The following is a 144,179-nucleotide window of genomic DNA, read 5'->3' as shown; positions in this document are numbered from 1 at the left end:
ATTTGGAGCAACAAAGTCACCAAGCAGATTTGGAATCAGGACATTAAAATTGTACAAATGAGTCTTAGCTACATATGAGTGTGGAATGTGATCTAACCTTCATAGTTAAGAGATGGGATGAGGCACAGCCTCTTGAATGCACCCAGAAGGACAGAATGGAAGTAAATAGGAATGCAAGACAAGTTTGATCACGTGTGACAAAGCAGGGAGGACCCAGGGACGGAAAAGGAAGCAATTCTGTGAATACCCCAGCACAAATCCTTTAACAGACTTACAGGCATGAGTGTCTTCTTGACGTGACAGGGCCATTGGACTTATGAACTCACTGCTGCTGTGAGTGTAGTTTCCTACTCAAGACCTCCACAGCACCATGTCTGTTAACATTCCAGCATTAGTTGGGGCGTGGGTCGCAAGGCCACACCCCTCGCTGAGGAGCCATTGACTGTTGATGGCTGCTTGTGGGGTGATAATGCCTTTTTCCTAGGAGCTTGGCTACTGATAAGTTGCCTATACCCCCATCGCCATAGATAATCGCACACCCATGCATATACAGGGTGGCACCAATTAGATTAGCTCGGATAATATGGACACATTAATTAGTTAAAAATGTAAAGCGTGACATGAAAATGAGAAGGAGATATGATGGGTAGTGGTGTGGACTTCAAGGTGGGAGGTGGGGAAGATCAAGATTCATTATATGCATGTATGCCATTTTAAAGAATAAGTAAATGAGGTTATAAGCAAAATGGAAAAGCAAAGCCATGTGAAAACCAAGCGGGGATGAAAGATTCTTTTCTATGAAAAGAGTCAGGCCCCAGGAGAACCACCATTGAGGGTATGAGGGTTTTGAAGATTGAGAAACCTCCTGTCCAGAAAACACCACACACACACACACACACACACACACACACACACACACACACACACACACACACACACGAAAGAATCAGAACTGTGGTGAGTGGGGTGTTAATCATCTCTGGTTAGTGTATTGGTGTAGAGTCAAATGGCTTATCATTGAGAAACAGTGCCTGCTCTCTCACCTGTTTCCAAGGAAAGCTGAAGAGCTCCAGCCTCAGGGAGATCTAATAAAACTTAGAAGGCAGAGTGGTAAAAAAGGATGTCCTGAGACTAGCTCTGGGGATTCTAAATATAGGGAAAAAAAGCCAGATTGAAGATAAATATACTTTTTAAATAATCACAGTATTATTTCTTCACTATAAACAGGTGTTTCTTCCTTGCTGAGAGTTATTTTCTGTTTTAACAGGAAGCTGGAAAATGCAGCTAGTAGAGCCCGTCAACACAAAGGTGGTGGCTGAAATAAGGCTGAGGCAGATTCCATCCTCAGCTCAGGCAGTCCATCCTTGGCTCACACAATGCCCCTTCCAGCACATACACACTTATTTTCTTGTTGTGCAGGCCAACAACCTAGAAAAGCTGTGTTCCAGGAACCCTTCTGGGCTGGGACTTTACAGAGGCTGGGTTCTAACAAGTTGTGGATGTGAATATGAATAAGAGGCAGTTGCCATGCTGGGAAGGCAGGCAAACGAGGGGACAAAATTGCCTAGTTCTGGGACAGCAGTGGTAAAGCTGTGCACACATCCCTTTCCTTTCCCTAGCGCCACGATCCAGGCGCTAATCAGACACACGTTTCCACTGCGCTTTCTGCTAGCTTTCGGGTTACATCTCAGCCCAGTGCTAGCAACCTCCCAATGACCGTGAGTTTCCCTGTACTGATGCAAGGGATTCTATATTGACTTTAGCTGGGAAAGATGGCATGATGTGAAGATAAGAAATGGCAAAAATATGATCTTCCAAGTAAGGGTATTAGACAAATTGGGGAAAGTATCTGAGAGGAGACCTGGAGAAGGAGACTATAGCATCTTTGTCTTACCATACAAGGCTGATACAAGTTGACCTGCTTTTCTGATATGAGGAGGAGAAAGTTGGTAGTACATCTTAGCTAGTCTCTTAATGGTGGTCTCATTCTGCTACACCCTCCGACTTCCTTGCTCAGAATCAAGTCCGTACAGTATCCTGTCAGGTTTTATCAGTTCTTGGGGTGCCAGTTGTCACTATGACAGCAGATCTGGTTCCCCCACTGATAACATGTCCAGTCTTCTTGACTAGCAGGGGCCACACACAGTCATTTTATATTGCCCCTGTCTACATTTTCAAACTTCATGCGACCTTGAGCCAACCCAGTGAGTCTTCTTTTTGAACAAACTTGAGCAGTCATGGGGCTGCCCCTTGTCCCTGGAACAATGGCATTTGAAACACAGGGACTCTGGAGTCTTGTCATTTTTAAATGAAATGTCAGGCAAAGCCACATCACACTGGTTATTGTGTTTGCGTAAAATGCCATTGTTGAGCTACCTAGAGCTTTCTAAATTTGAAAGCCAAGTTTTAAAGTGTTGTGTGACTTTTCCTGGGGAGAAATAAAGAAATGCTTGTTTACCTTATACACCCTCTTCCACAACCATCCTTAGAGGATTAAAAAAAGACAGGACTTAGTTTTCAGAGAGAATGAATTTCTGATATTCTGTAATGAAAGAAAGCATTTTTGTTTGCATTGCAAGAATGAAATAATATATAATGTAAATAAAGTAGTTCTTTAAAAATCTTAACATAAATGCTTTAGGAGAAACTCAGTGGTAGGGCATGTATCTGTAATGTGTAAGGCTTTGGATCACCACACACACACACACACACACACACACGCACACACACACACACAAATCACCCAAAACAACTTTGTCATGTTCTTAGCCACCTCTAATATTTCATCATCACAACAAACTAATGAGAGAAACAAATTCATCCCTGTCTATACAGAACTAGCTCTAGCTCGGGTTATTCCTCCAGTGTTCCTACTAGGAGTGATGGAGAAGGTTCATCTGTCTTAAATGATTTGCGATCCACTCGTGACACAGCTTTTTGGTTCCCTCAGGAAAGATTACTGGGTCACAGAAGAGAACAGTGTGCACCTAGCTCTGCCACTGTTGCGTGATTTGTCCTGATGAAGGTGTTAACCTCCCTGAACTGTGGTTGACACAGTGGTCAATAAGGAAGGAGAAGAGCTGTCTAGCTGTCGGTAAAGACACTTAAAACTGTCAAGGTTCTCCGTCACTTTCCCCACTGTGTCCTTTATCTCCATATAGAAATTCTTCACAGAGAACTCTCTTGCTAGTCCTTCACATTCCAACTCTGCAAGTCTTAGGTGCTGTGGAACAATGTACGTATTACTCTCATTGATTAGTAAAATGCTTACAGACCAGTAGACAGGCAGGAAGTTAGTCGGGAAAGCCAAACTAAGAATGAAATGAAGGAGAGCAGAGTCAGGAGAGATGCCAGCCAGCAATCCAGGAAACAGCATGCTGGAAAACAGGTGAAGCCACGATCCACATGGAATACATATATTAATAGAAGTGGGTTAATTTAAATGTAACTGTTAGTTGGTAACAAGCCTGAGCCATCAGCCAAGCATTTATAATTCATATTCAGCCTCTGAGTCGGTTATTTGGGACATGACAGTCTAGACAGGAAATGCCATTTACACTCAGGGAAAATATAACACTGCAAAAGTTGAAGGTGGAGAAGAAAAGTAACATTGGTCTTCTAGACCTGGCTTCACAGGCAGTCCTGGTTGACCTGTGTCTCACCTGCCCTCTGCACTGTGCTTTTGCCCCTGAGGGGGTGGCTATGCCTTTTCTTCCTCCTCATTTTTATCCCAGGTACAGATACTCCAAGTACCCTTTAAGTTGCGTCTTCATCTACGAATCGTGCCTTTCTCTCCTCTTCTCATACTTGACGTGAATGATCTACCATTCAATCTGTTCCATCCCCTGGGATGACAGATGCCCTAAGCACTGGTATTCTTTCTTTGGTTACCATTCTAAGAATTTCTTCACTATCTCAAGTTAATGTTTTCTGCTGCTCTGGAAAGCATTGATTTTGTTTATTATTTAGACTTTTGAGATCTATAAACAGATTTTTTTGCAAAAAAAAAAAAAATCCCCTACGCCCTTCTACTTTTAGAAACTTTTTTTTGTAAGCCTGTCTCACACAGCCCAGACTAACTTCAAACTCACGACATTATTCAAACAAGGACAATTCCAATGTTCTGATTCACATTTCCACTTCTCAAGGGCTGAATGACAGGTGTCTGCCCACACATGTGGTCAGTGACCCTGCCTTAAGGACACATGCCACTCTCATTATTAATTTGGTTGCTTTTTTTCCTTCTGAGAACTGTGTGCAAGCGTTTTATTGGTTCCTCATCATTTATAAATACACTGACTTCAATTGAAGAAGTTATTTTGAAGACCAGCTTTATACAGAAGTCTATCATGGGTTTTATGAGAGTTAAGTGTTTACAGGTTGTTTTTCCCCTCAAGGAATTCATAAACTTTTCAGACAGAAATAAGGAACAATTAATTGGCACAAAGTATAATTTAAGAAGTGCTTGGGGAATGGGCGATTAATCTTCAATTAAGATAGATGGTGTGATGCTCGAGCAAAATGCTACCTGATGCAAACTCACAAAGTTATCTTGCATTTAAAAAATATTGTTAATTTTAATTAAAAACTCAAGATGGAAATTAATTATAATTTGAAAGTTCTTCCAGCTGTAATAAACTGAAAAGTAGGACACTGTTATTGCCATCATGAAAGTTAATCAGATTCATATTTGCCTAAGAGAACAAGAGACAGAGGATAGTTAATAAATAATTAGCAAAATTTTCATTATAGAACAAAACTGTCTTTTTTGTTTTATGTTGCTGGACACATATTAAACAGCACCAAAATGGACCTCGAATGTTCCATGTCAGTATTTAATGAATGACAGTGTCTCAAGGACAACGTTCCAATGGGCCTCCTCAGTTAGTTACAGGAGAGTACTTAGCACTCTGGAGGCCCTGTACACATTTTTTTACTGAAACAGGCCAGGGGCTGTCTTTCTCCTACCTTCCATTCTATGTTCTACATCAAGTAGCCTTTACATATATTCTGCATCATAGTGGTAAATTAGAATCATGTTTTCCCAGATCTTCCCTCTTGATTTGTTATCCTGCTTCTGCAGCCACACTCTCTCTCTTTGGTAGCACCCTACCAATGTTGTCAGTCTTAAATAAGTAGCTGTGTATTTTGTAGCCACCACTCTTATTACAGGTCCTCACACGCCTCTTACTAGATGGATTAATCCCACCATCGTATTCTTAGAGATTTATTCATTTCATTTATGTGTATGGGTATTTCGCCGACTTATGCGCATGTACACCATGTGAATGCCTGTGCCATTGAAGGTTAGAAGGTTTCATATCCTCTGGAACAGGAGTTACAGTTGTGAGCTGACTTGTGGGATGCTAGAAACTAAACCTGGTTCTCTGCAAGACCTGTACATGCTTTTGTTCTTTTTTCAGAACTTTAGGTTCATATACTTTTGTAAACATAATACTTTTATTGAGGCTTTGGGAATGCCACATCAAGCACCATAATTCTACGCACCTCCAAGTCTCTCCATATCCTCTGCTCACCCCCCATATGCCCCCAAAAGAAAAATTTAAAAATCAAACCAAACAAGTAAGCAAGAAAACAAACAAAACCCATCTCATTGCTTCCCCATCTTTCCTGCCTGTCTAACACCTCCACATTCACCCTGGTGGCATTGGGAGCCACAGAGTGTCACATTTTGCCCAATCAATTTTACTGGTTCAAAGTCTCTTGTTTCTGGTACACAGTCATCATTGGATACTCCACAAAACAAATATCCTGCAGCCTCAAGTATTGGAGATCCTGCAGGTATCATTCCACAGGACCAGTCCCTTCATGGGATCCAGCAGGTTCTAGATGGGGTAGAGGTTAGGGTGGGCCAACCTTAGGCCCCCTCTCTGGGCCTGGGTGGTAGTTGAGTTTGTCAGTCCAGGCCACTGGCGTTGCCCCCATCAGGTGAGGGATGGAGCCAACTTTCCTATGTCCAAGCCATCAGGGTCAGTTCTCCCTCAACCACGGTGCCTGTGGGCCCACCTTTCCTCAGTTTGGAGAGCCAGCTCTCCCATGAGGGTTAGGGCCAACTCTCTTGTTTTAGTGTTCAGCAAGGGCCAGGGCCATCTAACCCAGGTTTAGTGAAGGGTCGTCCAGCTAAGCATGGTCCTCTAATCTCATCACACATCATTACTCTGGCCCTCCTGAGGTGACACAGGCCACAGACCTCAACACAGACCCCAGGTGTAGAAGGACTAAGGACTCAGACATGAACCTGGACAATATCCTGACTCTGGGTAGAAGCACCAGTCATTCAGATCACGATGGTTCTGGTGACAGCATAGCCTCTGGACACCAACAGGGCCACAGGTTGCCATCTGACCTGGGCTTCCCTGTAACTTTTGGCAGCAACACGGGCCTTGGGCATCAACACAGTCACTGGCTGTAGTAGGACCACAGACCCAGACATGGTTTTTGGCAGCAGCTGGGGCTAAAAGTCACCATTGCCACAGGTGGCCACTCAAGTAGATGTGTCCCCAGTGACAGCTGGCCCTCAGATGCTAACGTGATCCCAAATCTCTTACCTGCCGAACTACTGTAAGACCCAAAGTTAACTTGTAAGCCCTGCTCGCCCAAGGATCAAGTAATTTCCTGGAAAGTTGGGAGTTGAGGTTCTGGGAAAGTATCAGCCAAGCCACATGGGACAATACAGTGGCCCTATGGGTTCGTCTTTAAAATGCCCGGCAAACATGTCTGGGGACCACTCAACTGGGAATTCCAGACACTGGAACTGGCCAGCCTCCATCTACCCAGTTAGTATTAATATTTAATAAAGCTGGCATCAAATTTTGCTAAAATTGGTGAAATTGGTTTTTCTCTGGTGAATCTCACAGTTAACCCTTGTAGCCCCACAGTGAGACAAGAAAGACCATTCCACCCCAAATTCTAGCTCAAGGCTTCTCACTACAGCTCCCTGGACATGCTTCAAAATGGCAAACATTCGTATGAAGGCCTCCTTTTGGTAAATTATAGTGACACCTTTTTTTCTCTGGTTTCTAAATTCTGATTATATGGTAATCTAATTGGGAATGGGAAGGACCTATTAAGGTCTGTGCCTCCCTATGTGGGGCAAAGAGAGATGTCCTGGGGGCCACTAGTTATTTCAGGTTAATTGGGCAGTTCAGCCAGAGCAACCAGGTTCACACTAATGAACTTTGAACATTAAGGAACCCCTGTTAAGACTGGGAACTGATGTATGAAGTTTCGTATTCCCAGGTCTGGCACCTTCACACTCAGCAAGATTCCAACACCTAAGCACAGAAGACCTAAAGAACCCTAAGGGCATTCAACAGCACTGAGACCCAGGGCTGAGAATTTGGATAGGCCCAGTGTGGATCTGGGAGCCAGGAAAGACTCAGAGAGGCCCAGTCTTTGATGGTTCTTAGGGTCTGGTTTGTACAAGAAGGCTATAAATTACCACCTGTTCAGTCCGGTGAACACTCTACGCAACACCAATTGTTACTGTTGTCTCCATCGCCATTTGGTTCTATATATTCTATTATTTTGATTGTGTGTCTCGTCTTGTGTCTGGTCTGTTGTTGTGTGTTAGAACTTGGGGCAACTAAGATGAATGAACAACCACACTGTCAAGCCAGCATTGCTCTAGGAGGGCCCGAGAGGTACATGTGGAGACTCCGCAACTGAGGCTCCTTTAAGACGGGCACCACCCACACCTCACAGCCTCTTGCCTGGGTCTAGATGGTGATGAGGTATTACTGTGGAACTTCACATCCCAGAACACGAGGTGTGGCCACGGAGCTTTGGGGACATGGAATATGGCAGGTTTGTGCACGATAGGCCCTGTAGCCTCTTCCTGAGATGGCTTTCTGATGGGGTGTGTAGCCCCCCAACAGGAAATAACAGCACTGGAGTAAGGAAAGCTTTGTCTGTCTGTTTTGTAATGTAAAGATGTGGAAGCTGCATGCTTGTTTGTGACTGGTCTCTCTTGATTGTGCTGAGTTGACAGTGTTCTGTGTGTCTTGGTTAGAGCTCAGCTATTACTGTTGTAGCCAACTCCCTGGGCTGAGTTTACCCCTGGGCATTCTGGCCATTAGGACTAATGTAATAATCATTCAAGTATCATTTGGATATGGATAATATTAGAGTTGCTTTATGCTGTTCTTCTTTCTTGAAAAGCTGGCTCTGAATTGGGTTGTGGCTTGCCCTTTCTTCAGACCCAGGCATGCTTTTAAAATTTTTATGTCTGGAGTCAAAGGCTGAGGCAGGGAAGAAAGAGCAAAGCAATGCAGCTAAGTGGATTATTGGTTTCATTTAATTGCCTAAAAGTATTATAGAAACTTTCTATGGGTAAAAATCTGTAATATCTGTAACAAAAAATTAACTTAAAACTCATAACATGGGGTTGATAATTAAAAGTCTGTACATAGGTAATATTAAAGGAGCCATGTGATGTGATTCCACTTTGGGATATAAACAACACAGGGCTTGCTGCCATCTTTAGGCAGCCATGTAGTGAGTTGTCATATTTACTCGGATTAGAGAGGGCAAATGTCATGTGACTTCACTATCATCTTTGGGTCGCCATGTGTCTGGCAGCCATCTTTGTTAGGGGTGGAGAAGGTGGAAGTCTTATGGCGTCACAGACATCTTGATTATGGGCGACCATGTGATATGGACTGACCAAGGAAACAATAGGTATCCACAGAAACTCTTTTTTTGTTGTTGTTAAAATTCTTTTTACAGTGTTCTGTACAGCATGTGTGCCTGCAGGCCAGAAGAGGGCACCAGATTTCTTTACAGATGGTTCTGAGCCACCATGTGGTTGCTGGGAACTGAACACAGGACCTCTGGAAGAACAATCAGTGCTCTTAACCTCTGAGCCATCTCTCCAGCCCCTCCACAGAAACTCTTAACTGGGACAGGATTTATTTATGATCCTTGTCCTGTCTTAAAACAAGGTCTATAAAAGATAGGATTTAAAAACAATGCCTGTGTGGGGAGGTATTAAAAGTGCACCTCCATGTATTCATATACAAGAATGGACCTTGCAGACAGCCAAACTATGTAACATAAGAATCACCCAGATGATTCTAGATTCACTAAATTGTTGCACTGTTGGACTTGATTTTGCCTTCTACAGGTTATGGTTGGGCCCTGTATCTTCACTCTTGAAATTAAAAAGAAGTACTTTATTTTGATATTGCAAAATCACAGGGTTGAGAGATTTTAAACTTCTTTAAGGGAAATTTTAGAGTGTTACAGAAAGTTTAAATAAAAAAAAATCTTGATATGCTTTAAGATTTATTTATTTTATATATAAATACTCTACCTGCATACATGACTTTATGCCAGAAGAGGGCATCAGGTCTTACTATAGTTGGTTCTGAGCCAAGATGCAGTTGCTAGGAATTGAACTCAGGACCTCTGGAAAAGCAGCCAGTTCTCTTAACCACTGAGTCATCTCTCCACCACCCAAATAAAGAACAGCTTCTAAAATTATTTGTTTATAAGGCTATGGCACATTTTGAAGTTTATAAGGTATTTTATTATAACATCTTTATTAATATATGATCTTGATAAACAAACAAATGAATAAATAAATAAATAAATAAATATATGTTAAAAGTAAGAGCCACAGCTAAACACTAGAGACTGAGGTATTTCTGTCTAATGATGCAGCAATACAGTGACCTGAACAGTCTGGCAAAGAGTCTCCTAAAGACTATTCCAGCTAACAGATACTGATTTAAGAATTTATGTCTAACCTTCCTAGCTTTGGTAATATTGTTAAACTGTCACTATTTTGGTAAATTGAGTCATATAAGAAACTGTTATATTCTGTAATGGTGTTCTATAAAAGGATAAAAAAGTATTCAGTCTCTTTGTGGACTGTGTTTATGAATTAAAAGCCTTATCTTGGTGCAAAAAGAGCTTCAATTTAGATTTTGTTATAATCAACTGTTAAAGATGATTAAGCTTTGAGATCTTCAGAACCATACTTACAGTAATGTTAAGTATTAATGTAATCAGTTGAGGAAAAAAGCTTTATTTAGCCTCCTGTATATATCTTTAAGGTATAGCCTAAAGCAAATAACTAAAAACAAAACAATCAAAGGTTGTTTGACTCAGAAATACTTACTTAATAGATAATGGTCCTCATACTCGCAGAGATCTCCTGAATATGGCACTCAAGATGTTTAAGCTTACTGTGACAGACAGACTCCCAGATCCTAGTAGTGATACCCAAGGTCTCCACGAAAACAATGGACACAACTGTGACTACTCCACCTGAATTGGTGTAGTGCTAACCACTGGACAAGACTGCCCAATGACTCACCTACCACTAAGACCAGATCCAAACTGTGGATAAGCAGGACACTGGAAAGTTGATTACTCCACTTTATCTAGGCAAATTGAAGTCAGTACCCCAAGTTCTTTTTCCATAAAATATATAATCTAGAATATATCTCTTTCTGTAAACTAAAATATCCTGTAAACTTCATGGAGTTGAAGAAGTCATAAGACCTGGATTCACCTGTACCAGGCTGAATGGACTGCAGACAAGTACAACCTAAGTTTCTCCACCTGTTTGTTCCTGAAGACAGGGGCACTCTCTCTCTCTCTCTCTCTCTCTCTCTCTCTCTCTCTCTCTCTCTCTCTCTCTCTCTCTCTCTCTCTCTCTCTCTCTCTCTCTCCTCCCTGGTCCTCGGATTCCTCCCTTTCTCCAAGTACCAGGACTATGGGCTTGAAATTTCCAAGTGTAAGGTTTTCTTTCAAGTTCCGAAATTGTAGCTGTTGTCACCAGTCTGTATTTGAAATCTCAGCATATTTTCACTTGTCTCACAGACTCCATCCAGGCAGCACCTGCAGACTGCAAACTGCTGAGCTCTGGACTTGCTGAAAGCTGGCGTGAGCCAGCCCCGTCGATGTGATTGCTCCCTCTCTCTTCAGCTGGATCAGCTAATCAGATGCTTCTGATAAGGGCTCCAATGCCCATCCTTTGACCAGTCTTTCCATCTTTGTAGGCCCTGACAATGCCCTAGTTTCAGCTGGAAGTAGTTACAGCAGAGAATAGTTTATCTCTCCCCGCCCCCAACCCCAGAAGGCTGAAAGTCAGTCAAAACTCTCTGACAAAGGGAAAAAACTGGCTACCTATAATGCCAATGACATAACAAAAAAGTGAGCCCATATTTATCAGCTGGTAGATGCATTAACTAAAATAATGCTACATTATGATAAGGTACTTGGCCTGCTTTATGAAAAGGTATTATATGACTTTAAAATGTTTCTATAAAACCATTTTGGGATTATCAGCTGGCCATGCACAGAAATATTATAAAAAGTAGACCTGAGATAAAATAGATGACTGGTGTCCTGTCCTAGATAGTAACTAGGTCCAGGTTCCTTCTAGAAAGATGTCAGCAATCCCAGGGCCTTTGACCCTTCTGCTTCTGCTAATTACTGTTAACTCTTACATCACTGATATGAGTGCCATTAAGCTAATGTTTATTAGATCCAAATATAAACAAGTACCCATCGTAGAATCAAGGATTTGACCCAGGATATACCTCAAGGGAGCAGGGGAGGGGATGTAAGACCTGAAGTTAACCAATAAGCCCCACTTGCTCAAGGATCAGGTTATTTTCTGGAATTCTGGGAGTTGTAGTTCTTAGAAAATATTAGCCAAACCAAATGGGAAAATATGGTGACCCTATAGGTCCATTTTTAAGAAGCCCTATAGCACTTGACTCTGCATCACTCAGGTGGAAATTCCAGGGAAGCCAGAATTCATCTATCTGGCCAATATTTAATATTTCATAAGGCTTGTTTAAAATTGTCTTAAAATGGTAAAGTTGGTTTTTCCTTCAGGAATAACATAACTCTTCAGCCACACACCACCAGCTTTTTATAATTTGTGTCAATAAAGAAGAAATAAAAATAGTCCAGATGGCATTATCCTGGCAGCACAATGTAATTTTCGCAACTGGCATTTTAACATTATCATTGTACTTAAAGCAAAGCAAACAATCAGAAAAAGAAGGTCAGAATAAATTTAAAACAGACTCAATTGTTGCTAAATTTCTTTCCCTGGAGTAGGAGTCAACACTGTCTATCCCCTCATCTTAAGGTCTTAATGACAAACCAAAGTAGGTCCGAACACACTTTGCCTTGTGGATATAATAAGTCTATGAGCTTAAATACAGAGCATGAGTAAAGAATTATTTACAGAAAAGTGAGTGATCCCCAGGCAGGTTTACTGGAAAGTCCTCAGCCTTGGAAGAAATCATGGATGATGACTTCCCTAGTGCTTCCCAGTAACCCCCCAACTCCTTAGGCAGCCAAGAGCAATTAGGGCAAAATTGCAAACAAACTTAAGAGAATGGCCTTTAGCTTTGTGGTTTCTTCCTCTTTAAATAGCTGAGCCATTTGAGAATGTGATGAAGGCTCAAGAGCAATGCAAGAATCCCTCCTGCTTCTGTTTCACTCTTCCGAAACACATCCTAGTTTTCGACATTTGCTGGGGCTTCTCCTTGTGAGGACAAACTTCAGGAACTGACGAGGCAAACTGACACATTGAACAATAAGAAGTTGGATTGCGAAAGAAAGAAGCTGTCTTGGGTGGCATGATTAGACTTTTGGGGTCAAGACTTGCTTGGACCAAAAAGGTCAAGGGGTACTATGCAAACATCAGTAAAGTTTTCACACATCAGATTCTTGCAAATTATATTGTGACATCATAATACATTTCTCATTACAGACACTTCTCAGGAAGTAGTATTTGTAATTTACAATTTTGCCATCAAATATCCTGTTAAATTTATGCTATCAAATAGATTAAGAGAACAATCTAAATGAGGTATTTACTAATGGAGACTGACTCACAGCCTAAATGCTGCCAATAAATGTAGGCAGGCATTTAAGATACATGTGAAATAATATTGCTTGGGAACAATAGCATAAATGTGTTTGGTGCTATATAAATGCTGGCCTGGTGATGAAAGCTGTCTTTGTTCAAGAGAGTTGAGGAGCTGATTCTGTCTACTAGATTCTGCTGATTCTGTGCTACTAGAAAGGATTTGATGATTATAGATGTAAAGAATTGCCAAAAAAGGAGAGTATATTTGGGGAAGGTGTGTGTGTGTGTGTGTGTGTGTGTGTGTGTGTGTGTGTGTGTGTGTGTATACCTGCACTACCTATTTAAGAAGGATTCCTTCTATGCCCACGGCTGCTGACTGCTGAGCAGGTGATCATAGGAGAATGCAGGAATACTCAGGTCTTGGGGGCAGAGGAAAAGCACAGACACATCTGGACTTTCTGTGGGAGGCATAGGGAAAAGTTCCATACAGTGAGGAATTACACATAATCACAAACATTTTCATCAGCCACTTTCCAGCACTGTTGACTTATGAATGGAACTTGGATTTTGTCAACCTGAGGATGTTAGTATTTGGAATGTTGGTTTGGCTGATAGTCTGGTCTCCCTTTGCCATAAAGGTAAGTCCACTGCTTCTGGAATGTGAAAGAACATGTTAGGACTCAGATATGTGAGTAGATGCCTTGTCTATATATTGAACCAGAATAATCCATATCCTAACAAGTGCTTTTAAACATTTCTCTTTAATATGTTAGTTCCAGTAAAATGTAGCAATTATTCATAGAGCCAGTGAAGCCAGTGAAGCAGTGAGGAATGGAAACCTAACCAAAAGAAAATCTTTAGTTACGTTACTGGAAGGTTTTACCTGAATAATGATGGCACAGCCTCCCAAATGTAAAAGGGGAGGATTCTAAATCTTAGTTTAAAAGATGACAGTACCAAAGATCTCTGGTTAAAGACCCCTTACTACATACCAAGTGGATAGTCATAGCTATAGGCTAATCTCTAGATAAGTGTCTGGAAATCATTATAGAGCATAAATAGCAAGATTCTATTCACATAAGTGTCCATGCACTGTCTGCTGTGAATAGAATCTTGCTATTTATGCTCTATAATGATTTCCAGACACTTATCTAGAAAACCAAATCAAATCTTATAAAGAAACAAATATCATCTTTTTTAGAGTATGCCAATCCTAGTGGATATGGAATTCTGAAAAAGATGTGAAGCGTCTAGGAACCATGACTTTGTAAGTGAGAGTGTATACATACAGACATCTGTCATAGCTCGCAAGGGTTGACAGACGTGGATTGGTTCTTTCAGCTATGTATTTTGTAGTAGTAAACATCCATACTTGAAGTTTCTGTAAATGAAAGGCTATACCTGACCATAAAATTGATTTTGTGGGTTTTTTGCTGTTCTCATAACTAATAATTATAAACAATCACCTCTAGAGTGATAGAAATTTGTCTAGTACCATGTCACAGTAAAGCAGAGCAGATGGTATCCCAGCTGACCGTCTACTAAAAGAGACAAATCAGGACACACACAATAATGGAAGTCAGGACACACATCCAATTTAAGACACGAAAACATTTGCTTCTATATAAAACAATTTTTAAAAATAGATACAATTTTATAGGAAAAGACACTTATCAAGGTATATAACATTACATTTAACAGCTTCTCTGACCTGGGATTAATTTAGGGTTTGTAGCTATCCTTCATAGTTCTGAGTCATTGCTAAATTGCATTTTCCTAGAGTGTCCAAGTAACCTTGCCTGCATTATGAACAAATTTAAATTTGCTTTTTGTGAATGTTACCTGAAAAAAAAATCAGAAAATGTTCAAAGAGGAAGTGTAATCCAAGTAAAACTGCTGTGCTCAGCTAAGAGTGAATGTTTGTTCTGCAGTTCTTAAAATAGCTACTAAAAACTAAGTTTACAGAATGCAAACATCTCTTGGAGAAGAGACGCCTGGGGGGTGGGGCGTCTGATGACCCTTCCCATCCCTCTTAGGAGGGACTGTCCATAGTCCACAGGCCTGGCTGATGTACTCTTGCAAGAAAGCCTAGCTGATTTCATGAAGTTGACCCAAGTGTTCATTGGGATATAATGCTTGCTCAACACAAATATAACTCAATCACTCGTATGTGATTGTAAATAATTTACATATGTGTGGGGAGAGAGAGAGACGAAGATTCTTATTCAATCACTCTTTATAAAGAAAAATCCTGTACATTGGCTTCTCCCCCAACATAACCAAAAGTGAACCAAATGTAAAGTATGTCTCATGCCAAACAGTAACTCAATACGAAGCCGAGTGAAGAACTGCTCTACTGAAGACAATTTCAGAAAATGAGCACCACAGCACCGGAGTTGTTTATCATAATGTCAGTCATATGCGTATTTATCACGTTCAGATTCATCAGTTTAAAATACCCAAACAGTGTATAAATGAAACAAACTGGAACATTTCCGTTATTAACAGCAACAAGAAAACATAAATATAACCTCCTCTTCCACCCAGGGTGTGCTTAGAAAGATTTGTAATGCATTTTATTATTGTATTCTCAGAAAATATTCAAAAGGAAATTTAAAGCAGAACACAAAAATTTGATTTATTTCTCTTCTTTTTCAACATTACTTCTGATGCAGTCTTGAAATAATGGAAACACTTTATTTTAGTTAATAAAACCAATATCCTTTCTTTAAAGGGATGAACTATAAAAATTAAAAATGCACAATAACAAAACAGTAATGTATTGGCTGGGATTCCTGCATTCTAAAATGTTTATACATAACATAAAAAGAAGTTAAAGTCAGGGTACAAGAATGATTTGGCCCGAGAGTGTTGTTATCTTTGTGTTGTCTATGTTAAAGAACACTAGAGAAACAGATTGTCTCAGCCAAAAAATGATTTCAAAGAGGAATCAAAGTTTACAATGTTGTCTTTAAGATTTTTCTAAATGCATAGAAATTGGTTTGGTGCTATTTGTTTCCTGAAGCTGTAGTAATGCATTTTGATATCCTGCTTTAGATACAGGGAGATGACTACTAGGACCTGCAGAATTCTGTCCCAACTCCTCTCTCTCTCTCTCTCTCTCTCTCTCTCTCTCTCTCTCTCTCTCTCTCTCTCTCTCTCTCTCTCTCTCTCTCTCTCTCTCTCTCTCTCTCTCTCTCTCTCTCTCTCTCTCTCTCTCTCTCTCTCTGTCTGTCTGTCTTTTAGCATATAGATAAAGTGCTCTTTTCTCTAAGTCTTAGATTCCTCATCAACAAAATAAGAAAAATGCTGTGAGTTTTCTACTGTAGCTTCACCTGGTCCTCCCGGGCTTTTTAAGGGGGATATTGGTAGCTTCTGGGTTTAGCATTCCTCTGATGTTTGACCCCACTCAGCCTATCTGTATCAGGTGACAGCGAAGCCGAGACTGATTCCCATCATCCTTTGGAACACCCCATTCCTCGGCAGTCAGGAATGCCATTTATCTCAAAGTAACCTCTTGGAACTTTCCTTGGATATTTTCACACAGATAGAACATTTGTGATCTATTCTGAAAGCTGAGGTTTCTTACAGCTGAAACAGGTGGTGAACTCTGAAATTGTGTTATTGAGCTGTTAACCTACTGGGCTTTCCAGATTCACATAGACCATCCAGGCAAGTTTTCAGGAATCTACTCACACCCTGGCCAAAATATTTGAAACGTTCCTCATTCTATCAATATGAAATAGCTATTGGATATTTCTTTAATAATGAATGAATTAATTAATTAATAAACTCCTGAGTGAAAAATTACACAGAGAACTCTATAACATCGCTACAGATCAGGAAACATTACCGATCTCATTTTCAAGTTAATTAATCAACACTGGGATAGGTATACTTCCTTAAAATACTTGTTTACTAAATGTCTTTGGACTACAAAAACTAATATATTGATATTATGTCTATGATAAAATATTTTAAAGAAGATTAAAGATGATTAAAAGTTATATTATACATTCAATACATATCTACTAGAGCCTAAAGTGTGTATAGTGATCTCTGTGATTTTCAGTATATGAGAGAAGTTCCTGATATTTTCTTTTTTTTTTTTTTTTTTTGGTTTTTCGAGACAGGGTTTCCCTGTAGTTTCTAGAGCCTGTCCTGGAACTAGCTCTTGTAGACCTGGCTGGCCTCGAACTCAGAAATCTGCCTGCATCTGCCTCCCGAGTGCTGGGATTAAAGGCGTGCGCCACCACCACCCGGCTGATATTTTCAACACCATATTGAAAACTAGTGTGCTAACAATGTGAACTCAATAAACTATAAGAATGAAAAAATAGCTAACGTTTGGTTGTTTGTTGAGGATGACGGTATTGATTGTCTTAGTTTGCTTTCTGTTGCTACGATAAAACATTGTGACCAAAAGCAACTTGGGGAGGAACGGGCTTGTTTGTCTTTCATGTCCACATCACGGTACATATACTTGTTAATGTCTGCTTGGTAAATTGAGATTTTCAGGACAATTTGAAAGTTTTTTTTCTGTAAAGAGTTCAATTTCCTTGATTCAACCTGATATTTTATGATTACCCTTCATTACATTCTAGGATCTCACAGATTTAACCTGTACCATTATGCAATTTACATTGTAGAAAATGATAACGTGTGTGTCTGTGTGTGTCTGTGTTTCTGTGTGTGTGTGTGTGTGTCTGTGTGTGTGTGTCTCTGTGTCTCTCTGTGTGTTTAACTGTATATGCCACAATACGTCCATATCAAACCCAATGAAAAGTGAATCTTTTTGGAGACAGTGATATGGAATATGTATCCTAAATCAATGAAATATGAAAAGTTGTGCGAATTGCTAAAAATGTCTGAAAAAGAACATTCAATATCATTGCCTTAATTACTGTTCAATTGCCATGAAGTGACAGTACAACCAAGGCAACTCTTGCAAAACAAAGCATTTTCTTGGGGGCTGGCTTACAGTTTTAGAAGATTAGTCCAGGTGGCAGGAAGCAGGCAAGCATGGTGCTAAGTCCGCTTTATATGATCTCTAAGCAGTGTGTGTGTGTGAGAGAGATACTGGACCTGGAGGATGCCTTTGAAACCTCAAAATCCATTCAGAGTGACAGAGTTCCTCCATAAAGCTTACACTTTCTTTCTGATCCTTTTCAAGCAGTTCTGCTCTCTGGTGACGAAGCATTCAAATACATGAGCCTATGGGGTCATTCTCATTGGAATTAGGGACCACAGTCACTAATCATTAGGGAACTACAGTGGAAGCCATAAGGAGATATCCCATTGTATGTTGGTCAGAATATGAAAAAGAGTTTCATTTGCTGCAGGTAGGATTAGAGAGTATTATATTCACAATGGAGAATAGCCTGGAAGTTACTTAAAGGATAGAACCACATATAATACAGCAACCCCACTTCTGCATATTTAATCAAAGGAAATGAGATTGCTATGTCAAAGAGATACTTGTGTTCTCGCACTCATTGCATCATTACTTGCAATGGTTCAGCTATAGTTTCAGCAAGTGAACAGGCAAAGACAATGGGATACATTATGTGCACTATCCATCTGCCACTTGCAAAAGCATAGATGAACTAGGGGTACACTACGCTAAGTGAAGTAAGCCAAGCATAGAAAGATAGTTTTTCTTCCATGTGTAGCCTAAGCAATGTTGGGATTATATAAGCAGGAACTAGAATGGAGGTTGCAGTTAATGTTCATACTGAGATTAATGAGGAGATGTTGGGCAAAGTCTACAACATTTTATCAGACAGGAGGAGTAAGTTTGGGGGATTTATCTTATATGTGAACTATTAATGTCTTATACAGTTAAGGATTGCTGGGTGTCGATCATGAATGCGCTTGACACACACAAAAAAATGATGAGCATGTGATATGATCTGTTAATTAGTCAGTGTAATCATTTGTAGCATAAACATATATCAAAGTATCATACTGTAAGCAACAAGTATACATATTTTGTTTGCTAATCATATCTTAGCAAAAATGAGGTGACAGCAACAAAGTTTTACTTCTTTATCATCTTTCAAAGTAGAATGTGAGATGAAGAAAGACTAATTGTGTCTGTTATTTATCAGTGTGAGCCATTCCAGTGACTAGAACATTGCTTCTTAGCTATTTAGTTGATGTTTGACAAATTAATAAAGGTCTTCTTCTTCTTATATTCTTTCCATTCTATCTTTGATATATCATGATTTTCAATAATTGAATCATCTAGAAAGAATTTTAGAATCAACCACTAGGAACAGGGAGCTTTAAAAACATACCAATGCCTTTAGCCTATCCCAACTAACTAAATTAATTTCTTAAAGAAGTCATAGATAAACACACATGTTATCCAGTGTACTCTCAAATGCACTGAGAAGTATTGCCCATCCATGAGACTCTCTTAAGAGCCTACAAACATGTAGTACATTGCATCTCAGAAAGCCAGTGTCTCCTTCATAAGTTTCATTACTTGCTCAATGAGAATCAGGTTTGCAGAGGAAATCATTGATATTCTCTTAAGGAATAATAATCCCACATGCTTGCACAATCCATCTAAATAAACTGTATCATTTGATCCTCAGTCAGCTGAGGAAGATAAACAAAACCCAGTTGTCTAAAATTGGAAAGAATCTGAATCTTGAGGGTTGGCTTAAGGGGAAAGGGGTGGCTGTGTAGACCTTTTCTTCACAGTATTATGGCATAAGAAAAAATAAACTATTCTAGGCTATCCTTTCTCCATACTCAGATAAAGTTTCCCCCTCAATGTGTTAGTATTAGCAGAATAACAATGAAGGACTAATTGATGTGAGCCTTTCACTGTCTTAGCAAATGCTTGTGGAATAAGTGAGCCACCAGAGTAGCTGCCGGCCCTCAGATGCTCCCCGAAGGTGGGCTGATCTTGGCCTGTTTCTCCCACTGCTGCCCTCAGGCCTTTCATCTCCTTCTACTAGCCTCCCCTCTGAACCTTCTCCTACCCTCATTGGCTCAACTTACTCAGTGTCCAAAATAGACCAGACAACATCCTGTTCACAGTGCTGCACTACTTGAAAGAATATTTATCTTCTTGTGAACTAGTTGTTTTATTCTTTTATTCACTATTTCATTTAAATCATTATTCTGTCCTCTTCCCCATGAGAAATTTTAATTAGCGAATTCGGGCTCTCAGGAAACAGATTGAAATAGGCTAAGAAATAATGACCTATTATCTACTGGATAACAACAGCTTGAGAACTAGGGTCAATTTTGTTCTTTATCTTCTGAGGAGAGCCATCTCGGCCTCTCTAATGTACTAGAAAACTTTTTTCCTTGAGGGTGAAGAGAGCTATTAAGCGCACATTCTCATTTTGTAAAGTTGAAAACACTTACTCGAATGAGAGAGAGGGCAGTTCTGCAGCCAGGGAGTCTGCATATAGATGCTCTTACGTCCACACATGGAGAGGACTCTCAATAAAGCATTTCCCTGAAACAGTCATTGAAAATTCTCAGAATCGAAAATCATCATGAAGAAAATGAAGGCAAAGCAGGCCTGATGTTCCAACATCTTTAAGAATAAATGTGATATTCTTCCTGGAGTCAGAGTTACTAAAATGTTAATGACATCAACCATCATAAAAAGCCTTAATTTCCAAGGATTTATATTACATAATTACACTCCTCATTAAGAAATTTAACATCATCAATAGGTGTTTAAATTTATGAAGAAATGACAATTCCCCTTTTGGTTTTTATGAAGTTTCCTTTTATAGTTGAGCCATGAATATGAACACAGAGCCTTGCCGTCTAGGTCTATATTCTTTTAGATTTTTTTTTATTGATTTTTATTGAGCTCTACATTTTTCTCTGCTCCCCTCCCTGCCTCTCCCCTCCCCTTCAACCCTCTCCCAAAGTCCATATTTTAAAGCACTATTCACGCAGTTCAATCCAGACCCTTGACATGTTGCAAGCATATTATGGAGAAACGCTGTCCACTATTTCTTTGCCAAGCAAGAATTTATTATCACCTTAAAGGTTCTAAGAGTAAGTACAGTAAATTGGGTATACAATACATATACCCATCCACGTATCATTCCAATAATAAGTGATGGATTATTTGGGAGGTAGTATGTATGACTGTGCCCAGGAATACAGATTCAGATCGCTCCAAATTCCATCTTCCAACTTTCTAAGAGCTGTATGAAGTTTTTGTATGTACAGAACTATAGACACCTTTTATACACTTTTAGTGGAAACATCAGATAATTTACAGCTAAGTGGGAAACTCTCTGCTGTAGATTTCAGATGCTAGTAACATAGCATTCTTAGGTTTGGGGTTGGTAGAAGCTAGTAATCTTTTACATTAATAGGGTACTATATATATATATATATATATATATGTATGTATGTATGTATAAAATCACATTATAGTGGTTTGAAAGAAAATGGCTCCCAAAGTGAGTGACAATATTAGAAGGTATTATTTTGTTTGATGAGTTATGTCACTGTGGGGGTGGGCTTTGCAGTCTCCTTTGCTCAAGCTATGCTCAGTGTGAAAGACAATCCACTTCAGGTTGCCTGTGGATCAAGATGTAGAGCTCTCAGCTCCTTCTCCAGCACCAGGCCTGCCTGCATGTCATCATGCTTCCCACCATGATGATAATGGACTAAACCTCTGAAACTGTAAGCTAGTCTCAGTTAAATGGTTACCTTTATTAAAGCTGCCATTGCCATGGTATCTCTTCACAGGGATATAAACCCTAAGATTTATTTCCAAAAACCGACATATTTTGTGTGGTAATCTCAAGGACATTATGTCAGAAACGCATGGATAATGAGTGGCTATTAAAATTGTTAAAGATAACTCAAGAGAATTTGACTCTAGATCTGAAACATCCCAACTCTGCACAATGACAAAAGCTCAGTAAGTCAATCAACCTTGTAGAATCTTCAACACAGCTGTAGCTTCTTTTATACTACGTTAGTACTTGCCAATGTAGTGGTTTTAATGTGAGGTAATCCCGCACAGTCTCACATGTTTGAACACCTGGTCCCTAGCTGACGATGTTTTCTGAGAAAGGTGTGGAGCTTTCAGGAGTGGAGTTTTGCGGGAAGAAGTGGGTTACTGGGGGATTGCAGTGAGATTTTTAAAAAATATTATTTATTTATTTATTTATTCATTTATTTATTTATTATGTATACAACATTCTGTCTGTGTGTATGCCTGAAGGTCAGAAGAGGGCACCAGACCTCATTACAAATGGTTGTGAGCCACCATGTGGTTGCTGGGAGTTGAACTCAGGACCTTTGGAAGAGCAGGCAATGCTCTTAACCGCTGAGCCATCTCTCCAGCCCCTGCAGTGAGATTTTTGTGGCTATACCCCACTTCCCGTCCTTGCTCTGATTCCTGACTAGGAATTCAGTGTAAGTAGCCAACATCACACTCCCACTGCCGCTGAATCCACTGGACCCTAAGCCAGAGGAAACTGCTCCCTTTAAACTTCTGCTCCTCAGTTACTTGGTCACAGTAATGCAAAATATACTAAATACAACTGAGGCAGCCCTGAGTTATGTAAAGATGGCTATCTTTATGTGAAGATATGTCTATCTTTATTGTGGCATCATTATCAGCATGTCTCCCTTGTCTCCAACAAGTACCTCATTCACACCCCCTAGTTACTTGGCTATCCTGATAATTTCAGTAGCATGGTTTAAGCACCATTCTTAACCTTATTTCACCAGGGAAACCATTCTCTCCACACTCACCAACCTCCCTAGGATGTGCTGTTTATAGCTTTCCTAATTAGTACTTAAGATAATATCTTCCATTACTCTAATTTTATGAGAATTTATTGATGTACTTCTGGCAGTGACTATAAAATTCACTTTCAGAGAGCAGGTGTGATAGAAGAAAGTTGAGACCCATTGCTGCACATGAAAAAGAAACATGAATATGCAGATTTGCCTAGGCTGAGGACACTGTTGAATTAGAGTTAAGGAACATCTGGTCTACCTTGCTGTAGTGAAGCGTGGAACACAACACACAAACTGACTGGATTACAATTGAGCTCTGCAGCAGCAAGGTTCAGCAGCTCCTTCCTTTCCTTTGGAGGTTATCCAAATTTACTCAGTCTTTTCCTCCTCTAAATCATCATTACATTGCTAATAAACATGAACAATGGAGCGCTGCCCAGTACTGAAAAGTGGAATCAGAATCATGGGGAATTTGTGATTGCCCATTCTCCATCCATTGTGCATACAAACATTGTCTAGGTTAGGGAACTACCATCAAGACCACTCATGCATCTGTACTGGGTGGTACATTTTTGTCTGTTGCTGCAGATGGCCCAGGAAGTGCAGTCAACTGTGGCAGAGGATTCCTCTTTAGAAACAGAAATCTGTAATGAGGTGTGTTCAATGTAACTGTCACATTTTATTTGGGACTACTGTCACTTTGATGTGATCACATTACCTCATGTAGGGAACCACGTAAATAAATCCATTCATGACTGAAAAAACCCTACCAATAACATTAATACCCAATATTTGAAGTATTTCCCATATGCCTTACTGTTTCTGCTTTTCTTAAAATGATGTCCATGCTGGTTTCAAACACACCATGTGATTCAGGATCTTACTCTGGAGTCCAGGCTAGCCTAGAATACACCATGTGATTCAGAATCTTACTCTGGAGTCCAGGCTAGCCTAGAATACACCATGTGATTCAGAATCTTACTCTGGAGTCCAGGCTAGTCTAGAATACTCCATGTGACCTAGGATCTTACTCTGGAGTCCAGGCTAGCCTAGAATACTCTATATGACCCAAGCTAAGTAACCTAAGCAGGCTTCAAACTTATAATCTATCTGTCTCTACTTGCCAACTATAATTAATTTTAAAACCAAAGACAAGAAAAAGCATCTTTATAATATCCAAGCAAAAAACCTGTTCAGTGCACTTATATTGGTACACGATTTTTTGCCAATAAGAAAATTAGTGGTAGGGCTGGAGAAATGCCCCTGTGGTTAAGAACACTTGCTATTCTTCTAGAGAACCTGATTTCAGTTCCCAGTTCCCACATGGTGGCTCATAGCTTACTGTAACTCCAATTTGAAGGGATCTGATGACCTCTTATGGCCATCTTAGGTACTACAGGCATATTGTACACAGACATACACAGAGGAAATCACTAATAAATGCAGACATTTTCTGTTTCAATAAAGCTTTATATGAAACGAAAAGAAAAGAAAGAAAAAAAAGGAAAGGAAAAAAGAAGAGAAAAGAAAAACAATTGCAGTTTCCAAAAGGTTGTAACAACCAGGTTGCTTAGTGTCCAGAGAAGCCACTTGGAAGTCAGTTTTTGTTTCCAGAACTTTCCAATTTCCTCCACATTAGCATCACCATTCAACACTCACCGGGGCTGGTTCGCTTTTTCATTTTGTTGTTGTTGAGAAACCCCTCCTCTCTCTTTTTGAATCAAGTATGTTTTAATAGGTTTGCCTCTCTCTCACCTCCTCGCTACCCCTAATCTCTCTTCCTCTTTCACCTCTCCCGTGTCCTTTTGCCCACCCCTGTCCTCCTTGCCACCCGTTCTTACCCTCTCTTCATGTCCTTTCTAATTTTTTTATGTTTCGACTTCATTTACACCCACTTTGTATGTGTCCATATATTACAGACCCGGACCCACATGTGAGAGAGAATATGACTTTCGTTTTTCTCATCTTTGGTCACCTCACTTAATATACTTTCCAAATCCATCCATTTCTTTTCCTGAAAATTATGCTGCTTCTCGTTTCAGCTAAATGAGGTTCCATTGTGTGCGCGTGCGTACTCCATATTTTCCTTATCCGTTTACCTCTTGATAGGAATGGTTTAGCTGGGTCATAGCAAGTTCTGCTTTCAGTTTTCAATTAACCACCAAATTGATTTCTGCAATGACTGAACTTGTTTTCATTCCCCCCAGCAATGGATAACATCCTCACCAGCAATTTCGTCAGATTATTTTTTATGATAACAGTTCTCACTGGGGTGAGGTATGTCCCAAAGTAGCACTACATTATGTTTCCCTAATGCCAAAGGATGTTGGTCACCTGTTATTGCTTATTGGCTGTTTACATTGCTTCTTTTAAGAAGAAATTATTCATTTCCTGAGTTTATTTGTTGTTTGGCAGTTTGGCGTCTGTATGTATTTAGTTTTTACCGTTCCTTGTGTATTCTGAGTATTACCTGCCTGAAGTGTAGCTGGGAAAGATTTTCTTCCATTCAGTGGGCTGTCCCCTTCTTTTGTTGTGTGAAAACTTTTTAGAAAGTTTGTTTTTTGTAAAGATTTTTCAAATGATTTTGAAATAATATTCAACCTTTATACCAAGTTGTCAGGCCTCTAGGCACCATTTGGAACACTTTTTATATATCTTACTTAGGCCCTTTAAGAGTTCGAAGATAGGTACAGACAGTACCATGCATTTACATTCGAGGAAGGAGAAGTTGGCCCATTTCCCCTGTGACTAGGTGGCAGAAGGCTACAGTCTCTCCCAAGATTTCTTTCTTTGTAGCAGTGTATTTCCTTGAGAGCTTTTGACAAGCACCAAATCTGATGTATTGCTGTCTCCAACATTATCTGTCTTTCTTTTGGCATTAGAAGCAGTCAAAACAAATACAATCACATAGTCATCAGTAGTCCTTCTTCGGACAACTGAAAGATCGGGAGTCTGTAAAAATGTATTCCAGACACACTAAAATCTATAAATACTTGGGATTATTCCTGCTATAAATACAGAAAATTTGCAAGCATTTTCAAAGACTAATTAGTATTGAGTTTTTTAGACTCCTTTGCCAAAAAAAATTTGATAAAAGTTGAGCAACATACTACCTATACAAAACTGTCAGTTCAAGTAGGCAAACACTAAAAATTCATTTTAAGTAGATTATTTTTAACAGTAAATTTTTTTCATTGTAAATGTTAAAACACACAGCTAGGGGGAAAAACAAAAACCCTGTATTGGGCTAAACCTTGTTTCCCCAACGTAGTGTTTAGCCAGATTCTTATTATGTGATCTTCCTTGGAAAGACTCTTTGTAGACACAGTTGGCTAAGACTGAGTTATAATGGAATCCACTGACTGAGATTTCAGTGAGGCATCTGTAAGGAAAGGCACACAGGAAATTTAGCGACAGCTCCCGGAAGCCAGGGCAGAGAACTCCACCTTGCAAGTGCCTGGTTTTTAGATGTCTATCTTCCATTGAGGGAATAAGTATATACTGTCTGAAGTCACTGTCTGGCTAAGTAGCTACAGCTATGCTAGAGTACAGACATAGACATCAACATCAGCTTTCCATACTTGCCCATTTGTGGGTGGAAATTTTCGAAGATAACACGATTAATTTCATAGAGTCCTTGATGAAGGGCGTGGCAGGCCTGCACACCGATGGTCCCAAACAATGACTTTGCTCTCTCCAGTATTCATTCAAGATTGTAGAACAGCTTGTTAACTATTTCCAAAGCTGAGTTTAATTCAGCCATAAATTAAATATAAATTTATTTATATTTAATCACATGATCACATGAGGCTATATAGTAGCTCACAAAAACATTTAGTTTTATGACATATGTCCCTCTATTTTTCTCTAAAAATATTTATTTGAAATAAAAGGCTAAAAATTATATTCATAGTTATATTTTGTTTTTAATATAACTTGACAACCACATTAAATTGCAAAAATGTAATCTAACGACACTAAACAGCCAGGTGGTGGTGGTGCATGCCTTTAATCCCAGCACTCGGGAGGTAGAGGCAGGAGGGTCTCTATGCGTTTGAGGCCAGCCTGGTCTACAAGAGCTAGCTCCAGGACAGGCTACAAAGCTACAGAGAAACCCTTTCTTGAAAACCCAAAGGGAAAAAAGGAAATAAAAAGAAAAAAGACACTAAACACAATGGCAACTTTAACTAGTACTTTCAGTTATTCAGCTTTCTCCTTGAGATTTTTTTTTTAGAAATATTAGCTGAGAAATTAAATGTATTCCCAAGTAACGGAGAAATATATCATTTTCCAATTAGTATAAATGTAATATTTACTATTTGAGTACTTTTTGCAAATGCATTTGGGATGACATATGCTTAAATTTCTGGAGACGTTTGCCTGATATTGGTATTATCTACAGAACTGAGGATATTCTGGGACTGTGTCCCTGATGGAAAATAACAGGGGAAGAATGGGAAGAAGAATAAGAGATAAAGACTCCGAATGGTTCCTTTTTTAGCCATGAAAATATAAATTTTTTATTTGTGAGATCATTACAATAAAATTTTTAAAAATATATGATATTTCATTAATTTTTCAGATGCAAGATAATAGTATTCCTATTATTTCTCAGCAGCAAGAAGCACTTGGAAATACAGTATAATGATAAAATGATTTCCTCTTCAAATTATAGGCTGTGGGGTATATGCAAACAAATTCATCTTCATCCATCCCACATATAGATGGGATCTGTTGAGTGCCCTCTTTATTAGAAGCCATCAGTGCTTCTTGCAGGTTCTCAGCTACATGTCACAGTGATATTGCATGATAAAGTGGTCATGGCCCTAATTTAACAATGTCTGTGATGATCCTTAATGTCTATCAAAAGCTCTACATAAACAAGTAATTTCAGTATAATGATATTATGGAAAAATATTAATATCAAGCCTTAGAATATTATCCTAAGTTGTCTAAAAATAGAAAAAGAGGTAAATGGTGGCTTACTGTACACTTTGGTTTTAGTGTTACTGTTTGACGCGGGGAAGTGGATGGGGAGGGTGAAGGGACTGAGGGGGAAGAGGGAGGGGAAACTGTAATATAGGACATAAAATAAAATATATAAAATATAAGCATAAAACTTTGAAAAAGAGCTGGAGAGATGGCTCAGTGATTAAGAGCACTGACTACTCTTCCAGAGGACCTGGGTTTGAGTCCCAGCACCCATATGACTCTTCATAACCATTTATGCTCCAGTTCCAGGGGATCTGATATCTTTTTCTATCATCCATAGGTGTCAGGCATGTAAGTGGTCCACAGACATCCATGCAGACATACATAGAAAAGTTTTTCAAAAATCTGAAAAATGAACACATTCAAGAATGCACGGTAGGCACAACACCTTCACTAAACATATAGTAAAACAGTCTAGCAGGCTGAGGGGAAGGGTGGGCAGCAGTGCCCAAAGCCAGTGTTGTTGGGAAGTACAGATCATAGGTCACCTCAAGTGCAATGAGTATGCCACGGATGGTGTCAGAAGGACAATCTCCGCCGTGTAACCAGGTCCGTATGCAGAAATACAAGTATTTGGTAATTTAAAGGGCCTATTATAGAAAACCAAAGACATTTCTAGACACGGACCTGAAGAGAGGGCAATTATTGGTATCCTGGTCTCCCTTCCATTGGCGCATTCTGTGCCTGTGTGACTTTCGACAGCAATGAAGACATGGAAACTGACACGCTATAAAAAGGGAGGACAGAATTTTCGAGGACTGTGAACACCCACCGTAAAGTAGAAATCTAGAATAACATTGTTGAAACAGTTAATCCTCCAGCTTGAGATCATATAACCGGATGGGCCGGCTGAAAGTCGGCAGAATTCGCCCACGGTCTTTGAACTTCGGCGCAACATAGCTTGGTACCTCTCCCTCGCTCAGGATAAACAGGTTGGACAGATTTTAGACAGGGTGCTAATCTTCTTCATTCCCCATCGCTAGGCAGTCAGTACCCACTGGATCTTCACTCAGCAGGATCCTAGCCCTGCACCACCAGCGTTCCCTAAAGCAATCTTTATTTCTGTAGCGACTGTGGAGAAGGAAAACCTACCTCGTCCAGACAGTGAGAGCCCCTAGGCCAACCAGCTTAATCCTAGATGTTAGCTTTAACTCTTCTAATCTTAGTGACCAGTCATGGAAATTCCAAATCTCAGTAAGCTCATTAGCTAAAGGGGAAAATGAAACATTGGAATATGGGTTATTGTAGCTCCCTGACATTCACAATAACCTTCTGTAATAGTCCTCATAAGGTTAGGAAAATGTTCCCAGGGCATTTAGACAAATGAACCTGATCATTGTGACGTAACTAAGTTGTATTATCCAAAGGTCAAAACTTTCATGAATGTGTGCATGTTAAATAAAATGCATATTCTAAGACAGAAGCTGATATTTTATCCTGTGGTCCTAACTGTTACCCCAAACTGATCAAACTCAACTGATCTCAAGTTAAATACTGGCATGATTTCCTTTTTTAAATGTATAACTTAACCATTTTCCCAGGGTCTTTTACGTTAATTCTTATTAAACAGGCATTGTGCTTTTGGTTACCTTAAGATATCAACTTTTGCATGTGCTTTTGCAACCTAAAAACTGCCACGGGGTTTTCACTTACTAAAATAGAAACTTAACCACACCCTTTTCTTTATTTTTTCAAATAACATATTCTGATTATGGCTTCCTCTCTCCCAACTCCTCCTACATCTACACCCTTTGCACTAAAATCAGAATGTTTTCTTCCATCTCTCAAAATAGTTTCTGGTTCGAGTCTGAAGAGACAGATGTTGGACTAAGAGCAAATGCTCATGAGTTTGACCTGCGGTTAGTGTGTGAGCATGCAGCAGCAATGGCTTCTGGGAGAAATGCCTTCATGACTTTTGCCAGGAATAACAGAATCAAGAGGCCAAAAAACACAGCTGCTAGTGACTTGCAATTTTACTTTTTTGACACTTACCTACTTTATCAGTGATTTATTTTCACATGTGCAGGACATATTTTTGCATGCCTTTAAAGGTTTGACATTCCCTAGCAAATAATCCAAATAAACTGAGTTTACTAGCCCCAGATTTGCCCCAGGAGTCTTGATAGGGAATGAAGGGTAAGGAAAGCAACCAGGGCTGCTGGAGTGTGCTATCCTTCACAGACAGGGTAGTTTTAGTTTAGCCCAGACAGTCATTCCATTCTCCCTAATCTATGCTCTGAGTTTGTCACAAGTCAAAAGCATAAAAGCAAAATTTTCCTGGTTATTTTAAGTTTAAGAGTATGAATGGGACAGATTTTCATAATTATCTTCAGCTTTCTTTTGTCAAATGAACGACCTAGTCTTTTCTTACTCTCCCAGACAGAGTAACTCTAATCATGAGGGTAAAATAATTTCCACTTCGCTTGAAATCTTTCTGCATTTTATATATTGAAAGTTCTAACAAGGCTTCAACGACCACACTTCCTTCCTCAAAAGAGGAAGACAACATAGCCAGATTTAGATTTGGGGGCCATTAAGATAAGAATTCACTTTCGATTTCCAGCTTCTTGCTCCACGAGAATGTGAAAGGAGGGAAGGACATGACGGAATTGAGTGAGTGGGGCAGATGATTTGGCAGCCCTTACTCCTATCTGAACGGTGCTGCAGATATGCCAATATCGTACTTGATAAAGGAAGCGCAAGGCGTTTGAGGAGAAGTTTGTGTCATGTTCGTAAGCGGGGCCTGGAGCCACCTGTGACAAGACTGCTTGCTCCCTCGCCTCCAAACACACAGGAAGAAGCAGAGACGTCCCAGAGAATGAGTCATCATTTCCATCCCACAGATGTGTTATGAGATGGTGACCTTCAATGAAATACAGACGGGCAGAGTATTGTTTTTGAAATTTGTCTACCACACATGTAGTACACATTTACATACTTTTATACCTTTGTGATAAATTTATTTCTTTCCATGGCTCTAGTCAGAAAGAAAATTAAACATCTAAAATATTCTTCTTTGGGGAGTCTTTGCTATTCTTTAGAAGCCACAGTTCATAAGGTTGCAGAGCAATGTTTGGAGGCAAAGAAATCTGTTTTGTGTTTTTCCTCTAAGAGCAGAGATGAGTAGGAATTTTGGTTCAAACAATTCCCCCATGCAGTATCCACAAATTCCCCAGTAAGAATCTTCAAGAGACAGCAGCAGCTCAAGCTTACAGGACTTGTAATTTACTGTAAAATACTGCAGCATAGACAATTTGATGCATCTATACAGAGGTTTGGGGGTGTGTCTAGATACAGGCAGTTAGTTAATGGGAGATGTTAACACAGGTTGTACCGGAGTTATGAATGCTTACACCATCCCTTAAAAGGACAGATAGAGGTACTTCACCCTGTCGAATATTAATCATCTGGGGCTTTCAAAAACAATGCATAGGCTACATTATTTCATTTTTAATTACCATTCAGTAAAATTTTATTGTGGGCAATTCTATGAATTTTAATACATGTACAGATTCATATAACCACTCCAACAGTCAGAATTCAGACCCCCTATGAAGCTACCTTGCATGCTTTATCCATCTAGAATCATAGTGTCCCTGCAATGACAATTTGTTGGAATGACTTTTTTTTTTTTTAGTAAATACTGGTGTCGAGGCTTTTCTCTCATAGATCTTGATCTCATTTCATTGAGAAAAGACTTGGAATCTCTTAAACAAAACAACACAGTAAAACAAACAAAAAGTACCAAGGGTATAAACAAGGTCGAGAGGCTATTAGATATCTCTTAAATCATCTAACAATTTTCAACGAATAAATTGGGTTCAAGTTGTTAGGCTCATTGGTTGAACTCCACCTTCCACGCTAACAGAGTGGAGCACCTGGCTAGATGGAAAAGGACACTGGCAGCGTGGCTGCATGCCAGAGTCAACACTGCTCACTCCCTTTTAACTTATAAACCGCTCATAAATGGATGCCATAGCTATTGCTGTGTACCCAGTTCTTCAGACTCTAGGGGAGTCTGAAATGACTTTTCTGGGTTGCTCTGTACGCGTTTCCCATCTCACACAATGCAGATGCATCATCTGAAGGCTTGACAGGATTTTGAGGACTCTCTCCCTCCAAGTTCTCTCATGTTGCCATTGTCAGGAAACATCAGCTCCAGTCGGTGTGGAGGAAGGGCTTCTCCAAAGCCTGTCTGCATAGTCCTCGGGATATGGTTGCTGGCATTTCATAGTGAGCTATTCAACAGCCAGAGCGAGGAGGATACGTTATCTTTTAGAATCTCACCTGAGTCCCACATGGTTACTCCTCTTAAATTTTATTTGCCTTAAGTCAATAAGTAAATTCTTTACACACTCAAGAGAAGCAAAGCTAGACTCCAGAAGATTCCCTCAACAAACTCTGAAACCGTCACAGAAAGTAACTGGCTAGAGTTGAGGGATATAAGATATATTTTGACTGCATTTATTGAATCCTTAAGGTATGGCTAGAGAGATAGAGCACACTTGGTTACATGCATGCTGCTCAGCTATGAGCACCTGAGTTTGATTAGACCCATGTTCTAAAAGTGTCAGGAACAGTGGTACTCACTAGTTTTCCTAGTGCTAAGGAGATAAACAGGCAAGTCTCTGGAACTCAATGTCCAGCCAGCCTAGTCTGCTTGGCAAGTTCCAGGCAAATGAAAGAAAATCAAAAGACCCTCTTTTAAACATGGAGGTGGAGAACTCAGACAAAACAACACCTGAGGTTGTCCCCTGAACTCCACAGCATGTGTACACATGTGCTCATACACCCCACTACTGACATGGATGTACGCACGGACATGTGCATACTCTCACATACACACATCTAAGCCAGACCCAGGGCTTGTAGACCACGAATTCTAACTAATAGAGGAGTAAAGCGAAAAGGATTGAAACTTCAGATCCAATCTGGGAAACTTAGCAAGACCGTGTGTTAAAATTAAAATACGTAAATAATAAGAATTTTCATGACTAATTCTAGTAGAGCAAATGAACTTAACAAAAGTCAAATACCCATTAAAAACTCCAAACTCAAAACCATAACAAGTGAGTGGGCCACAAAATATAATTGGTAAACGTATCTTCAGAGAGGAAAGAACACACCAGATCAAAAGACATCGTCTGGTCTTGCTCAAGACCATGTTGTCCAATGAACCAGTTCTTTAGAAGACATGTACTTTCAGGGCAATGCTGTAGATGTGTTAATACGAAAACAGAAATATGTGATAACAGATAAACAGAAATGACATTTAATTTCAAGCTCCATTAGGAACATACAGGGAATGGGGAGAACAAGGTCAGCCAAGATGGTAAAGGACAAAAATATTTCATTTCCAATTACTTAAAATGGTGTACAGATGTAGCAGCCCAGATACTGCTGAGTGCTTTCCAACTAAAAAAATGAAAGGGATAATAACAAAGGAATAGAAACCATAATACTTGAAGGCTTCAAAATCTTGTTTTCTGTTGAAGTACTGTTTTTACCATTAAGTGTTTGGGCCACGTAGATCAGCATTCCGTAGATGCAGAGGTACCCAGCTTTGTTTACATAAAGTCTTAGGAGAATACAGCCATCCTGAAACTTCCTTGCATTGTATCTACAGTTCTCACTGTGTGGCAGTGACTCCTTACTGCAAGTATCTGTGAGACACAATTGGTCATTAAGTATATTCCAACTTAAAAGTCAGTTCCTGAAGGAGCTACTAGCCTAGGAGAGACTCAAAGAAATCATCCAAGAAAGGAGAGAACTCTGCACACCTGGATCAAAGGCAGCAGGGGCTTTCCACTTTTGCCTTCACGCCAGTCTCTTCCCTTCCAAGCATCATGGGATGAGGTCATATTCCATCCTTGTAAGCTCCTGACGTATGATGTATGATTCCCTATCGTAGGGATCCCTCATTTTATAAAAGTTCTTCTAGCAAACTTGTACAAATCTTGACCTGAAGGCAAACCAGAAGACACACCCACCCTATGGCCCAGGGCTATATATCTCTAGCTTTGAAGGCTGCTTGTTCTAATAATATCCTTGAAAAGCCAGGATGTGATAAACACTGTTACAAGGTGCTCAGCGACACCATATTGAAATAGCCTTCTGATAACAATGCCTCAGAGAGGAAATCAAATTGGTATGTGTTGAGTCAATTACCCATCCTGTCTGGATCATGTACCTTTTCCAAATAGATAAAGTAGTACCATCAGCTCTGCTGATCAGTTTGCATCCAGAGGCCAGGGCCAATGTTAGTTATCCAGGAAATCAGAGAAGGATGTGTTTGACATACACAAATCATACTTATCATAGTTCATATTAAAAAGTAACTTACTAGGCTGAAGAATTAAGTCCATACAATCACGAAGAATTGTATGGACTGTGTTTACAAGTTTGGGGTGCTTCCTCACATGCAATGGAAATTTCTTAAATGATTGCGCATTAGTAGAGTGGCAAGGTTATCTTTACAGTCCTACTGGGTCAGTCTTTGGGATTAGGAACAAGGAAGTGAAGAAAAAAGCAAGGAAACTCTGCAGGGAAATATTGATAAGTGAGCCTGGACCAGGAAGTGGGCAGATGGAAGGTATGTTGGTAGAAGCCTGTGGAGACGTAAGACAGAATTAAAGATGGATTTCATGCTTCTATTTGGTGAAACTTAGTGAAAGAAGACACATTTTAGAAAGAGAAGGAGGTTTCATAAGGTAAAAACAAATGCAGTTTTGAAAATTATGGCTTTGGGGATAGAATGGGATTGTAGAAAATTGGGCTGAGGAAATGAATGAGACATGGGAGAAGGGTCAACCAGAGACAGGATACCTGGCACCAGTGCTTAGGGGAAGATGTAAGAAGCAGTCTCAGCCGAACTGAGAAAGCAGTAAGGAAGTACACATGAAGGAACCACAGAAGACACAGAACAGCTGCAGGAAGACATCTGAATGAAAGCGGCAATTCTAGTCCCGCTTTATTATGAATGGATCACGAGGTGTCTCAAGAGCTACACACACAAAATGACAAATTTAGAGGAGGCAAACAGTGTCGAATGTTCCAATGGCCACTTCATCAACTTAAAAGGAAAAGCCCTCAGGGATAAGGAAGCACTGGGAATTGAAGAGAACCCAGGTCCCCTACTTCTCACACAGTGAAGGCATTCAATACACGCCAGTGCTTTTCCTTGGTAAGAGTGAGTTACTGGTACCTATGGCTCAGGTGATACTCTGTATCACTAGATCTTCTCTGATCACTTGCTAATAACGACTCATTGCATCTGAGCTCTTTTGCTCTATACTACGGCACCTATGCCTCATTGAGTGCTTTTTTTTTCCTTCTAATAAATTCCAGGGCATGAAATACTTTGACTTCTTTGTATGTAGAAGCCAGAAATCCACATCTCGTATCTTCATCTACCCTGGCTAGCCTGCAAGCTCCAGAGATCCTCTTGTTTACACCTTTCAAATGCTAAGATGATAGTGCATTGGGCTTCTTTGTCTAGGTGCTAAGGATAACAAGCCCTCATGCTTAGACATCAAGTACTGAACCAACTGAATCATCTCCCCAGTGCTCCTCTGACTCTTGGAGCCAAAAGTTACAGGGTACTTGGCAAGATGAATCTAACTGATAATTTACATCTGGTCTTTTCACTAATGGGGATCACGTCTGGATTTAGTTCTCTCTAGAATGTTCTTCTAACATGGAGTTAGAAATAATCCAGAATGGTTTGAGACTGGTAACTTAGTGGGAAGATTTCCACATGGATTGTGAACATGACACTCATGTTTTCTCATGCTTTTTAAGAGCTATTTCTTATTTCTAGTCCCCAAAGTTAGCTTAAAGACAATGAAAGTCCTTAGTTTCTTCTTTAAATAAGATGATGGAGGATAAGAACTCAAGCGCCAATCAAAGTAGAAAAAGAAAGGAAGTGAAGCAGTTTGGCAAAGGCATTTAATAATTCATTAATTTATATTCTTCTTATAAAGAAAAACTGTAGCTCACAAACCACTAAGAAATTATATGCTTTAAAAGACTTACCCCTCACTTTTTATATCTTTATTGGTTAATACCCTAGGTTCAATATGTTTCAAATAATTAAATACTGCAACTGGGACATTAAAATACAAACTAATTTACCAAAATAATTGTATTCTGAGTATTATGTACAATATTATACATTTTACATTACATAATGGGGCTTTTATACATAAAGATGAGATCTGATTTATGGCTACTAGTAATCCAAAATACGGAACAGTTTTATGCACACATACACAATTGCTCAGCTGGGAAAATCAACACCATACATGACTGTGGCTATTAAAAACTAAAATTACATTCATACCATAAGAGCACAAAATAAAATTCATTTTTATGATTTTGAAAGTAACATTTAAAAACCACACACAGATGAATTGTGACCCAGTTCTACGTGTTTAACCATATTGATGATCCAAGCTGAAATATGTGCTCATTTATGGGAAACATTTCCACTTTGAATTTTCTCCTAAGGGATGTATTATTACTCACAGCCATTAAAATGCCTTATATATAGGCAAAGGCAGGTCAGTTCTGAGTAAACAGTAAAGCCACTAAGGGTGCAGTTCTTATCATAGTGCTATAGATATTTCACTATATAGTTCTGAAAAATAATCTTATTAAACTGTAGCATTGCATGCGTTCATATCGATAGCTGTGATCCAAATAGTTACATACCAAGGCACAGAGCTTAAGAGAGAAATATGTGCTGTAGAAACTGGATCCCAAGGAGAATACAATTAAGAGACTTTAGATAAGAAATAATGGAGTCTTGGAGGTCACCCAGGAAGCAACTTCACACAGACTCGATCAGTTTCTAAGTGGGTCAGCCCTTGTTTGGCCTCTATAACCGAAGACTAAGTCCAAGATACTTTCCTAGGGGTATTAATATTATTCTATTTTCATAGTTGATTCCTCACGATCATGGCAGCTGTGATCTTTCAGCATTGCCAACTGACCTGAAAGTTTGAAAACACAATGCCTTTGCTCTGCCACACACACACAAAAAGCTTTCCGATTACACGTCAAAGGTGCAGATGGATCTCATTTCCAGACAGCCTGTAGCAGTGACATCCTATCAGAGCCGTAGCTAAGAACCTGCAGGAATAGCTACTAGGCTACCGGTCATTCCCTTGACATTTGCACAGTGTTTTTCAGTACACCTTGTTTCTAAATCCAATCCTGCCTTTTACCCAATATAAACGGTAGACTCCCTGGAAGCCAGAAAACAAAAAAGTAACTAGCTGAGACATACACCAAAGCCAAGCACTTTCCAAAATCACACCGTCTCTGAGGAGTGAGATTCAGACCTGAAGGCATGTCTTATTGTTTTTCTTCTTCTCCACATTTAACTTGACTATAAAAGAAGTTCTAAGTTATCAAAATATATTCATATAAATGTATAGCATTTCTAATATAAAAGTTAAAAAAGTCTAAACCCTTACTTTTTGTTTGTAATTAAATATTCTAGAATTCAGTAGGCGGGACTTGTTTTAGAGCAGCTTGAAAAAAAAAATGGATGGCTGAGCGTAGTCTAGAAATTGGGTCCGGCTACATTTCGGCTCTCCGATGTGATTTCTCAGCGATAGCGGCCCCCTCTTCTTCCTCATCTTCCTCCTCCTCATAATGCTCCTCTCTTCCTCTGGAATGGGCACCATCTGGAGCTCCTGGTTCTTCGCCATCATTATTTTTATCATCAGCCTAAAAAGATAAAAGAAAAAGACAGAAACAAAAGACTAAGAGAGGATGTTGAGTTTGTGATGGATAATACTCTCCAACAAAGGATGCAGAATTTTGGAGGAAGAAAAGGAGTGAAGAAAATGACCTCATCAACAACACCGCTACAGCCTTGCAGTGTTCTAGTTATCATAGCGTTTCTTAATTCTAGGCGGGCCTGCTAAATTTGTCATTGCCTTAGGGGTACAGAGAATGTGCAGCTGGTCTCTGTGTGGATGTGTGTGATTGAGATGTGTAAATGTGACATGCCAGAGCAGTGTAGGCAACGACAGACATTCCTGCATACATACATGTAGGCACACACATACACTCACGCTCACATTCAAAGAAATAAACATACGTTTTCACCATAGGTCTCTTCAGCATTGTGCTCCAATTCCCGTTTCTTCTCTTCAGTCAGATCTTCCTGAACCTAAAACACAATCACAAATACCGAGTGAAGCTTTCCCATTTAAACGTGTGTGGCGAAATGTTCCGATTTCTAAGACATTCATTCAAAAATTGCACAGCTTTACATAAAAAAAAGGAGCGAAATGAACATTGAAAAAGGATACAAGTCAAAAGTTTGACTTATTCAGTAGGCGTACGGAAGTGTGCGATACACCTCTCTTGAGAAACTGTTGGCAGTTAATGGTTGCTGGAGGAACAGGTGCCATTTTCTTCAGTGGCATAGTACTGAGAAGATGCCCGTGCTCCAGTAAATCTCCTCCTGCTCAGGCTTGGGCAAGAAATTCTAATTCAACTCAGTGGACCACATCCAATAGGAAGATGTGAACATAGGAAAAAGACTCGTGGAAAAGGAGCATCCCCGAGGGAAAGGAGGTGGGATGAGGGAGGAGGATGGGGAAGGAAAATGGTTAAAATTTATTATAGAAATATATGGAACTCTCAAAAAGAGAAATTTAAGAGTCAGTGTGATTCTCAAAGACGAACCTGGCTCCCTGTTTCAATAAAAATTTATTTACAAAACAGGTTGTGTTTATTGGAGTTTTCTACCCCTTAACATATACTGTGTAGAAAGGCAAACTTGAACAAAAGGCTTGTCTCTAAACATTTCTTTCTATATAAACAGTGAGGTTGATTTTGTCGTTTTGATTTGGTTTCAGGCAGGGTCTCATCTCAAGCTCACAATCTTCCTGCCTCAATTACTGGAGTGCTGTGAATACAGATCTGTTTCAGCATGCTGGGGAAAACAGTTTTCATTATGGTAACCCTCAATAAAGTGCCAATAAAGAGAGTCACTTAGTAAGACTCTTATAGCCATTAATCTCAACATGGCCATACTTGCTTCATCTATGACATGACTACTTTTTCAGTGAATTATGTATATGCCTCTGTGTTCATGAGTGTATATGTTCATGAGTGTATATGTGTGTGTGTGTGCGCGCGCACATGCAGGTGTACCAGAAATGGGAGGTCAGAAGTCAATGTCAGGTGTTTTCCTCGATCTTTCACCCTATTTTTTTTAAACTCAGTCTCTCATTGATCCTGAAGCTCATCTATTTGCCTAGTCTGGCCTGTGAGCCCCAGAGATCCTCCTCTCTCTGTCTTCCCAGTGGAAGGATTACAAGTGTATGCTATCAAGATTTTTAGTTTTTTTTTTTAAGTATGATTGCTGCAGACCTAACTCAAACATTCAAGCTTATATTGTAAATATTTTACCAACTGAGACATTGCCTCAGCCTTTTGCTGAATAAGTCTTAAAATTTCTACACATCTTGCAGTTTCCATGTAATGGCAAGTACATTCCATGGTATATATCTCTGGCAACACACGTCTCTTTATACAAACAATGTGCTGTCACATCTGATAGCTTCAGTAACCCTGTGCTATCTATCTATCTATCCATCTATCTATCCATCTATCTATCTATCTATCTATCTATCTATCTATCTATCTATCTATCTATCTACCTATCTATCTTATATATACATTTGCCCTAACCACAGTCTAAACAAAGATCATGCATAACGTGGGATTCCTTTCATTCTTTTTTCAAAAAAACAAAAACAAAAACAAAACAAAAAAAAAAACCTCTAGGTGCACTTCAGTCTGGTATGCCTTCAGCTATCCCTCCAGCCATCCCTCTAGGTCCTTATATTTCCTGTGAGTGAAGCTAACATTAAGTGTGAGCAAATTCGGCTTCAACTTAAGAGCCAAGGGCATTTCAAAAGCGGGGCTGAAAACTTCCTGGTTTCTTCTCGACAGCATGCACCCCGTGCATGTTTGTTCTAATTACAGCAAGGTTGTCCTTGGTCAGTGACATCAGATGTTGACAGCCCATGCTCCACAGAAAGTTCTCTGACCTCTGTTCAGGTAATGATGTCATTCATTGATGAATATGTCTTAAGTCGATTGTTTTATTCAAGAGTTACATCATGATGACTTTCTGGTTCTATTGTTCTTTCTATATTACTTCCCACCAAGAACTCCCTCCCAATAACTTTGAGTTTTTGGTAGACTTAATAATGTCAGCCTTATGCCAGCCTTGGGTAAGCTGTAGGTAGAATTGAACAATAAACAACAAATTATATGATTCTGAAAAACATAACTAACCTCTCTGAAGCTCAGATACTCTTATATATGCAATAAAAGTATTGAATAAAAAATTCACAGCACTTGGTGATTATGTTTGTGTTGGGGGTAGAAGCAGTCTGAGAGCTGTGGGTCCTTTTTTAAGCATTCAATTAGAAAATGTTTAGCAAATGTGTGTAACCCTTCACATAAGTTCAGGAGGCCACACTTTTGCTTTTTTTGTCTTGTTTTATTTATTTATTTTTGTTTTTCAAGACAGGGCTTCTCTGGTGGTGCCTGTCCTAGAACTAGCTCTTGTAGACCAGGCTGGTCGCAAACTCAAAGAGATCCACCTGCCTCTGCCTCCTCCCCCAACCCCAACCCCCCCACCCAGGGCTGGGATTAAAGGCCTGAGCCAGCACCACCTGGCTGGTCACATTTTGCAAAGTTGATCTAGAGCTGCTCTCCCCAGGACTATTTATCTAAACAGAGGATTGCAAAATATCAGTATCTGCCGCATGGAAAGCGGAGCTTCTGAAGGGCTGATTTCTAGGACCCTTGAAAGAGAAGATCCAAATTCCACGGGGTAGAGATGGTCTAGGGGTTTGTATTTTTCATGGGCTTCTCAAGGGGACTCTTGGTTACAGCTGAGACAGGATGATATATTTGAGTACAGTGGATGCTGGTTAAGGATGTCTGGCAGGGAATTAACAAACTTTCTAAAAACGTTTCTCCCTTTCTCTCCTCAATGGGTCTACTGTAGAAATTTTAGTTTATGCCCCAATTGTCATAATTATAGTTGTAAACTGATGATTTAAATATCATCTTTGATTAATCAAAGATGATATTCTATAGTATTCTAGCCATAGAGACAACAGACTCTTATATATTAATGCATCAACCACATTGGAGAGAAAAGTAACCAAAGCTCACCTTAACTGCATTACTAAAGAAGAAGAGATGATATTGTATTCCTGAGCTTTACGACATGCTTAAGCTAACAGCCTCAGGTCAAAAGCTCACCTCTGACCATTATCATACATCCTCCACAACAGTCTGCCTTAATTAATATCCTGCTAAAGCTGGCACAGGCTTTATCAAAAATATCACAACACTGCTACTTTGTAACCTGAAAATTTGTAGCTTCAGAAATTACAGAAAAGAATCCTTACCAAACGGGGCAACCTTGCTTAGTGGTTAAACAAAACAAAGCAAACAACAGCAGCTGATTTAGCGTTGGCTAGCTAGCCTGTGCTCGTATATGCAGTAACACTTTTCTTCTACATATGAGAGAACTGTGTACCTCTAGGAGGTTCCTAACCTTGAGAAGCTGAGCAAGGGAGGATCCAGAGGTAGCAGTCAAAGGCCTTCAAAAGTGTTAGCTACAATGGCTGATCTGCAAGGTTTAAAAAACCTGTGCCCATTCAAGAGGCCTCCCTTCCTCCCTTCTTAGCAGGATCTTATAGAGCTCCCAACTTTGAAAGTGTGTCATGAATGGGGTCCCCCCTTCCCCCTCCCACACGAAAACAATGCAATGCGTCCATGCTTCTAGCTCACTGTTCATCTTGCTGTGGTTTGCTCAGCCCCTCATCTTTACTATCTGCTCTTCAGATGCTCTTCAGGCCTCTACAGAAGGCCTTGGAATAATGTAAGGAGCTGGAAAATTCAATACAGTCTGTGCAAGGGATGTTCAGTGGACAGGCAGGCAGCTAAGACTGGTAAGAAAAGCACTGTAAGAGTTTTAGACAGTAGTCGCAAATGACAGGCGCATGCATGCCTGCATACCTGCATGCCTGGGTGCGTGCCTGTGTGCTTGTGTGCTGGGGCTTTGCGGACAGTGTTAGCAGTCCGGTTGAGCCAAGGAGAGTAACAATGGAAGCAGGGAGGGGAAGGACCGCCTCTGGGTGCTGGCTGCAGAGGCAGTGGAAGAACACAAGCCTCTCTGCCTTCATGCCTGCTCTTTCCTGTCATCCTTTTCTTTCCGTCCTGTCTTTCTTCCCTTCCCATCCTAGATACCACTTACAGCTCAGGGTTTCTCTCCTTCACCTTAAATGGATCACACTACAGAGCTGCGAAGGAATCAGCAAACACTGATTAAACTTTTATGTTTACCCTGCTGAATTTTTAAAAGGAAGCCAAGGTGAACCCTTTTTCTCATAATCCCTCAGAGCTCCCCCTTATCCTCCTTAAGGAAACAAAGGACTACTGGTCCAGACATCCTGTTACAAGAGCAGTCCTGATGAATAGCTTTCTGCTGCAAATGTCTTAATATTCAAGGCTGCTACTTTCTCCAAAGCTCTTTTCGAAAAGCCAATCTCTGGGTCTTCATGAAGATGAACAGCAGCAGGGGAAATGCAGGAGGGATGCAGAGATCAAGCCCGTTACAGACAGCATGGCCGTGGTCATAAAGGGCAGCATCATTTTCTCTTTCTTGGGATAAGCACAAATTTTAGCATTGGCTCTAAAAAGCTGACAGAGGCAGAAAAAACGAGGCAGTGATTCATGAAGGCAGCTGAGGGTGCATGTGCCCAACTGCAGAGCACAAACCCTCTGAGCTTGCTCTCTTCCTGGGAGGCCTGTCTTTAGATCATCAAATATTTGCCATCTCACCTGTCCATTCTCCCCAGGGACAAGCCTTCTGTTCCCAAGACACCGATGATGAGGTGGCTCTTTTTTTTTGTTTGTTTTTGTTTTTGTTTTTGTTTTTGTTTTTGTTTTTTCGAGACAGGGTTTCTCTGTGGCTTTGGAGCCTGTCCTGGAACTAGCTCTTGTAGACCAGGCTGGTCTCGAACTCACAGAGATTCGCCTGCCTCTGCCTCCCGAGTGGATGAGGTGGCTCTTAACCAGTGCTTTAACTTGGGAAATTCTGACTTGTCAATGGAGGGAGTAAATGTGGTGTCTTGACCTGATGCAAACCATACATCCTATGGTAGTTTGAATGAAAACGGCCCCCATAAGTTCACAGGGAGTAGTATTATTGGAAAGGATTTGGACATGAGTCCTTGTGGAGTGGGTGTGCCCTTATTGGAGGAAATGTGTCATTGGGAGTAGGTTTTGAGGTTTCAGAAGCTCAAGCCAGGCCCAGCAGCTTACTCTCTTCCCACTCATCAGGATGTTGAACTTTCAGCTGCCTCTTTAGTAATGTTTATGTCTGCCTGAGTGCTGTCATGCTTCTCATTGTGACAATAACGAACTAAACCTCTGAAACATAAGTCAGCCTACGTTAAATATTTTCCTTTATAAGAATTGCTGTGGGAACTCCACAGGAGCAGGTACAGGGGAGCAACCGCTGAGAGAATGGGCTGGATCCAGAGACTTCTGTGGGTCCAGCAGTGAGTCTGGGACCTCCAAGGGAGTAGACCTGAGCCAGGACCTCTGCAGGTATGGGCGTGAGTCTGGGACCTTTGAGGGAGTATGCCTGAGCCAGGACATCTGAGGGTCCAGGTGCACTGGAGTCTGGGACCTCCAAGGAAACAGATCAGAGCCAGAGGCCTTTGTGGGACCCAGCCCAAGCCAGGAACCTCTACAGGAGTGGATCCAGACCAGGGAAATTTACAGAAACAGGACTAAGCCAGCAACCTAGGCTGCAGCAGGTCTGAGACAGTGAACTCCACAGAAGCAGAGTAATCCCTGGGATGACTGGAACCAGGAAAGGGCTGTAACATGGGGAGCAACCATCTGAGCCTTGGATCCACCTGGCACCTGAAAGATTGATCACCAGAGTCACAGATAGCCCCAACTACACCAATCAGAGGAAAAGATGGGTAGACAAGGTAAGAACACATGCAACCCCACAAAGAGCAAAACAATACCAGTAAAACCTAAAGACCCCACAACAGCTAAATTTGAACATCCAAATATTGATGAAGCAGAAGAAAATGACCTAAAAATTAACTTTAGGAGAAATTTTGAGGCCCTTAAAGAGGAAATGACCAAAGAATGGATAAGGAAAATGTGGTACATTTACACAGTGGAGTACTACATGGTAGAAAAAAATAATTACATCGTGAAATTTGTAGGCAAATGGATGGAGCTAGAAAACATCATATTGAGTGAAGTAAGCTAGATCCAGAAAGACACTTATCACATGTACTCACTCATAAGTGGTTTTTAAACATAAAGGAAAGAAAACCAACCTACAAGTCACAATCCCAGAGAACCTAGACAACAATGAGGACCCTATGAGAGACATACATGGATCTAATCTACATGGGAAGTAGAAAAAGACAAGATCTCCTGAGAAAATTGGGAGCACAGGGACCATGGGAGAGGGTTGAAGGGGAGGGGAGAGGACAGAAGGGGAGCAGAGAAAACTGTAAAGTTCAATAAAACCAATAAAAAAATTTGCTGTGGTCATGGTGTCTCTTCATAGCAGTAAAACTCTAAGACACTTCCACATCGAGTTCACTAAAAAGACAGCTGCGACAGAAAATCCCTCACCACACTCACTGAGTAACCAGAGGAATAAGATACTAGGATAGGTTTTATATAAGATTCATTAGTGGTAATATGCCAGAAATCTACAATGGAAAGCAAACCAAAATTTAATATTAAGAAACTCCATCTAAATGCATTTTAATTCAAGCGAAGTCCAGTTCCTTTTGTATTTTACCTCCTCCTTTCCTTTTCTTTCCTTTTGTCTTTTCGTGGAGGGTGCTGGAGACTGAGCTCAAGGCCTCTTTCTTGCCAGGTGACCCCGCCCTCATTATCAAGCTTAATTAAGATTCTGCATTCATATGAAGGAAGAGGTCAGAAGGAAAGATTGGTGACTTTCTAGAAATACTTGGAGTGGGTTAGATGGGTCCCATTTCACTCTGTGGGGTCTCCCTGAGAAGGCATAGAGAATATTCCACAAAGAAAGGTACACGGGTTAGTGCACGCTCCCTGGATGTAGAGAGCCTTGTTCTTCTCTCTTTGATGTTGAAAAATGCATGCATGGATACTCAAAAACAACACATGGATCTACATCTGCCAGAGGTCTTCTTGATTCCAAATTTCAGGTCATTTAAAATCTCCCTGATTTAAGTCTGAATGTCAAAGTCAACAGAGCCGAAGTTTGTTTGAAGGTAGTATTCCCAGTGTGCCCAGTCCCATACATCCAATCGTATACCTCTTCCTCTCCTTCTTCTTGATACTGCTCATCAACATTATCCTCCTGCTGGTCTGGATTCCCTGCCATCTGTTGAAACAAAAGGATATGCTTCATGATACTGTACCTTGGAGAAGCGTCTCACAGGATGCTGGGTCAATGAATGAACACATTGCGATAAAAAGTAGATTCACAGACGCAACAGTAACCAGACAATGCTGAATGCTCTCTTCTCAAAAGAAGTATGTGTCATCCCTTCCCTCACTCTTGGGGTACAGGCATATCATCTTACACAGGGTCCAAAACCAGACTTTGTGCTAATGTGGCAAATTGTCTCTCAACTCACAGAACTACGTGCTTTTGCCGCAAAGCAGGCATTTACTAAGATGCTCAGGCTGAACCCACTCTTCATGACAGGTGTCATCTTACCACCAAGTGCTCATCCATTTCTGCATTCTCTCGCTTGGGCTCCCTTGGTCTTTGCTCTTCACTTTCCTCTGGCAGGTTTTCTTCTCTCACTTGCTCAGCTTCCTCAAATTCATCCTCCCCTTGATTGTTGGGGTCATCTGCTGGGTTGATATCCTCCACAGCTGCCGTCTGAGAAATGTTCATAAAACACACAGATTTCATTAAAAACATCAACACAGTGGCAGGAAAGGAGACTGTACTTCATGTGGGGACCCACAGATATGATCCTGTTCCACCTTGACTGGAGGTCAGAGAGTTTGAGCCTGAAGCTCTTTCAAAGTTCTTGACAACAGGTGTGGCCACATATTCTGACATAGGGTGTGGTGACTTGGTGTTTTGGACATTAAGATGGCCCATAGAGGTGGATCTGCTCCACCCTGAGCAAAGGTCAGAGAATTCAAGCTTATTTCTGTTCCTTCATTTTTAAAATAAGAGGTTTGACACAGGGAGTGGCTGCCTACAGGGTACTTGGTCTATAGTGTATTCACTTCATATCCTGCCCAAAACATCAAATACTTTACTCAGGAAATAATGGTTTGATGTCTCAAGTATTGAAGCAAGCAACTGTCCTGGTTGTCCTTTGTGGCATGCTAAAGCAGTCTTTTGCCTTCTTTCCCCCTTTTTGTATTGGGGTATAAAAATGGATGGAAATTAAAGACGGGAAAATTCAGTCTTCAGTATTCACTGAGTTGCCCTCCCAGTGCTATCCTACGTCTCTGTATTTCTTTCATATCTCTGTTCCTCCTGCCTAACATTTCTAATCCACATGCTTCTACCCTGGAATGTACGAATCGGTTGTAACTGAGCTGCGACAAAAGTCACCCCAAAACGTGTCTTACAACAACTTCACAGGACTGTTCAAGTCAAACTTTCCCCAAGACTTGCAAAGTATTAAACATCTCAATGTCCAAGATAGAACTCCTCTTGCTTTGTCAGTAGGAGGAATCAGATCCATAGAGGAGGTGCAAACAGTACTTAACTCGTGCAAGTGACTCCTCAATGCTATAGCAATAAGTAATAAAAGCTTCACTGCATAGCCACCAGTGCCCACGCAAGTCAGAGGGCTAACTGGAGGAAAAAGAGATCAGTAATGATCAAGGTAGGAGAGAGAGTTAGCAGGGCAAATAGTAACTCCTTTTACTGCTACACTGAGTTGAGTTTCACCCAAACTTCCCTGTGCAAGAAATTTGTGGATGTGAGGTATATGTGGTGGTTGCCTGTGTACAAGTGTATGCACGTGCACCTATGTGTATCTGCCCAGAAGTGCACATGAACATGGAGACCAGAGGTTAATTACAGGGTCACTCCTCAGGAACAGTTCACATTCTATTTTCAGATAGCTATCCTACAGTGAGACATGGGGCCCATCCATTAAGCTAGACTGGCTGGTTATGGAGCCTGGGTATTCAGGTTCCAGCTCCCCCAAACTGGCATTATAAGATGCACCATCACACTTGTCTTTTTATGTGGGTGCTGGAGATGAAGAAGCCAGCACTTTACTAACTGAGGTTTTTCCACAGCCCCCTGCAAGAAAATTTTAACATGTCAATAAAATAAAAAGGGGCTGATGGGAAACTCCATACTGATAGAACCAGGAAGAAAACCTAACAAAGAGTCAGGGCAGACAAAGAACGCCACAATAAATGATCTATGTGAGGCTTGCAAAATTTCTTTATCAACTAGGGCTTATCACGAAGCAGAGTGATATTGCTTCAGAAAGGCATAGGAGAAATCAGACAATGCACCATCAAAGGTATTTCCAAGGCAGCTGTGAGTAATTGTGTCCCACAAATGCCTTTCAAATGAATTGACATTACAATTACTGCAGTTATCCATTTAAGCCCCTAGCACACCTGTTAAATAACACCCATCTTCACACTCATCCTGAGATGGGCATCCCCAATCCATTGGTAAGCCAGGGGACACTTGCTGAAGTGGGAACTGCTCTCCATGAGAAGCTGAAGCCACAGATGGGGCTCAGCCTCTCAGTGCTGTGCAGACCAGGGGCTCTTTCGGCAATTCCCCGAGCTACTTAAGCATGGTCAAGAGCTCCCTGCAGGGTCCTGTGGTTTATTACTGCACAGCCCTGGCTGGAAGCTTCAAGTGCAAATGACACTACTCTCAATATAAATGAGAAGCCATCACCGTCACACCCAATTCCAATTACTTTGTAATCTCTTGCCTTATAGGCTTTCTTGAATGAATTATTGGCCATTTGTGTGAGGGATAAAGAAGGAACTGTAACCTGCTCCTCACAGAAAAACACCACTAAGTAACTTCTTTATTAAAAAAAAAAAAAGTTCATAATAGAAACACCAATTCTATTCCCAACTCCAACCAAATAATAGTTGACAGGGTTACGGAGGTGGGGGGGTGTAGTGTCACAACAAATACAATAATAAGGTGGCTGGCAATGTCTAGTTAGAAGAAGACATGTTAACAGGCCTATCTTTTCCAGTGCATTGGATGCAATAAACAAAAAGTTGTTAGGAGAGTCAAGGATCAGATGCCACCAGCCAGGAGTCCCACAACAGATCCTAAACGTAACTGTCTGTCATACCGAACCCTTCCCCACTGGCGGCCTTCGTCTCCTCTTACACACTTGCAGGCTTTTGTGCTCGGGCTTCCTTGCTCTCAAGGGATATTTTCTTATTCCCTCGTGTGTTCCTGTTTCAATTACTGGAAGAAGTTCAGAGCTTGGTTTCCAGCTGCATATTTTCCTAAATGCTCTCACAGAGGGGGGAAGAGAAGGTATTCTGTCCCATCTTAGCACCAGGTAAGTAGAAATGCCATCTGCATCAGAAGGCTCCAAGCAATGACCAGAATGACTTTGGCACTGATAATCGTGAAGGACCTGGCTCTTCCTTCCAGTTCTGTGGATCAATTTAGACAGAACTCATAAAACATCAGGGATTGAATGTCACCCCAATGTGAGTACTGATTTATTAACAGTCTATATGTAATAAGATAGGTAACGTAGACTGTAAGCACCATCTACACAAAACACAAGGTTGGATACATTCCAGAATTGCTTGCATTGCTCCTGATTAGGGTTAAGGACCTAGACTGCTCAAGGTGAAGGGTAGGGGTCTTGTTCTCAGTCAATACAAAGGCTAACCAGGTATCTACATAATTACATTCTGGACTGTGTACCCTATCTTGGCACCTAGTCACCTCTATTCAAATCTGAAGCTGTATATCTTTATTCATTGTTACTAGGAAGGTAACTAGACAGTTGGGTATGAACCAAGTCACATGACACATGCCAACGGACTACACAACACATTCCGCAAACATGAAGTCCTTTCTCTAATGTCTACGCTGGCTTGCCCCTCCTTGCAGTCTTTGAGAGCACTGTGCTTTTCAATGCCTTTCAAGTTCCCTCTTCTAGGTTTACGTTTAATCACCCTCTAAGATGGCAAAGTCAATTTCTTTAAAATCTCTAGAGCATCCTCCAGCCCAGCTCCTCACACCCCCACAGGAGGAAGCAGAGCTTGGAGAAACAAGAATTGCTAAGCACCCAGCCTGAAAGAAAGATACCTGGTCACTTGGAAGGCTGGAGCAGAAGTAGTCAAACCCCCTGGCCATCCTTTGCTGTTCTTTTAGGAGCCAGCCTTCACCTGAATTTCTCCCAAACCCAAGACTTGTTTAGGTCCTAACCCTGGGTTTAGTCTCTCGGTGAATAGAACTCACCCTTAGGAAGCCCCATATACTTAGCATCCTGCATCAATAGAATTCATGCTTCTGCTTCTTCCTCTCTAGGTCCAAACCTTGGGAGACCTGTTTGCCAGTTAACAGAACTCATTCTTATGATAAAGGTCTTGGGAAATTTGCTATAGTGGTGTATTTTGAAAGGGAATTTCAGCTATCCCTGAAGCTTTATTATAAGAATTGTCACATGGAGATGTTGGCCCCAAAGTTCTACTGTGTTTAAAAGTGTGAGAAAATCAACACAGGATCATACTCTCAGAATGTTTTGATGCAGAGACTGAGCAAATCCAGCTGTTCCCAAGTTTTATTCTAATTCCTTGGCTGCTCATGCCTCTGCTGGCTGTGATTCCTGGAGGGATCACCGCAACATCCTACCTCATGATTTGCAGTTAAACACTTGTGTTTTGTTCCGACACAGTTATGTAAGATGTCCTCCTCTGTCGGGTGAGAAAGCACATCTGGAGCCAGAAGCCACATTTTTCTCCTGCCTGCCTGGTGAGTTACTAACCCTGGGGATCAGCAGAGGAAACTTACATCTGCCTCAGCTTCTGGGTCAGCTTCTTGGGGTCCTGGCTCATGAGGTTCCTGCCTGTTGCCTGGATCTCCTTCCGCTTCATCTTGGCGTTGGTTATCTCTTTCATAGGCTAGAAAAGCAAAGGAACGATAGTCAGCTCTAAGTGGATCACGCAAGGTTTTCCTCTCAAAAGTAGCCTACAGTGGCTCCCCTCTATCTCACCTCCATTTTGGGTGATGGCGTGTCTGGATTTTTGGCTTTCTTTCTTTCTTTTTTTTTTTTTTTTGTTTATTTGTTTCTAAGCAGTTCTAACCTTTCTCTAGGCTGCACTTCAAATGGATGGATGAATGTACCATTCTACCGTCCTTAAGGGATGTTTATAGCAGAGGCTGCTGTTTCCCCACCAGATATGAAAGCAACGGCCAAAACTTTCATAGTAAAAGAAATTCTACGTGACTAAATTTTTGGTTGATGTCAGAAAGAGTTTTCCAAGATTAGGGCATTTAAAAGTGGACAACAGCAACTGTGAACTGAGAAGCACACAGGTCGCTGCCAGGAAACACATCCTGTGTTTATATTAATGTAAGAGTTTAGTTGATATCCATGGGGGTGGGGTAGGATGTACTCAGATTCACAGACTTATAAGTGCACACAGAAACTGTAAATCATTTAAAAGTTAGACAGAAGAGGGAGGGTTAAGTACATAGAGAGTTATTGAGTCTGCACATAATAAAGAAGAAGGGGAGCCTGCTGGGAAGCTGCAAGTGCACAGGGGGCCTTATTAAAGAAGGGAGCCAGCAGCTCTTAGCCTTATGAATAACAAATGAAAGAAGCCAAAGTGACCCACGGGGGACATAAAGGCAACAATTTCTTGACTTCGAGGGTCACAAAACACCACAATAAGCTGCTGATTGAATGCATGCCTTTGCTTTTCTTCTGACACTTTCTGGAAAATCAAACATTTGTAGGAGTCAGAGGGGCCAAGCAGAGTTAACTTTGGCTCTGTCTCCATGGGAAGCAGCGTTTGACAAATATCTTGCTAGATGTTTGTCATAAATTTAAGCAAGGGAGCAAAATTTCCCAGCTAAATAGAAAGTACAGAAATGTCCTAAAGGATAACAATCCTACGATTGTTTGCCAGAAACAGCTACTAAGCATACAATGAGATTCAACAGAAGGGAGCAGGCTAGAGAAAAAAAAGCCAGTCTCAACCAGTTTTCAGAGCATTAAATCTTTTTGCGAGCCCTCAAACCACATGTAACAACAGCATAAGCGTGAGTCACAGCTGCCCTGTTCACTGTGCTTGTCGATGCTGCACCCTGTGTTTGTCGATACGGTGCGAGAGGACTGAGCTATCTGAGAGGTCACCCTCGAATGAGTCTCACCTCCTCCCTCTTCTTCGTGGATTCCCCGGTCCTCAGCTCCCTGCACGATGTCATTCTCCACAGCATTGTAATTAACTTGCTGCCTGCCAGGGACATAAATTCAGAAATGAAAATTAACAGGCGCAGCTTGGAAAAGGTCATTTATCTTTCAAGAGAGGGATAAGTAAGGAGTTTTCAACTTTAAACATAAGCCATAACTTGTTTCTGAGATTTAGATACACAATAAAACATAGTAGTGATACTAGATATGTTTTCAAAACATACTTTAGGAGGCAAAAATGTCATTCCATGACACAATAAAGTTAGAACTAAGTCTGCTAGTCTACTCTGAAATCTGTTCCACTTGTTTGCTTGTTTATTATTTCATGTGTGTGATATGTGTGCATGTCAGTTTGTAAGACATGCACCAACATGCTACAGCACATGCCAAGGGGTCTGAAGAAAACCCTGACCATTATCCTTGACATCAGCCTTGTTTGAAACAAGGCTCCTTTTTGTTGTTTGCTCCCACACCCTCCAAGCTATCTGGCTGCAAGTTTCCAGAGATTCTCATGTCTCCGTCTCCCATTCTACTGTACTAGCCCTGGAATTACGGGCTGTGTGCCACTGTACTTAGATTTACACAGGTTCTGAGAATTTGAGTATAGGTCCTAATGTTTGTGGGGTAAGCCCTTTATCACCAAGCCACCTTCTCAGTCCATAACTACTACCTTTAGGAGGAAAAATCTATGCTAAAATTAAGGATCTAGCACTTAATTGCCCAATACGTATTCTACCGTGTCTACATGAGCCATATGAGCCTGCTCTCTTGCCACGGGTTACAGGGCTACACATTCACAAAGCTGATCTGACACCAGGGGAAGGACCGTCTAAACCCACAAGGGAAGGGGCAGGATACCGTAGCTGCTCTGGGTGCTGCGGATCCCCATGCTCTGCCTGCTTTTGCAGAGCCTCCTCCCTGGCCAGGAGCTGCTCCTGCTGCTGTTGGCGTAGCAAGTGGTCCCGCAGCCTCTGTTGGTGCAAAGCTTCCTGGTGCTCTCTCAGTCTCTGGGCTTCCTCATCCCTCCTGGCTGCCAGTCTCTGCTGTTCCAGCTGTTCCTCATAGGGGGACCGGAAATTTGTCACTGCCTTGGTGGGATGGTTCACCTGGAAAAAAAAGAGCTGATGCTGAACCAGAGAAGTTAGATCCTCTGGGCCACTCTCTTCATTCCTTGCCAGGGCAAACTCAGAAGGCGGGGTAGGCTTCTTAATGGAGGGGAATGCCAATTACACGTAGAGTCTAAGTCTCGTGATTTTCTTCTTTCTCTGAATAAGTGGTTTTTAAACATAAAGGAAAGAAAACCAACCTACAAGTCACAATCCCAGAGAACCTAGACAACAAAAAAGCAGACCTGCCAGCTAGAAGGTTGCCTTTCAGTGTGTTCCAGCACAAATGGAACAGAGCCCAACATTAGAAACATGTTCCACTCATAATTAAATTTATGCTCATGGGTTCTAAATCAAGTTGGCACTTGGGAACCCCATACTAATTGTACAATTTGTGAGGTTAAGGCTTTGTCTAGGAATAGTTAAAGACCCAAGCATGCTAATTAACTCCAACAATGGACATGCATGTCTCAGGCTAAACAAAATGTCAAATATCAGCTTATACTATGGGAACAGAGGGGGGGAGGGGGAGAGGGAGAGAGAGGAGAGAGAGAGACAGAGAGAGACAGAGAGAGACAGAGAGACAGAGAGAGAGAGAGAGAGAGAGAGAGAGAGAGAGAGAGAGAGAGAGAGAGAGAGAGAGAGAGAGGTGAGAGTACAAGTAGAGACTAGGGGAGACCTCGGTTGTCATTCCTTAGATGTCACCTTGTGGATGATTGTTTTGGTTTGTTTAAAACAAGGTCTCCTATTGGCCTGGGACTTGCTGAGTTAAAGCAGGGCCTGTGAACCCCAAGGATCTGCCTGTCTCTGTCACCCCAGAATTGTGACTGAATTACACCTTGTTTTGTATTTGGGTTCTTAGACATTGAACCCAGGACCTCATGTTTGCAAGGTAGGCCGGTTACTGATTGAGCTGTCACACCCACCCCAGAAAAGAGATTTTCTTTAAATAAACTACGCGGAGACAATACATACTGATTAGAGGAAAATGAAACAACAATTCTTAAAATTCCTGCTCCCTAATGAATTACACGTCTTCCTTCCCTTCCCTCCACAATTGAAATACACATGCTCGATTATCAGCCAAAGGAAGACGGCAGAGTTGAGGACCACGGGCTTAGGGAAGGATGGCACTGGCATTGGGGTACAAAGTTGGTGAGGCTATGAGGGGCTGCAGGAGAGGTCTTCACACAGTTCACACAGCTTCGCACAGTTTCAAGGCTCAGAAAACAGGAGGACAAATAAAGTCTCCGAGTTCCAAGGAAATCATCAGCACCCATGCGCATTATCGTTGGGTCTGAGTCTGGGGAAAAGGAAGAAAAGTGCCTGGCTGCCTGCCTCCACGCCACTACATCCAGCTTTTCCCAAGAACTTTGGGGATCGAACTGAGGTCCTAAAGCTTGCACCTCACCGAGCATCTCCGCAGTCCCCTTATGTCTTCATTAGTATCTAGAACCAAACTCCCCGTCAGAGAAAACTTCTAGGGAGTACCCATGCACCTCAGCTTGAGGGCGGCCATCCAGAAGGTGGGCGGCATCCTGTCCCCGCTGATCTCGCCACTCCCGATCCTGCTCCTCTGGAGAGGGGTCATGTTCCTCCTCTAGACGCTCTGCCTGCCCAACCTGCTCCATCTCCTCCTCTTCCAGTGCCTTTCTGTGTTCCTCTTCCACCTGACGCTCCTCAGGCTCTCTGGGTTCCACTTGGTTCTGCTCTGCCGGAGCCTGAAAGCCTGTTTCCTTCGGCACAGACGAGAAAGGTTTCTCTACCTTCTTTTTTGGCACTGCCTCCTGGTTCTGCCACACTTCGTTATTTAGAGACACCTAAGATAAGCACAGCACAAACACAAAAAATTGACACTTTTCTATTTCAGAAGTAGTGACATCATTCTTTTATTACCACATTTAAAGAGCTACGGCATAAGCAAAATCCTACAGTTTAGAAATAAACACAACCATGGTGTAAAAAAGCAACCAGGTGTGATGACTCTACTTCTCACTGTGTTGTTTTACCCAAAGACAGTAATAATTTAGGGAAAATTCTGTCTCAGAGAACGCTCAGTGTTGAGGAAAGTGAAGTCCACCAACAACTGTGTATCCAGAAAACACTTCCCTCAAAAGGTGACTCCAGCTTAACCTTAGAACAGACAGGAAGCAAACGAGAAGGAAAACAATAAAAACCAGAATCCCTCATACCTCACGCTTATGGCTTATGAAAGTTGCTTCAAGGTCAACTTTCTCCTTAACAGATGTTTGGAATTACTACGATAAGATGTAGAGTCAGGTGATGAAGGAGCAGATTGGCTTTTCCTTAGAGCCACTAGCGAGTGATCAGAGGGCTTGCATTACTAAGAGATACCCATGCTGGTTTAAAATAGTCTCGGCTAAACAAGACACACAATATTCTTTGTTAGAACATTTCAGTTTGTGCCAGTGTTTGTAAGTGTGCAGACAACAGTTGTTTATGCTGGGAGAGCCTTTGGAAGCTTGAGGTCAACCTCAGGTTGATCTTAGGAGCTATCGGTCTGCTATGTTGAGACTGGGTGCCTCCTTAGGATTCTCAGGCTCACAAATTAGACTAGACTGGCTAGTCCATGAGCACCATGGACCCTCCTGCCTCTGCTTCCCCCACACTACTATCCCAAGCATAGGCTCCAATGCTTGCCTTTTTAAATGGGCTCTAGGAATTGAGCTCAGACATGTGGTAAGAATTTTTGCTGAGTTAATTTTCCCAACCCCAATAAAATATTAATGCATCTTATTACATCTTCTGTAAACCAAAGGCAGTCTGTGTGTTTATTTCACACTGTCAATACAGAAAACCAAACCAAGAAAAGATATTTTTTTGAGAAAATGTCTTCTTTGCAATCTGTTGAGTCATTTCCATGTTTTCTGTAACTTTCATACCTTGCTTTGATCTACATTAGTTAAAAAGATAAAGACACTGTTAGGAAAATCTGTAGTTCCTTTTCCCTTTTCCTCATCAGAAAAAGCTACTTTCTTGGTCAGATTAATTTCTTATAATTAGATGCCTAGGGGACCATACCACGAGAACTTTGAAATGGGAAGTTCTACTTAGAAGCTAGCAGGGATATAATTACCACTCTTGAAAAAGTCAAGCCTGTAAATCATGAAGTGGGGAGAAGAGCTCTTCCTTCAATATCTGGGAACTTCGACAGTTATACATTTTGACAAAGTCTTCTGGCAAGTTTGTTCTAAAACTGCCCTGTACAAAATATTTCTCTCAAGGGCTCTAACACTTTCAAACACCTGCCATTTATCCCCACTCTGCCCCCGTGAGGAATGGTGGGGCTGATAACTACTATCTCGAACTCACAGTAGGAGCAAACCAAACTCAGAATCATGGGTGGTAGACGCAGTGAACTGGAAGTCAGTCTAGCAGAGCAAAGGGTCAAAGGACAGCCATGTGATTCTATCATGCTGCCTTAAACTCCTGAATAAAAAGCCCCGAGAAAGAACTGGGTTGCAAGGACTTCAAGCCTGTTGTGAAGGAATGCTCTGATGATGCTAAGAACAATCAAATGACAACTCTCACAGTTCCATTGGTGTTGATGTCATTATCGACATATGGTGACCATTGGAGAAAAGACTTCTCAAAACTTTTACTGCAATCTCATAACAATATGCATGTGGAGGTCAGAGAAGAAGAACTATTCTTCTCCTTCCTCCATTTGGGTCCTGTGAATTAAACTCAGGTCATTAATCCTGAGAAATAGGGTCTTTCCGTGTTAAGCCATTTTGCCAGCCCACACAAGTAACTTGTAAGAATGAGTGATCAGCAGGATCCTACTGGTGATGCTCCACTTTTAAGACACACTCAAGCAAGTCTTGATTTTCACAAAGAAGAAGAAAAAAGTGGATCGTGCTCAGATTACACGGGTATCTTAATATGATTTTGGCATGCTCTATAGAGACCCAGCAATGTAGCAAGTTCCATTACATCAACGTTAACAACAAAGTGGGCTGCCACATAGTATTCTCATGCCATTTAAGACCTTGTCCCCTGCTCAAAGGAAAGAGAAATCTTCTTGCTCTCAAATATTCAGATCCCAGAGCCCCTTTAATACATGTCAATTTACAGAAAGACCAAGCCAGAAAAGTCTTTCCCAGTAAATGCTACAGCTTTAACTACCGGTGTTTTTTTCCCCAGACTAGCTGAATTGGTTAGAAAGACAAATCCCCAGGCCAAACCTCAAATTGGAAAGTGGAGGTGCAGCTGAGAAGACTGAGTTGAAACATTTCCCACCAGGGATGCTGATATATAAGAACTTCTAGAAATCTGTTGGGTAGGAAGAGGGGCTATACAGAGAGCATTTTTCTCTGGACAGCTTCACAGGGACCATCACCGACCAGGGACCCCAGGCCACACCTCTCACCTCTCTTAGCTCTCCTGTTGGCTTCTCTCTCACGTTGTAACCTTGGGAAAAGGAAACATTCCGCTGCTCTGATCGCTCAGGATTTCGCAAACTTGGGATCCTGTTCAGAGTGTCTTTCAGCTGTTTATATTCTGCGACTTGAGTCTGCATAGAAACAGCACAGTTGGGAGAAAATCATGCAATTTGATGAGAGGAGACAACAGCCATACATTAATTAATTCAATAGATGGCCTTGTCGGTTCACTGGATGACTAGAAAGACATTAAACTTAAGGTTGTTAGCAAAGGTGCAGATTGCCCTCATGCACTATAGGTCTTCCTCTTGGGCCATGCTGGACCATTTCTGAGCACATGCAAATTAGAATCAGAATTGAGAGACTGAAAAAGTATCCAAGACTTGTTAGTTTCCCGGGCTACGTGAGTCAAAAGAAGAACTTTGTCAATCATTCTATTATAAATATCATTAATAAAGCTTTGACAGCTATGCAATCAACATTTTATTATATTAAAATCGACTTAAAGACTTAGTCATTGAAATTGAGGCCCATTAAAAGTATGCCTGAGCTATAACATTCAATGGAATATCTGTCATCTATCTATATCTGTCTGTCTGTCTGTCTGTCTGTCTGTCCGTCTATCTGTCTATCTATCTATCCACCTTTGCCCTCTTCCCCTTAGTTGATTTAATGCTCAAATCAAATCCTTTTATTTTACCTTCAACACTGTTTTCTAGACTGTGCTCAGTGGTAGCAGAGAACGATGACATTGTGGGGAAACAAAGCTGTTTTTTTCTTCATCAATTTTGAATGTATTTCTGACTTAAAGTGCCAAAGGCCATTGTATTCTGATGTGGGAGGTACAGACGTGTGTGACTGTTTTTTTTTTTTTTTTTTTTTTTTAACAAGGGGCTGGAAAGGTGGAAAATAAGCCAGTAACTTTAAAAAGCAAATCAGTGCATATGTCATACACCCATTTCACGCCCACTACCACCCTCATCCTAAAGCCAGAATTACTGTGTAAATAAAACACTTAAAACTCAGGTTCTTTCATGCTTAGGGAAAAGCTCTTTTTTTTAATGTGTGTGTGCTTGTTGTTGTGTGCATATAGGAGAGACATACAGGGTATGTGCAAATATGCATACAAGTGTGTGCACATGCATGTGGCGGTCCGAGGTCAACATCAGGTGACTTTTCTCTAGTCATCATTATTTATTTACTTTTTAAGGAAAGGCTTCTCATAAACCTGAAGCTTATTTTTCCGTTAGGACGGCTCCAAAGATCTCAAGGATCCACCTGTCTCCAGCCAACTCATAGCTGGAATTCTGTTTATGCTTCTTTTTATTTAAATTATATTTATTTATTTATTATGTATACAACATTCTGTCTGTGTGTATGCCTACAGGCCAGAAGAGGGCACAAAACCCCATTATAGATGGTTGTGAGCCACCATGTGGTTGCTGGGAATTGAACTCAGGACCTTTGGAAGAGCAGGCAATGCTCTTAACCTCTGAGCCATCTCTCCAGCCCTGTTTATGCTTCTTTATCTGAACTTTTCACCCAACTCAGGTCTTCAGGATTGCATGGCAGGCACCATACTGATTATGTCAGCTCCCCAGCTCTGTTTTGTCTCTTCTAGTTTTCAAAAAAAATGAAGATGTTAGCTGGCTAAATATGTACCAGAGGAGTGCTCTCTTATAATTTATGTAGAAATATAGCATGAAGCTGGCCATGGCCTTTACCTCAGGAATCAATCTGAACATTTAGGAATCATCACTGGAGAGCAAACAAAGGAAAACGAAGGACATTTCCATAGTAATGCTTTTCTGTGGAGGGATATACCAAATCCAATCCCATACATTCTTTTTCCTTTCCTCCAAGACAGTGGTTCTCAACTTGTGGGTCATGAACCCCTTTGGGGGTTGAACAACCCTTTCACAGGGGTCACCTAAGATCATCTTCATATCAGATATTTACATTCTGTTTCCTATCAGATATTTACATTCTGTTTCCTAACAGCAGCAAAAGTAAATTTATGAAGTAGCAATGAAAATAATTCTGTGGTTGCAAGTCACCACAGCACGAGGGGCTGTATTAAGAGCATGAGGAATGTATTACAGCATTAGGAAGACTGAGAACCGCTGCTCTAAGGTATGCAAGCCATGAAGGTAGTCTGATTGTGGTTTTGATATTAGTGCATATTAAGGATCACATTAAAACATGTAGAGACCACCATAGTCTTGACTCCAGAAAATACGCTTTTAAAGAACATTGTATTTTTAAATTATTTACATAGGTCTTTGTTCAGATATATGGACAGTGAATGCAAGCGTCTCATGGTCAGAAGAGGGTATGGGATCCCCAGAGCTAGAGTAGTAGAAGCCTCTGGATGCGAGCAATGAGAAATGAACCTAGGTTCTCTGCAGGAGCGGTATCTGCTCGAACTGCTGAGTCATCGCCCCAGGCCCAAGCAATTATAGTTCCCAAGGTCTGGGAGAGGCCACACACCTGTGCTGCTGAGTAAGTCTCATAAACACAGCCAAGGATGTGACTTTGATACCAGGCTCCAGAATCACAATTTTGGAGGGGTGGGCACTTTTATCAGGCTAACTACGTAAGTTCCTTTCCATCTCAGTTTCTAGATTATTTAGTATATGAAGATTTTTTAAATTAATTTCATTATTATGTATATGTGATATATATGTGTTTTTCTGTCTCAGCCTCCGTCTCTAACTTTCTCACCGTGTGTGTGTGTGTGTGTGTGTGTGTGTGTGTGTATGTGTGTGTGTATGTGACTGTATGCCACAGCACATCTGTGGGTGTCAGGACTTTCCTTCCACATCTGGTGGTGGCAAGCGTTTACCCACTGAGCCATCCATAAGCCCTAGGTTATGAAGATTAAATAAAATTTTTAACTATATTTAAAAGTCAACCTGTCAAAAAAGAATGTCGAAAGAGGATTTTGCCTAAGAGATGTAGATGCCAGAAATAACAAATTTTCCCTCCCTTGGAGATTTGGATAATGTTGTGATATGATTTTATTTGCTGACTACGTGCATATTTGAAGTTTAAGACTTTTGTGATGGCAATGGAAGGTTGGTGTATTAGCAGGTGCTAGGTTCTGAGGGCAGAATCTTCAGAAATGAACTTAGTGCCCTCATCAGAGGAATCCAGGAAGTATTCTTGGTCTCTGCACCACACGACAATAAAAGAAGCCAGGAGCCAACAACCCAAAGGAGGGTACTCCTGAGAGTCTGAATGAAAGGCATTGTAATTTGGGACTCCCAACTTCTGGAACTATGACAAATCTGTTGTGTCTAAGCCACCAGTCAATAGTATTTTGTTACCTCAGCTCAAATTAATAGAGACATATGACTCTAATTAAGGAAATTAAGGGGTGCACTAGTTACAACGTAAGTATTAAGACAAAACGAACAAACAACTCATAAGTCATAAGTCTGATCATCCAATAATCAAAATACGTTGTTACAAAAGCAGTTAAAAATACTAGAAAGCAAAATGAATTCTTTTTATATTTTAACAAAAAACAAACCACTAGTCCCCTAAATGCAAAAAGCGAGTCTTTGGAATAGTCCGAGCCAAATGTATTAATTATAGCTTTTAATATTTGTATGATGGCAAAAGCAGATGAAGAGGCCACTCCTACTTCCTCGGCTCTCAAGCACTCACTTAGATATCACCTTAACAAGCTCTCCAACGCTCGGACTTGGTTGTTTATTCATTTAACAGACATATATCAAGAGTAAACGGAGGTGGGGATTCTTGCTTTTCTTCTGCTTCTCTTTCGTATGGACAATACCTATCTAAGTCTTAGCCCAAAAGACTTATATATATACACACATACATACACACACGCTAGGATACTGGCAATAAGGGAATGAGCAAAGAATCGGTCTGGGAATGATTTATTTATGTAGTCAGCCTCCTACAACCTTATATACCCTTTACTAACAGATGACACAGGGCCAGAGAGGTGACACGGGCCAGACACACAGGCTACACTGTGAGTTAAATATCAGAACCTTTCATGTAGGACATAGTAGAGGCAGTAGTATAGTCATGAATGAAAAGCAATGCAAAGTCTATCTAGTAGTCCCCTCGGTGACTCTGAAAAGCATGCGTTGTTCCCGCCATTAGGAGTGTCATCAGAAGGAACTCCCTGAAGACCCTGGTGAAAAACTCCATGCATAAAGGAATTGAGAAACAGTAAGCAGACCGGAAAAGAACCCAACAAAGGCTGCTTCTCTCCTAACCTGTGCAGCAGCCAGTGCACTCTTGTGGTCTTCCAGAGTCACTACAAGCCGTTCATGCTCGGAGAGTAAATTCTTATGCTGTTGCTACACAGAAAAGAAGTTTACATGTTGAGCTAAGTTAAAGTCGCAAAACAAAACCCTTTTGGTGTGGCCACCTAAATGTTACTCGCTTGTTGTTGTAGCGGCAGTGGTTAAGTTTAACAGTTCCTGGAGGGAGGAACGATTGATGAGGTATTCTAAAATCTATCAAAAGGGCTACCCAAATAAACCTTTCATCAGTGGACAAGTGGACAGCTTTGGTAAATTAAAACTATCTTAAAGTGCAATCGTCCAATTAAAGAACAAGTTCAATATTGATACAAATATTCAGATGCCCTAGGTCACCTTGAGTTCATGATGTTGAGGTGGCAAAAGTACCAGGTTTACTCCAGGTAAGCAATGACCATGACAATAATCCGGGTCAGCAAAGCAGATCGATTAGGGAATGAATTAATAAAAAGAAAAAGCTTATTTTTAGTTTTGGATATGTGTGTGTGTGTGTATGTGTGTGTGTCTGTGTATGTGTGTGTGTGTGGTGGCAGTGCTAGTGATGGTCACTATGTACGCCTGTGTGTGCCGTGTCCACAGAGGACAGATGAGGGCACTGGATTCCCTGGAGCTGGAGACATTGCTGGTCGTGAGCCACGGTACTGGGAGCCAAACTTGGTTCCTCTGCCAGTGCAGCAAGCACTCATAATCTCTGAGTCATCTTTCCAGCTTCCTTGAATGACTTTTGAAGCCATTCTGCAAAAATAAAAGAGATAAATTCCCCAGAGCCAAATATCTGGTTGCACCTTACCTTGACATCTTGAAGCTGAGTGTGAATGTCTTGGTGCGCTTTTCTTAGTTGTTTATTCTCTTCTCTCAGATTATAGACAGTTTCTGTTATATAACAAGAACAATCATACATAAATCGTGGTAATTCTCAAATGCCTTTATTTGAAACCTGAAAACTTATGTAAAGATGTGTTTTAACCTTTAACCGTAAAATATTCCAAATCAACAAAAGACTGTATCATATAGGCTCGCCGCCTGGGTTCGAAGGCTCTGTGTAAAATGCCCTGTGTCATTGGCTGAAGCCTCTGGAAACAGACTATGCACTACACAGGAGGGCAACAATTTTAATCACACAGTTGCTGACAATGAAACATTTCTGTTGATAAATGATCCCTTGGGACTAAAATTAATGGGCAGGTGCTCTCCGACGTGAGGATCTTCACAAAGGAAAAGTAGTTAAGAATAAAAAAACAGCCTTCATTTCTCGCAGCACGAATGATTCTCACAAGGTCTTCAACTAGAGATAACAGAAACCCACCTAACTGACGATAACCTATAATTTGTCTTACTCCTACCATCGAGTTCTTGGTTAATCTAAATTTCATTCTGCGTAGGTCTTCTCGGAGCTAAAATGCGAGAGCATAGAGTCAGAATGAGGTTCCCAAACCTTCCCTCCAAGCCCTATTTGGTTACCTAACCTTCCCCTTGCAAATTCTAGCTCTACCTCTTTAGGTTTAGAAATTGTATCATTACACATGTCTTACAAGTTAAGTACTATTCAAACGTAAACTTGGTGGGATTTTTTTTTTTTCTTTTTAAATTGCCTATATAGTCTTTACCACATTTGAGTACTCAACAGCGTTAAAAACGAATCTAACAATATCTGGCAACATTAGCTCAGTGGTTGCATGGCAACATATAAAAATCACAAGGGAATGCTGGCAGGGTGATGGTATAACTTATTTTGGAAGAAGCAATGGCTGTGAGAATGAAAGGGGACACAATTAACCCATGAGTCAGGATGACAAGTCTTAAGGAAATCTGGATTATGGCAGACAAACTGTCCTCGTACAGAGATACCTCTGCAGACGGCTCCATCTCTACAGGGTGTGCTAAGCATCAAAGGAGAGTTTCAGTCCCCTTCTCTCGCCACACCTGGGACAGTTTTACTTTCTTACAGCCCCCTCTAGACTCCAGGACACAGAATTTATGCCTACATTTGGGGAAAAAATTAAAAACAAAGTAGGATCCTGCCTTCACGTCATAGTGGATTTCCCCAGAAGTTAAAACAGGACACCACTGGCCATCATCTTTCGCATACTGCAGGCTACATGGGGCTCTTAACACTTGAAATACCTAAACTCCACTAGCTGGCTCTCAATTTTAGTTTGCCATCTTATTGGCAGTGGCTTGCGTGCTTTCACTGTGCTCCTGCCAGTAAGTTTTGCTCAACAGCCTCCAGTTCTTCACACGTTAAGTAAACAAGACACCTGGCTGCCGGCCTCCAGGTTTGTGATGAGAATTAAGTAAAACTCTCCACGAGAAAATTTTACCTGGTCCTAATACATCAAAGAAATGTCTTATCAGCTATTCACAAGAATCAGGAGCAATTACTTAAGTTTCCAAACTGTCAGCCTTCCTTGGGAGAGAGAACGGGAGGATTAGATACCCTTCTTGTCTCACATTAAGCTACCCAATTGCCTGCACTTGCGGCCCCCAGCCACTGCTGCCCTTCATCGGTCACAGAATGCTTTAACGTCATTGCCTAAGCCTTTTACCCAGAGTCATGTCTACTAACCATGTAAGTAACCAACTAACCCAAGTAAGACAAACCAGCAGAGGCCAATCTGATCTAGAAATTACCTCATCGAGATCTTCCTAGGTGATTTTAGATTGAAGTTGACAATTAACACCAATTATTACAATCAAACATAAGCACAAATGTGTAAAGTGTCCAATGAAATGCCAGATCCTTTCTATACTCAGCTCTTTCGTATCTCTTCAAGAAACTTCTTCTGAAAGTTGATTCTTAAAGTCGTTTTTTTTGCTTTCTATCTCTCCTAGTGGTGTGTGTGTGTGTGTGTGTGTGTGTGTGTGTGTGTGTGTGTGTGTGATGTCCTTTCTTACTGAGGACCAGCTCCCTAAGGCTTCCTGCTTTTCCACTTCTATCTGGAGTGTAAGGTTCTGAGGCTGAAATACCTTAGTAATTAGATTCACATATATGTATCTTCATGTATTCTGTAGCTCCCATTTCTTCTATATGGACTATTAAAAATTTTCTATATATGAATCTCATTTTAAAAATAATGAGAAAGAGAATGAAGAGATGGTTCAGAGTTTGAGAGCACTTACTGATCTTCCAGAGGATCCTGGGTCAATTCCTAGCACCCATGGAGGAGCTCACAACTGTCTGTAACTCCACTCCACTTCTGGGGTATCTAATGCCCCTCTAGGGTGCCCAGAAACATGAGGCATGCTCACGGTGTCAGCCATATATGCAGGCAAAACACCATATAAATAAAACTAAAACAAAACAAAAAACAAACAAAAAACCAAAGGGTTATGTATAAGGGAGGCTGCCAGTCAGTGTACCTACTAAAGCTAGCTGCAATGCATAATAGACAGACCTTAAAGCTCCTGTGTATAGCACCCATGTGTGCTCTTGTTGACATGGTGCACAAAGACATCTCTAGCCCTATCAAATACCTTTCAGCTTAGAAAGTTCTTGTTCCTTTTCTTGCTGAAGCTGTAGGTATCTCTGCTTGTGGTCATTGAATGTTCTGCTGAAGTCTTCCCCTTGCTTACGGTGTTCCTCTTCCAAATCACTGTGCTGCTTCTTCAGCTCCTCATGCTGGCTCTGCAAGATGAACGCTTGAGCAAAGACATGTTCCCTGAATCATGCAAGAGTCTATTTCTCAGCCACAGGGCCTTTCTTTCATCAGAAGGTGAGGGTGAACGAAGGAGTGAGCTCAGGTAAGGGTTTTGTGTAATTTCTTTTGTGTAATTCCTTTTCATTTCCTTTACTCTTCAACTGAGACCATGGGAAAATACAAATCTCCCCTTGGTTTTAAATAAGAGTAAGAAGGTAGTTTAAGAGAGGAAAAATGGTGAATTCTTAGGGTATTCTCTGGATTCAAATTACCATAGAAACAAGGTAAAGGTAATGAAAAACTTGTCCTTAGCCACTTTGTTTATTTTCTCTACTTAGCAAGCAAGATCAAGACTCCACAGCATTTATGGGAGGATTCAGGGCCACTCCATGTTAAGTTACCCAAATCTGAAAAGGCTCACGACTCTTCATGGTACAGTATTTGTACATATCCACTACTATGTTTTCAATCATTCCTAGACTGCTCATGCTACCCAATTCACTATAAATACTATTGATGGCAATGCCAAAAACATAATGGCAAGAGAAAGTCTGAATATGTTCACTATGCACGCAATTGTCTTCTAGATATCGTAGAAATACACAAAGGCAGGGCTTTGACCCCAGAGGACCACTCTATTCAACTTATCTTTGATTTTCAGTGTTCTAGTAATCGAGTTTGAAAGAGCGGTGTGTGTAGAGGAGATGGAGAGGGAGAGGGGACCATCTTCCCTTTGAGGAAAGTAACATATTGTTTCTAGAATTATCTTCTACTTATTTGATTTTATATTATAATTCTGCACTGCCGTCACAAGTTATTTAAATTCTACATTCTCCAAATGGTTATGTGGATGGATGCCCTGCTTCATGTCATGTACTGCACTCTTGAAGATGGGAAAGATTCTGGTTTCAATAGGAAATGTGCACTTTGCTCATGTGGATGCATAGGAAACACTAAGCTAACACACAGGGTGAGGGTCAATGAAGTGGGCACACGGTGGGTTTGCACATGGTGCTGCATCCTAACACACAGGGCTGATGGGAGGGCACACGGTGGGTTTGCGCATGGTGCTGCATGTTAACACACAGGGCCAATGTTGGCACACAGTGGGCTTGCACATGGTGCTGCAGGCTAACACACAGGGCCGATGTGAGCACACAGTGGGTTTACACAGAATGTTGCAGACTCTGCTACTCCTCTCTCCCAGCTTGATGAAATCAATAACTCTCTTGCTTTCCTATCTGTGGTTTTGGTCTTCCTGAGACATGATAGTGAGTTTTACTCCCGGCCCAAGGAAGGAAGATGCTTAATTAATAAATTGTGTTCTTGGAGTAGATAAAAGTACATCAATTAAACATTAGCAACACAGAGGAACCTTTTGAGTTCTACACATTCCAGTCTGTCTGAGATAAAAGAAAAACCACCATGAGAGACCAGGCAAAGAATTTTAAATATACCAAAGAGATCATTTAAAAAGTAGATAACCAGAGAGTCTATCTATATCTATATCTATATCTATATCTATATCTATAAACTTAACCACTTTTTTGCATAAAGGTAAAAATCAGGCTGAGGCCTGAAACTATAGAAAATTTTTAGATAACTATGACTACATATACTAGGCCAACTTTCTACAAACCTTCTCTATTTTTACATTATATATAGTTAATTAGTTCAAACATTGCCTACGCCTTTCTTCATTCATATAAGACATTTTAAGTTACTTACTTTCAGCATCTGATGCTGGACATTCAGTGCACTGTATCTGCTATTGGAATCTTGCTGTAAATAAAAGAAAATCAAATCAACAAAAGATAGCTGATCTGGGCCTTTTGCTGAGGACAGCTTCACATGCTTAATAAAAGATGCTCAGTTTTGCTTTGTAAGCTAACACAAATTCTGCGATAGAGACAGTTTATTTTTAGAGCCATCTCATTGGTTTATTTATTTATTTATTTAGCCGTATTGAAGATGGAACTCGGGGCCTTGCATGCACTTGGCCATCACCGACACTGGGCCACCTCCTAAGACCTCCTATTACTTTATTTAGCAGCAGAAACAAGGTTCCAATATTCTCCTGGGTTTGTTAGAGTTTGTTAATGTAAAGAACAGGGATGAAATCATACAACGATAAGTTGACAGGGCACTTAGAAATAATTTAGTTCTGTTTCTCATAATCTAAAGAAGCCTAGAGGCCCAGACACACAATGAACTTCTGAAAGCCACTATGTATGGTTAATACAGAGTTTAGGGGCCAGGACGGGTGGGAGGGGCAGAGGATACACCAATTAAGAGCAGACCTTACAAACACATCATGTCTTGAGGGAGGAAGAGAAGGACCTTTCTTCCCTCCACTTCAGTGGGCATTCATGTAATCTTCATTTCCTACCAGGGGACATGGCTGGGGCTTCTAAAACCAGAACTGGAGCAAGTACTCCATAAAGCAGCTGAGGGAGGAATGGCTGGAGCCCAGGTTGGTGCTGGCTGAACTCTGCCTTCTCCTACCATGTGTATGACCATCCCTGTAGTCTAAGGGAGCAGCTGTCCACACAGGCCCCCCAGTTCCAACATCCTAGGCTTTCACTCCCAATCACTATACTGAAGACACCTGGAACATGCCCTGCTTCATTCCCTAGGCTGGTTTATCTTTGCCCAGCAGACTCCTGTTGTGCTGTGTCACCATGCAGATGTGTGCCTGTGGTTTCTTTCCATAGCTCCTAAAATAAACGACATTTATGCTTTATCGTCTCATCGTCCGTCCTTCCTTTTCCTTTTCTTTTTAGTTGGTAAAGAAATTGCATTATAAAATACACAATCATGTGCACACAGGTCTGGTTGGGGCTTCTCAAAGCAAGTAAGCGTTGAAAGCTGGAAGGCTGTCCCAGGCAATTCCAAGAACTGACTTTTCTCGGTTTTGAAATCCCTAAACACTAATGTTTTATTCAACTAACACTCACAGATTTTTCTAGTGTAAGAGATAGACTGGCTTTTCTCCAGTCAATTTTAACTTTAAAATATTTTTAAATGTCAACATCACTCATTCTGTCTATAATTCATTCTTCAGATACGTGCAAATGCCAGCTCTCAGGCAGATCTCCTGTTTGATAGCATTTGAATAAGGCAAACAGAAGTCTTGCATGTCATAGGAAAGAGACACCACGAATAAATAACGGAGCAAATAAAAAAAAAATGATCCTCCGTGCTGGCCACACACAGTAGCACATGCTGGTCATTCTAGCACTAAGACAGCAGGGGCGGGAGGAGCAGGAGGTCAAAGCCATCCTTTGCTACACAATGATTCTGAGGGCTTCTTGGGGATAAGAGGACCCATCTCAAAAGTCCAGAACCAAACCAAGCAACCAAACAAAGTCTTCACTTCATATCAGCATGGTGAGGCGATCTCAGTTCATCGCTAATCACCATCAGTGTGTCCAAATGCAGGACAAGGTAAGTTTTAAATAAATAATGCTTCATGTTTTCCTCTTGGATTTTTTTTTTTCTGTAACAGAAATGCATGTCCAACATACAATGCGGGTCACCGATAAGAGTAATATTTTTGTCCCTCTCAGGGTTGATGAAAACAGATTAAACACCACAACAGAGCAAAAGCCTTACCCTTCCTTTGTTCAGTGTCTCTTGTGCTTCTAACTTATAAACAAGGAAATCTAGCAAAGATAAAAAATGCAGAAAGAAAAAGTGGTAAGTCAATCCATTTTAAAACTTTTCAACATCTCAGAGAAAAAAGCTTCACTTTACTCAGACTTGCAAAAACGTTTTCGGTTCAAATCAGTCTATTTGGTGATTTATGTATTTCATGTTGCTTCTCAAAGCTTTGGTAAAGAGAGGACAAAGTGTGCCACCTTCCGCTTCCCCTTCTATCTGTGAATCCTGCGTCCCCAGAACCCGTGTTTTAATCAAGTGGCTAATAATAGCACACTTAAAATATCTCTCTGAAAAGCTTCCTTCGAAACTGAGAGGCAGGGGGTGCATTTGGAGACACGGTGATTTATTGCTATCCACCAAAGGGCGCACTACTCCCTTCAGGGACTGAAAAGACAAGCCGTCTTCCATGCTCTGAAAACTTTATCATCCACTAGATGGCGCCATAAAATCACTCCGTACAGATAAGTCTTCAAGCGTTTCTCAGAATTCTCAAGTCTGTTCAACCCAAGAGAGTATTGCACAGAATCCAGCACCCATCCCTGAACCTAACCTTCTACTCCACCAAGGGAGACAAGAGCTCAAATTCCGAGATTCATCACAAAATGTGAATAAATAAAAATTAAGAGTGCAGACAGCTTCCGGCAGCAAGACGCTGGAGTGCATGCCTTCCTTAGAAGCCCTGATGACAGTCAACAGCATTGCCAGGGTCACGGGCTCATTTCTGTCTGAGACATTTTTCATGAAATAGTAATAACAGCGGCTTCATTCAAAAGATTCCAGGTAGTGTTTCAACTCACACGCTACAGATATGTAAGACGGGGCGTATGAAAAGTGCCATGTTCTAAACCATGCGTGTTTTCCCAAACCGCAACCGTGGACAGAGGTTTGCTGCATTCGAAATACAGCTACATTCTACAGAAGGGAAGTCATGTATTATTTCGTAAATAATTTGGGAGCCGACACACGACTGTCATAAAGGCTGCAGAAGCAGAATGAAAGCTAAATCCGCTCTTGAGCCTGTAATGCGCAGGCTTCTCTGCAGGACTGGAGGAAGTGGAGACCTGAGTCACGACCTGATGATAAAGCTCGCACATCCTCCACCTACTATCTGACCTGAGTTCCCAAAGGAGAAGGAAAGGCTACTTCCCCCTCGCTGAGCCTGTATAAAATGTCGGCATCATGCTGAGCATTGATAGCTCTTTCTCTGCCCACCTACAGCCCTGGCTTTAAGCTCATTTTAGAAGCGACTTAGCAAAAAAAAAAAAAAAAAAAAAAAAATTACAAAAGCAAAAAGCATCATAGGTCAAGTAATGATCATCAAATAAGAGTAAGAGGAAGCCGAACTCGGGCTGTCTTACCTTCCTTTGCTTTCTTGTGCTCAAGCCTCTCCTTTTGCAAAGATTTCTCTAGTCTTGATCTGTGTTCATATACAACTGGAAAAAGAAGAGTTAAACTTGTCAGAGAACTAAGGGTGCAGAGGAAACTCACAGCAAGTTTAAAAACATCAACAGTAAAGGGCCCCACATCCAATTAAGGTAAAAATATGAAGTCTGACATCTGGTGTAGAGGGGAGACAGCGAGATGTATTCAAAGATCCGGATTCTGTGCAAGCAAATGCACAAGTTATACACGCACTGTGGGGCACAAGTCCGGGAAGGCTCCCTAGCAAACACTGATATGTCCATTAGCCAGCACCCTTTTCCTCCGCTGCCTCTTAACTACGTCCGGGAGGCTCAGCACATCTCTTCCAGGGCAACTGTGTCCACTTGCAAGACTTCAGCAGCAGTGCACACAGCATTTGCACCTTCGCATGCATTCCCTGAGACCACTTCCCTGGTAAGTACCAGAGGAGCATTTCCTTGTTGTTACCCCTTATCTGCAAAGTCGGTGCGCCCCAAATCTCAACCAAAAGCTACCGCCACGGAGAGCGGCAGGCCGTTATGACTGCGCTAAGAGGAGAATCTCTTTCTACTTCCTTCGTGTTGGAGCCAGCACAGAAAAGAGACACAGTGAAAGAGACCTCATGAAGGTGCCCACAAAGAAAGTCAGGTTCACTATCCATGAGAGCAAACGCATGTTCGTTCTGGAAGGTCCTCCTGCCTTCTATGCCCTCTGCTTATTCATCCTCGATGAAGAAGCCAGAGCTGTATGGGGGAAGACAGACTCATGGAGGGATTGGCGCTCCATGGCTCTTACTACACTGGTGAACAGATATCTGTAGCAAGCAGCTACTGCAAGCGAGAGAGACTTCATCTCGGGATGAATGAGATATGATACATTAGACTAGACTAGATCACACAACACAACCAGCAAACTCATGCCATGTGTATATAGGTATAAGCTATTGAAAAGTTCACGGGTATTTGATTTTGTTAGAATTCCCAAAGGAGCCTTAGAAACCAACAAATGTGTCTCAGGCTTTCTCTGGGAAAAGAAGGCTCAGCCGCAGAGTGGTTTGAGCAGGCATTGAGGGCTGAGAAAGGGATAAGTTCAATTGCAGATGTACCCTCCAAGTCCTGTTTGTCCAGCGTTATGTCAACTATGATCTCATTCTCCGGCAAGCTAAGCCAATTCCATTGCTCCATTCTTTGATCAGACCCAAGCACCCCTGGGCTATATACAATTCCATCTGCTTTGGTCAATAACTGTCTCCACACAACACAAGAACTGTCTCCTCACAAGCTTCTACCACCAACGTTGTCAGGAACCCAGCAACTCCCCTCCTTTTGCTTCTGCCATGACCCCTTGCTGAGGAAGGGATTGCCGGCTTTTCTGCCTGCTCTGTCATAGATAGTTTCCTTTACTCGTGACTCCTGCTCTCCTTTCTTTGTGGCCTTGATTTGTACTAAAATCCCACCCTGACTGATTTCTGGAACCAGAAAGGCAGGAAAAGGTAGATGTTTTTGTAGCAATTATGATACTGCATATTGTTTATCCATTGGTAATAATATTGGCCTATTTCTTTTTACTTGAAAAATCCGCTTGAAGAGATGGCAAGAAACTATCTTTTAGTTCATTAGAAGCCGGAAGCCTATTTTTCCATAAAAATTCATAGGTAGGCCGGGCGGCGGTGGCGCACGCCTTTAATCCCAGCACTCGGGAGGCAGAGGCAGGCGGATCACTGTGAGTTCGAGGCCAGCCTGGTCTACAAGAGCTAGTTCCAGGACAGGCTCCAAAGCTACAGAGAAACCCTGTCTCGAAAAACAAAACAAAACAAAAAAAATTCATAGGTAGTAAAGAAAGGCCAGATAGAATCTTTAAGTGCTTCTAGAAAAACGCATTCACTATTATACACATACATACTCATAAGCACACACATGCATGTGCACATATGCATACACGTACACTTCTTTCAGCATGTATTTTTCAGGCTTTTGAGCTAGCGATTTATCTAGTGAGTTTATTGTTTCTGTTAGAAGAAAGATTGCTAATCAATCCTTGCCACCTGCCTCTATCTTTCTACTTATATTCCAAAGTCAAGGGCATCAGTCACGATGAACGAAAGCCACACAACGGCACATAATGGATATTCTCACAGCACCAAACGCATCTAATGGGGGACGTTTACAACAATGGTCCAACCCTGGCATTCCAACTCTTGAATCTGATGCAAGCCTACACAGGATTTAAAATGTAAGCTCCTAAGAAAACTAAAAAGATAAATAAATGAAAACTCTGTAATACTCATCTCCTCCCAGGCTTGCTGAAAGAGGCTGTAATATTTTCCATGCAGCAAAGAACGAAGAGAGGGCTCACTTCCACGTTAAAAAAAAAAAAGGAAAGAAAAACTTTTTAGGAGTTTAAAACAACATGGCAGCTCCCGTGGCCATTTGGCATTGACACACTGTCTTTCATCTAAAAGTTACAAAGAAACTCTGTGTGCATCCGATTCTGGGTAAAAGACTATTCTCAGAGGTTCAGAGTAAAAAGTTTCAGCTCAAAATCGAGAAGCAACTCTTGTAGGGGCTGGAGAGATGGCTCAGCGGTTAAGAGCTTTTGTTGTTTGCGCAAAGGACACACACAGGTTTGGTCACCAGCACCCACAGGACGGTTCACAGTACTGGGAACTCCAATTCCAGGGGATCAGGACACCCCCCTTCTGACCTTCACGAGCACCAAACATGCCTGTGGTACACATACACACGTGAACACAACACACTCAGACACATGAAATAGATAAATCTTCGAAAGTTTTCAAAGAAAACAACAGTCAAAAACCCTGCAGAAAACACGACCAAATGTCTTGACTTCTTAAACCAATTTGGCAGAACCAACAATGGCCCATGTTTCTGTTTTTGTTCTTTTCTTCCCCTTCAGATCTTACTACAGTATAACATCTTACCAAACCTTGGCTAAGAATCACATAGTTCAGCTGGTAGAACACTTAACCCTTGTCAGTAATCAAATTTTAAACAAATAAATTTGTAAGTTCAAAAAGGGTGGCTATAGAAAGACAGCCAGGTAACAAAAAAGAAGAGGGGAAATCGGTTCAAAGCAATACACAGAGTTCTCAGAATAGGATGTTTTAAAAGGCTTCTGGGTAATTTTAGGATTAAAATCAGGAATTTATGAAAATCTGAGAGTGAGTGTGTGTGTCTTATACACATGTCTATGGATGAGCATGGTGAGACAAGATAGACACCAGGCATCTCCCTTGTTGTCCTTCCATCTTATTTCCTGAGACAGGACCATTCAAGGAACCTGAAGCCTACCCATTCAGCTAGGCTGGCCTGCCAATGAACTAACGCCATGGGATCCACCTGTGAAGTTCCTAATGTCAGAGGTACAGATTGCTCCACTGCACCATGCTTTTTATGTGAGTGCTGGAGACCAAACATAAATCTTCATGCTTGTTCATCAATGGCGTTCTCTCCCTAGTCCCATGATATAGCCAATAAGAACCTAGATGACCCTCAACAGAAGAATGGATAAGGAAAATGTGGTTCATTCATACACATCTTGAAATTTGCAGCAAATGTACAGAACTAGAACAAAAACCATACTTAGTGAGGTTATCCATACTCAGAAAGACAAATATGTACTCACTCATAAGTGGCTTTTAGACATAAAGCAAAGAAAAACCAGCCTACAATCCATAACTCCAGAGAACCTAGACAACAAAGAAGATTCTAAAAGAGATATACATGGATCCACCTAGAAAGGAAGAAAAAGACAAGATCCCTGAGTAAATTGGGAGTGTGGGGGGCAGGGACAAGGAGTGGAAGGGGAGAAGTCGGGAAGGAAGGGGACTGGAGAAAATGTACAGCTCCATTAAATAAAAAAAAAAGATCTACTTTGACCAGCAATATTAATTCACTATATATGGGGTGGAAGCAGTCACCTAGCCCTTACTCTCTGCAGAAAAAGACAGGGATTGAAAATGAAAATGACGTTATAGATGTCTCTTTATGATATATTTTCTTCTTGCTTGAGCAATTTTACTTCATACAAAGTCTGAAGACGAATATAGAACACCTTAGAAAATCCACAGCAAACCACCAAGGGAAAGGGGTTGTAACTGCTACCGTCTGGTCCTCACACCGAACCTTCCTTCCAGCTCCCAGGAGAGGGAGAAGGCACAGCTAGGCACACACTAAGATCCATCCTCCTGATTTCTCTTTTAGATGACTCCTACACTGTTAATGCCGAGCATTTTCCTCTCGTGCATGCTGAGTTCCTGCTGCTGTAGTCTGGGTTTTGAATGTGTCCCAAGATCCACGTGTTAAAGGCTCAACCCAAGCCCATGATCCACATGTTAAAGGCTCAACCCAAGAGTGACACTGGAGGAGGAAGGGGAACTTTCACCAGGTGAGGCCTAGTGAGGGGGTCTCTTCATCACTGGAGGGTCCTGTGAAGGTAATTTCCATGTTGTTGGCTATCAGTAAGTAGAGTTTTTTTTCCCCCACCACATGCCAAAAAAGCAGGGCCAAGCATTACAGACTGGAACTTTCAAGGCTTCGAGCCAAAACAATCTTTTCTCTAGATAAGTTCATTGTCTCAGTTATTCTTTATGGTGGCAGGAAGCTAACACACATATTTTCCATTACAAACTTTCCTGCTTGCTTTATCATTTACACTTTCATTTAGTTATTATCTAACTCCCCTGCAGCTTCAAGACCCAGACTTTGGGGGAGTACCTCGTCATGATTTCCCTTCACAGGCCAAATGGCACCCAAAGCTCCCCCACGGCTTCACCTTACTGTTCGGCCTCCAGCCCTGCAGCTTTCTTGCTTCTTCCTGAACACACAAGACACACATTTAACTCAGCAGCTTGCTATCCTTTTCCTGAGTGTTAGCTGCTTTTTCTTCAGGTGACAGCAATAATAGTGTCTTCGTTCCCTAACCTCCTCAGAGCTGAGGAGATGGTACAGCAGGCGGGAGGGCTTACAGGACAAGCAGAGCGCCCATCTGTGAGTTCCCTTAAAGAACAGAGGCTGAGCCGGTGGAGTGTTCATGGAAAGTCTTCAGAGGTGACAGGAGGCTTGCACTGCACAGGGTTAAGGGACATTTCCAAGGACATTCCTAGCTGGACAGGTACAGGGACTAGACCTTTATGAGCTGTGGTAAGAGACACAAAGTCACTCCAAAGAAAGATACTTTGTGTATAGACTGTATACAGGACACCTCTCACCCTGCAGCAGGACTTCAGCCAGACCACTTCAGAGTATTTCACAGAAGGAGAGAAAAGGAGAAGGAAAGAGAGGTGAACGAAGGTAGGGAAAGAGAGGCTGCTGTTTTGAGTCCTTTAAATCCATACAGAGATGCATACAAACCCTCTTAAGAGAGGTGAAACATATGTTGCGGTTTGAATGTAAAATACACCAACTAGCTCATGTGTTTGGACATGAGTATTTTGTTTAAATATATAAATATATTTATACTTAATTATACTTAAACATAAATATATTAGGTGGTAATCGAAAGAGCAAGATAAAATGATACTGAAAGATATTTAAGGCATGGAGGGAAATGGGGAGGTAGATTTCTCTTCCAAGTGCAAGGTGACATAAGGCCTCTTCAAAGAAGGACCCACTGAAAGGAAAATTTGACAGGCTTACAGGGATGGAGAGAGTGCTGTATATAGAGAAAACAGATCACAGGCATGTATATACTAAAAGATGGAAGGTCAGAGGTCAGAGCATCTGATCATGGCCAGCCTGGAAGGCAGAGGTTTGGAGACAAGGAGGGGACACTTTCCATAGGCCTCTCTCTAACTTGGGCTGTCACCCACAGGGACATGGGGAACCATTGGGTTGTTCCAAGCAGACGTGTAATGGGACTTTTATATTAATGTAGACTACTTGAGGCACAAGATCCAATCTGGATGTTGTGTAATATTTGCTCCAAACTGAAGCATTCCTTCCTCGAGAAAAGAAGGAGGCTCAAGACTCAGGAGCTAACTTGACTTCCAAGGCTCAGGAGGTCAATCAGTTATGAAATCCACACTGCTCCTCCCTGGGGAAGAACAGCACCACCTGCTGCAGAGAGGAGACCCTCTCCACTGAACTGCTTGCCAGTCACACAGCGTGGCTAGGAGGGCAGCTTCTGTGAGTTCAGGCGTGTGAGAACAGGCGCTTGGCTGCTCTAACTGCCCTTCCATGCTCATCAATGCCACCTTCCACCCATGTTCCTGAAAGGAGCCCCAATTATCCCTCTGGATCGTTGAGCTGGACCAAGACAATCAACATTCTGGCACAGCGTGGGAAGGGGTTGATGAGCTCACGACTGGGGTGCTGCGTAGAAGCCGATGGCTTCTACGGGAGGAAGAGTCACCTTTCTTTAAGTTCGCAGCTTTGGTAGGTCAGGCGCACACAAGAGGATAGGCCTCTGGGTAGCACAAACTTGACTTGGTTGGAAACTTAAAAAAGAAAAAAAACTAAGACGTGAGTTTGGGGTGGATCTGAGGGGAGTTAAGAGGCGAAGTGAGGGTGAATATGATGAAAACACATATAAAAGTCATCAAAAAATAGTAAAATAAAATTATTTTTAAAAATAAATGAAGCCAGGCAGAAAGTAGGTAATTATCAAATAACTCTAGTTATAAAAAGTTCAAGGACAAGCAAACTAATTAATGGTCATGGGCTACTGTTTACAGGGTGTATGTGGTAGGCCGTGTGAGGTAGCCAGGAAAAGGGTTTCAAGTGGAGGGGTCACTTAATTCAAGTATGAATAAGTACATAATTTGATAGTTTATCAAATACTTAGATCATATCTGTATATATTTCCATATCTACCTATCTATATATCTACATCTCTATATATCTATGTATATATAGATAGTAATATAGAGAACACATACAGGAGAAAATACAGTATTTATCTTAATTGATTTAAGATGAGACTGGCTTAATTGATTTAATATGGTATTCCAGATGCAGATACATAAAATCGGATATGTAAATATGATAAAATTAGGAGTGAATCTACCTAAAGGAACAAATATAAGTGGGAATCAGGGGGATAGGTGAGTTATGGGAAGATATAATAAACACACAACATACACTTATATGCAACACAGTACTGTATATAATGAACATGAACAACAAAATTTTACACACTAAAAACCAAACAAACAAACGACCGTTCAAACACACCAAACATTTGTTGGCATAAAGATCATCACTCCTTCTGACCGGGAAGGGCTTTTTCAAACACAGAGAGTCTCATTCATTGTTGTCACTTGGATCTTACCTTCCCTCCTTCCACAAATTTTAGCATCAAGACTTTATATTAATGGCAGAAAAGAAAGGAACTCTAAAGGACAAACAGATAAAAAAAAGACTCATGACGGAAACTTTCACAAAATTATCTTTTACAAAACTCAACCTTGGTATGAAATAGTAGTAAAATTATGGCACATGCTATTGTAATTATGTAAGTAAACTGAGCAATGAAAAATACATTAAAAGGTCCCTTTGCCTATTATCTAAACATAATTAGATTTTAACTTGTCACATCCATGAGTGACAGCAGTACCAACATAAGCCGAGTGTTCCATTCTCTCATAGTTTCTGGAGGACACAAACCTTCTCTAGATATTAACACAGGAGGATGTATGTGGGAGCCTGCCTGGAAACTTTGCCCTAAGTCTCAGGATGACTTGACAAAAATTAGGGTGACTGTCTCCTCCATTTGTCCTGTAAGAGCACAGTCATGCTCTCTGTTTGGTCAACTCCTAGACGAATTGATTTTGTCTTATTTTTGTGGAAAGCTTTGTTTCCAAAGACATTTTGTATTTGCAACTGTGAGGATGCTTTCCCGGGAATAAATACCCACTCTTTTAAAATGTTCCTGTAAGCTTCAAAAATAAGATTCTGTCAGGTACCTTCCATAAATATCTAACTACAGTAAATGAGGTCATTTTGGGCTCAAGTGTCTTCCTCACATGACTCTGCTGCTTGCAATGAAGCGGCGGAGACAGTACCCAGGGATGGCAGAAGCTCTGCCCTGATTCTAGTGTGAAATGAATTCTCTTCAGAGGACTAATTTTGCGAGAAGAAAACCTGATCCAGTAGGTGAGCATGCGTGACAACCACTGGAAAAGAGAGGACTACAGAGAAGCAAAATATCTTTAGCCAAATAAACCGAAGTGCCCGAGCGAATGATGAGAAACAAACTATAAATATAAGTTCAGGGGTCTGGGGACTCAGCGAATTTGGCAAAGTAATTGCTTAGCATGCAGCAAGCACTGGGAATAGAGCTCTCTGGAAGAAGAGACAGTGGGGGCAAGAGAATCAGGAATTCAAGGTCATCCTTGGCCATATGCACAGTGAGCTCAAGAATACCTGAGACCTTGGATACCTGAGACCTTGTCTCTATGTAGATATGTCTATCTACCTTATCTATCTATCTATCTATCTATCTATCTATCTATCTATCTATCTATCTATCTATCTATCATCATCATCATCTACCTTATCTACCTACCTACCTACCTACCTACCTACCTACCTACCTAAATATGTATCATCTACCTACCTATTCATCTAAATGACAAGAAAATCAGTAAAATTCTCTAGAGGGATGAGAAAAAGGGCAGGACCAGGGTATGCGTGGGAAGAGACTCAATGTACAATACAGAAATGAACCAAAAATTGAAGAAATAATTTTTTTTTGTTTTTTTTTTTTTTGTTTTTCGAGACAGGGTTTCCCTGTAGTTTCTAGAGCCTGTCCTGGAACTAGCTCTTGTAGACCAGGCTGGCCTCGAACTCAGAGATCCGCCTGCCTCTGCCTCCCAAGTGCTGGGATTAAAGGCGTGCGCCACCGCCGCCCGGCAAGAAATAATTTTTTAAGAAAGAAAACAGATCCAAGGATGGGATCACTATTTATTGGATGAACTTTTATAACCAGAGCTAAGAGCAAGGAAGGAGAGGACATATCACGTACTCAGTTTTAGTTGCACCTTCTATCTGCTGGGACTATTGGCACAGAGAAGCCAGGAACACTCCAACTCCCAGCTTGTGTTTCCATGTCACATAGCATCTCTAGGGCCTTAGGAAGTCTTACAAGTCTCAGGATTCAAGCCCCGTCTGCCCACTGCTACTGCTCATTCTTACTGACAGTTTATACTTAGGAGCTTAGCTACTACTGTTTACTAGGGAAGAGTCTTAAAACCCTGCTATTCCAAAGAAACTCAGGGGACAAGGAAGCTCTGGAGGCCCAAATTAGTAGTAGATACCCAGAGTTCATTTCAACAGCTTGTGATGTGGGAGAGTCTTCTGTTTGAGTTGATTTCATTCGTTAATGAAGAAACTGCCTGGCCCATTTGATTGGCCAGCCCTTAGGTGGGCGGAGTAGACAGAACAGAATGCTGGGAAGGGAAGTTAATAAATTGCCATGCCTCTGCTCTCTGAGCCAGACTGCTGTGCCTCTCCTCAGAGAGAGAGACTCAATGAAGCTCCGGCCCAAGATGGACCAACGCTAGAATCTTTCCGGTAAGGCACCACTTCGTGGTGCTACACAGATTATTAGATATGGGTTAATCAAGATGTGAGTAAGAGGCTGGAACTAATGGGCCAGGCAGTATTTAAATGAATGCAGTTTGTGTGTTGTTATTTCGGGGCATAAGCTAGCCAGGCAGCCGAAAGCTGGGGCGGCGGGAAGCAGCCAGCTCCTCACTACAAGCTTGACTAAAATTTCATTATATCCTCTACTCGGGGCTCATTTTTGGATGCAATCTCTCCTTTGGGATGACAGGCTAATCAAGCAAAAGTTTCCTAAGACTTCTGAAAGAGAAATTTTAGGTTCCTATAACAAATGTAAGGTATGGAGCTCTGTGCCATTCTTTCTTTTTCTTAAATTGCTAGAGAAAATGAGTATTTTCTTGATGGTTTCCTAAGGACAATAGGGCTATGAAGAGGACTGACTTCTACACTGAGATCCCAGGAAGAGCTTGGTTAAAGGAACGGGTACATGTCACTCACTAATTTCTGCACTGCTGGCAAGGACCCTACAATAGAAGGCTGAGATCACTGGGTGACTCCCCTCAAGGTCAAATACAAGGGTTCTCTTTCTCTTTTTTTAAGGGCGGACACAGTCTTTATAGGAGGTGGGGGATTTAGAGAGGATTGCAGGAGATTCTCCATGATGATCTCAGGATTCGGAGGCTTTCTGGAAGGCTTTCTCTGAGCAGCCTTGAGGGCTTCCTTCATCCTGGCATGCACACAGTGAACAGCCAATGACTGCAAATGCAAGATCTGTGTTGGCATTGGTTGTAGAATATTTGTGTACATTGTGAAGATGTGTCTCTGCCTAAGGTGCCTTCTGGTTGGTTTAATAAAGAGCTGAAGGGCTAATATCTAGGTAGGAGAAGATACGTGGGATTTCCAGTGAGAGAGAGGGGGAAAGAGGAGGAGAAATCTAGGTCCCAAGCTTTCATATTTAATAATGAATCTCCGTGTCATTATTTGTGGGCTGGTGATCCAAACTTAGTCTGATACAAAAGCTTGTAGCTTTTACGAGTTCACCCAGGCTCTGAGAGGCAGTGGGGATTCTCTTCCTCAGTCCCCTTAGGGCCCTACACAACTCTTTCCAGAACCTTCTTACATTAGTTCATGTATATACTGGTCATTACCGCTGCATTGTGGGAATACTTAAGAAAATGTAAGTCTATAAACCTGTACTATTGGGTAGTCTTGAGTGGAGAACAATGTAATTTTATGCAGTTTTTTTGTTAAGTGGGGCCAGCAAGATGGCTCAGCGTGGGTAGTAAGTGGTCTTGTCACCGAGCCCGATGGACTCAGTTGTGTATCTGGAATAGCTGTGATGTCTTCCAACTTCCACATGTGTCGTGCTATATGCATAAACACACACAAGCACACACAAAATAAACAGGTTTTAGAACAAAAGAATGTTTGTTAAGTTACTGGACTAATACAAACTAAAGGATGCCTGAATCCAAAGAAAAACATGAGCTCCACAGTCTACTGGCCAATTTTTAACTCTAATATTTGAAATATATAGATGGCTGCATATCAAGACAGAGTTCTATGACTCGAATTTAAATAAACTTTAAATTTCAGGCTTTATTTCTACCAACAGAGACACTATTATATTCTGCAACTTCTAATGTTTCTATATGAAAGGCAGAGAAAATCTATCATTTAATAAAGGACATTTGGGATTTTTGAAAGAAGTAGAATAAAACCAATAAATAGGGCCTACTGAAAGCATATGACAAGACAATAAAACAGAAAGACAAATTATTTCTTTGGGGACATCAGCATTCTAGTGAGACCTCCTGGATCTCTTTTCAACTGCATTCCAAAATTAGTAAATCAGATAAAATTTACTGAAAATAAGTTAAAGAAGAATGAAATCTTAATTTTTATTAAATATTTTAAAATAAATAGTTTATCATTTATATATTTTTATATTCACTAATAAATTTATTATTATATATAAATCATATAGAATTTATTTGATTAATAATATATAAATTATTTGATTATTAGTATTTAATAAAAATCAAAGATTATGCTAAGAATAAAAACAGGAAAAAGAAATAGAAAAATAGACAGAGGCAGGTAATGCCAAGAGATCATTAAACAAGGATTTTCAAGTAGCCTAAGGAAAATAACACTGGCCAGATTTAAGAGCTACCTGACACTGATCAGTTCTGAGCACAGAGCTAAGAAAGCTCACCTTTTAATGTCTGTTTTCTCTGGAATAAAATTAAGTAGGGAGAGAGTTGAGTTAGCAACATCATTCCCAGGCTAAAGTTTGATGACACATAATTGTAGTAATAAAAAAAAGTGTGTGTATAGATGGTGGAACTCTGTGGCTAACATAGATAAGAATAATAAGCTAATATAAGTTATAAAAGTTAATAAGAAGCCTGAGCTAGTGGGCCAACCAGTTTATCATTAATATAGACCTCTGTGTGATTTCTTTGGGGCTAAACGGCTGTGGGACCTGGTAGGAGGACAGAAACCAGGCAGGACAGAAACCCAGACAACAAATGGCCCCCAACAGAACTCAACTTACAAAACACAGATTTTTCAACTTTATAACTATGGGGAAAACATACTCATTGGCTTGATAGAGCCCTTCAAATTTTGACGATTTCCCAGGTCAGTAATACTCTGGTAATGCTTTCTAGAAGTCTAAACATGAAGTTCCCTGCCTTAGTTACTGTTCTTTTGCCATGACGAGACACTGTGACCAAGGCAACTTATAATGGAAAAGTGCATAAGTTTTCAGAGGGTTAGTTCATGGTCATCATGGCGGGAACAACGGTAGCAGGCAGCCAGGCAGGTAAGATGCTGCAGCAGTAGATAAGGGCTTACATGTGGAGACAATATCCACGAGGCAGAGGGAGGGGGGGGAGAGAGAGAGAGAGAGAGAGAGAGAGAGAGAGAGAGAGAGAGAGAGAGAGAGAGAGAGAGAGAGAGAGAGAGGTGACTAGGAATGGTGTCTGCTTTTGAACCCCAAAGCTCATTCCTAGTGACACACACCCTCCAAAAATGACACATCTCCTAATCCTTCCCAAATAGCTTCATCAACTGGGAACCAATTATTCAACTATATAAACCTATGGGTGCTATTCCCATTCAAACCACGGCAGACCCAGTGAAGGCACATGATCTCAAAAGTGAATGACGGACACTTAGCAATGTCCTGGTTTGCTCCTCTGTGACCTGGGGTAAGTGTGTTGAAGGGTTATTGATGTGTGATATTTTTTAACCTGTGATGAATTTACCAGGTGATTCCTTCCATTTTGTGCTGAAATGGCCATACAGTAGCAACCTCCATATTAATGAAACAATTTAATTCAAACTGGCTTTGAACATCCTGATGACTTCCATTTGAACAGGAGAGGAAATAACCAGATGAACAGAACACTGAAGGCTCTGACCAAAGGAGACATTCTATTTTATTTGCCACCTATGGGTTCAATAACGTGAAAGTTACTAAATATTAATATATAATACTAATAAAATCTAACTACCCTTCTTAAAATGCCCATTTGTGTCTCTATATTAGTATATTTGTGATATATATTAGTATATTGTGATATATATGCGATATATTATATGAGTTTTATATATGCACACATATGTATAAACACATTATCTTTTGCTGACAAGGAATAACAAAATGATATGTGCACACAAATAGAACTGCTATAAGTGAAAGCGGATTGAATGGGTGGCTCTTTTTGGATTTTCCCATTTTTACTTATAAGTTGCCATTCATTCTTCTCATGAAAGTTTTTACATATTGTGTCCCCATTTAATTTCTGTTGCTGTCGTAAAATACCCTGACAAAGAGCAGCCTCAGGAAGAAATGGGTGTGTTTCATCTTATAATTCCATTATTGTGAGTAGGTCAAGACAGAAACTTCAAACCCGTTATACCATATTTACTGCCAACAGCAGGGGAAAAAATCCATACATTTTCCATTGCTTGCTGTGCTCATCTCAAATCTACACTCCTGTACCGTTCAGGACTCCTTGCCTAGGGGTTGGTAGTTCCCATCTTGGTTGTGTATTCCTATATCAATAATGAAAACAACTCCCCACCCCTACTCTAATGTCATGCTCCAAAGCCAACACAACGCCATATATTATTGAGACTCTTCCTGGGTGTGTCTCAGTAGTGTCAAGTTTAAAATGAAAGGCTAGTTATCATGTGTTGAGAAATAGCCAAGTGTATGATCCCAGATAGGGAGGTAGAATCACAAGAATTTCTCCCTAAAGCAAGCAGAAATCCTCGCATGTCAAAAGCCAGACTTTTGTGGGCCATGGGGCATAGCAAGGTGCACTGAAACAAGCCCAGAGATTTGCTTTAGTATTTAATAAGTATGTAATTCAAGTATTAAAGTATTTATTGCCTCAAATTACATCACTGACAAAATAGAAGGTCCTATCAAATGACTTCTAGGGCCTCCTCTTGCTGTATCATTCTCTTATTCTTTGAGATGTCTTACCAGACAAAGATACAGACACCAGAATTATTAAAGGACTTGGGTAAACGGTTTGATTTTCAGCCTAATTGTGAAGCTCAGCAAGAACAAGGGCCTGGGAATAATCTAGGTCCCAGCAAGGAAAAGAAACAAAGTCAAGTCTAAGAGAAGCAACATCTCCTAAGCTGACAGGTTAGGAGCCATGATGAGAGCTAAGTGACTTGTGATCCCCTTTCTTCTGCAACGTCCTGATTTTACAGCTGCAAAAAAATGTGAAGCAGGTGAAAACAGGAAGGCCGTGGTACAGAATGAGCTCATTCGCTCCAGATTCTGCCAGTTTAACATCCGTCTGAATTAGCTGACGTTCAGTTTTGCTACGTATCCACTTCCAAGCCATCCACAGTAAACATAATTATAGCCAAAGCCTTTAAGCAAAGGCTCATTAGCACACTCGACATTTCTCCTTTATGTTACATTATTTTTCCATGGACAAAAGGTAAACTAGAATTTCTCAGGGAAAGGGAACAGTCAGCCACTAAAGATTTCTTTCTTTCTACATCACCTTGTCGATAAACTGTCCCTAAGAGGTTAAATGTATTTGCAGATGAGTGTCCATGTACTCAGGAGGAAAATGTCTATTAAAACACACGTCAGTGGTAATCACAATAAATTATACTTTCATGGTCTTTCCCAGCGTGTACACAAAGAACTTAATTCACTCTAATTAAGGGGGAACAAGGAAGATGATAATTAGAAATTACAACTATCTGCTCATTAGAGGATCTTGGGCCAATCTTGAGCGATTAGCTCATATTTGCAGTACTTAAAAATGCAATTATTTAAAAAATCATTATATTTTGGGGCAGTGAATCAGTATGGTTTAGATCTTTTATTTCTCTCCATTTTTGCTTAAAATACTTGTGGCAAATTTGGGTCATCAAGAACATGAGGAATAAAGGGCAAATTGCCCTCTGATTTACCCTTAGATCATTTATGCACCACGTCACCCAGGTGATAAAGCTCCATTAATGCAAGTAAAGAAGACAAAGTGCAGTTAATAGTCATGCCTGCCTCTTGCACCCTTGCTTTACAGTTTTGAGAATGCACTGAGTGAATTTCTGTCTGACACTGTAGATGAACCATTTTTGACTGCTAACTTTAGTGAAGATAAGTTCGTGGCTCCTTTATTTCTTATTTGATGATGGAATGAAAATTGCTCTGCTTGCAAGTAGTCCAGTCCCTCATTAGCAAAGATATATGAACCGAGACTCCCCTTACGGTGGAGCAAAGCAAAGAGCCTGGGAGCACACATTAAGCAGGCATCTAAATGAAGACACAATCAGCATTATATGTAGGCAAACAAAAATTCTTGAGAGATAGCCTGACTTTAGAAATTCATATAGTCACCCAATAAAAAATATTAGAAAGTATAAATAAGTCTTTTCGGTAATGGTTTGATTCTTTCCTCTGGGCATATGATGGAAAGGTAATTCTCAATGCAATAGGTAGAAATATTAAGAGACTATAGGACAAAAGTTCTAGGACCATCTGTAGTGTAAAGCATGCACTCCCCAAAGCCACCTACAGGCACTGTGTTCCTCACACCTGCAGCCGAGGCTCAAATGAGCCCAAGTTCAGCTCCAGAAGGCACGTGTGTATGAACTGTGGATTCATTGCAGTGATTCTTACATTTCAAGAGGCATATAGAAATGCCTGTTAAAAACCTGCTCCAAAGGCACAGTCAGAATTGAGAGGCCCCACTAGAGAAGCGCCAGTGGAGGCCAAGAGTGGAGCATCCCAAGAGTCCCCAGAACTACAGAGTTAGAGCATACTAGTCTAGCCTACGAAGGCTGTGACACAAGACTCCAACCACATGAGCTCTTTGAAAAACTGTGTGCCCTGAAAAGTCACAAGGACGAGACCGCAGGATGCCTTGTGGGTCCAAACCTCTTGCCAGTGTGCCCAGGATGCTGGCTATGCCATCAAAGGAGATTAAGCTGCAACATTAGCTTCATGTTGTTTCCTCTGTCGGGATTTGAATTTACGTTGGACTGACTGTTCTTGTCTGATTTTCTCTTTGGGTGTAGGGATGTGTATCTACCATTGTATTTTGTAAGCAGGTAACTAGTTTAATGTCAGAGGCTCGCAGCTGGAGAGAGACATTCCCCAGGATAAACTGTGCACAGAGGACCTAATCTGTTCCTAATTTAGATGAGAGCATGAACTATGGAGCCTCTGAATTGATGTAAGAAAGATCTAAAGGCATTGGAGACCATGGCAATGGAATGAATGCATTTATTTCTGTGAGAGGACATAAGACTGGAATATAAATGACAGAATTATATTAATTTCCCACAAAAGCATGTACTAGCCAATTAATCATGAATTCTATAACAGTAAGAAGTAGAACATTTTAAAGAGTTTAGGTCTTAAATAATCCATCTGCATGCACACAATTTTGGTGAGTATGAAAGGACTTGAAGCTGCAGATTCAGTCTCGTTTTTGTTTATTTGTTTATGCTCTCCCTGTCTCCTCCCCCTTAACTCCTTCCCCAACTTTTTTCCTCCCCTCCATCTCCCCTCTCTCTCCATCTCTTACCTCTCTTTTCTGCCTTCCACTGTGCCATGTTATAGAGTGGAGTTCCACACCAGATACAGACCCCTCAAGATTTCTCAGCCTCCAAAGCTGTAAGAAATAACTTTGTATACCTTATAAATTATCCAGCCTCGGGCATGCTATTATTGCAGCACACATATACACCCCAAAATGAAGGCATCTTTTGATCTAAAGAAGTTATCAAAATACCAACAGAACCCCGTAAATCAGACTGATGTGAAAGCTATCAGAGGCTATGACAGACATTTGAGAACTGAAAAAAAAAAAAAAGCCAGTGCTCATAAAGAATTCCTGTAAGGCAGAAAAGACAGCTCTACATTATCAACATGCAGAATATATATGGCATCTATGAATGGGGCAGAGGGCAATATTTCTATCAAATGTCCATAGTTGCATGAATCCAAAATGATGAAATCTAACAAATATATTTATATATTCCATCCTGGTGTTTCATTAGGAATACACAAACTGTTTTCAGTTCTTTTAACTTCAGAACTAAAAAGTAGAGGATAGTATCAATTTACGTTTCCATTCTTAATTTAAATATCTCTGCAAAATATCCCTACCAGGTAAAAATACATACATCTAATACATACGTACATACATACATTTATACATACATACATAAGAAATACATACATTTAAGAGTGCACCAAATATTGAAGCAGCTTTCCTCAAATATTAATGTGTGAATAATTTTCCTGCAAGGTTTATGTTCTTTGCCATGATGAGCATGAAGAAAAACGGACATAAAATTATGATTGCTCACTTAACATTCCCAGTAGAGAAAACAAAGAAAATTATTAAAATGCCAGTTTAAGAGTGACCATTTTTCAAATTCTGGAAACAAATATCATTTTTAACAAATGAACTTAGTATGAGATAAAAGTGTTCACAGCTGATTCGTTCTTGGCTCTTTTCTCCCTATGCTGAACAATGCCCTGCAATGCTGAGCGCATACAGACATCTGAACCTGAGACACTTTATTTCTGTTGTTCCCTAACTCTTGTCATAATTTTGCAACAATTTAAACTGGAAATAAGATATGTAATTCAAAACAGCAACTTAGGATGAGAAGAAGACCTATGTATCCACTTCGTTCTGTAAATAAAAAGTAGAACAAACGCTCAAACCTAACAGAAGTTCCAGTTCTTTGAAGACACACTGGCAACTCTTTACTTCTTGGAACGCTCGGAATCTTTTAAATTTATATACAACCATGAGCTAGTGCTTTGTAATGTTAATTATTGTAATTCTAACTTTGCTATAGCTAACTAGCTTTAATTTTTTGCATCTAATTTTTAGAAGAAAGAGAAAGACCCATGCCTAGCTACTAACAAGACCAGTTAATTGTTATAACCAGGAGAAAAATCCACATGTTTAATCTTCCCATCTGACCTACATTAACACAACATGAGAACCAATGTTTCTGATAACAGCTTTATTTTACTTCCAATGACAGCAAAGTAACTAACATAGCTTCTAAGGATTTTCACTAAGACTTGAAAAAAAAAAGGACGTCATACAACTTTCAATATTGACTCTAATGCAATAGAATTATTTAAACACTGAGACCAGAAACCATTCAGGAACAGAAGGTGGTATGTTTATTATTTAACACAGAAACCTAAATTCACCAGAATATTCCATTTCCTCATACTCTACTTAATTGAGCTTTTGTTACTTTGATGTTCAGAATCCCTGAGTAAAGTGAATTAATAACAGGGACAGCAGGCAGTCAAAGATTGCTCCAAAATATGCAGCTGGAGACATCGTGAATTAGAATACACTAAACTGACTTTCCTTAAGGGAGATCTTAAGGCCTCATTAGAGCTTGATGTCATCTCTATTTTACTGCCTCAGCCATTCTCACTTCTGCTCATTCCATCTAATGGGTAGTGATCAACCATTCAAGGGCAAGTAGAAAGCTCCAGAAGAGAAAGATGAGGTTACTAACTCACTGGGCATCCCTAAGGTAGACAGATGCCTGTTGGTTTGGTTTATCCTCAGTTGAACTTTATCAACTATAAGTGTGTGGGGGGGTGGGGGGGACTGACTGACTTTTCTGTCTATCATGTGATATGTATAGTGTTGTTGCTTTTTAAAATATCCAGAAATCTAGAAAAACAAGTAGTCTTTACCTTAGTAGACAGTGTTACAGGCTAGGAGGATAAGAAGCTTGCCAAAGGTTATATATATATATATATACATATATATATATATATGTATATATATATAGTAGAGTTCAAACTTGAACCCAGGTTTACATGAATTTCAGATACTGGGGAAGCATGTAGTTTCTTTGCATATGTTAGCTGGGCCTTCACACCATGACTTCAGTAAAGTCTCTGAAGCAAAATCTTGCCAAACACAGATTCAAAGGTGAACTAAATCCATACATGAAGCAACTCAGAATAAAATATTATTAATACTCTTCTCTTCCAGTGACTCAGTTAACCAACTTGTTAGCGTTTCCACCCATAGAAAATGCTTTAAGACGGTAGGAACATAAGACGCTCGAGGGTCCCTTCCCAAGGTGATGGAAGGAGTAAACACCTTCCAGGAGTACCTGGTCGCCTCAGCTGCCAGGGGAAAGTCTAGTACCTGGAGGATACTCTCGGATCAGACCGTCTAGCTGCCTGCCTGACAATTCTGCAGAGAACTTCACGGCTGAGGCTTTTGTGAATTATCACTAGCCTTGGGGCAGGCTTCTCCCTGATACAGTGGCTTTTGAGTTGTTCCGGCCCCAGTAGGTAACTTCTCAACCGTGCTCCTGTAAGAAGCTCAATAAACTCATTGGCACACACCGTTGGACTTAGAATTATTCCTTTTGTCTGTTGCGGGTTTCTGATCTTGGGTGACTAGGACCTCTTGAGGACCCAAAGAAAATTGTGGCCTGTTTCCCCAGGAAAGGCCTCATGCTATGGTTGGTTTTGTAATAGTTTTGAGTTTTCGGAGGATGGGTATTCTTATACAGCCCAAACTGGCCTCAAATTCACAATCTTCTCACACAAGAAGATTCCCGTACCAAGAATCCAGCTGTACACCTTGTATAATTTTGTATTTAGACTTTTGTAATTTTGGACATAGACTTTCCGTGGTTTTGCTTTTTTTTCCCCTCTCATATTAGAAGTAAGGCTCTATTTCATTCTCATTCATTGTGAAAACCCACAACAGAGGTACAGTGACTGCCAGCTGAACTGAAAGTAAGCCAAGAGTAGAGTCTCAACACTGTCCCTAGGACATGGGGGACGGAAGAATAACAAATGCCACATTCTCAAGGTGGGTAGTCATCATGACACATTCTGATGGCTGATGAAAAACTGGACCAAAGGGAAACCATGGCAACACGGCAGCAGGAAGAGGGCTACCTCAAGATGAGACTTTGGGCAGACACACTCACCTAGGAAGCCAGGCAGATGACCTGTTCCAGCTTGATGACCCAAAGAAAATGCTGACTTCATTTGATTTTACTCCCAAATGAGTCAAGAGGGTGGAGACCCAGAGAAAATATGTGAAGGAGTGGGAAAAGGGAGGCAATTAATGGATGGTGTAAAAGTTTAATTAAAAAATTCCTCCCTCTGAATGTTTTGTTGACTTTGAGGACCTGCTGTGACCAGCAGAGCCTCCTACAGAAACACCCATGGCTTCTCAGCGCCTGGGATGCCGGGACAATGAAATCGTCGTAATCACCAGAGAGTGGCTAAAGTGAATGTCGCTGTTAAACAAGCTTCTACTCTGAAAGACAGGGAAAGAAGAAGCCCAATGTCATGGTCAGCCCTGAGCGTGGAATTCTACACCCAGTAAAACCCCTGATACCGCTGTAGGGAAATCAAGTCGATGACCAACATTAACCATCACAGCCCTTCACAATCTTCAGAAAGAAAGCTGCCTTAAAAATAGTATCCTGGTCCACCCCTACATTGTGGGATACAAAGTAGAGCATCCCTGCTGAACCAGGAGGCAAGGTTTTTGGATGCTGTTTCCTAAGGCAGTTCACTAGTCATCAGGTTAGAGGATGAAATTCAGTTAATTTACTAATTAAATTAATTGCCAAGAAGCATGTTGCCCTTAACTTACTCACCTACTATTTATATCAACTCTATGAGAAACACTTGGTATTTTTATGTGAAGGTCAGCAAGAGCCCACAGTTGCTTAGGATAGCCCTTGAACATGGTCGAGTTTTGAGGTTGTCTAAGTACAAAGCTATGGGATGCATCAGAGACAAAAGGCAAAACAGAAAACTTCAGAAGAATAATTCCTTGTCTGTGACGGTCTCTGCAATCACCAAGCCCAGCAGAGTGTCAACACAGGGAGGCAAAAGGGAAATTTGGCTCAGCACAATTCAGTAGCTGGTGTTGGTTCGAGTTCTGAGAGTCTGACACCAGGTAGTTTATTTTAGGCATGTTTAAGTGGAACACAATTTGGAAAAGAAATTCCTGGTGATAATTAACTCAATCCTGTGCGTACAATAGAGCTTAAGGCATGAAACTCTATGTAAAGTACACGTGACAGCTTCTGTAAAGATAGGTTTTATAGGTTGACTCAGAAAAACAAGCTTATGATAAGGGTCAGTGGGAAGACCTGGTGTGATCTCAGCCACACAGATAACACAAATGTCATCAGACTATAAATTATTCTACTCCCAGCCTTCTGGGCAGAAAACAGGTTATATATCATCTCTCCCTGTGAAAAAGCAACCCTTGAGTGTTTAATACTCCTAGTTTCCCCAGTGCATGTCTGTGAGCACAAGACACTCTGTGCCTCCTATACCTATCTGCTAAATGATGTTAAAACTAGAAGAAAAATAGAGCCCATATCCATAAACATACAGGCACTGGGCTATTTTTTTTTTTTAAAAAGAATACACAAAACTGGGAGGGGTGTGTGGTGGTAGTGAGTCTGGAAGCTGATGGAAATGGGAAGGGTAGAGGAGATATGATCAAAATGTGTTTTGTGAATTATAAAATTCTTAACAATAACATTGAGAAATGAGTTCTACAGCAATGTAAAATGGCACACAACTAGAGAAACTGAAGACTACATCTCCCTTAGCTTTATTTCTTGAAAGAAACTTTGAGGGGTAGTTTTCTATGTTCTTATATAAAATTGCATTAAGATGGGTCATTTGACTTTCTGGTTCACGGCTACAGGATGAATCACGGTAAAGAGAGATCACTATAATGAGAGGTTGATGAATACACAGAAGAGTGTTACAGTAATCACACACAGATCTAATTCCAAAGGCGCACTGATCAAGGAATGAGTCAATAAGAATACAGTGTTATCTACATGAGGAACATCTAATATGAGGGACACTTTCACATATAAAACAATCCTGAATAAGAGATGAACTCCAGGAGGCAACACTATCCCTGATTTCCAATTGTACTCCAAAGCTATAGTAATAAAATCAACAGCATGGTACTGGCACAAAAACAGATATGCTGGTCAATGGAATAGAACCAAAGACCCAGATAAGCCCTGCACACCTAAGGAGGAGGTAGGAGGGGCTGCAAAGGAAGGATCAAATAGGTAGGGTGAGGGAAGAAGGGTACGAGGGAGGGAATACAAGGAGGAGTAAATAAAGCTTACTAAATAAAGCTTAGTGTCACGGGTATGGGGATCACTTGGAAACCTAATACAGTTAAGCTTACCAAGAAGACTAGCGCATAGTGGGGGGGGGGGGGTCTCTAGGTAGGCTCCAGAATGACTTCTTGGTAACAAAAGGTACCCTGCAAGCTATGAAAGAAGAAACAGAAACACAAACTTAGCTACAAACCTTGCACTGCGCAGTGGTTTTTCTCCTGGAAGATACGTTAGGGCAATTATGGTAAAGACTGGGGGGTTAACCAACCAATATCTGATGTGATTTAAAGCCCACCCCATGAGATTGTAGCCATAACTGTGGATGACCATGAACCTGAGATTAGATAGGCCAGGGACCTACAGAAAAACCAAGTCACTAGTATTCTACTAAAGGAATGCAGCAGCAAAAGACTCTTAACAACATTCTGTTATACCCCTAGATCAGTGCCTTGTTTAGCCATCATCGGAAAAGCTTCTTCCTGCAGTAGGTGGGCGCACATGCAAACATCTACAGTCAGACTATATGCAGAGAGTGAGAGACCTTGCAACTCTCAGCCCTAAATGGAATGTGTCCATCAACTGCCTCCCCTCTGGACTCAGGCTATCCTACTGAGAAGGCGGTGGAAAGAATGTAAGAGCCAGAGGGGATAGAAAACACCAAGACAGCAGGCCAAAACACAGCAGGACTGAAGCCCAGGGAGCCTGTGGCCGGCATGCAGAAGACCAGCAGGTGTCTGCACTGAGAGCGGAAGGAGAAAAGGACATGTGCCACTCACTACTCCTAGCCCAGAAGCTATCTCCACTTGCAAACTTCCTACACGGGTGTTTTACTGTGGATAGAACCGTGCACAGGAGGGGATGGCCCACAGAAAACAAACTCAATAGCTTTGGAGGATCCTGTACTCGTAATGTGGCACTGGCATTTCTTTAAACCGTAAGGTCGTTTGTGTCTATATTATGGCTTCCCATTTTGTGTCTTTACGGGATTCCTCCAGCCACGAACACGCGCGTCTCAGTTTCTACATGTATGTCTTATGTTTTCTCTCTTTGCCCTTTTCTTTTCTTTTTTTTTACATTTGCTTATTTTTTTTTCTTCTCATTTTTTTTTATTAAAGATTTCCATCTCCTCCCCCTTCCCTCCCCTCCCTTCCACCCACACCCCCACTCCACCCCTCTCCAAGACAAAGAGCCATCAGGGTTCCCTTCACTATGTTAAGTCCAAGGTCCTCCCAGCTCCCCCTAAGTCCAGGAAGGTGAGCAACCAAACTGACAAGGCTCACAGTGAGCCCATCCATGCTGTAGAGTTCATGTTCATTGCCGTTGTCCTTGGTTTCTCAGTCCTTCTCCACTGTCAGCCACATTCAGAGAGTCTGGTTTGGTCCCCTGTTCCATCAGTCCCATTCCAACTGGACTTGGTGGTCTCCCGTTAGATCTGTCCCACCGTCTCAATGGGTACACGCACTCCTCACGGTCCTGACTTCCTTGCTCATGATCTCCCTCCTTTTGCTCCTCATCGGGACCTTGGGATCTCAGTCCAGTGCTCCTATGTGGGGCTCTGTCATTTTCTCCATCCAATGCCAGGTGAAGGTTCTATGGTGATATGCAAGATATTCATGAGTATGGCAATAGGATCTGTACATTTCTGGCACCCTCTCCTCAGCTGCCCAAGGACTTAGCTGGGGGTGTCTTCCTGGACACCTGGGAACCCCTCTAGAGTCAAGTCTCTGCCAACCCTAGAATGGCTCCCTTAATTAAGATATATAATTCCTTGTTCCCATATCCACTTTTCCTATATCCCAACCATCCTATTCCCCCAAGCTCTTCCCATCCTCCACTTCACACTTTTCTCTCCCCATCCCCCCTCCCCCCATACCACCCCACCCCCATGTTCCCAATTTTTTGTCCGGCAATCTTGTCTACTTCCAGTATCCAGGAGGATAACTATATGTTTTTCTTTGGGTTCACCTTCTTATATAGCTTCTCTAGGAGTTTTTACGAATTATAGGCTCGATGTCCTTTATTTATGGCTAGAAACCAATTATGAGTGAGTACATCCCATGTTCATCTTTTTGGGCCTGGGTTACCTCACTCAGGATGGTGTTTTCTATTTCCCTCCATTTGCATGCAAAATTCAAGATGTCATTGTTTTTTACCGCCGAGTAGTACTCTAATATGTATATATTCCACACTTTCTTCATCCATTCTTCCACTGAAGGACATCTAGATTATTTCCAGGTTCTGGCTATTACAAATAATGTTGCTATAAACATAGTTGAACAAATGCTTTTGTAATATGATTGGGCATCTCTTGGGTAAATTCCCAAGAGTGGGATTGCTGGGTCCTGGGGTAGGTTGATCCCAAATTTCCTGAGAAACCTCCACACTGCTTTCCAAAGCGGTTGCACAAGTTTGCATTCCCACCAGTAATGGATGAGTGTACCCCTTACTCCACATCCTCTCCAGCAAAGGCTATCATTGGTGTTTTTGATTTTAGCCATTCTGACAGGTGTAAGATGGTATCTCAACGTTGTTTTGATTTGCATTTCCCTGATTGCTAAGGAGGTTGAGCATGCCCTTAAGTGTCTTTTGGCCATTCGAACTTCTTCTGTTGAGAATTCTCTGTTCAGTTCAGTGCCCCATTTTTTAATTGGGTTCATTAGCATTTTAAAGTCTAGTCTCTTGAGTTCCTTATATATTTTGGAGATCAGACCTTTGTCTGTTGCGGGGTTGGTGAAGATCTTTTCCCAGTCAGTAGGCTGCCTTTTTGTCTTAGTGACAGTGTCCTTTGCTTTATAGAAGCTGCTCAGCTTCAGGAGGTCCCATTTATTCAATGATGCCCTTAATGTCTGTGCTGCTGGGGCTATACGTAGGAAGCGGTCTCCTGTGCCCAAATGTTGTAGAGTACTTCCCACTTTCTCCTCTAACAGGTTCAGTGTGTTCAGATTGATATTGAGGTCTTTAATCCATTTGGACTTGAGTTTTGTGCATGGTGATAGACACGGATCTACTTTCATTCTTCTACAGGTTGACATCCAGTTATGCCAGCACCATTTGTTGAAGATGCTTTCTTTCTTCCATTGTGTGCTTTTAGCTCCTTTATCAAAAATCAGGCGTTCATAGGTTTGTGGGTTAAGATCTGGGTCTTCTATTCGATTCCATTGGTCGACTTCTCTATTTTTATGCCAATACCAAGCTGTTTTCAATACTGTAGCTCTGTAATAGAGTTTGAAGTCAGGGATGGTAATGCCTCCAGAAGTTCCTTTATTGTATAAGATTGTTTTGGCTATCCTGGGTTTCTTGTACTTCCATATAAAGTTGATTATTGTCCACTCAAGATCTGTGAAGAATTTTGATGGGATCTTTAAGGGGATTGCATTAAATCTATACATTGCCTTTGGTAGTATTGCCATTTTTACTATGTTGATCCTCCCAATCCAAGAGGATCCTTCCATTTTCTGGTATCCTCTTCAGTTTCTTTCTTCAAAGACTTAAAGTTCTTGTCAAATAGGTCTTTCACTTCCTTGGTTAGAGTTACCCCAAGATATTTTATGCTATTTGTGGCTATCGTGAAAGGTGACGCTTCTCTGATTTCTTTCTCTGCTTCTTTTTGGTTATTTGTTCTGTCATATTCCAATTGGCTTGTGTTTTTTGTCTTATTATATTTTATTTTGTTATTAACTTGTTTGCTTTATTATTGACTGTTTTCTCATGACAGACAGAAAAGGGGTGGATCTTGATGCGAGGGAGGTAGGAAGGAAACTGTGCTGAGGTAAGGGCAGGAAAAAAAATTAGACTATATTGCATGAAAAAAAATCTATTCTCTGCCGGGCGGTGGTGGTGCATGCCTTTAATCCCAGCACTCGGGAGGGAGAGGCAGGCGGATCTCTGTGAGTTCGAGGCCAGCCTGGTCTACAAGAGCTAGTTCCAGGACAGGCTCTAGAACTACAGTGAAACCCTGTCTTGAAAAAAACAACAACAACAAAAATCTATTCTCTATAAAATAAAAAAAGAAAAACTTAGATATAAGAGAATAAAATCAGGCTAAAATGGAAGCCTACATTCATACAGTTATCAAAAGTACTAATTGACTGCTATTTTCTAGATATTTTCTAAATTTGATCCCTGGAATACTGACATGAAGTATCAGTCTTCCACACTGACAGTCCTTACAATTCCATGAAAGAGAATAAGATAGGCAACAAATTAGATGACCCTATGAAAATCCTGAGTTAGGACCACTCAGAAAAGCTACTTTTAGATTTATGGGCAAAACAAAAATACAGAACAAGGCATGAAATAACAAATGTGGTACTTTCTGTTGTTTGAAAGAACTATGTTTTGGAGTAATTGTCATGTAGCAATGGAGCCTTCAGGTTTCCTTTTCAAAGAAAGGCTCGTGGTGGAAACGCAAGCAGAGCGGAGCACTGAATAAACAGTGATTAGCAGCGAAGAATACTCCAGACAGACCAAATAGCAGGTCTCAGATCTTGAGAAGGCCATGAGCGCCAGAAGTCCCGGAAATAATGACAGATTTACGTAGAGGGAATCATGTTGGTTACATCAAATGATACAGAAAAATAAACAAAAATTTCAAAGAGAAATCAAAAGCTGCATACCTAGTCTATATTTATAACCAAATGTTATAAAATCCTAGGTTACTTTGTGGGAAGAATGGACACAAACAAAAGACCTCGATGTGGACACCTATTCATTTAGTCTAGTTGTGAGATTATTATACTCACCTCTCATTAACTAAGTAGAAAACCTTAAAAATAGACCGGGGAGCCAGATAAGACAGTGAAGCGCCTTACCGTATTTCAAGGTTGGAGACCTGAATTAAGTCCAAAAACTCTAGGTAAAAATAAATAAATGAATGAATGAATGAATAAATAAATAAATAAATAAATAAACAAACAAACAGGTAACCTTGCTCAGGTCTTGTTTGGGCAACCATTTTGTTGAGACTTCATGCGTGTAGTTTCCCTGACATTTCCAGACTAAGACAACATTCTAATAGGGAAGAGGGGGACTCTCCGGGGTCTCCAACAAAGAACAAAATAGGCAACAAAATTCTAAGAGCAGGAAACACAGTCCTTCCTAGGAAAGAGTCACATAAACTGGTTATTTAATACCAAGCAGTCAGTCTTCAGTCTTGAAATCATACATATAAGCAAGATTATACAGACTGCATTTATATATTTAGGAAAATAGATAACCTAATTAAAGACATAAAGGCCACAATCTGGGAGAGATCAAAAGGGGTACATTGGATGAGTTGTAGGGAAGAAGAGGAAGCGGGAAAATGTTGTAATTATATTTCAATTTCACATATTTATCAGGAGGGCAGAGTCCGGTGTGGCAACGCTTCCTTTCTGTTTCAGCACTGGGGAGGCAGAGACATGTAGATTCCTGAGGTTCAGTGACCAGCCAACCTGGCCTAGTTACCAAGTGTAGGCTAGAGAAATATATCATCTCATGATACAAGGTGGATGGCCCCGAAGGAAGGACCCCTGAGATTCTCATCTGGCTTCCACATACCTCTCCCCAACCAACATATAACAATCTTATTAATAAAAATGTTGCAGGTCAGTAATATGCAACATATCTATTTTATTAGCTTATATTAAATGTATAAAGCAATGGGTTTATCCGGACATTTCCATGCATGCATATGACACATCTATTGTAACAGAAGTGCGAATATAATTATACAAAAGATCTTATATCAAGCCAACAGGTTCTGGTTTTGCAGTGGCTCAGTCAACAAGATAAGCCTAGATAACGTTAGCAATTAGATGTCACTTGGTGAGAGACACAAACAAGCAAAAAAAAAAAAAAAAGTTTTGGACATGGTAGTGGAAAATTATCTCTTGTAATTAAAATGTTGCAGGACATAGAAAGAAAGACCTCTGTATATAAAAGAATTAAAGAGAAGTGTTTCCTTGAGTCTGATCTAATTGCCGACTACCAGACTGTTGAACGAACATTTAAGCAAAAACTAGCACAGGAAGGAAAAAAAAGTAAGTTAATAAAATAAAGATGAAGGATATGAAAGGTAAAGCTAGATTTCTCTTTTCCCATCAGGATATTTTTAAGGAACGCAATTAAAGACAGCAATCTTCCAGGTAGAGTTCAGTACCCTGAGTTCCAGGGGAGTCACTGCTGGTTTGATAAAGGACTTAGAGTTCCATTCAGGAAGGCTTAACAAGATCAGGCATGTTCCCACTCAGAAAGCTTTCGTAGGAGACAGTATTCACAAAAAGCACATTCAAAAGACAGTTTCTTATTGCATATACAGAGCTCATGTGGCGATGACTTAACAGGAAATATCCACTACAAATCAAGTCTGTGTTTGTCTCCCGAGAGCAGCGCTGAGCTTCTGACGGTCTTAGGCCGAGACAGGGAAGTGAAGTCTACGCAGAGAGGGCAAGCAAACTGCTGTTGGGGTTATCTAATGCGACGACTGAATGCCTGCCATAAACACATAAAAATGATAAGCACCTATCGGTGTACACACACATTTCACATATGCGTGCAGAACTGTCACAGAAGACAGGAATAATAAATGTACAAGTTGAATGGGCCTCTGTATGTGCACACATGTGCACACCTCAACACACAGCATACACACATGTACCACACAGAGTGCTGATTAGCATGCTAAACACCAACAGGAATCTCTTTCAAGTAGTCATCACTTATCCTCCGGATATACGGGGATCTTTCCACATGGTATTTCTTAGTAATATGGAACTTTATTCGTTTAAGCAGTTAAATGGGATGTTTTGCTTCCAAGAATATTCTGTTACACAATTCTTTTCTATCATAATTTAAGCTTTGGCCCAACACAATCCAATAATAACAGGTCACAAACATAAAGAGTGAGATCTCTGTGGGTCCATCCTAGGAACACCATGGTTCTTTATGCCTATTGTATATCATGAAGCAAAATCAGACCACAGAACCTTAACGTATAATAGTAATCTGCCAAACATGAATCACTTCAGGACATTCTCGTTTTAGTGACTGTACAGTTAAATGTACATGGGAAACTTTCTTTTAGTCATAGGATTTTAGCTTTGACACCAAGTTACACTTATTTGGGGGCATTTCACTTCAAATGCTCAGTTATACCCTCAAATCCTTCCTACCACAGCCAACATTTCCATTGGAAATTTGTTTCAGGAAACTTGTGAAAGACAGTAGTTGAATCTATTGTAGCCCTACTGTGTGTTGAGGGCACGTGTGTTCCCGTGATTGTGCGCACACATGTTCGTACAACCTGGTATTGCTCCTTAAGAAGCTATCAGTTTTTTATTTTATTTTATTAGTAAGAGAGTGCGAGAGACCGACATAAACGTACACATACAGAGAGACAGACAGACAGACTGACTGACAGACACAGACACAGGGTGGCTCACTGAACTGGAACTTGCTAGCCAACCTTGAGAATCAGCTCTCTTCCTCCTCCGCTTTGAGATTACACGGCTGTTCCAATGCGTTCAGTTTTCTGTTTTATGAGTTCTGGATGATGGAACTCAGGTCCTCTTTACCAACTAAGCTCCTTCCCCAGCTCTTTAAGCCTAAAAGTACAAACAGTTTTAGAAGCATTATAAATAATTTTTATATGACCCCTAAACTATACACAGGCTGAAAATCCACATACAAACCGAGTACGCTGATTGGTAAATAGTGAGCAGATGAACCCCTCATCACCAGGCCGTCACAGGGGCAATTTATCCGTTCGCTCAAAAGTCCCATAAACGCTTGTTTTGAGAGTTACATTTTGACTGTTTTTGCTTTGTATCATATTTAAAAACTTGTACTAACAAACAGACCTGTGCTTATATACTTGATGCCTGGGAAATGCTAAGATGATCTGCAAAGGCAATCCCTAAGCTGCATCATCTTCCACCAAATTGCTGCCTATGAAGAAGCTGTTAGCCTTTAAAAGACCAACAGCCTCCTATTAGTTTTAGCTGATAGACCCAAACATCGTCAATGGATAAAGCAGACAGAACGGGACAGACTTACACAGTGGCATCCTAGAAGAAACCAACTATCTGCAATTTGGGGGGGATGTCTTAACACAAGAGAGAGGAGACAGGCACAAAGTACACGGCATTTAGTTGCATTTATTTAAAACATAAAACGACTTGTCCTTCCACCTCTCTCGGGGTCACTCTCTCCACTGAGAAAGACATTATGCAAGATTCAGAGGTTCAAATGCATGTGTCTACAAAGGCTCAGTCAGCCATGCAAGCACCCTAAGCAATGGCAGTTGGGATTTTGGCCAAGGGAAGCAGAAGGACAGTCGCTTATTACACAGGGATGCAGATCCATTGTCAAGGCTTTTCCACTTAATGTGGAAAGCCAGATGTTTGTGTTTTAAAACCTTCTTGTTTCCCATCAAGATGACATGTGAGATTATCAGAGCACTCTAGGGCCCAAACCCATACTTATCCATATGAACTGGTATTTACAACTTGGGTTCTAAGTGATATTCTTGTTCTTCCAATCCAACTGATTTAAATGAAAAGACATCCCCCATCTGGAAGTTTAGAAGCATAAGCAGGACAATCAGTTGCAGGTGAGCCTCAAAGCAGCCCTGTGAAATCAGCGTCAAGTTGAAGGTACTTGGCAGTTTATGTTGTCTATAAGGAAGAGCTGAATCCCTGTCCACATGGCAGGACAGACAGCTGTTTAAAAGGGAATTATTATTAAAGAATGCTCTAAGCCTACAAATTCTGAATCGAGAAGAATGTGTTGGAGGGAGAGAGAAAGGACGGTGAAACTGAGTTCACCACAGGGACTCACCCTTCCTGTCCTAGGACATGGTCCCTAGGAAGCATGCTGGCATCCTAAAAGGCATATGATAGCTCCAGGAAAAGCCATGCATAGACAAAATAGGAAGTGAAAAGCCACGGCAGTGGGTCTCTATTAGTAGTGGGAGTCGTCATCAGCACTGTTCAAGAACAGAGCTCTTAGGAATGCAAAGGGGCCTCCAAGGAAACCAGCTCTTCTTTTACCTGCAGATGAGTAGCTATGCATTTCACGCTATTGAATGTAACTTGTAACTCAAGCCTCCTTTAGTCCCACCCTTAAATGCTGGGGTTATGTATGGGTATGCTTTGCCATCCCTCACTCCGTGAATGCTCTTACCCCTGGCAGATTCTGAGACGTTTAATATGTTCTCAGAGGGGGTCAAAGCTAGAAAGCCATTCCACTTTGTCAAAACTATTACAAGTTCAATTTTAGTTCCAGGAAGAGGGAGTTTTGGAAACGGAGGATTGATTCTATTAGAAAGAAATCGGTGTTATAAATCAGGCAGCCTGCACATCGGGTTTAAATTTGTCAGGATCTTGTTGTGTTTGCAGCATTCCTAAATTTAAAATAGTAATAACACAGAGGCTTGTTGTCAAGTCAGATAACATCACTTGAAAGATTACATTTTTCATGAAATTTCAATTCTTTTATTATTATTTACTATTGTTATTAAGTTAGTAAGCAGTTATTGATCAACTCTAGGCAATCAGTTCATTAATGGCACGTAAATTTCTCAATGGGATTCTTATTTAATTGGGGACAGGAACAGCAGTTAGGTGGTTAGAAAACACTAACCATCCATTCCAACTCAGGCTCCTGGAAGTTATGTATAACGTGTTCATGGGCTGGACACAGAGGACTTAAAATTCTAAGATGCGCTTTAAAAACCTGAGGATAAGGAATTTGCCCTAATGCAAAAGGTTTCCACCTTCTTCAGGTCACTGATTCTTGTAGGATTTGACTGAAACATCGGTTTCTGCCTTAGACAAGGGCACCTATAGAGAACTATCTCATATTTTTAGACGGTTCAAGGACTCTCATAGATCACACATTAAGAATTTCAGCTTTAAGGGAAAGACGGTTACAGGTCAGGCACTCATTGCGGTCTTACGCAATAGCTTCTTTGAAACGGGAGGTGGTTTGAGAACATCTGGAGGCCATGGGTAAGAACAAGACAGGCTTTCTTTATAAAGACTCGGCCACACCCAAAGAGCCCCATTGGCAGCGCCATTCTTGTGGAGCCCTCGGGTGACTTGTCTTCTTGGAATTTACATACAAGATCTCACATGCATTCACAAATAGCATCATCATAGCTAACTAATTGCTACTTCTTCTTTGGACAGTTTCAACAAAACCAAGCGTCCTGGAGTGTAAGCCAGGTGGACCCTAGCCAAACACAGAGCTAAGGAGAAAAAAATAATATGTCCGTCTCTCTAAAAGCCCTACCGCATAACTCAATACAACATTACAGAGCATGCAGAGAATTTTTCCTAGTTTTGACTACAGGAACACATAACAGAAGAAAAATTACATACCCAGATGAACCAAAGTTATCCATGTTAACACCACAGTAAATCAAAGACCAATGTCGGCTGGTATCATGGCCACAATCTGATACACAGTGCTGTTTGGCAGGAGTGGTAAGGTAGATTCTACAGAAAATCAACAGCAACTTCTCACTGACTAGAGTACTAGATTCCTTGAGTCTTGAATAGAATATGGCAGGGTACAACTTTTAACAAAATACCATCTACTCCTCAAATCTCATAGGGCTGTGTGCGTGCGTGTGTGTGCGTGTGTGTGTGTGTGTGTGTGTGTGTGTGTGTACAGGTTCCTGTGTGTGCATACATGTGGAAGCCAGAAATAGATAACCAGCCATGGGGTTACTATCATGAACCACTGCATCTGACTTTTTAAGTGTGTACTGGAGATTTGAACTCGGGGTCATCAGGCTGTCACACAGCAAGCACATTTGATGGAGGAGAGTTATCTGAAGCCTTTCTTTTTTGTTTAAACAGAAAAAGGGGAAATGATGGAGGAGAGTTATCTGTCTATGTTACTTTCATTGGTTAATTAATAAAGAAAACTGCCTTGGCCCTTTAAGAGACAGAAAATTAGGTAGGCAGAGTAGACAGAACAGAATTGTGGGAACAAGGAAGTAGAGTTGGTGAGACGCTTCAGGCAGTCGCCATAGTGAGTCACCATGATTCTCCTCTCTGAGATGGATGCAGGTTAAGATCTCTCCTGGTAAGCCACACCTCGTGGTGCTACACAGATTACTAAATATGGGTTAAAGGAGGATGTGAAAATTAACCAATAAGAGGCTACAGATAATGGGCTGAGGCAGTGTTTAAAAGAATACAGTTTCCATGTAATTATTTCGGGTGTAAAGCTAGCCGGCGGCCGGGTGGCGGGACACAGCCCCGCCACTTCCTTCTACACACATTATCCACTCCACTGTCTCTCCAGACCTGAAACACCCCTTAATATTTATCAACACGCTATACTGAAGTCCATTACATTGTGTGATGACTTAAAAATTAGTAAAAGAAAACTTTCAGATGAAGGACACATCAGATATTAACCTGGTAAGAACAGATGATACATTTGAGAGAGTCAAAGCAGAGAAAGAATGAAATATATTTGTAAAGTTCAACAGAGGTCAAACGGGAAGTAGAAACGCTTATCTCACATGTTCTTAATTACACAAATATGTTTAGGAGAATGAGAAAACTATGAACTTAGACTTACAACTACTCTGAAAACACCGAATGACTTTTGTCTTAACATGCTTTTATGCTGAACTTTTGACTTTATTAACATTATATAAGACTGTAACAAAATCTTAACTTTCAAAGTAGGGGTAAATGAACAAACTGAAATTGCCAGTCATGCAAGTCATATTATGTCTTCAAGTCAAAGATATCTTTACAAGACCAGTAAACTCTGGAAAGCTAAGAGCTTCTATTAAATCAGATCTTCTCCAAGAAGTGTAATCCACAAGCCAAAAGCAGGAGAAGATCATATTCAATGAACACACAAGACTCTGTTTTTCTCTCTGCTGCCAACGTAAGCCAGTCACGTTTAGATGGGGCAAATATTCACACACGTGTTACCATGGGACTTTGGAACTTTCCAGGTATGTGATGTCCCCTCCTTTAGTATTTACTGCAAACCCCTATAATCTGTGTTTACACTTCAAGCAACCACACAGAATTTTAACTTTCTAAGTCTGAATGGTATAAACATCAAATACTTGCCCTCAAAAGTGAGATTTCAGTATCCATTCATTGCTAATATGCTTCAAATTTAATTAAAAGTCACATTGTAGTGCATATTAAAATAGTTTTACAAAAACATTGTCAGATAATCCAAGAAAAATAATTTAATACAATGCCTGGTACCCATGCAGAGCTCCATAAATACCATCTCATGATGGCTTCGGCTAACAAACAGCAAGTCTATAAATCTCACATTATGCTCGCTCCCAATGGCCCTCACCTTCTTCTATCCACATCCTTCAGTCACATTACCTTGATTGTAAGTAGAATTTAATAGTCTATGTGAAACTAACAGTGTTGGCAGCAGAGAGACCCCAGAGCCTGAATTTCTCGTAATCCCTGATCTGAGTGCCTACAGCTGCTCTGAGCATGAGACCTTCAGGAGTTCCTGATGGCAGGAGAGTGGTTTCTGGTGGTTTTGGCTGGGGCGTGGCTATCTCTATATAATCTGCCCCTGAACACAATAAAGGGGGCATTCTTGGGGAATTCAAGGATGACCTGTGTCACTGTCTGTTTGTGTGTCTGTGTATTTTAACCTCCAGCCCCTTGCCCAAATCTCGCGAACTGGGTTCCAGGGCACCAAATGCAGACACGGGGGCGCGGTGCGCAGCAAACAGTATATGGCAAAATGATGAGAAATGACTTCCAAGATCCAGTTATTAGAATACCTCCACGTTCATCTTGGGTACTTGGAGGATAAACAATCAGCACCGAACCAGGTAGCCTGAGGTGCTCCACCTACAGAGACTCTCATTCAGGTAAAAACAGAGCTTTGGGTTTGTCACAGGAAAGACTTTCAGGACAAAGGAGAAAGAGCCACGAATGTCGCCACCAGGCTTTTCAAGCAAAAATAAGGGATAGTACACAGTTTCTACTTAAGAGCCAGCACCGAGCAACTGATGCGCACAAGGAAGGACAGTATGCACTCCGGAGTAGTTACAGGCTTCTTAAGAGTGTCACATGAAGACATCTGTATAGGAACTATACATGTGATTCTGTGGCTTAAGTGGCATTGCTGAAATGATGTAATTTGCACCATGGTTTAAGATGGAGTCAAGTTCAGAACATAGGCACAAAAGTATGGGCGAGTTTTACTCATTTCTCCTCTGTGTAAATGTGGCTCCATGATGCACATCGTTTAGAAGGAGGGAGGTGGGAGGTGTGTGCGGAGGGTTGCACTTATAGGTCACAAGCATTCTAGTTCTAAACAAGCACAGTTCTGTTGTTTTTAGCGTCCTAGCTGGAGGTATCTCTTGGCAAAGGGAATGCTGTCTCTTTAAGCAAGCTCGACTTGGTTGGTTGTGTTGACATTTCTGACCCTCCACCAGCAGAAAACACAAACCATAGTAAAGAGATTTGTTCTACTGTGCCTCACTTGTTCTGGCTTTCTGGGATTTTTTTTTCCTGCCTAGTTTGTTTTGAGACGGACCTGTGAAAGGGCCCAGATGAGCACAGGATTGGAAGGCACTACTAATTTGTACAATAAAAAGAATTGTTTTTTGGAAGTTGCATAGGTGGTATACTTGCCCTAGATAAAAGCGATCCTTTACATCAGTATTACTTAATTTATCTTACGCCATCATCAGGACCTCTAAATAGAACTTCTAGTCTATTTTAAAAACTCTCTCAACGTTTCTGAAAAACTTGAGCCACTGGAAGTAGGCATAAAACTCAGAAACCATCTGAGTTCAGTCTCTGTAGGTGAGGCTCCTTGGCTGTCCTTTGATACAGTCCTTCAGTAAAGCTCTTGAAGTTTTGTCTCCCTCTCCTTCGGAGACTAAAAAGCAAAGGGAAAATGGTCATTTCTTAACACTGTCAACATTCAGCAGACAGGCAGGAGACACTCAGATATTTGAATTCTCAAGTGTCAGTAGAGGTAAGGAATAAGGAAGTCACAGCAATTCTGAAACCCAAGCTGATGTACTCACAGTTAGGTCCCCAGGTCTGCAAATCAACCTCCAGGTATTTCGTACCCAGAGGCTTTCTGTTGTACTCTTGAAGTCAAGCATCGTGTTCACACTTGCTGCTCTGGGTTTGCCATGGCCTTCCTTGCCAGTGAAATGTGGTGGCTCTATAGACCCTTCTCATTTAAGCCTGCCTCTTTCCCCTTCGGCTCAGTATTTCTTTTTTTTTTTTTAAATATTTATTTATTTATTTATTTATTTATTTATTTATTATGTATACAATATTCTGTCTGTGCATGTGCCTGCAGGCCAGAAGAGGGCACCAGACTCCATTACAGATGGTTGTGAGCCACCATGTGGTTGCTGGGAATTGAACTCAGGACCTTTGGAAGAGCAGGCAATGCTCTTAACCTCTGAGCCATCTCTCCAGCCCCTCAGTATTTCTTCTGATAAAATTTTCCCAAAGATTTCCGAGAAGGACCTGTGACAGGTTGTAAAGCTTTGCTCGCCGGAGCCTGCCCTGTCCGTCTATGCTCATGCTGGGACAGATGTGAGGCAGTTCTCTTAAAGGTCTGCCTTTTCCTTGACCTCATCCATAAAACTTCTCAAAACCCAAACGTCTGTAAAGAATGTGACTCAAGCTCGTGACACTTCTGTCGAGAGCATCTGTGTCAGTCTTGGGAGGTCACGTGGTATGGCATTCTTCTTTACTATTTCCATGACCTTACCAGAAAGATTGTGTGGCTACAAGCTGGGCTTGTATCTAATGTAATGGTTTTCTGATAGTACTGTGGTATGACCTTGTGTTCTGGTCGTGTCCTTCATTTGTTTAAGTGTGTGTGTGTGTGTGTGTGTGTGTGTGTGTGTGTATGCGCGTGTGCGTGTTCCAGAGTATGTGTACATATTCCACATGACTGCAGATGTTATGGGGGGGGGGGGGTTCAGCAGACTATGCCAGATCCCCTGGAACTGAAGCTAGAGATGGTTGTGAGATGCCATGTGGGTACAAGGAGCCAAACCTGGAGCTTCTGCAAGTGCAACAAGATTTCTTAACTTCTGAGCCATCTCTCCAAATCCAGGGATTTTTAAAAAATTTTTATAATTATTTCATTGTCTAGAGAGACTGAGCATCTTCAATTCATCAAGTCATGGATTTTTTTTATCAACTATCATTTCAATTTACCTTTTTCCTACAGTTTATCATAACATAATAAAAATAAATCTAGTGACATTTCAATATTTTTTTCCTAGGAAATCTCTTTAATTGGATAGTTAATTCATTTGACAACTTTTACTCCCAATATACTTGCAAATGACAGTGGATCACACAAGGACACGGACCTGTAGGCACTGCTGGAAATTCTGAGCAACTTCATTTCTAATTCCCAGTGAAATTTTTCTTACAGTAAAAAAATGTCCATCCATCCATCTATCCATCACCTTAAATTTCAAACTTCTCTGAACAATATGATTGAAACCGGCACTCTTATTAGCATACACAATTCTAACGCCATCTCCCATTTATACTTATTTATTTTTGAGGCAGGGTATGTATGTATGTATGTATGTATGTATGTATGTAGCCCTGGCTAGCCTGGATCTCATAGGTATCTAACTGTCTGTGCCTCCCAACTGCTGGGATCAAAGGCATGTGCCATCATGCCCAGGCTCCAACCTGTAGATTTGGATGATGGCAACCTACGCTAAAACATGCATTCATTATCATTTTGCAAAGAACATTACCCCCACAGACTGAGACCTAGGGTTGTCCTATGGCCTCTACTTGCATGCTGTGGCACGTGTGCACCTGCACTCACACATGAACATGCACATAGACACACATCATACCCATAGATTACACACATGTGTATACATAGGAACATACACATAGACACACATCATACCCATAGATCACATACATGTGTACACATAAGAGCACGCACGTAGACACACATCATACCCATAGATAAGACACATGTGTACACGTAGGAACATACACATAGACACACATCATACCCATAGATCACATACATGTGTACACATAAGAGCATGCACGTAGACACACATCATACCCATAGATAAGACACATGTGTACACATAGGAACAAGCACATAGACATGCATCATACCCATAGATCACATACATGTGTACACATAGGAATGTGCACATAGACATACATCATAACCATAGATAAGACACATGTGAATAAACACACACACAAATTTTTTGAATACAGTGGTGACATTTGATCTCTATACACACAGGCACATACATGTGCACATTTACCCTCCCAACACAGAGAGACACAAACACACAAACTGGCTGAGTAGTTGAATCGGTGTCACAGAAAGTAGATTTATAACGAAAAGACCCTAGTACAAACATGATAAATTGTTGTATTCAAAGTTAAGTAACCAAATAATTATCATCCGTCCAACTGCAATTTGTTTATATTTACTCTTACCATTGCACCTATATTTAAGAGAGCTTATAAGCAACATCAAAGCTCTCTTGAAGATCATTATTTATAGAAGATTCTGCAGTTTGTAACAAAAACCTCAATTAAAAAGTACATACTAAACGAAGTGAAAACTACAAGATGGAGTATTTGATTCCCCTAAAGTGACTCTAATTTTTTGATTCACTTATCCTCAATGCAAAGCAAATTATATCATTCAAACAGTTTACAGTGCCTATCCTTCACAATGACACCACATCTTTAATGTCCTACTCACTATCACATTGGGGCATTTCATATGTGAAAAATAGGAACAGAAATATTTTCCAAATGTCAGACAGTCATGGAGCAATTTATCTCATTGCCTTGTCCCTCCAGGCGATGAGGCCATTTAGTAAAGGCTCATTCGTGAACAGCAATGACTGACAGACAAGCTTGCAGCACAAGCCTTCATAGGCCAAGGAAAACAAAGAGCATAAACATTCCATTCAGCAATGCACAGCACTGTTTAAATGTAGCAATGCCATGGGAGTACAAACTGAAACAGGCATCCCGGTGGTCCTCGGGGAGCACAGGACGATGCAGCACGCTGCCTTCAACAAGAAGTCAGGGTCTTTGGCTCTGCGCTCAGCTTGAACCACAGGGTGAGCAAGTTCCCATCTCAGAATTTCGAGAATTACAAAATTCTGTGTTCCTATCAGACCTGATCAGTTCATTGCATTCTTAAACCTCAGGCACGCAGGCCTTCTCATGTGAGTTCTCACCAGGCCGGTCAACACCTGGTAAGTCAAGGGCGCTGCCAAGCGTTTGTCTTCCCCGACAACAGACCTCTGAAAAGAAAACCTGACCCACTGCCTTGTAAATGAAAAGTGTGATGTACATGGCGATAATGAATGGCAATTAATAGGCTATTTAATTAAAAGATTATAGATCACGAAACAAATCCTGGCTCCCCGGTTGTTACTTGCCTGAAGTCAGCTTCCTTTTGTGAAGCAGGAGAGAGAGTCTAACATCAAACCAAGTGTTTCTCCTTCACTTGTCAAGAACGCGTTGAGTAGGAAGAACAAGTTTTGTACTATGTGATCCGGTGTTATTTGAGGGAGCATCTGCTTCATCTAAAGTCAACTCTGGCAACAACTAAAGTCATGTGGCGACCCATGTCCTTCACCCTAACATGCTGCCGAAAATGGTGACACCTTTTAACCTCTCAGTCTAAATCTTAGTTGAATCTTCATAGAAATGACTTTCTCAGGACACATTTATTTCATCACGAGAAGCACTAATATCATGGAGGAGACAACCCAGACAAAAAACTTCATTGGGGTTCCACACTTGCTTTCATTAGACGCCATCTTGACATGGCAAGGTACTTACCCCAAACCCCAGACTGCTCCTTCAGTCCGAAGTGGTGATCAACACAGTACCTTGGCACCCAATACCTTGGCATGGCGGGCACTCAATAAAGGTTATTAAGTACCATTCAACGTGAAAATTCACTCTGAAATTCTTTGAACAAATTTATGCTCAGAAGCAAAGTGCTTTACTATTCTTCTTTGAACTTATGATAGACACATGGAACTTTCACTTCTAAACAAGGCTATGAAACCCACAAACAACCTAGAAACAAAAGTCACAAATACATTTTGCCCACCATAATAGAACACAAACACTCTTTGGCCAAAATGAAGAGCAACAATTCTTAGTCACTGTTATATAAAATGCTTTCATGTTATTTTTCTTCCCCAGAATAGGGTCAAAAAAAAAGGAAGAAAGAAAAAGATAACAAGAGGGTCATAAGGTTACAGCAAAGCTGGGCAACAAGTTCCAAGAAACCGTCTTCTTTAAACTTGAACTAGTCACACGTGTGATAAAAGGTAGGCTCATGAAACCAAGTCCAGCACATCCAGCAGTTGCCATCCTGTTGCCTAATAACTGCTGCCAGTTAAATGTTCTACCAAAGCGGCCTTTATGCTACTGCTGCCCTTGAAGTCCGCTCTCTCTTCTCCATTTCCTATGGTTTTCTTTTCTTTCTTTCTTCCTTTCTTTCTTTCTTCCTTCCTTCCTTTCTTCCTTCCTTCCTTCCTTCCTTTCTTTCTTTCTTTCTTTCTTTCTTTCCTTCCTTTCTTTTTTTAAAAAAGATTGAAGTTTTAAGGAAGAATCGCAATGCCTTGAACACTCATCAGCTACAACTCATTCTTTCCCACTCTCCCATATTCTGGTTCTCCTCCAGCACTCTGACTTTTGGCCCATTCATCGTGGTCCTCATTCCCCTCACCCCAGCTCTCGTATTCTTTCAGCCAGTGTCCAGGGGACAATGTTCTTTGCAAAGACAGAAGAACTAAGCAAGGTCAAGGGGAGGGTTTTCCTCCTGGAGCTCACACCAGAGGTCTCTGTGCCATGCACGATTCTATCATACTTAAGCAGAGTAGATCCCCTCCGCAGGGATGACTGGTGCAAGAATGACCTATGGCTGTAGATTCTTGTAGTGATCACTGACATGCAACAGCGTGCTTTACTTGGAGTTGCATGAAGTATTTAAAAGTTTATCTTTTCATTGGGGAATGAATTTAACATGTTAAACTATCAAGACCTACCAATTGCCTACTTATGTGCTGTGACAAGAAGACTTAAGAGAAGCATCTTCAAGGAGGAAGGATATATTTGCCCCACAGTTAGCAAAAGCATGGTCCAGCATGTTCAGGAAAGAATGGTGGTGGGGCAGCAGGACTGGGACTCCTTATAGTCCACAAACCATAAAGCAGGGAGCCCTGTCTTGACATCAGAGTTGACTATAACCTTCACCTCCTCCACACAATGACCCATCTCTACTTAGGCTCTATTTCCGGAAGTTTCACAGCGTGCTAAGAACACTGCCACCTGACAAACAACTGTTCGGACGCCCAAGCCCAAGAGGCCCACTTCACACTGCGACCACGTCAGTATTATTAAGGAAAGCGTGTCATTTTAGGTGTTAGCTATGCTTTGATACAGATGGCTACTTCAAAGCCATGTTTAATTGATGTTACAAGGCTCAACTTGACACATGGAAATGATTATACCTTCCAAACACTGTCCATACTTGCACACCTCGGGACTGAATTATCAAGACGTGTGGAGGACTCAGTCCAGATGCCCTCAATGGCAGTTCCTATGCAAGCTCCACTCATCCAGCACAGCACACTAGGTATTGGCCCACATGGAGACCTATAAGACAGTTATCTTGATAACTCTATGAGAAGAAACAGTGCCAGGGAAAGCTTAACTTGCTTGTCCAAGATCACACAGCGAGGAGAAAGCACAACGAATTGATGTCCTCTGCCTCACTTGCCAGGATCAAGGAACAGTACCTCACTCACCATTATTAAGAACATCTGTTGACATACACCTGATGTTTCCCGAGGACCAATTATTTCCCAGGCAGGCATCAGGAAGGAAGAGGAAGGACTTTAAACAGCTCAAGCCTGAACCGAAGGGCTTTTGTTTCAAGCAAATGTAGGAGCCATGGAGAAGAAAAAGGCCATGGCCCAATGTGATACTTTCCTGGACAGGCTAAGGTGTTGTCCTGGTGGCAGCAAACATAAGTAACAAGGGGGACTCGTAGAAGCACCAAACTCTCAAACTCCTTTCTTCTAAATAATCACAGCATACTTGTTTGAGTTTAGAGTATGTGAAACATTGCACACATTTCTTCACTGGTATCCAGTCGTTAATGTTATAGTGTGGCACACCGTTTCCAGGGAGAACACTTAATATTCTCAGATGTGGGCTCCATACATTTTCTTCCAGACCTTACTACATGCGGTCATTACCTCCGAAGCAGCACACCTCTGCCAGTCTAAAGTGGCACAGGGGGTTAATTAATAACCAAATTCTAATTCTCTGCTTCCGTTGTCAAGGAAGAGCCATTCGCTCTCCAGGCTAGAATGCACCGACTTATGTCAGCTTATCTCCTTTTCTGATCCTTGCTTAGAAACAAAGGAGGGTAGATAACTGTACAGGGAACTCATCCAGTCTCAAAATTGAGCCCAGGACCAAGCTGGGAGGCCAACAAGAAATGGATTATCTATCTCAAAGGGGGAACCAGATGATCACACAGATCTTCTGTCTTCCAGACTTATACTCAGGATTACATGGGAATTATTTTGGTTAATCTTCACAATAACTGATAAAATGACTCACTCTACTCTCCATTTGATAAATAAGAAAAATTAGGCCCAACTCCACACACACACACACACACACACACACACACACACACACACACACACACACACACACACACAAGTGGCAGAACTAGATTTGGAACACAGTCCAGAAACCAGTCTGCTTTTAATCACATGCCCAGGATAAGCGATGAAAACACCCTTGGGGCCAAGCAAAGAGGATGTTTGAAGTAGCTTAGCTTTAAGATTAGAAAGCCAAGACTCTTAACCATAGCTGCCTTTGGAATCACCTAGGGAGCCTTAAAGGCGGTTGGTTGAAGCCTGGGTTCCACCCCCACAGAGGTGATTTAATTGATGTGGGGCTGCAAGGTGCTCTAAACGGGCAGTCTAGCCAGGGTCAGGCTGCTTGCAGAGCAGGGTGGCATGTGGCTCACTTGAAAGCAGCAAGAAGAACCTTTCAAATGTTATGTAAACAGTGTACTGAACAAAGGTTGCTATTGCTTCTGCAACCAGTATGTGATCTCTGAACTCTTACTTGATATAATTAATGTACTAATATGGGAGTTAGATATAGATAGATGACTGAGAGATACGTAGATTATAAAAGAAATGATAGGAGATAGATGATAGATAGATATAGATAGATAGATAGATGGATAGATGGATAGATGGATAGATGGATGGATGGATGGATGGATAGATGGATAGATGATAGATAGATAGATAGATAGATAGATAGATAGATAGATAGATAGATGGATGGATGGATGATGGATAGATGGATGATGGATAGATAGAGATAGATAGATAGATAGATAGATAGATAGATAGATAGATAGATAGATAGATAGATAGGACAGACAAACAATAGATAGATACATAGATGCAGATGACGTTGTCATGGATTTTTGCAGAGGTAATCATCTGGTCTTTGAGCCTTTCCATATCATCATCCAGCTCCAATTACGGGACAATTATAAAAAAGAGTAATCTCTGTTCACAGGACCCCGGAGTACACACTGTTCTTCAAATGGAGATAGCCCAACTATGCTCACCTAACAATGGTAACAATGTATACCATTCTATAAAGAAACATTTACTTCAACTTTTTCAAAAGTTGTGTTTTAAAAGAAGACCACTCAAAACTAACTCTGACCTTTATGCCAGGCAAATCAAGAGATCTCACTTAACTAAATAAGTCTTAAGAAGCACAAGTGGGATGGAGCCGTTCAGGAGGTGGCTCTGTCTGTGAAGTCCCTGCTGTGTAGCCTGGAGACCTACATTTTGCTGTGTAACCCAGTGGCTAAGGAGGAGAGCCCTAACAGACCTCTAAAGCCGGTCAGCCTAGCTCAGTCATCAAGCGTCAGGATCGGGGAAAGACCCCATCTCAAGAAGTAAAGGTGGGGAGCAAAGGAGAAAGGACACCCGGCATCAATCTATGGCCTCCACATTCACGCACACCCACATGGAGACATTTACGTCAAAAAAACAAGCAAATAAAACAGAAAAGAATGGTGTTAGATGCTCTAAAGGTTTGTGTATGAAGAGGTACGTGGCACCACTAGATAAAATGTCACTTGTCCTGGGGAAGGGAAAACAAAAGCTGCATGCCATCAGAGGATGCTCACTATTAAATAGCCTGCAGATGTGGAAAGGGATTATGCTAAGAGCAAGTCTGAATTTTCTTCTGAAAAAAGCAGAAACTTCAGCCAGCTTGTGAACTCATGTCTTGCTCCACAATCATGGCAACGGTTGGACTGCTAGCCAAAAGGAAATGGCAAAATGCATCAATTAAGAAACATTTCAGCCGGGCGGTGGTGGCGCACGCCTTTAATCCCAGCACTCGGGAGGCAGAGGCAGGCGGATCTCTGTGAGTTCGAGACCAGCCTGGTCTACAAGAGCTAGTTCCAGGACAGGCTCCAAAGCCACAGAGAAACCCTGTCTCGAAAAACCAAAAAAAAAAAAAAAAAAAAAAAAAAAAAAACCATTTCAGGGACTGGGCGTGCAGCTCAGCTCAGTCATTTGGGTTGCTTGCTGTGCAAGCTGAGGTCCTCAGTTTCAGTCCCTAGGATGCACATCAAAACCCAGGGATGGTGGTGTACACGGTGGTATAGGACTGCAATCTGGGTGCTGGAAACAAGGGCCTGGGAGCTCAAGGGCCAGACAAACAGTCTGGCTGTCTCAAGAAAGAAGGTAAGAGAGTGAAAAACAAACATACTGAACATCAATCTCTGGCCTCAAGAAAGGAACATACATATATGCTGGTGCACACGCATACACACACGTGAGAGTGCACACGTGCGCACATGCACACACGCACACACACACACTAACCCAGGTGGTGTTAGCTGGCTAGTCAGTCAACCTAGCCAATATAGATATAGTCAAGATTCAGTTAGGGACCCTGTATCCTAAAGTAGAGAGACTTGATTAAGGGAGACTTCCTGATATCCACCTCTGTCCCTCATGTGTGCAAATGGCGAGTCAACACAAGCACATCCACAGTGAAGCACACGGGGATACCGCTGATGCATTCTAAGTAAACAAGCCCAGTATCCACGCTTCTCACACCAACAACTCACGGAGAAACTCCCATACATACTCACACACACACACTCCCATACACACACACACACACAAATCTAAGAAACTATCAAAACAGGTTTTCCTTTTGAAAGAAGCCCAGCCACATAATTTTATTTGCCTGGGGCAGCGCAGGCTGAAGCAGCTAAAAATACTTCCTTTTCTTCTAAGTTTGGAAGAACAAATCAGACCAAGCAAAGAGCTGCATATCATTTTCCCCCATCGTAAAAGTCTTACTAGAAAACGCTCTGCATAGCTTGATTAAGGCAAAGGCATCTGTTTTGTGCACACACATCCACTGTCAGAAACACCCCTCTGGTTTATCCGCCCAGGAAGATCCAATAAGCCATATTTGTACTATCAACAGGGTCGGTCATCATTTGACTGATTAGGTAGGGTGCTTATTTCTCGCTTCCTTTGTGTAGGAGAGAAAGAGTTCCATGAGGGCTGAGAACAAATCAGCGGGACAGGTAAAAGCATTCATAAAAACATACACAATGAGTAGCGCGTCCTCTCCAGAGCCCCAAAGCGCTGACGCGCACTCCTTCACGAATTATTTGGGCCATGGCATTCGATGGGATTTTTAAAATAGAAGGATCCAAGCTTCGGACGCCTCGCACAAGTTGTGTCTTCCGAGGTTGGCAAAGTGAAATGTTATGTTTCTTCTATCCGACTTCCCCAAGCTAACTGTAAAACACGCGTGTGCATTCAAGCATACCCACGCACAGAGCTCTGTGATCACCTAAAGGCCTCCGAAAGAAGACACCCTTTTAAAGTGTGCACTTTTCCATCATGCCCAACGTTTCTCAAATTACCTATTAAACCAGCATAATAATAACAATACAAGATAGCCAGTTCCATTCACGGGCCACTAGGGCACTGCCACCACCCCCCCCCCTTTTATTCTTGAAAAGGAGAACCAGTTAGTGTGTGCAACTCTCCATATCTACAAACCAGAGCTTGCCTCTTGGGAAAGAGTTGGCAGATGTGGCAGGAGGGCTATTTGCCCAGAATGCAGCTGGGCCTTTGACAAGTGCTTCTGGTAAAATACCCTGTGTTGTATGCACACATTCCCCCCACCCCCAAGCCAGGCAGGACCATGGGCTGGGATTTTTTTCAAAGAGGAAGAAGGAAAACCTGGCTGTCACCTCTCCACAACACACCCAGAGGCCAGCAGCCCCGGGCTGTTGTTCCGGAGGTCACTGGGTGGTACCTGCCAAGCCAAGCTACTTTCCCAGCCCAGCACTAGCGCGGAGCGGAGTTGGCCACGCGTGTCCCCTTAACTGTACCGTACCGTACCTTGCAATTGGGCAGAGAGTGAGTCCTGGTGCTGCTGGTACTTGAGCGCCACTGCCTCGGCTTTGCGCAGCTGGGTCTGCAGTTCCAAGTAGAGCATCGCACCATAGAGGAAGCCGAAGACCACCGTGAGTAGCAGCAGCGTCTGGAAGATCCGCTTCTGCTTTCGGGAGCACATCCCGTTTCCCATAGTCCCTCCTGCGCCCCGCGCTGCGGCGGCGGCGGGCGCCGTCGTGTCCTCGGTCCTCGGCTGAGTCGGGCGGCTCAGCAGCGGCCACCGCGGGAAGTAGCCGGATTCGGCATGAGCAGAAGACGCAAGACACAAAAGCGGGGCCGGAGGGGAAGAGGCGGCCGCTCAGCCCCCGCGCGCGGCGGTGCGCCAGGCCATCGACGCCACCCGAGCAGCGGCAACCAAACTTCTTTGACGTCGGATCTCCGCGAGTGGCTGGGCCCGCGTGGGGTCCCTTTGCATACTTCAGAGTCCGCTGCCCTTGCCGCCGGTCCCCACGCACCGCCTACCCGGCTTTCCTTCCTCCACACTTTTTGGCCTCGCCGTCCCCACCGACTGTCCCCGCCCCTCGCGCCGGCTCCCTTGGCTGGACTTTGTCGCTACCACTGGTAGGGGACGCGCGCCCAACAAAGGGACCTGGCTCCCCGCGGCGTCCCCGCGCAAGGTCCTCCTGGGATGGTGTAGAGATGGGGACAGGTTGCTCTGGTCGGGTTAGGTGGGGGCCGGTGGGCCGGTGTCACTGATCTGGCAGCTCCAGCGGTCCGCCACCTCCCACCCAACTTACGTGTCACCCACGGCCCCGCTATCATGGCCAACGGGATTCCGGGAGGAAGTCCCACTCGGGCTCCCAGCTCATTGGGCCCGCGCGAGCCGCCGCTCCCTCCTTTCGGGGAGCCAATGCTGGGCTCCATTGGACGCAAGCTTTGTCTGTCCCGCCCCGGGCCGCGCCTTCCCTCTCTGCTCCGGGCAGGCCCTGGGCTCCGTGGGCCGCGCGGCCGCCTGGCGCCTGGGTGCGCCCACGTGGAGTCCGGGTGGGTGGGGATAGGCGGAGGAGTCGTCCTGGGAGTGCTGGGGACTTGTCCTGGCCTGAGGCTTGGGGATGATCATTGGGCACGTGTGCACACGTGTGTGCATGTGTGTCCCAGCACTTGGAATGCACGTGGAGAAAGAATACAGCGCTTACACACACGGAAGACAGCAAACAGCAGGGCATGCACTCTGCTAAATCCTGCTCACTTCTTAGCCTACAGAATGAGCTCAGGTTGTAGACACAATGTTCTTTGCAAAATAGGCACAATCTCCCCAGGGCTACCTACTGAGACTTCTCCCATCAGGGAGATTAGCCTGCCTTCATAGATGATAGGAAGCAAGCTGGAGCCCTGAAACTCACTTGACTGTCCTCGTGGGATGGGGAAATCACTTTGTTGGCAGAGGGAAAGAAATGATCTCATATGTTTCCTCTGGCTTCAAATGGAATAATTTAAAAACAATTCTTACAGGCTGAAATGAGTATGCATTCATTTTGCTATGTGTATTTCTCGTAATGGTGGCAGAAATACATCAGTTACATTTTAAAATTACATCTTCGAGGCCAACAAAAGACCGTAACTGGAGAAGTTAGACAAACATAATAACTCCAAACCACTTCTATCCAAACCACTTCTAAGAAATCCATGGTGCGTTTGTTTCTTCCATGTAATGAGAGGGGGTGTGGAATTGAGGTTACGCATAAATGATAATTTTGTTTCCTCTCTTGACCTGAATTCTAAGGGCAATGCATTATTTCTGAGAAGAATCAGTAGTGCGGTAGCACTTATTACATTCTGCATAATTTTCGTGATACCCTGACTGGGTTTTTGTCATCACCATCAATTATGGGGAACGAATGTTTAAGATGAAGGAAGATCTGCTTATGCCAGGTTCATTTTAAAGACAGTCCCTGTCCTGGATGTTTTTAGGTCAACTCTGAAATCATCAGTTAACAAGAGCCACACAGGCAGACTGGGGCATTTATCTCATCGTGAAACATAAGCAGGATTGGTATGTGCACTTAGCTAATAAAAAAAATCACATCACAGTTTTCAAAACGCTTACACTGATAGCCCAGGACATTCATTCTACATGCTGGAAACAAAGAAACCAAATGTGACCATGCTGACTCTAAATAGTTCTAGGACTTTTTAGGTCTTATAAAAAGGAAGTTGCTCACAACAGGAGAACCAATCAGAATCTTACCCATTTCATCTTGTTCTGTAGAAACCAAGTCATCATTCCAATTAAACATGTCATCAAGAACTATATTCATTTAAAATGTGAATCTATGCCAGGCCTGGTGGTACAAACCAGCTTCTGGGGAGATCAAGACAACAGGATTCCAAGGTCGGTCCGGATGAAATTAGAGAGACCGTGTTTCAAATCAAAAGTGGAAAAAATAGATGTAGGGATGGCAGCTTATTGTTAGGACACTTAACCTAGCATGTAGTTGACAGTGAGTTCAATCCCCAGTCTCAGGAAAAAGGAAAAAAATGCCCAATTTAAAAAGAAAATAGACTAAAGAAGCTAAGTTTTGTTCCATGGTCTTGGTATACTCTCACAGACACGAGTCTTAGGGGCCTTATCACTGTTTAAGGCTTCCTCTTTCTGTTTTACTCACAGAAATTGAAAGTAATTAGTAGGATTCCTTTAGAGTCCCTCGGAACTCAATTCGCTCATAAGCTGTGAAAGATTCCTGTGCAAACTTCCCCAAAGGAAATGAAATTTTCAGCAGCAATATTAGCCTGGACTCGAACATGAGATTCCTTGTGGACACGCATGCACACACAGAAGAATGTTATGGTAGAGAGGCATGGTAAGTCCACTCAACAAATTACATGATACATGAATTCACGATCATTCATTTTAAGCCTCGGACTTCTGAGCCTCAGCTTCATTTGAGTTTCTTGAGGTCTCCTTTGCCTACAGCAGACAACTGATTCTACAGAATCTAATAAATCAAGGCCATAAAACACAACTCAATATTTTAGTCATAAAATTTGAAAGAGAAGGAAGTTATTACATCAACTTATCCATTATTTCAAATTCAAGAAGGGTTTTCAGGAGAACATAAAGTCACTAATGGCAGTGTCTTTTTAATATTACATTTTCAAGGTGAACATTGCCTCTGGATTCTTGAATATATAAGTATAGCACTTTTGAGTAGCTAACATGGGAGGCATTCAGGGCCTATAAATTAAATTTACATAGCACTGCCTTTGGGTAGAGTTTATAATATATGAGCTATTTACACTGGTCTGGAAAGGACTGTTGTTAGTTTTATTTTATTTTGTTTCTTTAATATTTAAAAGAACAACCTTTTGTAATTAAATATCCATACATTATATATTTCACAGTGTGTGCATACAATTTGGAAATTACAAATACCCAGGGATTTCTCCCATGTACCATTTGTTTCTAGACAGGAAAAAGACAACCAGAACCTGACATCCTAGAAGAGTTAAGATAGCATTTGAAAACATTAGCATGTTCTCTGACTCAAAGGAAGATGTTCAAATTTGCTTATGTTCCAAAAAGGGGAAGTTAAGAAAAAGTTAAAAAGTTAAGACATAAGCAGGTGATGCATAATTTGGAACAATCTAATTAACATTATTAATGTAGATTGAGCAATCAGCTTTCATGAAAACTTGTATTGAAATACCTTTACTACAAATAAAACTCAATATATTTTAACTTAGTGGAGAAACAACATCCAAATGAGTGCTGAGTATTCAACTATGAAATGATGAGCTCAGGCTATGGGCTGTGGTTGGGATACTCATCTAGCATGTGCAAACCAGGGGGCTCAACTTCTAGCATTCACATTTGCTAGTTTAATTGGAAACTTGCCATCTGAAAGGAACATCTATTAAAGTGTGAACAGGTTTGTGGAGGATTTTCTCTATCGATAATTGATGTAGGACAGTGCAGCCCATATGGACTGCAGCATCCCAACAGAGATTGTCTTGGGTAAGATGGCTAGCTAATCACGAGCCAGTTGGCAAGGCAGCAAGCAGAGCCCCGTTACGGGTTTTGCCTTACGTTCTTTCCCTGATTTCCCTCAGTGATGGCTTATGACCTGGAAGGATAAACCATTTCTTCCCCAAAGTTGCTATTGGCTGGAGAGTCTTTATCACAACAGATAGAGAATACTAGGACAGTAAATAAACAATGGATAGTCCCATCAACAAAATGTAAAATGGCTTTAAAGTGTCAATAACTCAGAGTTTGTACTGTGTCACGTAACAATTACAGAAAGAACTCTCCTCTGTTTCTTACAGGAACTTGCACCCTGTGTCTCATTTTTTTTCCACTTCACCCATTTGCTGACTCCTAATTAGTACATCCACCTCACTTCTTGTCACCTTTAAGACCTGTTCTAGGAATAAGGGCACTCTGCCATTTTGAGGGTTACGTGAGAAATACGTTGAAACTCCTTTTTCTCAAGGTTTCTTTAATGACCTGGAAGTAAGTGTCAGTAGATTAATGAAGCAAGAAGGTAGGCATGTGCCCGGGGCATAACTAAATCATTTACTCCACTTGGCATGTCTTGGTGCCTTCCTTGGGCCTGTGTACTAAGTGGCTATCTATGCGATTTTTAACTGTGTGAGGAGCTAAAAGAGGGCAAAAGAGTAAATGGGCAATCAGTTCTCATAAGGTGAGTCCTTCTCAATAGCAGACAGGACTGGAAAGATTGCTCAGTGGATTAAAGCATTTCTCATGCAGGCATTAGGTACTGAGCTCTGGTGTCCAGAACCTATATAAAATCATTAGGATCTGCACTCCTACACTGAGTTGGCATGTAGAGACAGGAAGTTCCCAGCTCACAGGCTTAACCTGGCTTTGGCAGGTACAAAAACAAGACCCTGTTTTGAAATGGTGAAAGAGGAGGACTGGCACTTACAGTTGTCCCCTGGCCTCTTCATGTACACTATGGAACCCAGATACATACATCCCGCCTCACCCCAACATGCACAAAGAACATTGTGAAAAATGCGATAAAAAGCTAAACTCTATTACTATAACCAAGAACTAGAGAAAAGAGAAGCAATGATTTTATAACATAGGGCTTGACTGTTTCTTTTTATTATTATTAAGAATTTTTAAATACAATCTTTTTACATTTTACACAGCTACCCCCATTACTACTCCCTCCCCTCCTCCTGCTTCTCCCACCTTTCCCCCACCTCACTCCCCCAACCACTCCTCAGAAAGGGTAAGGTTTCCCATGAGGAGTCAAAAAAGACTGACACATCACTTCCAGGAATGACCAAGGCCCTCCTCCCTATATCTAGGCTGAGCAAGGTATCCTTCCAAAAAGGATGAACTCCTAGATGTCAGTTTAAGCGTGAGGGATAAATCCTGGTCTACTGCCAGTGGCACCGCAGACTGCCTAAGACTCACAACTAACCCCCACATGCTGTGGGTCTAATTTGGTCCTATGCTGCTTCGCCAGCTATCTATCAGTCCAGAATCAGTGAGCTCTCACTAACTCAGAGTGGCTTTTCCTGTGGGTATCACCATTATGGTCTTGACTCCTTTGCTCATATTATTGCTCCTCCCTCTCTTGGGCTGGTCTCAGGTAGCTTGGCCCAGTGCTTTCCTGTATCTGCTTCCATCAGTTGCTGGTTGAAAGTCCTATGATGACAATTAAGGCAGTCATCATTCTGATTACTGGGGAAAGTCAGTTTAGGTGTTCTCTCTACTGTTGCTCAGAGTCTTAGCTGGGGTCATCTCTGTAGATTCCTGGAAATTTTCGATAGTGCTGTTTCTCTCTAGCCCTTTAATGACTCCTCCCTCAATCAAGATATCTCTTTCCTCTCTCTAGTTCACTGTCTTCCCCTTCTTGAGCATTTCATTCCCTAATGTTCTCTTTCTCCCTCCTATTCTCCTCTCCCCATCCTTTTCTATTTTCCCTTCTCCCCAACTCCTCCTAATTTCCCAAGAGATCTTATCTGTTTCCCCTTCCAAGGTGGATCCATATATGTCACTCTTATGGTTCCCCTTGTTACCTAACTTCTCTGGGGTTGTGGACTGGTTGTCCTTGGCTTTACATCTAATATCCACTTATGTTGATTGGGGTTTCTGTGCCCCCTACCCCATCCTGCAGTTGTTCAGTCTCAAAGAAATACACAGAGGCCTATATTAATTATAAACTGGTTGGCCTAGTAGCTCAGGCTTCTTATTAATTAATTCTTATCTCTTACATTAACCCATTATTTTTGTCTGTGTTAGCCACATGACTTGGTACCTTTTTCAGTGAGGAAGTCATATCTTGCTTACTCTGTGTCTGGGTGACGACTGTAGACTGACCTTTCCTCTTCCCAGAATTCTCCTGTTCTCATTGCCCTGCCTCTACTTCCTGTCTGGATACTGGCCGATCAGTGTTTTATTAAAAATAATACAAGTGACAGGATAAAAGATCATTGTCCCACAGCACACTAATGTGCGAGTACATACCATGTCTGTCTTTCTGGGTCTGGGTTACCTCACCCAGGATGTTTTTTTATAGTTCCAGCCATTTGCCTGCAAATTTCAAGATGTCATTGGGTTTTTTTATTTTTATTTTTCCATTGAGTGGTACAGCTGAGTCCCCGAAAATGCTCCTTGCCAGTTGTAAAGATCCTTAGGAGCATTTGTAAGGTGGCTTGAGATGCACAGCGCCAGGTTCAAGCCTCATTATGTAGTCACACATTACCTGCCATATCATGAATAAGTCAGTAACTATTAAGACAATTAGTATTAGAGTTTATGAAATAAAAAGAATATTCCTGTGTGCTCTACAGAAAACCCACAGGGATCAAGATGGAAGCAAATATTCTGACTCAAAATCTAACTAAAAGCTATAGTGGCATCTATCCATATCTAGATTGTTCTGGAAATCTACACCTATTTTAAAAATTAAGCTCAACTTGCCAACTAAAGTGCTAATGCTATTCTCTAACTGAGTTTCTTTTCTCCACTTGTGAATGTGTGATTCACAGGTGACTTATATTTATAAAAGCTGGACTTTTAATTCTTGGATTGCAATATATGGAGCGATATTTTTAGTAATTACATCTCAATTTTTTCAAAATAGCTACTGTGTGTGACATGTGGAAGAGGGACTAAAGGGAAGTGGTAGATGCAGAGACAGAATGAAGTGGGGTCCTCTTTTGCAGGGAACTTTCAGGTGTGGGGCTTTTATCTTTAATGCTGTATTGAAAATTTTGGAATTTTAATCGTTCAAGGAAAAAGAACCAAAGCAGAAGTGGCCTCACGGTGCAATCTGGACTCCTGGGAAAGGCGGCCTCTTAGGCATGACAATTAGCACTAACAGTTGGTTAATTAGAGTCAGTGAAAGCCAAAGATCATTAAAGTGACATTCAGACACCTTAGAACATATATGTGTACTTTCATTAAGTTTTCCTTTAATGTGAGGCCAAGTCTTTGCTTGCAGGTCTGAATCCATCATTAGCTAAACCTCAGCCTAGCTTTTTCCATCATAGTGTGAACTCACAAATTCTAGCTGTAGCTTTCTGGAGTAGTCCCTAGGAAGGCAATTTCAGTGAAATTGAAGCCAGATTTCAAATATTATCCTTTTTGTAGTCTTACTTTTCACCTTATTTGACTGTGATTTTTCTCTAGGTTGCCAGTTCTGTGGCGCTTTCAAAGCATTTGTCTGAATTTCTACAGAAACAACTCATTTTTTTTCACTCCCAAATTTCTTCCTTGCACATTCTAAGGTGTCCCTGGTCCTTTGTATCACACAACTAAAACAGAGAGTGAAGTTACATGATCTGTTATCAGACAGAAAAAGTACAGACTTTAGTTTGTGTGACGGTGGTCTTCTGGACAGTGGTCTTCGTATACCTGTTCACCCAGTATAAAGAAGACCCTCCTTTAAACCAGTGAGTTGCTTTGTTGAAGTTATGCCCTGCAATTATTCACTTACATTGCAAGCTAGTGAGGTAAAGGCATGTCAGACATGGAGAAAAAGGGAGAGGGTCAACAAGATGATGCAGAAAGGAAATAATACTCTTAAGACCAAGTCTAATGATGAGAGTTTGATCCGCAGGACTTACACAGTGGGAAGAAAGAATTGATTCCCAATAACTGCCCTCTGTAACCACATAGTCACCACGGTACATGCATGTCAATGCACACAATATATATAAAATACAAAAAGAAAGGAAGAGGAAAAGAAGTAGGTAAAAATACAAAGGGGTTGTGTAGAGAGAAAGGGGGTGGGTGTATTGCTGTCAGGAAAGAAAAATTATGCCTTTTAAAACAATCACAAAGCTAAATCTATGGACGATACAGACAATAAAAATGGGTTGAGGAATAAAAAGTTTAAAGATTTCAAGGTTTGTAAGGTTGGAGTAGCAGAGGCCCTACCTTCAAGATTTTGACTGAAAGGAGAGAAAACTGCATATGGATTCAGGAAGACATTAGCTTAAAAGAAAGTTTGGGGTTTTCTTTATGATATTTTCCCATTGTTTTTCCTTTTGCTTTTGACTGGTTTATAGGACATGCTTGTTGACTTGGGGAAAGAAGTTAGTAGTAAGTAGAGTTGGACAGATTAATGATATCATGTGTTGTATTTACTCAATCTAAGGTGTCCCTGTTCCTTTGTGTCAGCTGCCCATACTGAGAGACACTTTCTACCTCATGTCTGCCATGGATGACTCTGGACCTGGACTCAGGAAGGCAATTGCTACTCTCCTTCCTGTCCTCCAGTACAATCTCCTGGGTGTGTCCCTAGCTCTATAGCAGACTGATTGCAGGGGCTTCTCCTCTATGCCCACTTCCATCCCCTGGTGACTCCAGCAAACCTTAGTGTGGACTCCGCTTTCCTAATCTCAGTGCACTCTTTTAGCCTACTCCTTCTAGTTCATCCCCTTTAGCTTCCTTCCCCAGAAACACTTTCTACTCTAGATGTTCAGTGTCCACCACTGCCAGGGACTCAGGCAGGTGAATCACAATATCCGTGCTGTCCTGTTTTATGATCTCTTGCTCAGGCCAATAACAACCTCCCTCCTTCCACCTTAGCTCCATCCACTGGAGTCGCCAACTCTTGGTTCATACACAGAGCTTCCTGGTCCTTTCACCCCTGTCTCACCAAATAAAGCAAATTCTTTGCCTTACCACACCTGCATGCAAGATCCCCCTCTCTCTAATGCACCTCCAGATCTGGGGATTCTGCCTCCAGGATGGAACCCCATCACCTTAGGTCTTTCCTGAAGCTCCTCTCATGCTCTATTTCTCTCAGCTACCCACTGACCTGAAGAAGCGCTCCCTACCAGGCAAACCACAGCCATCACTCTTTCCTAAGATCCAAAGAAAGCATGAGCAACAAAGAAATAGAGCACCCACTCAAGAAAGACATCATAAGATACCAACACTTAATCATCCCAACACGACAATCATCCCAATCCCAGATGCCTAGACACAAAACAAAAACATTACCAGCTAGAACAATATATCTCCGTAGAACTTAGTAACCCTCAGTAGCAGTAGGCACTGAGAATGGAAGAAAGAATCTCAGGGGCTGAAGACAAGGTAGTTGAAATGGACACCTCAAGCAAAGAAAAATTTAAATCTAAAAATTCCAAGCCCAAAACTTTGGGACACCATTAAAAGACTAAATCTACAAATACTAGGAATCGAGTAAGAAGAAATCCGGGTCAGAGCACAAAAAAAAAAAAAAATATTCAACAAGAGACATTCACTACCAGATTGGTTTAGAAAACTGGCCCTGTCTCTTTTGTTGCACCCAAAAAACACACCTTGTCAACAAGGATAGACATTGCCTCAGGGTAAAAGGAAGATGGGGGGAAGACATTCCAAAGAAATGGACCCAAGAAGCACCGTTGAAGCCATTTTCACACATGAGAAAAAAGACTGAGAACCAAATAGGGCAAGACATTACATACTTATCCAAGGAAAGAAATCCATGAAGAGAATATTGCAATTATAAACACATATGCACCAAATACATGGGCACCCCAGTTCATAGGAAAAACACTGCTGAAATCATATGTTTTTCCATACTGTTCTAGTGGGTGAATTCAATACCCAGTTCTTCTCAATTGACATGTCTTCAAGATAAAAGCTAAACAGAGAAATGTTGGAGTTAAATAATGTCATAAATCAAGTGGTTCTAGCAGATATTTACAGAGGAACATTTCACCCAAACGCAAAAGAGTATTTCTTCTTCTCAGAGTTCGTCAAACGCTCCCCAAAATTAACCCCATACTTGGACACAGAGAAAGTCTCAACAAATATAAAAATACCGAAATTATGTCATCTAAGTGCCTTTCTAATCACCTTGGACCAAAGCTGGAGATCAACAGCAACAGAACGTTTGCAAATTCATGAAGAATTGGACAACTCACCACTGAATGAAATAGCTAAAGATATGAATTAAAGCCATTTTAGAAATGAGTGGAAGTAAAACGCAATGTACCCAAACCTACGGAGCACAATGGAGGAGGTTCTAAGAGGCAGTCGCCGCACTAAGTGCCTATACAGAGAGCTGGAGCGGTCTTGTATTAACAACAGCAGTACACACCTGAGGACTTTAAAGAAAAAGAATTAACATCCCATAGGAGTATACAGCAAGAAATAATCAAATAATGAGATGAGAAATAAATAAAATAGAGGCAAAAATAAACACAGAGATCAATAAAAGGAAGAATTGTTTCTTTGAGAAAATCAATAAGATAGATAAACCTTTAGCCAAATTAACTAAAAGATGGAGAAATAAGATCCAAATCAATAAAAATTAGAGACAAAAAGAGGAACATAATAAGAGACATCAAGGAAATCCAGGGGATATACTTAAAAAAAATCTATACTCCACTAAATTGGAAAGCCCCTGAAAAGCCTAAAAGAAATTAATACCTTTCTTGATATATAGGATGCAACAAAAAGTTAAATCAAGACAAGATAAACAATTTAAAGAGGCATATAACTCCTAGTGAAATAGAAGCAGTAATTAAAAGTTACCCAAACAAAATAATTTGATTCAGCACAAAATTCTACCAGACCTTCAAAAATATTAATGTCAATACCCTTTAATTATTCCCCAAAATAGAAACAGAAGGAGACTGTCCCAATTCTTTATATGAGGCCGCAATTAACCTTATACTGAAGCCTCACAAAGACCCAAGAAAGCAAAAAGAAGTGCAAATCAGGTTTTCTAATGAAAATATAATTAAAAATTCTGGTGGCGCACGCCTTTAATCCCAGCACTCGGGAGGCAGAGGCAGGCGGATCTCTGAGTTCAAGGCCAGCCTGGTCTACAAGAGCTAGTTCCAGGACAGGCTCTAGAAACTACAGGGAAACCCTGTCTCGAAAAACCAAAAAAAAAAAAAAAATTCTCTATAAAACACTGGCAAACTGAATCCAAGAGCACATCAAAAAGATGATACACCACAATAAAGTAGGCTTCATTCCAAAGATACAGGAATGGTTCATCATACGTTAATTGATAAATGCAATCCACTACATAAAGGTTGAAAGACAAAAATCATATGATCATCTCACTAGATGCAGAAAAAGTCTTAAACAAAATCCAACAACTCTTCATGATAAATGTCCTAGAAAGATTCAGAATACAAGGAATATACCTCAGTGTTAATATATTTTAGGCAGTTTATAACAAGCCCACAGCCAGCATCAATGTGAATGAAGAGGAACACAAAGCATTTTTACTGAAATCAGGAAGAAGACAAGGATGCCCACTCTCTATAAACATATTTAATATAATACTTGAAGGCTTAGCTAGGGAAGTGAGACAACTGAGGGAGATCAAGGAAATACAAACTGAAAAGAAAAAAGTCAAAATGTCTTTATGTAGATATTTATGATATCAATATATATCTAAATGGCAACAAAAATTCCACCAAGAAACTCCCAGAGCTGATGAACATTTTCAGCAATGTACCAGGAGAAAAAATTAACTTTAAAGAAAAGAAAAGAAAAAAGAGAAAATCAGTACAAAATCAGTATATATAAAAGTCAAATAGACTTAGAAAGAACTTGTGGAAACAATACCTTTCACAATAGCATCAAAAAATATAAAATAACTTGGGGTAACTCTAACCAAGAAGTCAAAGTCTTATATAATAAAAACTTTAAGATGTTGATGAAAAATGTGAGGAAGATATCAGAAGATCTAAAGATCCCCCATGCTCTTGGATCAGCAGGATTAACAAAATGAAAACAGTAATCTACCCCAAAAAATCCACAGATTCAATGCAATTCCCTTCAAAACTCTAGCAGAGTTCTTTAGTGATCTTTAAAGGACAGTTCTTAGCTCCATATGAAAACACATCATGCACACATGTGTGCATGCCACACACACACACACACACACCCTCTCCAAATGGATCAAGGAACTCAACATTAGGCCAGATACCCTGAATCTGGTAGAGGAGAAAGTGGGAACTAATCTTGAATTCATAGGCACAAGAAAAAGTTTCCAAATGTGACATTGAAAACATAACCACCGAGACCAACAATTAATAAATGGGGTCTCATGAAACCAAAAAAGCTTCTGCATGGCACAAAAGCATCTGGACAAAGTGACAGCTACAGAATGGCAACAAAAGGTTACTAATTATACATCCAGTAGAAGGTTAATATCTAATATTAACCATGCACAGCAGTAGATGGTCAACACTGAGCAAACTCAATGGTATTTGGGAGAAATTTTAGCTCATAGTGCTTTGTTTAGGCATGTGTTTTTATTTTTTACCTTCCTGGTCTTTTGCTTGTGTTTTATAGTTTCAGATTTTGTGTTTTTGTGGGTTCTGTGTGTATGTGTGTTTGCAGTTCATGTTCTCTGCCTTTGTTTGTTTATGTGTTAATTTGTTCATTTGTTTTACTCCTTTCATAAAATTTTTCCTGTGTGTTTTCTTAAGAGAGTGAGAAACAAGGTATGGAGTTTGAATGGGGGCAGGGGAAGGGATGATTGGGAGGAAATGGGCAAGAACTGTGAACAGAATGCAATGTATAAAAATGATTTTTAATTAATAAGAAACCAAGAAAAAATGGAAACAAAATAAGAGTTTTAAGAAGTGAACAGTACAATGTATAGATCATTCTGGTATGGCTTGAGTTTTGTTTTATGCTAGAAGCTCTACAGGAAGTCATTTCAAGACTATTAACAAGAAATTAACTGAAGATATATACTAAAAGAAGTGAAAAAAAAGTTTCCTTAATGGCCTAAAGTCTTGGACACTTGTATTTATTCAGTTTCGTTAAATACATATACCCAGTTTTGGGCATAAGTGAGTGACAGTATCAAAAAGACAAAGACAGAATCTGCCCTACGTTTCCATTAAAGAACAGTAACCAGGTCTGCTTTGAAGCAGCGACTGGGCTCTGAAAATCATCAGGTGATACTTCTTTCTTGTGCAATGTATGCAAATGTTCCACCGCGTTAATGTGAAAACTGCAATGTGTATCTGTATGAACAATCTGATAAGTACTTTTTTTTAATCGTAAGACATTGAGACACTTCTATGAAGGGATAAAAGTTTTAATATTATCAGTAACCTGTGCAAATCCTCTCAGTTCCTAATTAATAATGGATTAATCTCACTTGCAGTTTTAACATTATTGAGCATATCTTTTGTTATAGAGACCTGTTTTCTATGAGGAATTAACTGATACCACAACATACATAAAACAGGGACGGTTCCTCGCACCTAGGCTACTACTCCATACATTTTCCTCTTCCCCGTTCTCTCTCATTGTATTAGTTATGTTCCTGGTTGCTAGGAAAAAGCAGCTAATTGAAGTCAAGTAAGATACCAAGGACATAACTCAGTGTGCAGTTTCAGATGGTCCCAGTAGAGTGGAGAAGGCTTGACAGAGTGTCTCGGTACATAGTGGCAACACATGGAAGTGGATCAGAAAGCAGAACTGAACTGAAAGTTGCTGCCTCGCTATAGTCTTCAAAGGCCCATCCCCAGTGATCCGTTTAGATTACAGAGTTTCCATACACACCCATTGGGAACAAGGTGTTTAGAATATGAACCTGTCGGGAGCATTTCAAATTCTAGCCACAGTATTCATCCTAAAATTCAGTCAAGTGCACTTTTCAAATAATTTGAAATGTAATTTAATACTTATTCCAACATCTGCCTTGAGTAGTCCTATCTAGCCTTGTGCCTGACATGTGACAATGAATAAATTTCTGCTTGATCAACAGACATTGCCAATGAGGTGGAATCTGTTTTTTACTCATGCTGAACATTACCACCTTAATCACAAAAACAGACCCACTCAAAATAAATGCTAAAATGAGGAGACAACAATGAATAAATATTAAAATTCTGCAGAGAAAAGAGGGTGAATCTGGTTTTTATATTTATTGTTTATTATGTGTACAAGGGTATGTGTGTGTTTGTGTGTGTGTGTTTGTGTGTGTGTGTGTTTGTGTTTGTGTGTGTGTGTACATGTGTGCGCAGACGCCTGTAGAAGCCAGGATAAGGTGTTCCGCACTCTTGAGCTAGACTTACAGGTGGTTTTGGGCCACAGGTTTAGATTTAAGAAACAGCAAGTGTGTCAAGGGCTCTGAAGCCCCGAACCTTCTCTCCAGCCTAGTGCTGATAAAGTTGAAATGTAAATAAAACATAAGGAAACATGTGTGAGGCTGGAGAGATAGTTCAGCAGTTAGGAGCACTTGTTGGTCTCCCAAATGAAGAGCCACATGGTACCTTACAACTGCCTGTATAACTCCAGTTTCAGGGTATCCAGCTTCCCTCCTCTATTCCATGTGGCATCAGGCATGAACATACATGCATGCAGATACATATGTGTGTGTATGAGATAAATCTTTTAAAAAGAAAACATTTGTGTAGATAAAATTCACATAGGTTTAACAATCTTATATAATATTACATAGGCTTGCAAAACACTGTTAATAAAAGTTATACATTATATAAGAGAAACAACAGAAAAATACTCATTTTTCTCAATCACTTTAGTAATCAAAGTAATACTAGGAATCTTTCACTTACCAATAATTTTAAAGTTTGCATTAAGTATGGCCTAATGTAAAATATTTGCAAAAGATAAGGATTCAAATGGAACTCTAAATGAGGACACATTTTCTGGAGAGCAAGCTGGCAGTGTTGCTCAAACACCATAAAATATTCATCTCTTTTGATTTATGAATTTCCCTTCTAGAAATGTATCCATGAAATGCAATCTACTTACAAACATAATCCCAAAGAATCAATTTGCATGGAAAGATTATCATTGCAAAATAAGTTCTTCAGGCATGGCTAGTTCCTCAAGTTTTCATATGCTTCAGATCTTTGTCTTCAAAGCAGTGATGGAAGAGGCAGGCAGGTGAGCCTGATGTAAGGTCATTGGAAGTTGTTATCAGAAGAAATTGAAGTTCTTCTCATGGGAACTTCAGTTTGTTCTTATGAATGATTTGCTAAAAGTACATCAGGTCTGAGCATTCCCCTCATTCTTCCCATTCTCTCATGATGTGTTTTCTTCCCCTCAGATATGTTTCTACCCAAACTGTAACATATTGTGATGTGGTACAAGGTCTTCACAAGATCTGGCATGATAATATTTGGACTTTCAGTTGCAAGAACAATAAACTCAATAAACCCATTTTCCTTGCAAGCTTTCCAGCCTAAGGTTTTATTATAGTAACAAGTAGCAAAGCAAAACAATTAGTTTATGTAGAATATTAGAACCAAGTAGTTAAATATAGAATAGTTAATGTATTGTGTAAATAGTATCTTTTAGATAGCTAGATGATATATAGTTAGATAGATATTATCAACTATCTAAATATACAGATCAATACACAGATAATAGATAATAGAAAGATCAATCATTCCCTAGATAAATCATAGATAGTTTGATGATAGACAGATATACGACAAATAGATATAGATAATTACAGTTAGATAATAGATAAACATAAGTAGATATAGATAGACAATAGATTAAATATAGATGATATACAAAGATACACAGATATAGATACATAAACATATGATAGATTTGATAGATTGATGATGTATACATGATAGATTATACAGATAAATGATTGGTAGGTAAAAGATAATGTTAGATAGTGATAAATGACAGATATAGATTGTTGCTGATGTTTTTTGACTTTAGCCAAATTTTAGAACAACAAAATATTGTTGGTTATTTTTTACTCTTTGGGGGATTGTTACCCTGTCCCCAAATAATCACACATGGAGATTTAATTCTTACTTATAAATGCTGTGTCTTAGCTTGGCTTATTTCTAGCCAGCTTTTTGCAGCTTAAATTATCCCACCTACCTTTTGACCCTGGGTGTTTGCCTTTCCCTTACTTCTTTCTGTATATCTTACTTTCAGAGAGAACAGAAGGGTAAACTCCCATCTGCATACAAGTCTTAGAAAGAAGATAGAGGTTTTTGAAGACAATGGGACACAGAAGAAAATGTTTCCTACTTAGCCTTTTATTCATTAATCCCGTTCCCACATTAGATGAGCCCCCTCAGCCTACTAATTCAATTGCTGATCTAGTACCAAGGTGGGGTGTGCCTCTTGGGCACACTTAGAAAAGCAGCCAAATAAATGGGCACTACTGGCTTCATTAAGCTGGCAAAGAAAATTAAATATCACATAAAGGATAAAATAAATGACAAGATCAGGCATAGTCAGGGTGTTTTGGCCATAACAAAAATAAAAGAAAAGAGGAAATGAAGGCTACTTTTTTGGGTTTTTTTTTTTTCTGTTTTAGGTCCTTCTATGAATAGTGGTGTTGGGATAATCTTTCTGTACACTATGTAAAGATTTGTTTTGTCCTTCCTGCCCTGCCTAAGGCATTGTCTTGGGGTGGAGTTTTTCTTCTAGTGTCTTCAGAAGGGCTGGATTTCTGGATAGATGTTTTGTTTTGGTTTTTGTTTGTTTGTTTGTTTTTTGTTTTTTTAATTTGATTTTGTCATGGAATACTTTGTTTTCTCTGTCTATGGTATTTGAAAATTTTGCTAGGTATAGAAGTCTTGCTGGCATTTATGGTCTCTTAGAGTGTGCAAGACATCTATCCAGACCCTTCTGGCTTTTAGAGTCTTTGTTAAGAAGTCAGAGGGTTTTTAAAGGCCACAATAGGTTTCTTCCTCTTTGACAATAATGGCTTATATGCAGGAGGAAGTAAAGGCTTATAACACAGAATGTATTTGTGCTAGTTGTTAGAGCTTTGTCTACCTGTGCTGATTTATATGAGAATGACCATGTATGCTCAGGTATTTGAATGATTAGTAACAAGGGAGTGGAACTATGAGAAAGATAGGGAGTGCGGCCTTATCGGAGCAAGTCTCTCACTTTGTGTGGGCTTTGAGATTTCAAAAGTCCAAGTATCTTTCTCTCTTTCCCTGAGTGCTGCCCACAGATAAGGATGTAGTTCTCAGACACTTCTACAGCATCATGCTTGCCTGTGTGAAACCATGCTCCCCACCACTATGACAATGGACTAACTTTCTGAAACCATAAGCAAGACCCAGTTAAATCTTTTCTTTTATACAAGTTGTCGAGGCCATGGTGCCTCCTCACAGCAAGAGAATATTAATTAATACACCACTTAATCGTCTTTTCGCTTGCATGTAACAAACCTTATTTTAGGCTTCTAGAAATTTTAGTCTATGTAGGAGTGATATTGGCTCTTTACCTATGGCTAACAATGGATGGTAAATTGTAATAAAGACAGTTTACCCCCAAGCTTCCCTCTGAGATGCTTCAATTTAAACTCCCTGTTTTCTAGAAGTCAAGAAGGCAACATATTACTTGCTTCCTGTTAGGTTTTCCAATGCTCAGTAGGCTTCTGTAACATTTAACAATAACATTAAATGAAGGCTTATTACTCAAAAAGTATTACTGTTAGCGGTTAAAGTTTTGTCCATTTAATTTATTCTTTGGAGTACAACTGAAAATCATTCTTAGGCTTCCTGTAGCATTACTTTTTGGAATGCTCACATTGGCCTCTTTATCTACCGTGAAAATGCATGGGGGACTAAAAGTCTAGGCTGCTTATAACGCTGTTTAATATACTTCCAACACACCCACTGAATTTATTCTTTCACTTACTCAAAGAACAGAACCTATTTAAGAGATTTCTGACTGATTTTTTTTAAAACAAGTTTCTTTTCTCTTTGAAAAGGATGGAATCAAATGCAGCAAGAAATAAAGGCATATTACTCAGGATCTGGTTTTGGTAGCTGCTAGATCTTTGTCCACTTATCTTCTGAATAAACTAGCATCACCAGACTTAACTGTCTTCAAGTGCTGTTTTCTCATTTGTAATGCTAATGCTCATTTACCTACAATGAAAATGTGAGCTGCATTGGAAGGAAAGATGGATACAGCTCTCTACTGAGGTACACCCTAGAAACCCATGAAACTTACTTCTATTCAGGACTTAAAGAAGGACAAGAAGTCATCTTTTTTCCTGTCTCTCTGCTCTCTCTAAGATTGCAATAGTTTTCTTTGTATATACAGGCAAAATGAAAGATTATACCTCAGAATTTATTTTCTAGCTTAGAGCTTTGTACACTTAAAATCTTTTTGGGAGCACAACTCGTAAAATCAGTCTTGGGCTTATGGGACAGTTGATTTTGAGTGGTAATATGATGATTAATTACAAGGAAAGACTGCCTAAAATTTAGCTTATCTTTGATATATGTCCAAGAATCATACTAAACTTTCACATCGAAGCCTGTAAAGGGAACATATGTGCTTGCTTCTAATTTGCTTTTTTTAATTAAAAAATGGTATTTGCATTAACTCTTTGATAAGTTCATTCAATGAATTTTGATCCTATATAGTCATCTCCCTCAGCTCCTCACAGGTCCACGCTCACCCACCACCCAACTGAATTTCATGTTCTCATTTTCTTTTTCTGCCTTTTTAGCCCATTGACTTCCATTTGAGTTGTCCAAACACTCTTGCATGTGGAACTGCTGAAGTGTGTTAGACCTACTAGGGGTCACACTACGAAAGAAAACTAGCTCTTCTTCTCCCAGAAAATGCCAAAATTTCTTAGGATAGGCATGGTACTACAAGCCCAGCCCCTATCCTGTGCAGCAATTTTGTCTGGTTTGAATATTTGTAGGGCTTATGAATGTTCTCACAATCGCTGTAAGAACATATGTGCATCTTTTTGCACCTGGAAAACACTGTTACCATGCAGCTATCTTTCGTCTCTGGTTCTTACCACCTTCCTAAGCTCTCTTCTCTGAAAATCCCTAAGTTTGGGAGGAGGAACGCTGTCTTAGAGCTTCTATTCTTGTTATAAAACATGACCTAAAACAAGTTGGGGAGGAAAGCATTTATTTTAGCTTATAGTTTGTATTCCATCATCCAGGGAAGCCAGGGCAGGAACTTAAGCCTAGAACCTAGAGGCAGGATTTGATGCAGAGACCATGAAGGAACACTGCTTATTGACTTCCTCCCCGTGATGTGCTCAGTCTGCTATCTTATAGCATCCAGGACCACCAGCCCAAGGGTAGCACTGCCCACATTGTGCTGACCCCTCCCACATCAATCATCAATGAAGAAAATCAACTACCTTTGCTTTATATATGGATGGATTTTCTCCTATAAGGCTCTCTCTTCCTAAATGATGCTAACTTGTATCAAGGTGACATAAAACTGAACAGCACAAATATAATCAAGTCATCCCATTTAGGGTTGAGAACTCCAAAAAATCCTATTTTCTGCACTTTGACCAGTTGTGGATTTTGGTGTTAATTTCTTTTTTGAGTGAAATTAATAAAACCAGTCTATATTTTTTGTGAGTGTTGCTCTTTTATGTGGAAATATAGGACATTTTCCTATACTCTATTCTGCATGGAGAATTGGAAAGAAAGATAATTTGTAATACACTCATCCAGAGAATGCATTCTCAATACATACCAAGATTGCTTTTGTCAACCAGATTTGATTGCTTCCCGTTTGCTTTTTCAAAGGCTACTTAAAATTTCCTTTCCCTTTGACAGTAACGTGTTCATATGCAACAAGAAATGAATGGTTATTACTTTTTTTTTTTGGTTTTCCTAAACAGGGTTTCTCTGCAGCTTCAGAGCCTGTCCTGGAGCTAGCTCTTATAGACCAGGCTGGTCTCGAACTCACAGAGATCCGCCTGCCTCTGCCTCCCGAGTGCGGGGATTAAAGGCGTGCACCACCACCGCCCGGCTATGAATGGTTATTTCTAACACAGTATCTGTGCCTTTACTTCTCTCAGAGTGCCCAAGAAGGAGACTTCTGTGTTGGAGTGCAACTGACAAACTCAGGCTTAGGCTTCTAGGGGCACTGTTCTTTGGAGTGGTAATGCTCTTTTTACTTACTATAAAGAACCCATGGTGAGCCAGAAGGAGACACTTCTCATAACATAAACACTCCTTGACTGTCATCCTGGTGATGCATTAACTCTACATCGCATATGGAGTCAAAGATGGCAGCATATTCATTTAGTTTCTAACTGCCCACTTTAAAAAATGCTAAAATAGGCTTCTTATACCTTTGTCAATAATGTATTTATGTATAGCAAGAACCAAAGCCCCAGTAGTCAGACAGTTCTTTTGCTAAGTGTTAGAGCTGTGTCTACTTAACTCTTTTTGGAGGAGCAACTAACAATATCATCCTTAGGCTTAAATTTGCTGATTTTTGAATCATGAATATAGACTTCATTGCCTACAATAAAAATGTGTGGTGGGTTGCAAAGTTAGACTGCTGATAACACAGCCAGCATTTGATGTACATTCAAGAAATGCATTAAACATATTTCTCTCCAGGAGTCAAAGAAGAGAACATGATAACTTGCTTCCTGTCTATTTGCTTTTGAAAAGGCTACACTAATATACGGCTGCTTTACCCAGTAGGAAAGATATGTTCATCTCCAACATGAAATGAATGCTTATTACTCAGAAATTGTTTGTGTGGACTGTTATTGCTGTCTCCACTTAACTTCTCTTTGGAGTGCATCTAAGAAAGTCAATCTCGGGTTTCACGGAATTGTTTTTTGAAGTGGTGATATCAGCATTTGTACCAGTGGTGAACAATGCATGGAAAATTGGAAGGAGAGACCGCTTATAACGCACCAGCCTTTGAGGTACATCCAAGAATCTTATTAGACTTACTCCTTTCAAGGACTCAAGGAAGGAATGATGTTCAATTGCCTCATTACGCTTCAGCTTCATTTCCCTTTGTGTAACCTATTCACATGAAACAAAAAACGAAGGCTTATCATTACCAAAGTATTTGTGCTACCTGTAAGAAATAGGCTCATTTCTCTTTAAGAGAGGAACTAACAAAACGATGAATTTGAAGAAAAACTGCTTATAAAATATGCATTGAATGGACTTATTAAACTGACTTTTGTTAGGAGCAAGAAAAATGGCTCAGTAGCTAATAGTGTTCATTCCCTCTTGTTCAGAACTCTGTTCTTTAAACATGCTTTTAACTGGACTCGATTATCGTAACACAAAGCCTTCTCTACACTCTGTGTATTATGTGCTACACAAGCCAAGCAAGGGGATGGAGATTGAAACATACAGAGACACACAGATATACAGAGACATGGGTCATCCTTGAAACAAGAATGCCAAGAAGCCCACTTGAATCAAGAACGCCCACTTTATTGTGTTCAAGGACAGCTTATATAGGGTCTCCTTGACTTAATGGCCAACTCTCGGGATCCTTCAGCTGCAAGCCACCAGAAAACACTCCCTTTTCTCATGCTCAGAGCAATTGCAAACACAGGAAAACAAGTTGTTTGCTCAGAGCAGCTGCAAGCATAGGAAAACAAGTTTTTCAATTTACAGGAAATTCAGGGTCTGGGGGTTCACAGTCCCCAACAGATTATATCACTTCTCTTCCCTTTCTTTCTTCCAGTCCTATCTAGCTGTGCTTTCTCAAATCAAATATTCCCCATGCTTCCTACATTCTAAGGTCGATAGTCTCTTTTAAAATTATATTTGTTGCATATATATGTATACTCATACACATATATAAATCTATATAAAATTTGATGAGTCTGCTTTTTCTTGCTTCTGTGTATATGGTGTTAACTCTGACTATTTTTCTTTTGTTTGTTTGTTTTTCCGAGACAGGGTTTCTCTGCAGCTTTAGAGCCTGTCCTGGAGCTAGCTCTTGTAGACCAGGCTGGTCTCGAACTCACAGAGATCCACCTGCCTCTGCCTCCCGAGTGCTGGGATTAAAGGCGTGCGCCACCACCGCCCGGCTAACTCTGACTATTTTACATTGGATGACCAACAGTGGGACTCATTGGTGGGAAAGGTTAATTCTCCTCCCAGCTGCCAATAGTTATCTGTAGTCCTTTGTCTAGAAGAGGGACCCTGAGAAAGAGAATTTCTTCCCTCTGAGTTAACATGTCCATGGGTATTGCTACTGTTTCAATCTGGTTTATGTAGTCATTTCTAGGAGATACTGTTTATGTAGTTATTTAGAAGAGGCACTGTTTCACAGAGACTTTCTGGCATTCTGGCTTTTATCATTTTTCCATTCCATCTTCTAAGATGCTCCCTGAGACCTAGTTACAGGAGCTATGTGATGTACCCATTGGGACTGGGACCCCCAAAATCTCTTGATCTCTGTTTGTTGTGTCCGGTAGTGGTTTTCTATGATAGATAAGATTTGTATCTTTTCTGTAAAGAGAACTTTCCTTTATATGGGGGCTGTAACTTTATTTATCTAGATCTTGGGATACAGTTTAGAATAAAACAATACAGCCCTGTTTATGCAGCCTTTAGTTGCCTCTCAGGGGTTGAAAGCAAGCCCCTATCACTGGACACCACACATTTAGGATGCATAACTCAGATAACTACAGTTAGATCTGATCTGAGAGCCACTTTTTTGTAGTCCACCTCCGATGGTACCAGAAAATACTAAACATGCTTCTAAAGGAGGGAAGCACACAGTCCTACATAGCTGCAACACTTAGATGGCAATGGCCAGCCTGACAAGATATGTGCAAAGGAGCTATTCGTGACATTCACATGTTGGCAGTAACCAACAGCTGTTTAATTGGACTTAAGGAACAATGAAAAGGGAAATCATACTGGCTACTAGAAACCCAGTTTGTTTCCCGGGGCTTATAAGGTCATGGACCTTAGAAAAATCAACTGCCACCACCACTTTGCTAGACAGGCATTGATTTTTTTTTACTGTATTCTAAATCTTATCCTTAAAAATCATACATAAGCATAGTTGCCAAGGATCACTTCATTAACAAGTATGCACATGGTGGCTCACAACTGCTTATAACTAGTTCCACAGGATCTGTGGCTCTCTTCGGATTCTGCAGGCCATGGTGGAGCAGTGTGCTTACATGTCCTCTCTCTCTCTCTCTCTCTCTCTCTCTCTCTCTCTCTCTCTCTCTCTCTCTGTGTGTGTGTGTGTGTGTGTGAGAGAGAGAGAGAGAGAGAGAGAATGCAGAAAAACACTCATACAAAAATTTTAATAGATGAATAAAAGCAAATAAATCTTTGAAAATATTGACTCCTCACAGAGTCAAAGGGCTCACATTCACTTGTTTCCTTCCTGCTTTCTTTTTCAAAGGCCACAAAAATCTTTTCTCTATGATTATAGCATTTTCAGATGCAATAGGAAAAGGAGGCTTATTACTCAGAAAACATCTCTACTGGTTGATCCAGCTTTATTTTCTACCTTCTCTTTGAGACGTTAAGTAACAGCCTCAGTCCAGAGCTATCAAGAGTGTTTCTCTATGAAAAGGTAGCGTAGTAAAGAATGTATCACAAATCAGAAAGACAGACTGCAAAACAATTCAACCTTTGACATACATTAAAGAAATTTATTAAAGTTATTTGTTTTTGAACTGGAGAAATTGGTCACCGGGTAGGAAAACTTGCTGCTCTTGTCAAGTGTCCGAGTTTAGTTCTCAGCGCAGACATGACAGCTCACATATGCTCATAACTCCAGGTCCATGGTTCTCCAGGGTGACAGAACTTATGGAATAAAACTCTCTCTCTCCATATCTATTTGTCTGTCTGTCTATCTTCTATATGTGTATATCTATCTATCTATCTATACATATAATATATATATATATGTATAGATAGATAGATAGATATGTAGATAGATAGATAGATAGATGATAGATAGATAGGTAGGTAGGTAGGTAGATAGATAGATAGATAGATGATAGATAGATAGGCAGATAAAGGTAATTTATTTGGATGACCTGTGGGCTACAGTCCAACTAATCCAACAATGGCTAGCTGTGAATGAAAAGACCAAGAATCCAGTAGTTGTTTGTTGGGAGTTGTGAACCCCCAGATCCTGAATTTCTTGTAAACAACTTGTTTTCCCCTGATCTGAGTGCCTACAGCTGCTCTGAGCATGAGACCCTAAGGAGCTCCTGATGGCAGGGGAATGGTATCTGGTGTGTTTGGCTGGGGCATGGCTATCCCTATATAAGCTGCCTCTGGACACAATAAAAGGGACATTCTTGGGGCATTCTGGTATCAAGGATGACCTGTGTCTCTGTCTGTGTGTCTTATGTGTTTCACTCTCCAGCCCCTTGCCTGGTTCATGAACTGTATGGTAGTGCATAGAGCGCAGATGGGTGTGGTGAGCCGCAGTTGCTCAGTCCCACAAGAACAGCCCTCACATGCGGGATCTTTACTGTTTAACAGTAACATGTTCACATGCAGCAAGACATGATGGATTGTTCCTTAGGGAGTGGTTGTTTTTCCATTCCCTCTTGTAATGAATCCAGATAAAGTCCGTCTTTTGCTCTCAGACTATTGTATTTTGAAGCAGTCATCCAGGCCTCTTTGCTGGAGTGAGCATGTGTGAGGAGTTGGAAGGAAAGAATACTTACATAGAATAGTCCTCCATTGAGAAGCATCCAAGAACTTCTTATGCCAGAGTGTCAATAAAGAAATCTTGTTCACCTGATTCTCAACCCTGATTTTTTTCAAAGTCTACAAATAGATTTCTTTCCTGTTGACAGGACTGTGTTCACATGCAACAAGAAATCATGACTTACTTATCATCCGAAAAATATTCATGCTAAAAATCTTGGAGATTTTATTATTTACTGTGCTGGTTAGTTTTATGTCAATGTGACGCAAACTAGGGTAATTTAGAAAGAATGACTCACAGTTGAGTAAATACCTTCATAAGATTGGCCTACAGCCCTGTCTGTAGTGCATTTTCTGAATTAGTGATTGATGTGGGAGGACCCAGTCCATTGTGAGGGGTACCACCCCTGTTTTGGTGGTCCTGATTGCCATTAGAAAGCAGGCTGAATAAGACAGTAAGCAGCATTTCTTCATGGCTTTAGCATGAAAGAATTTGTCCTGCCTGCAGGTTTTAGCCTTGAGTTCCTGTTCTGACTTTCATGGAGCATAAGCTGTAAGCTAAAGCAAATCCTTCCTCCCTGAGTTGCTTTTGGAATGATGCATTTGCATAGCAATAGAAGCCCCAGCATAGACACTTCTCTTTTGGAATGAAGCTAGCACACCTACTCTCATGTTTCTGGGAGTACTGATTTTTGCAGTGGTATTTTGGACTGCAATACCAATAGTTACCAGTATATGGTGAAATAGTTTATAGAACTCACGCAGTAAGGTGTGTTCCAGAACCTAATTAAACAAACCTGCTTATTTCAAGAAACCAAAGGAAGAAATGTTCACTTGCTTTCTAAATCTTTGGCTGTCCATAGATCAGAATATGTTTGCATTCCCTTTGATAACATCCTTTTTCACATGAAAAAGATGGAGTCTTACTTTTCAGACAGCATTTGTGTTGGTGTTATAGTTTCATCCATTTAGCTTCTCTTATGAAGTACAAGTAACAAAAATTCATCTCAGGCTTCTGAGATTGTCCTCTTTTTGAAGTGGTAACGTAATGAACAATGCATGAAGAATTCTAACACAGACACAGTATAACACATACATCCCAGAAGCTTACAAAATTCGTTTCTGGAGGGCCTGGATAAAGGGCTGAGAAGTTAGCTCTTGTGCTGTAGCCGAGGCTAAGGTTTGGTTACCAGAATGATTCAAACCTGCACGTGCGTTTCCTCCTTATCTGTTGCCCTCTTCTGCCCTCTGCAGGCCATAAGTGCACAAGTCACACATACATACATGCCTAGCAAAAAAGTGTGTGCAGTAACAATTACTGAAAAAATAGGAAATGAATTTGAAGGAGAGTGGATAGGAATATATTAGAAGGTTTAAGATAAAGAAAAGGGAAAGGAGAAATGTTGCAATTATATTATAACCTCAAAATTAAAAACGTTTTTAAGAAAGAATGGAAAAATTCATATACGTGAAATTTAATCTTTTTAAAATGTTATTTCTCTCGATGTGTAAAAAAAGGAAATATGTTTCACTTTCTTTCTGTTTGTTTTTCAATGACTACCACAGGAGTCCTTGTTTTTGACAGTAATGTGTTCATGTCCAACAAGAAATGATGGCTTTTTATTAAAAAAATAATACAAGCTACTGCTGCAGCCCTTGGTTGCCTCCTAGATGTGGAAGGTAAGTTCCCATTGCTGAAAACATCACTCCCCGAGAAGAAAAGAAGAGTCAGGCTGGATCTTATTCCGAGCCTCCTTCTTGAGGATTATCTTTCATAATACTGGAAGATGTGCAAACTGCTAGGGAAAGAAAACATTGGATTGTCCTAACCAGCTGCGACGCTTATGAACCACGATGATGACCGGCATGGCCCGATATCCATAAAATGAATGGCACTCATATTGTGGCAGTAACCAACAAGCTGTCTAACTGGGCTTAAGGCCTATTCACCATGAGGGAAATCATGCCTGGTATTGTAAACTTATTCACCTATGTTATCAGGTCATAAATCTCAGATGATAATCTACTAATGCCACTTTTTTTTTTTTTTTTTTTTTTTTTTGGTTTTTCGAGACAGGGTTTCTCTGTGGCTTTGGAGCCTGTCCTGGAACTAGCTCTTGTAGACCAGGCTGGTCTCGAACTCACAGAGATCCGCCTGCCTCTGCCTCCCGAGTGCTGGGATTAAAGGCGTGCGCCACCATCGCCCGGCCTAATGCCACTTTCCTAAATTAAACCAATTAGACTTCTAACTGCATCCTAAGTACTTTTTTTTATACTCACAGACAATTTCTGTTTTGACCCCTCATCTTCTTTGCTTCTTTTCACAGAAAACACAGACCATGACAGAAATCCATGACTAGTCAAAATGCAGAGAACACCTGATTGTGGGGTGCCTGTCCCTAGAAGATACAACCACAAAAAACCTCTACCCACTTATGGTTCAAGGAATATTAGGTAAGAGGGGCAGAAAGATTCTAAGGGCCAGCGGATAACAAAGTCTGCCATGAGATGGTGTCAACCAGAACATGACCGGGAAGCTAAATCCATAACATCTCAATAATATGGCTGCTTACACAAGACTTGAACAGTAAAACACCAGATGACACGTCAGCTTTCACTGCAGAAATCTTATGGGGCCCCAGGCTTAAATGAAAAGCTGTAGGCAATAGATAACTGCTTAGAGGGAGAATTAGTTCTTAGCACTGAGCCCTCTGGTTGGTTATTCAGCACTGTGTGGTGAGTCCTAGAACACAGACATATGAACAACACTAAACAAACTCAGCAGGTCCATTTATATATTTACTTCCATACAGAGATGGAGGAGAAAATAAAGAATAAGAGGCTATAAATTTGAGAGGGAGCAGGAATGGATGATCTATGGTACATGTTCAAGGGAAAGGAATGAGGGGGCAATGATGTAGTTGTATTGTAAGAAAAGAAAGCATGATC

At 40.9% G+C, this 144,179-nt stretch overlaps 1 protein-coding gene across 2 annotated transcripts; it reads right to left on the bottom strand.

Annotated features, from left to right (window-relative positions):
- Nucleotides 1–35,530: 35,530 nt before the first annotated feature.
- On the bottom strand, nucleotides 35,531–117,178 carry Golim4 (golgi integral membrane protein 4). Of its 2 annotated transcripts, XM_038347188.2 has the most exons (16): nucleotides 116,337–117,178; nucleotides 69,569–69,643; nucleotides 68,163–68,212; nucleotides 66,276–66,329; nucleotides 64,384–64,534; nucleotides 61,700–61,782; nucleotides 60,862–60,945; nucleotides 56,593–56,736; nucleotides 53,699–54,019; nucleotides 51,952–52,199; nucleotides 51,054–51,136; nucleotides 49,689–49,798; nucleotides 45,405–45,572; nucleotides 44,997–45,065; nucleotides 37,713–37,784; nucleotides 35,531–37,336 (listed from the first exon to the last, which is right to left on the bottom strand). In XM_038347188.2, the coding sequence occupies exons 1-16, from the start codon at nucleotides 116,521–116,523 to the stop codon at nucleotides 37,187–37,189; spliced, it is 2,049 nt and encodes a 682-aa protein (XP_038203116.1). In that variant the 5' UTR covers nucleotides 116,524–117,178; the 3' UTR covers nucleotides 35,531–37,186. The 2 variants fall into 2 exon arrangements, with proteins under 2 accessions (XP_038203116.1, XP_038203117.1); XM_038347189.2 differs by lacking the exon at nucleotides 60,862–60,945.
- Nucleotides 117,179–144,179: the final 27,001 nt, after the last annotated feature.

Source organism: Arvicola amphibius, chromosome 11, assembly GCF_903992535.2.
Source record: "Arvicola amphibius chromosome 11, mArvAmp1.2, whole genome shotgun sequence".
NCBI classification, from domain to species: domain Eukaryota; kingdom Metazoa; phylum Chordata; class Mammalia; order Rodentia; family Cricetidae; genus Arvicola; species Arvicola amphibius.
This window is presented reverse-complemented; position numbering and strand designations above follow the sequence as displayed.

Coding starts and splice junctions, on each gene's coding strand:
- Golim4 (XM_038347188.2), bottom strand. CDS start 116,523: ATGGGAAACGGGATGTGCTCCCGAAAGCAGAAGCGGATCTTCCAGACG. Junction 66,330..68,162: donor AGACACTGAACAAAGGAAGG/GTAAGGCTTTTG, acceptor TTTTATTTACAG/CAAGATTCCAATAGCAGATA. Junction 64,535..66,275: donor TCCAGCATCAGATGCTGAAA/GTAAGTAACTTA, acceptor TTCATCTTGCAG/AGCCAGCATGAGGAGCTGAA.